This window comes from Podarcis pityusensis (assembly GCF_964106645.2).
Source record: "Podarcis pityusensis genome assembly, chromosome: 5".
NCBI classification, from domain to species: domain Eukaryota; kingdom Metazoa; phylum Chordata; class Lepidosauria; order Squamata; family Lacertidae; genus Podarcis; species Podarcis pityusensis.
The window spans coordinates 48490614-48634792 of NC_138032.1; the positions used below are offsets into that span (position 1 = coordinate 48490614).

The 144179-nt window shown below is 41.5% G+C and overlaps 2 long non-coding RNA genes across 2 annotated transcripts; one reads left to right on the forward strand and one right to left on the reverse strand.

The window, feature by feature from the left end:
* Positions 1 to 3311: 3311 nt before the first annotated feature.
* On the forward strand, positions 3312 to 108498 carry LOC308477681. Its single transcript, XR_013986662.1, has 3 exons — positions 3312 to 3414; positions 6033 to 6120; positions 108394 to 108498. It is a non-coding gene; the product is annotated as an uncharacterized lncRNA (long non-coding RNA).
* LOC308477679 lies at positions 108148 to 111818 on the reverse strand. Its single transcript, XR_013986660.1, has 2 exons — positions 111648 to 111818; positions 108148 to 108567 (listed from the first exon to the last, which is right to left on the reverse strand). It is a non-coding gene; the product is annotated as an uncharacterized lncRNA (long non-coding RNA).
* Between the last annotated feature and the right edge of the window lie 32361 nt (positions 111819 to 144179).

Genomic DNA, 144179 nt, shown 5'->3' on the forward strand with positions numbered 1-144179 from the left:
CTACTCACTTTACACAATCCTTCAAAAAGAGTTGAGATAATGTAAACTGGGTACCTGAATGACTAGGCTGAAGGAAGGAGCACAAACTTATGTGCTCTAACACTGAGGAACAGTTCCTTCTGACTCCCAGTGCCATAGGTCAAAAGCAGTGCTTTCCACCAGCTTAGTCTGGTATGCCAGTCGAAGCTCTATCTTCTCTTGCAGGAAAGCCACTGTACTATCCTTTTGATATGTGACACAATGGATCCCCTTAGGATCTCCTCCTCCCCTTCCAAAATGTTAAAGGTGTCCAGTACAAAAATTCCTGGACCAGTTTGTCACTTTATCCACTCTGGAGGAATTACCATGCCTATAAACTTCTTCCAGTTTGTCAAAAGGGGGAGGGAGCTGTTTTTATTTTGCCATAGTAAATGAGGTGTGTGTGTGCCTGTGTGCACACGTTGCTTTGTTTCCCCAAAACTGATTTGGCCTCACAACCCAAACTGTTTTCCAAATCACTGGATCAGAGGCTGAACTGAACCTTGCAGTCAGTTCACATCCCTTGTAGTTACTTCCCATTGCATCGCTAGCCTTTGACTTAGAGTGAGTCTAGAGTGGGAAGTTACTGGTATGATATAGGAAGTAACCATACCCCAATAGCTCCTGTGCTGTTCAGTTAACATACCAACTAGAACTTGATCTACTTCCTGCACGTGTGTTTTTCTTGCCTGGGTCATTCCTACCCAATTAAACGTTTCTTCTCAGCAGCAAAGATACTGTTTTTAGTACATTCGTTGTGACTGGACTGTCTGCTTTTAAATGTAATTCATTGTGCACCATCCAAAGAGCTGGCAGTCCGGGAAGAGTTCTCTCTAAACGTCTCTTGATAATGTGGCCATGATGGATTTTCCAGACTGCAAAATGAATCACACAATTACAGTAACAAGCTCTTGAACATGCCACATCATTTGCTGTGATGGGAAGATAATGGGATGTGGTTTTGTTGTAATAATTCTTAATTCCCTTTGCAGTTGTCCACAGAGTGGGAATAGGAAACTAATGCCAAGGGGGCTCAATCCAGACCCCACAGGTTTCCCATGCAGCCCTAAGTACAGCCCTTAATCCTCCCCCCAAACCACTCAGCAGTTCACTCCCATTTTCATACTTTTCATGTACAGAAGAGAGCAGTTGAAGTGCATATGGGGAAAGCTCTTGTCAAAGTCCCTGTAACAATTATTGTGTCTTCATGTAGTGATTTAAAAAGTACTATCTTTTAGTATATGTGCTGCCAAAGCGAGCACTTTAAAAGTACTGTCTCAGTGTTTCAGAAAGCCTGAGATGGCAAATGAAGAGAGTATCTATCCAAAGTCCATTTCTGTTTGGTAGGGAAGGGAAGGAGGATAAAGAATCCTTTCACCATCTCAGCATGTGAGGGAATGAGTGCTTAGATATAATTAATGTTTTTATTTATAAGAGGATCCTGCTTTTCATTATCTGATCCCAAAGAAGTTTCAGAATTAAACAAACAGCAGCAACACAAAACAAAGAATAAAATTACTTGCTGAGAATGTATAATCGTGACCAGAAAAATAAGGATTCTTATCCAACATGAAATTGAGTTTTGTGTACAGACACTTTGGCCTGGCAATGAGATCAAGTTCTTTCTACTTTTCAGAAGAACTCCTCCCTCCTGCTCAGAGAGAGGAGTGGGGTGGGGGAGTAATTCTGGTTCTTTATGCCTCATAGTCTTTAATTAGTGCTTTTTGTTACCCTTGAATGGGTCTGGTCAGATTTTGGTATGCGTGAATTCAATATATATAGAGCATTTGCAGATTACAATGTTGATTACCGTAACTCTGACGCCTCAGGAAGAAACAGTCTTTGTCCAATATCTATTGATCTTGCTGTGAATGAACACAACAATGTTCTCTAAATGCCTCTATATTGGATCATCTGGACCCTATTTCCTGACATGAAAGCATTCAATCACACCTGCTTTCCTGCATATTTATGATATTACCAGGAAGTCTAACTCCTGTCAAACTGAGGTATATTTTAATTGCTAGGATTCTAAAGTCAAGCTGTGGCAACTTTCTCCCCATGCATATATCAGTGTCACTAATATTTCAGGATTGAAATATTAGGATTGAAGGCCTATCACTTTTCTCCATGTGGAATCCTCCGCATTAGTCTAGAATGTCATTGGCTGCATTAACATACCATCCAACTTTTTCCAACCCAGAACCAGGACATGTTCCCTGGCAAGTCACGTGACCTGCACCTCACTCTTGTCCAAAGGAAAAAAGTGTGGGATATATTTGCCACACGAGATCGCAGCCCTGAAGAAAGCACTTGGGGGGAGAGCACAGTGTGAGAGCATGGCACCCAAAATGTTCCGAGGTCTCACATGAAAAAATGGAATGTCCTGTTTTTTCCAGGGCACTTGGAAGGTATGTGATCCAGACTACACTTCATTCTACCTTCATAACATTTCCTTACCTGTTCATTTTCTCATTTTATGTGATCTTTCACGACACAGTGGAATTTAGCAAAAGTTTACTGCTCATATCTGTGTTAACTGCTTCCAGAATCCCCCCCCAATGCCCTTCACTTGGAAAATTGTGGGAATGTATTAATTTGCAATCATTGATGCTACTGGTTTAATAGATTTGAGTTATCAACTGTTAGCTGTAAATAACACAGTTGTTCATGTGATCTGTAAATTCATCTTTGGGTGCACACAGGAATTGTTTTCTGATATGGCTTAAGAAGGTTTAAGGTGTCATTATTAGATGATAAGAATTAACTTGTCTTAGTGCATTTCTGTCTAAATGTTATTTTCAATATCTTTGTTGAATCATCTCTCTTTCTAATATTAGTTCCTGGAAGAAGTTTCTCTGTTCCTGAAATTTATGCAACACCCCTATACAAATGGATGGAGCTGTTGAATCCCTTTTATTTTTCCTCCTTAGTAATAACTAGGCTATCATGGATGGTTGTTGTTAGACATAACAATTAGAAAGCCTACCTTGGTAATAGATTACATGGAAGTCTAGAGTAGAACATTTTGAAAGACATGCAAGCTAACTAAAACGAAGAAGACTGAAATTGCAGACACACTGAGTCACATTGATATATATTGATACTGGCAAAGTAAAAAAAAACAAACCAGACTGATTTCTAGAGGTGTGATTGTGTTAGTCTCTTGCACCAAAATCAGTGAAGTCTCATGTGAAACTTTGAAGACTGAGTCACCAGTTATGACTATGAATCTATGATTCTATGACACAACAATATGGGTAGTAGTAATATTAGCACTAACAGCTGGAACACCTGGGAGGCTGGGAGAACAGATGTACTGTACCATTATGTATAATGACATGTCATGGGGATGCTCAAATGGACTCCCTTGTCCAGCACCCATTCACAGAACAGGTGAGGCAGGTTATATGGACATTCCTCATGACATGGGACAAGTGAGACTACAACTTAGTGGTGAAGAAGTTGACACAGTGCTTCCATTAGGGTGGGTCCCAGGTATGGTCAGAAAGCAGCAGATACCACCACCTTGGTGAAGCTAAGTAGGTTTGGAACTGGTTAATACCTGCATGGGAGACTTTGTGGGAACCAGATGATGTCACCTTGAGTTCCATGCTAGAAGAAAAGTGGTATATCATTATAGAAAAATAATAAGTTAGAAATAATAATACATTTTTGGTGAGAACTCTGTGTCTCCCATAACATCTAGCACCAACCAAATTTGTTTAAAGATAAATATCTTTTGTTTAAAGATGGAAGCTCTGGGCTTGTGTGCAAAGTCCTAGCTATGCTATCATTTTAAACACTGCAGCTCTTTCTTTCGCTGCTTTAAACATAATTAAATGTTCTTAGGACCATAGCCACATTTGGAGACATCATTGAAAACAAGATGCTGCATCTCAGGAGCTTATCTCAGCACCCACATCCTAGTGAATTAATCTTTTCAATTGCTTTTTCTCGCCTGTCAACTTTTTATGCCGGTGTTCTCTCTAAATGAGGTGTTTATATGCATCACCCTTCAGTTAGCTTTAAGCAGATGTAAAAGCTGTGTGACATTCTTTCTTCTTTTTTAAGAGACTTTGCCGGTTTGGCATCTCCATAGGAGGAGAAAGGTTTAAAATAGTGCTCCCGACAGGAGAAATGATTAATGGCAGGATCTGGAAATTGTGTTGATGTGGTTCACATCAACTGTACCATTGTGTTTACAGTGACTATGCTAATGAGGCATCAGAAAGGTGCAGCTTGTAAAAATGTTCTACACAGTTAAAAAACTTAAGAAAGGAGGAGGGGGCTTTTCAAACTTCTAGACTCTGGAAGCTACAAGTTTAAATGCAAATGAGATAGCAAAATCCCATGTTTCATTTTCTTTCTATCAGTCCTGTAGTAAACCATTATGCACTGTGGCTCATCACCATCCAGCTCTATTAGTACACTGTGGGCATTCCAGGGGCAGGAGCCAACTAAAGAGGCCTTGCACAGATTTTCCCTGAAATTGACTCTGGGGAGGGGGGTTGTGAGAACCTCCAGAGCAGCACGAGGGGGGAGAAGACAGGGAATTGTTCCACCTGGGAAGCTTAAAAGCTTGTCCTGAACGAATCATCAAGATGGTGCAACACTGAATTTCACCCCTTATGTTTACAATGATTCCTGAAGATTTTTTTTGAAGAGTCTATCCAAAGCAACTGTGGGATCAAAGAAGCTCATTAAGTTGTAAAATGGATATGAATAAGTTTAAGATGGTCACTGTTGACATTTGCACCTGAAGGACCATCTTCCCTTATATAGGCCCCACTATGCCCTTCTGTCCTATTATCTGTGATTTGGTTTATCTGTTTTAAATGGATTTATTTTTGTAAACTGCTTTAAAAGTGGTACAGAAATATTATTGTTAACACGACCATTAAAAAGGTAAAGGTACCCCTGCCCGTCAGGGCCAGTCATGACCGACTCTAGGGTTGCGCGCTCATCTCACTCAAGAGGCCGGGAGCCGGTGCTGTCCGAAGACACTTCCGGGTCACGTGGCCAGCATGACGAAGCTGCATCTGGCGAGCCAGCACCAGCGCCGCACACGGAAACGCCGTTTACCTTCCCGCTATAAAGCGGTCCATATTTATCTACTTGCACTTTGATGTGCTTTCGAACTGCTAGGTGGGCAGGAGCTGGGACCGAACGATGGGAGCTCACCCTGCCGCGGGGATTCGAACCACCAACCTTTCGATCAGCAGGTCCTAGGCTCTGTGGTTTAACCCACAGCGCCACCTGCATCCCTAACACCACCATTATTATATGCTGTATTTGGGTTCTGGGCATAATTTTCCCTCTGGTGAGACCATGTGGGAAATCAGTATTTTTTGAATTTATTTTATTATAGGGCTGCCATATTTCAAGAAAATTGAAATATGGCAACCCTATTGGCATCAAAGTTCTTGAGATTTTTGAGGGAAATAAACCTTTTCAGAATTCACCCAAAAAAGGCAAAGAGTGATACTCAAACACATACTTCTTGGTTCTGTTGGCAAAAACACAGACATTTTGCCAATTTTTCAAAATTCCCCCCAGACACCAATTTAGCCATTGGGATCCCGGACATGGATACCCTATTTTATCAAATCTCAGCTATTTGCTTGTGGAGGATTATGTGCATTAGGTTGTAAAGTTGGGTAGGAGTAGGTGAGCAAAATAAATCAGGGATTTTTAGTGGTTTCAACCATTTGTTAGACTTAATAGAACATTATTACGAAATTACAACATTATGGCATTTGAAACCCAAATTGCACAATCTAACAATCCTAGATGTGGTCAGGCAGGTGGATGTTGATAGGGTCTTAAGTTACTAAGCCTGTTGCATTTGACCTCACACCTTTCTTGTTGGGGAGGAAACAGCCTTTTAAATAATCTTATAAATGACACTGTGTTGTTTCAGATATGATGTTGGCAAAAGTCTGGGGGACAAAACTCCAATAGCTGTGAAGGTCAGTGTCGCTTGTAATTACATAGCTTCTTACCCATTTCAGGTCAACCTGACCTTATTGTTTATGCCACTATCTGAAAGGCTTGGTGAAGCTGCCAGACAGCTGTTTGGGAAGTGAAACTAACATGCAGGTATGTTCCAAAGTGCCACTAGAAAAGAATTTAAGCTTCTACTATATATATATGTGTGTGTGTGTGTGTGTGTGTGTGTGTATGCGCAGATGGCATGGAAACTGCCAGTTAGAAGGGACTGTATTATAATCTGAATGATTTTTGAAGGTAGAGGGTGTAGCAGTCATAGTAAGAGAGGATATTTGTCACATGAAAGTCAATATATCAATGGTCCCCCTCAACAGAGGTGATAAATAGCCCACCATTGCTGACAGTCATGTAGATAAAATCTGGACCACTTTAGGATTAAATTGGTTCCTAGTTTCACTTGGCACGTTGTTTCCATTCTGTCCATAACTGTGTGTTTTATCTTTGCTGCATAAATACTGTAACTCAAACCAACAATTTGTTCCAATGCCAGTTTGCTTTTTATTGGTTATTTTATGTACCTCAGATTTCCCCAGCAATTAGTTGAGGCCGGGAAAAATTTCCGTAACCTCTCATTAAAAGAGTGCAAACAAGTTAAATATTTAATTATGATGAGCACTGCTCCAAATGGCTGTGCAGTTCTTCAAATGGTTGAGTGGACACATTTTGGGATGCTGCCTAGTTGGCAAATAGTTTCTGCCTCCATGAACAAGGGACAGGATGCAGTGAACATCTGATGTGTTAAAATTGATTTACAGGAAAGTGTCCTATCTGGGACTGTAGGTAAGCTTTGATTTGGCAATATGCAACTCATTAAGCTACATGCTCCAGGTTGCATTACTGAGTATGTGTGAATCTAGCACAATGAATGATGCGATATCACCATTAAAATAAATCACCTCATTCAAATACTTTTTGATATACTCATTTGACTTCCTCTCTGCTGGTCTTCTCCATCTCCTGCCTCCTCCAGATTTACCAAAAAATGTGCCAATTTCCCCTGAATATTATCTTCGTAGTCACTATGTCTATTTGTGTAATGAACCACACATCTGAGTTTTCTGAACTCTAGCGTTTTGTCTCATAATCCTGTCTACTGAAAATATAGTTTCGGCCATGGTACAGCATGACTCTAGGGTAGAGGCTAAAGATTCCAACATTCAGGTGTATTACTATAAATATGTGCACAAGCACATGTGATGCTAACAAAAGGCATTGAAATGGGTCCCCACTCTAGTTCAGACTTCTAAATGCATGGGCCTTCTTTCTCCACAGAGAACCAATCAGTTATTGATATCCATTGTTTCTGAAGGTTGTATGGTTGAGAAGTAATAATACTAATACTAATGATAATAAACCATTAATAGAATCCAGCTGAATGCTAATAAATTCAAAGAGGAAGAGACCAGTATATTGATTGGCAGAAGGCCAGTTTTGCTTCACACTGTTATATTGAGCAAAGAAGAAGACTATGTATGCTAAGCTATAAACCTCTAGTACATGGGCATCTTTCTAATACGTAATTTATATTGTAGGGCAAAAGAAAGTCAAATAAGTTTTGTGCCTTTTAACAAGCTATGTAACATCAAGCACAGCTAGTAAGTAGTTTGACATCTGCCATAACATTTTGTCCTATGAACTGCCCAAGGTTGTTTGCTCCATGCTTTATCAAGGCAACACGTTTGGGGATTTCTGTGCTGACTTTTAATATTAAGTGCCTGAAGGAGTTATCCATACAAAGATTTGTAAATCAAGTAAGTTGAAGAGATCCAATCTGGCAAACTTTTAAGAAGGCCCTGACACAATAGAATTATGATTTTTCTACCTTATGGTATGACCTTTATTTGAGGGTTTTTCCCGGAAAATGGGAGGCTATGAACTTGAAACTCATAAGAATATTGACAAGACTGGTCATCATTCAGAAGTCCTCTAAAAAAAGAGTGTCTTGTGATTTTATCGGTGTAACACACTTTCCAGTCTTTAAGGACTTTGCCCATTCTCTAAAGATTGTTCAGTCTGCTTCCCCTGCAAAGCTGTTTAGCACTGCTTACAAAAGGTTGTTGTTGTTGTTGATTAAATTTGTATTCTGCCCATCATACAAAGATGAAGCAGGGAGGTTCTCAATAGAAAAACACAAAATGAGAACATGTTGTAGTGCAACATTCCTTTAAAAACAGCCTGAGGGCGGGAGTGTGGACTATGAGGCTGGAGAGGCAGCTGGGCAATGCCAGTGCTTTGGGGCATTACTTTCTAAGTAATTGCCCACTTCTCATGAGACACACACACACACACACACACACACACACAATTTTCTGCAGGAGAAAGTCATGTTAAGATCTTAAAATGACATTTGGGCTGCACTGTTAAGGAAAAAGGATATCTGAAATGCAATTTACACCCAGAAGGCTATGGAGTTTGCAAGATGCCAACAAGTTACTATGTGGTTAAGTGTAATCTGCTGCTGCCTCCTGTTTCTGGACCTGGTCCTTTCACCTGTGCCCTGGAGCTTGAATTGCAGCCTAGGTATGATCTTGCCAAGGCTTCTAGTACTGATCTTGTAAAAGTTTCAAACACCCTGACAACCTCTCAAAGATGGGCAAGGCTGCCCCTACCAAAATTCCCTTTAGCGAGACAAAAACAAAAGCCCTTCCTTCTTTCTACAGACTGTGGGCGTCCTCCCCCGTTTGACATTCTACAAGACCATTCCTCCCAATTACATGACATTTTTTATGGCAACATCTCTAGTTATTGAGAAAGATTTCGTCTTATTTCTTTGCATGTGAAGGTTGGATTTTGATTGCCTGATTTATTCTTGCTTATGATTCCTAAATGGATTTTCAGAACACCATTTATGTTCATTTTTGAGCACATATATATAAAAAATATCTATGGTAAGAAACGTTAATGGGATGTTTATGTGGAATAGAGAAGAGAAATGGCTTTGTAATATAAGTCTGCTGTCAAAGTGCCACCTGATGACAAATAACTGGTCGATAGTGGGCTGTAACTTCTTTGATCTTGTCATAATTCTGGTGACATCCTGCCTATTCCATATCTTTGCTTTGAATTTTTAGATATTCGTAAGTCAGCTGTGTGTTGAAAATAGAAACTTCTGGTGGTGATAAAGAACACATATATTCAAAAGCACTTGCTGTACTTTTCCATTCTCTAGACCTAAAAAAACTTAAGAGGAAGCACAGAGTAGTGCTGAAATTAATATTCAGAAATATTCAAAATTTGGTAAAGTTTCCAAATTCACTCTACAAACTTTGTGCAGTGCATTCTGATTTTGCATTTTTCAAAAGTTATTTCATTTTGTTACACATAGCAATACAGGTGTTTTAGAGTCACAGAAAGAAGGCTTGCATGTTTGACATCATATGGTCCACAAGTTAATAAAGAGCAGAAAAATGGTTATTGCAGGAATCTAGAAATAATACTACAATGAATAAGATAATGATTCAATGGAAGCACAATGGAGCGGTTAATGAAAATTCATGGGATACTAACAAATCCAGATAAAAACATACTTTTCAGGAACATGTCAGACCTAAATTTGTCTTTTGACGTAAATAATGAATGACCACCATGTGGCTGCATAGTCTGCAGGTTTGTCTTTACCCCTGGAAACTCATAAAGAACGAGTATGATTTTTCAAATATTGTGATAAATGGAGCTTTCTTAAACCAAGTAAAAAGGGAAGACGCCAAGTTAGTCCTCCATCCCTGAACAATGGTTAGTCAAGCGGTGACAAGCACTGCATTTTGCTTGACTTTATCCTCCCAAAATTTGAATAAGTAAGACTTACTTACTGTCATCCCTTGATCATTTTGATTTTGACAGGCTTGAAATACAGGGTCTCATAAGCTGTCAGTTCCTGAAATACTGTCAAATACTCTATGGGTTGGAACAAACTACCCATGGATGGGACTTTACCCATGGGATGCTCTGCTGGAGGAAGGGAGGAGCAACCATTTTTGTTGACACTCCACCCCCTGAAATCCCCTGTGCCCACCAAAAGGGGATGTGTGGAAACATGTGGGGCAAACCCTGCCATCTCAGCGATGCTGCATATGCAAGGCACAGTCCCTGACCAATACGTGATTAGCCTTGGTCTAAAAAAAGTCTGACTTGCTCATGTGAAGGGCTTCAAAGAGAGGGGCAAGAACTCTGACCAGGCTTCCTTTCCCCATTTTGGAAATGCTGTGTGTGAGTAAGGCCTATCACGTATGCCTTGTGTGCCTGGTTCATGTAGCATGATTGAAGGGTGGAGTTTATGCCACACATTCACACTTGCCCTTTTGTGTGTTCAGAATGAAAACCAGAAGAGGACTAGAGTTACAAACTTGTAATACTAAAGGAACACAACTCATATGTCACAGAAGTGGTTAACTGGCTGTCAGCTCATACTCCCTCACACAGTTGTTATGAGGATAAAGCGTGTTCTCCTTCATGGAGAGCACGTGTTGTGGTGGGGTCTGCTGAGCCACCCCTCTGTTACCAGGCAGGGTCTCTAAAGATGGCCTGGGGCAGTGATTGGTTCACTGGGTTGCTGGGGTAAAAGTTATGTTGCAATTTTGGTGGGAGGGGTAAAATGTTTAAATACTCTGCACGCAGCCTGGAGCTTTCTCTTTGCTGCGTGCAACGGATCACCCGCCCACCCGCCCTTGAGTAAGGGGTTGTTGCATTGACCTTGCTATGCCTGTCATGGGGTCGTCTGCCATTGGGGCAGGGGCCTGGTAGGAATTTTGTCCATCTGGCTGATTGGCTGGGCCATTTGGTTTTTGCCTACTGCGTAGCAAATCGTCACAACTTGTAAGGTTGCGGTTAGGCATTGGTTATAAATTGGTGGAGGAGGGGTTAGGATAGGCTGGGCCTGCCCCTCCATGGTTGCTGCGGAAAGGGAATTCCGTTAAAGGAATCCTGGGGCTTGCCATCTTTTCATCCAATCCCTGGAATGGGACTAGGGCCAGCAAGCCTTCGGGGAGCATGCGGATGAGAATTGAGGGTCTGTGACTCAGCTCCATTTCTCTCCGACTTGCTTTTCCCCGCACTGTCTTTCGGTGGTGCCCGGAAGTCAGTTCTGTCCCCAGGCGGGGGGACAGATAGTCTTAACCAATGCCTAAACAACCACTCACGGTTTTGTATTTAAATAAAGTTGTGGCCAAAATTATGCCAAAAACCTTAAACAAAAATTAAGTGTGCGTTGTGAGTTATTTGAGGGGTGGCTTGGGGACCTCGACACGCAAAACAGGATAAAAATGTACTTTTACTTGCCCCAAGCCTGTGGAATAGAGTGAAAAGCTTTGAAAGAAATGTGTGCATTCACTCCTTTAGTAGTTACGACTTATTAATATTTTGTGCAATCTACTGTAAATTCACTTAAATTAAAAGTGAGCCAACTTGACCAATCCATTTCCAATTCAGGGTTGCTCGCTACAATTGAATGTATATTTTAAGAGCACAATGTTCAGAGAAATGCTACCAAACCATGATACAAAATTGGTATCATTTGTAAGATTATCACAGCAAATTCAGGAGGGGGGAAATCAGCGAAGTACCTTGAAGACATGATATTGGCACGAAAGATGTAAGATCTGAGGGAGATGATTGGTGGCCTAATGTACAAGGGATTCGTTCTTCAAAAGAAACATCTGTAAGTGGTATTCCCTGTTGCCTGGATGGCCGATCAATGAACATTTGCATTCCAATAGCCAGTTCTTGTGAAAATAAATTGAATAGCATTTTAAGAGGCTGGAACAATGTATTATGTAAAGGATCTTTTGTTCTCTAAGTTCAGCAAGATCAAATATGCGGTGATAATAAATCTTTTAAAAGTGGAGGTGGAGGGAGAACAGGGAAACGTCAGTTTTGATTAACCACTATTTTATTCAAAATGATTTTAAGTGAAGTCTCAAGTAGATGCATTTATTTTATTATGTACCCCAGAAAATCGGCATCTTGAGATAGGCATTTTATGGTTTGTAAAGACTTCTGCCCAAATGTACAGTGGTACCTCGCGTTACATATGCTTCAGGTTACATACGCTTCAGGTTACACACTCCGCTAACCTAGAAATAGTGCTTCAGGTTAAGAACTTTGCTTCAGGATAAGAACAGAAATCAGGCCTCGGCAGCGCGGCGGCAGCAGGAGGCCCCATTAGCTAAAGTGGTGCTTCAGGTTAAGAACAGTTTCAGAGTAAGTACGGACCTCTGGAACGAATTAAGTACTTAACCCGAGGTACCACTGTACAAGGATGCAATTCCTTGTAAATCAGCTTCTAGAGGAGGTGTGGGGGGGGGGACAATGGCCACCCAGATGTTGCAGAGCTACAATACCCAGCATATCTGACCATTGGTCATGCATGTTAAAGCTGAATAGAGTTGTAGTATAGCCACATTGGAGGACCAAAGTTCCCCCACCCTTGTTCTATAGGAAGGTGCCTCTTCCCTTCCCCCCTCCCTTGCATCCCTATCTTTCTGGTAGAAGAAATCCTGGCATTCATCTCTTGATCACACTGGATTGCCAGTGTGGTATGCCTTTCTTCCTTTCCAATAATTGGCCCCTCCAGATAATGATCCATTCAATTCCCTCCACCCAGCTTTGGAGCACTCATTCTCCAAGGCTGCAGTAGGAAAGACTGGAGTTTCACACCTGAGACATTTGTGATCCCACTGTTTAAGGGTATGAGTATGATCTTGGCTTCCATCTAAACAAGCTTCTCATCTGAAGCTCTTTTATTTTCCCTTTTAGTTCTTGTAATAAACTTTACTGCATATAGCCAAAGAGCTTTGAAAACCTCTCATCCATCCACGGGACCGATAGTTTGCAAAATGACATGTACATTGGCAAAGTACACAAAAACGAAAACCTATGCACCGTATTTACTGCACATAAAACACAGGTCAGTTAGTAAGTTAGAATTATTAGCAAAACTTAGCTGGTCAAATAAAGTAATATAAAGCTGGTTATCTAATAATAGCTGGCACATCATCTTGAGCTGTTTTATCCAGGTACTATAAAATAATGCTAGATAATGAATTTCCCTTGGGTCAGCATATAGTGGGCAGAATAATAAAAAAGTGAGTTATATCTTCAATATGATTACATCCAAAAGCACATTTTCTGTCCTGCTGTGGGATGCCTTTATACTTCTCTTCAAGATAAGCAGATGGCATTACTTGGCATCTAAGTTTTATAAAGGCCCATGTCACCGGGGGAAAGTCAGTGTTTGAAAAGATCTTTTTTGATCGTAGCATCCCATTGGGAGAAGTGCAGATGATTAATGATTGCACAATCTTTCTGTGCATCATAACCAAAGAAACAATCCCTCAGGGCACAATGGCAGTCTAAGGCCAATGAGCATTTTGGCAGCATTTAACTTGCCAAAAAAATTTTTTAACACCCCTTTACCTCACCTCTGAGCCTTAATTGTTCCATCCAGCACAGTTTAGTAGGACTAGTAACTTACATGTCATTTAATCTGAACCATTATCTCAAATAAATCAGGTCAGCTCTAGCTATTATAGATGATAACCTGAGCCTAGCTGTAAGAAGATCCATTGCTGTACCTGTGGGAAATTCTGGGGTGATGCTTAGATTTTTATTCCCTGCAGAATTTGTCCTATAGAAGTCAATGAAACCTGTTTACTAGAACAGGAGAAAGTAATTACAGCTTGTACTACTAGCATAGGAAACATGGTAGAGTAGTATCAGTGGCAAGCTTTTCCTTTCAGTGATATGAAAACAACAATGCTGGAATTAATGGAGTCAAAGCTCCCGGTGTTAAGAAAATAAACCGAGTAGTTCATTTTTCATAAAGTGAAGAAGAAATACTGCTAATAGAAATGGCAGTGCTGGTTGGGAAGCCCAATGCTGAGGATTAACATAAACACACATCACTTCTTGAGGGCCACCAAACCTCCCAGAAGGGCCTCAGAAACCTATCTGTTCTCTTAGGAGTAAATAGGCTGGCATTCTCTTTCAAATCTTTCCCGAAGTGGGAAATCAAGAGACTTTGACCAAATGTAGGTGAAACATTCTGAGAACAAGGAGACGATGTAACTGGATATGTAGATTACATCTATTTCTGTTAGGCAAGAAACTAATATATTACTTTATACTCAAAGTGAGCTCTGCAAAATGAGAACAGCCATGGCATTCTGTCGCTCTTTGGCCCTTCTACAGCACTACAAAACCTCTCTACATCACTTCCAAATTGCCCCTTTCTGTGTGTCTAGCAGAAAATAAATTGTGCCTTAGAGTTATCTTCAGTTGCCAAATGTCTCCTTGGTGCCAGAGGCACCTCTATCTAATTTGGAATGCTCAAATCAAGCTGCTCCATTTTTCTCCAAGGGGGTGGTCATGCTCTGGGTTAACTTCACATGACACACTATTTCAAAGGAGCAACTGTTTTATCATGCAGCTCTGGGCAAGCAAACTGCTTCAAGGGGGCAGAAGAAGGTGGCCAAACAGCATGCCTCAGCTATCTCTCAAGAAGTGCACATATATTAACTTCTAATTAGGCAGCTTACTGCAACTCAGCCGTCACATTGTTATTCCCAAGTATCTTAAGGATTTCAGAGGGAAAAATTGTGGCACTCAGTTGTATAGGATCCAAGGGGGGGGGGGGAGATGGTTACAATATAATAAAACAGTAAACCAATAGTCCAATAAAACCAGTTTAGCACAACTTCTAAAGCAGATAAAAATACAACATATCCTTAAAACTCCGATAAATCCACAACCTGGGCTTTACACTTGCATCAATGCAAGCCATGTGAGCTGGAAACTTGTAGAATTTTTTGGCAGACAAACTTCCACAATCAGAGGAACTTCATAATGTGCACACTATAAGCAGTTTGTTGTTCATTATGTGAAATTTATTTTTCTGTATGTGTTTATTTTCTTTGTTATGGACTTGTGTTTGAAGTACTGAAAATGTCTACAGTTTTTTGTAGTGTATACCATTTTTGTGTGTATAATACAACACCCCCATGCCCCACACTGTACTATGAACCTTTCAGAACTGGATGGAAAGTGTTCATGTAATTTTGATGAAAATATTTTCTAAATGCTTTAGATGAGATTGAAGTAAGTAAATACTCAGAGAAGATGCACTGAAATCAATGGAGCTACTCTGTGTAGACTCCACTTGGAGTAGTGTGTCCAGTTCTGAGCACCACAGTTTTAAAAGAATATTGACAAGTTCGAACATGTTCAGAAGAGGGTGACCGAGAAGATAAAAAGTCTGGAAACCAAGCCTTCTGATGTACATGTGAGGGAGTTGGGAATGTTTAGCCTGGAGAAGAGGTGATATGAAAGCATCCTTCAAGTATCTGAAGGGCTGTCACATGGAAGATGGAGCTACCTTGTTTTCTGCTGCTGCAGAGAGTAGGAGCTGAACCAATTGATTCAAAGTGCAAGAAAGAAGATTCTGACTAAACATTAGGAAGAACTTTCTGATGGTAAGAACTGTTTGACAGTGGAATGGATCATCTCAGAATGTGGTAGACTCTCCTTCGCTGGAAGCTGAATGACCATCTATCGGGTTTCTTTACCTGCAATTTCTGAATTGTAGGGGGTTGGACAATATGTCCCTTCCAACTCTATGCTTCTATGAGTATGACTTACTTGGAGCTCAATGTTTTTCTATACAGAAGCTTTTCACAAAGGCTTCCATGGTGAATATCATAGATTTTCTTGCTATCATGCCCTCAGTATTAAACAAATGCAAACTGTATTGAGGTTGAACTGATGTCAGAAGGTCAGAGTTCTTTCATGGGAATGTACCTTATCACTTCTCTTTCCCAATGTCTGCACAACAAGGTTGATTGTTTGCAGCTTTATCTGAGAAAAAAGAAAAGTTCGATAATATCAACTGAGGAAGAAATAAAATTCTTTTTCCCCCAATAGAAAATCCTTGCTGTATTTGATTTCTGTGTCCTGGAACCAATTTAGTTGTGGAAAGCCAAGGCAATGGAAACTATCTTAAAAATGGCAAATGCATCCAAGTTTAACTTCCTGTCTGCATGAATATCATTCTTATGGCTGTTCGGTCGTTCCCCCCCCGCAACCTCTCTTGTTATCTCTGAACATAACTGTGATCTATACAATTCTCCCAGCACAAAAGGTGATATGTTTGAGATATGCATTGTGTATGGTAGGCATTGTTCAGTAGAGTAACAAGAAATAACTGGTTTATTTGATAGCGGACACAAACAGTATCAAACTAATGGAAAGCATTCTGCTTTTGTGAATGTTTCCTGTTAGAAATCTAACAGGACAAAAATTTTAAAGCCTTTGAATCCCAGCAGCTTCTTCGGAAGTGGCCCAGCTTAATGGAGTGTGTGCCATTGCCCTACCTGCTGCTCATGCCAACCTGGGTGGAAGGTGAGGGAGCAGGCAAATCGTAGCACCAATCTGAAACTGGAGTTATTGGACCCAGATTAGGCCTGGTGTCATTAAATGACAGTGGGAGTCTGACTCAAGATCGGGGGAATCCCAGGCTGGCTCAGACCTTCCTCCTCTTTCCCCCTGGAATGGCTGCCTGCGTGCATCTACCCCCTCTCCCCAATGTTTGATTGAAATAATAATGAAAGCCTAGGCAAGGCTTCCAATTTGCTTTGGGGCCCAGATTCCGGTTGGTTTGGTTGCTGGTCCAATCAGGGCTGCTCCAAAGTGCTGAATCAGGAGCCACATCAGATCTGTAGGATAGAGTGCGAGGAGTACAATCCTTGTTTAAGACCCTTATTTTTGTTTTACATATTGTGTATGGGCTCTGTGGGTTAAACCACAGAGCCTAGGACTTGCCGATCAGAAGGTTGGCGGTTTGAATCCCCGTGACGGGGTGGGCTCCCATTGCTTGGTGCCAGCTCCTGCCCACCTAGCAGTTCGAAAGCACATCAAAGTGCAAGTAGATAAATAGGTACCGCTCCGGTGGGAAGGTAAACGGCGTTTCTGTGCGCTGTTCTGGTTTACCAGAAGTGGCTTAGTCATGCTGGCCACATGACCCGGAAGCTGTACACTAGCTCCCTCGGCCAATAAAGTGAGATGAGCGCCGCAACCCCAGAGTTGGCCACAACTGGACCTAATGGTCAGGGGTCCCCTTTACCTTTAAGAACATGGAGTTGCAGATCTAAGGGAAAAAAAACACTGTTGCATGCAATCCAAACTTCCTTTTTGCCAAGCTGAAAAATGGTGGGGGGTGGAGGTGTTTCCCCATTCAGCTGTGCCAGCCTCTAGTGCCTGCAGAGTGATGCCAGGGCCATTTCATCAGCACATATATCCCTATCCTCAGTGTGTGTGTGTTTTTCTGGGGACAGCAGATGGTAACAGAATAACATGGAAGAAAGCACTTCTTCATATAAGCCAGAGACCCGTGTCATGTAAGAGTTTATCTGTTAAAACTAGCACTTTCAATTGCTCCTGGAAACAAACTGGAAGCTAGTGAAGATGTTTCAACACAAGCAAGATGTGATCCATTATGATGTCTGAACCAGTGGCAATTTCTGAACTGCTTTCATAGACATTGCTAAGGCATGGCTAGCAGTAGGTAAGTTATTTATATTGGCTTGAGTAGCGAAATAGTCTAGATTAGGTTTTGCTGAATTAGTTTTTCTCTGTTGTTTTCATTTGCTCCTATGGTTAATTGCTCAATCTGCTTTAAAATTAGCTTTCTTCTAATAATATATTTACAATAACAGTTTCAATTGCTGCCTTTCCAAAAACTGCTAGTAAAAGCTAAAATTATTTTCTTTTGTCTTTGCTATTCACCCCATGCTCGAATTATTCACAACACTATTCACACTTATGGAGGTTGAAGAACTGTTTATGGGAATAAGCCTGGAAATAAAGATGCCTTCTGAGAACCAAAGGAGGAGAGGCTAGGCTTGCAGGTCTGCTCCTCATGGACCACATTGACCTACACTATTTCATCATCATCTTCTTTTTTTTGCTTCTTGTACAAGCAGATACTAACAGTAAGTCACAATTTGTCTATTGACAATTGAGACAAATGGTTCTATCCAACCCAACAGATACTACAAATGGAAAGAGCGCATGCTGACACAGGAAGATGTATGCTTAAAATCATTGCCAAATAGTGAGCATCAGTCTTAGTCTATGGGAGCTCTTGCATAATGTATAAACAGGCTAAGTCTTGCAATCTAGAGCACAGCATGCTACAAAATCAGATAGAGGCAGAAGTGTGCTTGAGCAGCAAGTAGTTCTAGATCGCTCAGCTGAGCCAGGCAGTACACCACAGGTAAACTGAAAACAGCTGGGATAGAAATATGCCAGCAATCACTGGGATACACCGGAAATAGTTGAAGGGAACCAGTGTGGTGCCCTGGTTACATTGTTAAACGAGGATCTGGTAGACCAGGGTTCAAATCTCCACTTAGCCCTGCAGCTCACTGGATAACTGTGGGCCAGTCGCTGTCTCAAAGCCTAACCTACCTCACAGGCTTGTGAGGATAAACTATAGACCACAACTAACTCCTTGGAGAAAAGGCAGCATATACATGTAAACAATGTCATAAAGCTGCACAAATATGCTTTGAAAGGAAAGAATTTGCAATTCGGCCTTGATGCTGAAAGCTCTGGGTTTTCAGGATTCTTAGCTCTGACCGAACATCTACTAAGCACTACAAACAAAAGAAATGAAAAGCAGATGAGTTTTGAAATACAAAATATCTCTGGGGTTTGGAGTTTAATTTTTTTCATCATGATCTTGTTTATAACTTGTAGAAACTGTGAAACCAATTCTAGGAGTTCTCAGTGTTCAGCTGATTCAAGAATGTCTGAAAGAACTCAGGAAGAGCAATCTAACCCCGTCGCCCCTTACACTGGGTTGGGGGAGTTGGGTTAGGCAGAGGTGTCCCTCTGCCCAAATCTTCCAGCTGAGCTGAACTTACCGCTGTCTTGCGACTGTGTCAGATTCACTCACCCTGCCCCACCACTTTCCACTGCAGCAACTGTAAGCAGAAGGATTACCATTGTAGTGGTGGACTTGCCACTCTGCAAAGTCCCACCAGTGGGAGCAGGGAGCTTATATATATTGTGAAATCTTGCCACCATCCCTCCAACATAAGGATGTTGAAACATAGCAGTATCCATGAGGTGGGAGGCAGTAAAGATGGAGTCTTTGTTAGTATCTTCGGCTCACAGTCAGAGGTACCTGGCCTCCCCCGAGGCAATTGAGCGAGATACTGTGTTTACCGTCCGTCTGCGACCTCCGGCAGGCTAGGTAAACAAACCCGGCGATTCTTCTCATTAGTCGTGAGATAGAACACACCCTCTGCTTCTCTGCTTCTCTCTCCCTCCCTGCATTCTCCCAGGGAGGAGAAATGAGACAGACAGGAGTCCTTTCTACATGTTTTATTCCTGTCACTCAACAGTACATAGAAATGTGACTGCACCCTTCAGTCTCCATTAGAAGAGTCTCACACTCCTCCCCTGTACTTCCAGTACAGGTCATATGACACACTCTGAGCTAACATCCGGTGCTCAGTACAGAGAATAGGCTCCACCTTTTCCCCAACAGTACATCTGCAAACCACAACATCCTGTTTTGCATTCCAGCCATCTGGAGCTGGCTTTTGCCTTGCTGCTTTTTCCTGACAGTCTTTACTGTAGGGTCTGGCTGTTGTTTGGAACTGTCCCTTGCTCTGGGTAGATTGCATAGGTTCATTTTGTGGCCAAAGACAGAACCAGTGAATTTCACTTGGAGATGGAGGCATAATCAAGTGACAGTTGGACTTTGTACATTCAGGAAATGGATGATCATGAGTCTGCTTCCAGTCCCAGCAGACTGGATGTGTCCTGGGGATTGTTGGCATCCGGTAGAGCAGGCTTCCTCAACCTCAGCCCTCCAGATGTTTTTGGCCTATAACTCCCATGATCCCTAAGTAGCAGGAACAGTGATCAGGGATGATGGGAATTGTAGTCTCAAAAGATCTGGAGGGCCGAGGTTGAGGAAGCCTGTGGTAGAGGCTAATTGCATGATATCTGCCACAGGCTAATTCCATTTTGCCTGTCTCTTCAAGGATCACATATGGCTATGTATGCTCTCACTCTCATCTCTTGTTATGCTTAACATTAATGGAGGATTCTGAAGAACTCAAAAGTTGTCTCACTGATTTGCAACATCTTGGTTGGTCCTAATAAAGAGATCACCCTACTGGGTGATTCTTCTTGGTAGCTCAGGGAGATCACAGCTCACCTCACACATCCTTCATGACTTTCCCTCCCCCTTTTATTTTTGTCAGAGCAATAATTTAAATCCTGCTGTTCTTTATGTGCATGCGCACAAACTCTCACACACAGAGCACAAATATTTTGCTTTCCGTTAAGGTTTATCTTCCAGCTTGGAAATGTTTGTTATCTCAAAGATGTTCTAGACATTCTGTGCCATCTTGCATGGAATGCAGACAATTCAAGCACTAAAACATCCCCCAGGACATTTCTACAATGATATTTTGTGTAGAAAAAACATGTGTGAAGCTTTCACAGGGCTGCTGCTTCCATGAATCATTCTGATTACTCAAACTAATGGTGAATAACATGCAATTAATTCTAAATGACTGCCTTTTGTGCATATTTTCTTCTCCTTTTTTCTTTTCTTTTTTTGGTGCTGCCATGCCAGAGTTCCATCAATCCTGACAAAACCTGTCCACTGTTTGGATCAAATGGATGACTAATAAAAATCTAAAATTACGAATAAAAATAGCAGGGCTACTGGTAATGCACTGTATTTTTTTCCTCAGGTGGCATTATCATTTAAATAAAGCCATCCAGCCAAGCTGACAAAAACCTGGACAGAGGTTGAAATAGACTCCTGATATGATATTGGAACAACATGTAAAAGAAATTCCCAGGGAGTAACAGCTGTAGCATTCACATAAATGTTGCCATGTGTGATGTTTCATAAATGATAATGGTCCAGTTATGGGCTATGTTCTGGCAATTTTGTTAGGCCTGCTCCTTGCCAAGACATGCCATTGAATAAGAATGCCTCCTTAGCAGTTCTGGCAAGCAGTAAATCTGTGCCATCATGTTTGGAATAGACACAGTCATAACAAAGGGCTTCAGAATAATTTATTTCCTAGCATACTATCTCTCTGGGATTCTCACACATCCTTCCCTACAGGTTTTATTTGGAATAATAGCAACAATGAGGTTCAGCTGCCTGGGGCAAACTATCAATTGAATCACCTGAAAGTTGTTTATTTTTATTATTTTTATTATTTTTATTATTTTTATTATTTTTATTATTATTATTAAAAGCAAGCAGCTACCAAACTTTCCTTTGTCCCCTCAAAAGGACTGACCAACTCAGAACAAAGCCATTTGGATACAAAGCAAAAATAATGAAATCAAAATGCTAGGCAGGTATCTCAGCAGGATATTACTAACCATTAATCTAGTCCAACTAATTGGCACTTGCAGAGAGCAGGATTTTTCAGCTACCCTACCTTTTGAGTTTAAAAAGAAAGGAAAGCGATGTTTTAACAGCTTGCCACTGTGGTCTGGCCACAGTGCAACGTAAAGTGAGTTTGTCATGCTTCCAGCTTTAAAAACAAAAAGAAAAAAGAAAATCTGGGAATGTGAGAGCATATTTCATATGAATTGCCTTGTAAAACCTTCCCATGCAAATTGTAATAATGTCACAAATCACAGTGGGGCTTGTTAGCAGCCTTTGGGACTTTTGTCTGAGAATTGGGTGGTAAAGGGGAAAAAGACTATATACATATGGGGCTTTAAAGAAATGGGTATATAGAGGTTTATTTAATATGAGTCAAGCATCAGTGTAGGACCCATTTTCCACGTTGAGGTATATGTATTATTAATAATATGAAGAAAGTACAACTGATTTGTGTGCAAAATGCTGCTTCTTTTTTAAAAGCTCTCTAACATCAAGTTGTGGTGCCAGGTCCAAACCCAGAAGTAGCATTGTAGATATAATAGTTTAGAGATGCTGCCTTCTTTGCAAGGACTTGAATTATCCACGTTGCCAGACTTTTATCCTACCTGCTTGAACACAGAGCAATGAAAAGCCCAGTGAAGAGTTACATTCATGTATATGGAAATAAAATGGTAGCAAAGGTGGGGAAATAAAGGGGAGTTCTGGGCAAACATCAGTTGAGGTATGGTGGGATGCTACAGCTTCACCCCTGCCTGAGAAAACTTGGATGCAACAATGTGTCTGAATACAATAAGCTGAAGAAAGATGGAGGTTATATTTATTTTGTCGTGACTAAAGCATGGGTAGGCAAACTAAAGCCCAATTGCCTTCTAAATCCGGCTCGCGGATGGTCCGGCCAGCAGCATGTTTTTACATGAGTAGAATGTGTGCTTTTATTTAAAATGCATCTCTGGGTTATTTGTGGGGCCTAGGAATTTGTTCACCCCCCCCAAAAAAATAGTCTGGCCCCCCACAGGGTCTGAGGAACAGTGGACCAGCCCCCTGCTGAAAAAGCTTGCTGACCCCTGCCTTAGAATAAATCTCAGTATCAAGATCCCCCTGCAGGCACTTTGCCTCAACATACTTGATGAGAGAATGCAAACAAGCAAATAAGCTTTTCTGATTATACCTATCCTGAATTAGCAGATAAATTTACGTGCTGCGTTATTTTGTACTCTTGCATGTCACTGAGTTACCCATCCTCCATAATATCATGGTATCAGAGGCTGGATAAATCCATGAAAGTTAACCACCAAGCCCTGGTTGATGCATTAGCTGACTGGTGTGCCTGCTCTCCAGACGTCTTCCAATGTAGGTGACATACCATACTAAAAGAAGCAGATTCAAGATACCTTGATTTTCCATGATGCCCCCTGCCCCCTTAGAGACCCAAGTGTGTGTTTTATGAAACAAAGAATCCTCTTCCATCTCTGCTTCTCAATAAACAAGTGGCCACAGCCCTTTTAAATGTGGGTGTTTGTCCTGCAAATATTTGTTTGTTAGACAAGACTTTAACACATGCTTTTAACTTTCACTCCAGTCTCAGCCTCACCTAGCTGGATGATAAACTAACACAACACTATTTTTTTTTTGCCATCTTCTCATATACAGTCAGTTTGGGGGCTTTTTCAGTTTAATATCTGCCGAGCCTTTATGTCACAGATGTTTCACAGCAGTAGTAGGAATGATTAAAACAAATCAATAAAAGCACAGGAAGGAAGCTGGCGAGTAGCACTCCAATTAAATATCACCCAACTGTCAAAGGTCCCATCCCAGCAACAGAGAGTAAACTCATCCATCTGCAAGTGAGTCAACTGTTTGCAGCCAACAAAAATGGCTGTTGCTTGTTACTGCATCTGCGGACAGGACTACAAAATGGCAAAAGTCAAAAGCTTGACTATGTTATTCTTGAATTAAGTTACTCACTTGCAGTTCCTCCCCCCCCCCCGAAATCAAGGTCAGCTGCTTTTGTACATCTCCTACATAGAATGAATAAGAGCGAAGTGCTATAATCATGCTTTTTACTCCTGTCTCAGCAGATAAGGCCAATTCTATATTTGCTCTTCCTTTTATTAGCTTGTTGGAGTGACGTAAGATAAAAAGCATGTGGTCTCTAGATGCCTTATTCCAGTACCCTCAAGATTATCAGTTTCAAAAGAAGCAAGCAAGCAAACAAGCAAGCAAGCAAACAAGCAAACAAACAAACAAACAAACTGGTGAAATTGCTGGGGGGAAATGATGTGGTTCATACATTTGACTTTGTTTCAGAAAACTAGACATGGTTTTTCAGGGTGTATTTTTTTTTTTTTAAATAATATTTATTAAAATTTTCAAAAAAAAGAAAATACAGAAAGCAAGAATTTACATATTTTCATATATCCTTATTTTCATATATCCGCTTTCTGGGACTCCCCCCTTCCCCCACCCCTACCATATTCCTTTTTCATATTGTTGGCTCCACAAGCTCTCAGTTCTAATTAAAAACTTAATTTGTTAAACCATTATTCGAATTTAAAATTTCTGCACTCCACATCAATACCCTTAATAAAACACAAAAAATTTCTTTCCCAAGGCCCACCCCATTTTCATTCCACAATTTCCCTTTTTTTAATAATAAAAACTCCCCACATAATAAAAGTATCAGAAATAAGAAATAAAGAGTATAATAGATAAGACAAAGCTAGTTCAAAAAAAAGAAGTTAACAAGCCTTTGGATTATAGTTCTCCCCCCCTGTCCCCGGTTTAATTTCCCCCTGACCACCAAACCATGTTATCCGCCTGGGATTCTTACAATCCATAAATCACCTATTTCCCCCAACTCCTTGCTGGTTTTTTCTTTTTTTTTTTTTTTTTTTTCCCCTTTCATAAACATTTTTAGAACACTCAACTTCAGATCTGTAATAAAACTCCCCCCATTGTTCTTTCCAAATTGTAGTCCAGTTTCCTCTTGTTCCGCTGCTGAAACGTTCTAATTCAGAAGCTTAGTAAGTCTGCAGGGATTATTATTATTCAGGAACAAAAACTTGCGTTCAGTCCCTTCCTTTCTTCAATAGAAAATTCTATTGTCTCCTTTAGCTGAACACCCTGTAGACAAAATATTGTTTCCGTTTCGCAGCTTTCCCAGAAGATAACCAGTCCTGTAAAATTCCAATGGTGTTTTTTTCACTTACGACCATCTTTGTAATGTCCCGAAACTCCTCTAGGGGGATTGTTATAACTTTGTCTTCTCTAGTCCAAAAGTCCGATTGTTATCCATATTTTCGCCATTTTGTATCCAAGTTTTAACAAATTGTAGCAAATTGTAACAAATTTAGCCAGCAAAGTTCTCATAATAAAATCCTCTCTGCTTTCCGACTTTGACAGCTACTTTGACAGCTGTCAAAATCTCCGACTCTTTTCACCAGGCTCTCTCTTCAATCACCCCGGTTCCCAGGGGGGGGGGGGGTTACGTTTCTTCTCCCTCAGTTCATCCTCCAGCACAGTTCTTATAATTCCCCATCGTGAAATTCTTGGTTTTTATCAGCAATACAAATCTTTTTGGACCTTGGTTGCCCCGTCCTTGTCTTGAAAGGTTTACAATAGGGGGGGGACTGACTTCCTTTTTGGATCCCCCCCCGCTCGTATCCAATTCAAAAAGAAATTCTTTTTTTCCTCCTTTTAAACCCAGTTTCCAAATTACTCACGGGTTGTTGTCTGAAAGTCCGAATTTTCAATAGAAGAAGTCAGCGCTCTCCGCCGGATGGCATGCGGCTGCGCTCGGCAGGGATAGCAGAGGACTCAAAGCACCACGCTTCTCCCCGGCACCCGATCCTTAGCCTTTAAAAAGGCTCCTTCACGAGTCGGGAGGGCGCTAGCGGTGCCAGCCGAGTCTCCATGTCCACGACCCTCGTGGCCGTGGTTTTTAAGGGTCCCCGCATCGCCGGTGCGGTAGGACCCAGCCCCTGCCGAGCAGACTCCCTCCGGAGCTCGGAGGGAGTCCGCCATTCGGCGATGGCGCCAACCCGGAAGTTTTTCAGGGTGTAATGTGGACTCCTATGGTTGTTTTGCTGTGAAGTCCCCAACATCCAACTAACTCTTGGAAGATACACTTCTTCAGCAAAAACTATAGTCTCAAGCTGGAATATATCACAGCAAGAAAATACAGTCATACCTCAGAAGTAGAATGGAATCTGTTCCGGAAGTTCCTTTGACTTCCGAAACATTTGGAAACCAAAGTGTGGCTTTTGATAGACTGCAGGAAGCTCCTGAAGCCATTTGGAAGCCCCGTCAGACATTCAGCTTCCAAAAGAACAAATGAAAACTGGAACACTCACTTCCAGTTTTTGATTGTTCGGGAGCCGAAACATTTGACTCCCAAGGCGTTCGGGAGCTGAGGTACGACTGTAACAGATTTTGCAACATGTTTATTATACATACAAGGTAGCCATTATTATATATAATAATAGATACTTTGTAAGGTAAGCAAGTATTATTTATCTCCATCTTAGACTGTGAAACATTGGTTTGCTGTGGCCAGCTAGTGAGTTCAGACAGGTCCTTGGGTTGTATGCCACTGGGAATTATTTTTTAATGTTTCCTCCTTTCATATACTCAGATATTAATATTTGCATGGGTTTTTTAAAAAAAATTGTAATGTTTTATCCTATAATTGTTGCACTTTATACAGTATGTCTACTTGGTGGACTTTTCAACTTTTGGCTGAAATGTGGTTATAAATCTGCAAACAAATGAATAAAACAATGTTACCCGAATCTCCCTACCACATTTTGCACTTAACTGTCAGCCTCCAGCATGTGGCTAAATAAACTATGTGCAGCAGACTTTAAATCAAATTTGAACACACCAGTGCCCAACCGTTCTTCTTTAAGTATTTAATTATAAAAGACATGCTTGTGCTTGGATCGGCTTTACCATTAAACAAGATTTGAGATGTAATCGTTTGATTTGCAAAGCCTAAAATAAATGACCACTTTTTCTTAATGTGAAAACAGTGTTGCAGTGCAAACAAATGTCAGCAGTAAATTTTGAATGAGTAGGAAGTTATGGAGATGGTAATAATGATGAATATATAAATACGCATTTAGTTCCAACAGGCTACTAGGTGCTTTATTAGATATATGACAATCGGGCCCAGAGCCAGCAAGCTAACAGTTTCTACACACATTTCATATTGACTCATGTGCATGGAGGCATCTTTATGAAGACAGACCACTACAACCAGTGAACTGTATCAAGCTCCTTATAAGGTGATCCCATGGTCCTGCTTCCTTAGGCTAATGTCTGCATGTAACCACAGCTGGTTTGACATCCCTGTCACAGGAGAGATAAGCAGAGTTTCTCTCAGTTCACCATTCATTGTGTACACTATGTCAAAGGCCATGGTGAAAGAGAAAGAACAATGGATTCATAATGAATTAACCAAACCATCAAAAGAGCAATGGTTTTAGTTTGAAATTATTTATATTTTCATTGTAAAAATATTTTTGCAATATTAAGATTTTATAATGCAACACAGGGCATTTCCCCACAATGTACAGCACTCTACTCACCTCCAAACAAATGTACACAGAAGTCATCCACAGGCCTTCCCTATATGATATGGGGTGATCAGGGATCCACAAGCAGAAAGATGCACACAAAGATGTCAGGGCCCATGCCTCTTTGTCCCTGTTCACACCTTGACTGTTTGCATGTTTAGGAAAATGCCTGTGCAAGCTGGTAGCTGCAGTCCTGTTCTCAACTGGCAGCTGAAGCAATGAGCTGTAGAAACAGCCAACTCACCTTGCTGCCACCATAGAGTTGAAGGCATCTAGTCCATTCCCTTGCTCAGTGCAGGACCTACAGTGTAGGATGGGACAATAGAACTACAGACAGATGGTTGTTCAGCCTTTGCTTAAGTCCTTATAGGAAAGAACTGGCCACCACTATCTCCTGATAAGATTTGTTTAACTATTATTCAGCTCTTATGGTTAAGAAGCTTCATTCAATATTTAGCCCAAATCTGCTTATCTGAGATTGCCATCCATTGGTTCTTGTCCTGCCATCCAGGCCAACACAAAGCTGCTCCATCTTCTGCATGGCAGTCTTTCAAATATTTGGAGTTTGCTATCATGCCTCTCCTTAATTTTCTCTTCTCCAGGCAGGAACTAAATGTGAGCAGGAACTAAAATGATTAAGAAATGGTTATATGTTGGGGAATCAGCTCTGGGTGTGACCAGCAGGGACAAGAAGCTAAGGAACCTACTAGTTTCATTTTTGTGCATAGTTTGGTAGCAGGCAGTGGTGGAGGAAGCCACACAGAGCCAGTGTGGTGTAGTGGTTTAGAGCAGTAGTCTCGTAATCTGTTGAACCGGGCTCGCGTCTCCACTCCTCTACATGCAGCTGTTGGGTGATCTTGGGCCAGTCACACTTCTTTGAAGTATCTCAGCCTCATTCGCCTCACAGAGTGTTTGTTGTGGGGGAGGAAGGGAAAGGAGAATGTTAGCCACTTTGAGACTCTTTAGGGTAGTGATAAAACAGGATATCAAATCCAAACTCCTCTTCTTCTCTTCTAGGGCACCTGGGGCGGTGCGCCCAGGGGTGGGGCGAACTGCCCATAGGGGCGAGGCACACGGTGCCCTTAGGGAAAGATGAGATGGAGTGCGTGGCACCCTTAGAGAAGGATGGGGTGTGTGGCGCCCGTAGGGACGGGGCATGCCATGGGGGCTGGGGCCTCAGCCGCCCTACAGCTGGGGGAAGTCAGTGGGTGGACATTGTGGAGCCTGCGGGTGCCCAAGACGTGTGGCTCGGGCACACTGCAGGCCCCGTGGTGAGTGCCGCCCGCCATTTTGTCACCCCATTCAGTGGGGGCACCTGGGGCAGATTGCACCTACCGCACGGTCCGCACCCCCTAGTAGCAGGATTCCTTCTAATTCAGTATCTTTGTAGCAGGATTCAGTATCTGTGAATCATTTGTAATCTTGCAAATACTACAGAACTCATTTCTCATTTTCAACTGTTGCTTGTCAACCCCCACAATTAGCCATGAAAAGACAGCAGAAATGCAGGTCCAATATGCAGGGCTTTCAGAAAGTTATAACGTTCTAAATAAAAATGGAATGACAAATAGATCTATCTTCCCACAAGCAAAACATCTAGTAGTAATTATGCACATTTCCTATGCATCTCCATATGTTGCTGTGTATCTGTGAAGAAAACATTTTTGTAATGAAAATATAAATAATTTCTAACTGAAACTTACTCTTTTTATGGTTTGAGTAATGCACTCAGCAAGGAATCAGTTGTTCTTTCCCTTTTCCCATGGCCTTTGACTGGTGTACACAATAAGCTTGTGAAGTACAAGAAGCTCTGCTCACTGCTCCTGTGTCCGGGAAGTCAAGCCAACTGTTGTGCCCTAAACACACACATATGGAGATCTTCTGTTTAACAATGATCTGGAATTTGGAGGACAGAAGAAAATGCATTTCCTGGGATCCACAAATATTGTCATGACATGCTGTCTGAGCACTGTAGCATCTGGAACAAGTGAATGCTGGAAACTTGAGGCTAAGGATAACTCTAGATTATTTCTATAAAGTTATGTCACTTAAATATTCCAGGAGTGACACAGCAGTATGATAGTTAGTGAAATCCAATAACTACATTTGAACTCAACATTTTGTTAAATCACAAATGAAATCACAATAGTATTTCCGGTGTCCCACCACAGCCTGCTCTGTAAAACTGAGACTAAGTTCCATTACTTCCAGAGTGCTTGTTTCCTTTAAAACTGTTACTACCCAGAACTACTTAGCAGACCAGTCAATCTCCTAAGAATGGTATTCCAACTCCAATGCTCACTCCTAATTGAGTGATAATGATGGTGTTGGGGGGTCATACACTTCAGCTTGTTCTTCTTCCATGTATTAATAAATCAAGGAGGAGATTAGGTGCCATTTTCTTCCATTTTTCTACCTATAAAATGCTATTAGCAAATTATAGCCTTAGCATATCAATTACCTCTTGACTGTAAAAAGTAGATTTATGGATGACCAGGGACTTTGGCCAATTTCATCATTAGCATATTCAAGATATAGAAAAAGATTTTGAGAAGTTAGAGTACAGACATTTCAAATCAATCATTGAATGCCAGTGCTTTGAATTTGCTAAAGATGAAAAAGACCAAAGTCATTTCTCAGCCATAAATCTGCTTTAAATTATTTATTTATTCTATCCTCTTCTCAAAAATTTTCCAACAACTGAGATTAATTTTAAAAAAATCAAATGAAGTGGGTTCCCAGGAAGGGCTGAATCAACTATATGATTAGGGCTATAGCCCTTTTCAAGTATTCAGCTGAACATAGGAGGGTTAAACCTTTGTAGAATAGTGAGTGGCATGCATGGGCTCTTCTCTGCATTCAGATCTCAAGGGGGCTTCTGAGCATTGTTAAGTATTATTGTTTAATTGTACATTGAAATGGAAAATAACTCTATGAGTATTGCTAAAGATTTAACATTGTAAAATTCCATTGAGCTAAACTAAAGCTCTCAGAGAGCCTAACAGTTAAAAAATAACCAAGAATGGATCTCTGCTGCCTCTTCAGGAGGTATTTAACTTAGATGATATGGGGCATTCCATTGCAGATCTCCATTTTGGATGTGTGAGTTAGTCTTTGTTTTCAAGCCACCAAAGAGGATGGTGTGCTAATGACTCTCTTTCCAGAAGCAAACAGCCTCCAGGCTAATGGAATCTGTGTGGAGAGAAAGAGCTTTGTTTTTAGTTCTGGATACAATAATTTCATATGTCTAAGATATTGTACCTATGCTAGGCTCAGCACATTATACTATGCAATTATCTCGATGTAACATTTTATGTCTGTTTTTGGAACAAGTTCTGTTAGTAAAGATTCTATGCACAACCTCAAAACTCACAAATAGAAAAGTATCAATAGAAATGGGACAAGAAGATGGTGAAGGTACCTTTAATGGAGCTATGCTCAGTGCATTCATGATCCAAATATATAAGAATTATTTAATCATCAATGTGTCTCATGAACTAATCAGAGAAGCCAGTCAAGGAATCCTCTACCGCGCTGCAGGATATAGCTGACCATGTACAAATCAACCCTGATGCTGCAGAGGTTGGAGGTCACAAAAAGCCTAAACCCTTTTAAATAGTCCTACATCACCATCATTCTGACCAGCAAAACACATCAATCCTGTTTCGGACCTGCCAGGCGAGTGAGATCAGCTATCAAATGAAGCAGACCCACATAACCTGAATTTACATGCAGCCTGCCTGAAGGGAGACAAGAAAAGCTGTTGAATCAGCATTTAATTCACTGTCCAAGATGTCTGTCAAAGGAGGTTGGAAGATGGGCTCAAGCTGCAGCAAAAAACAAAACAAAACAAAACAAAAACCCTCCACAGGAGGTTCTGATTTATACAGATGTCTGCATGTAGCCTAATACACCAGTGCTCACCTAGTCAAGGCTACCTGTGAAACTTCCTGCAGTCAGAGAATTAGACAACTGGAGCAATAGTAAGGAGGGAATTGTGTGGATTTTTTTTTAAAATGGATGTTTTAACATCTGAGGTGTATTTGTATGAATATTTGTGAATAAGAAAGGAAGCTCTGAAAGCTATTTAGATTATAGGGCTCCCCCCCCCCCCAGCACACACCTTAGATGGTGATATGTGGCATGTAAACTTTCTTTCATAAGCCACATTGCTACCTCAACAGTCTTGGAGGGTGATGAGACCAAAAGCAGTAAGAAACAGTTGTATTTCTGTCAGGCATCTCCAGACTGTCAGTGTTTAGCAGGAGAGATTCAGGCACATATTGGAAAATTTAGGTTTATGCAATCAAAGTGGACTCAAGCACACTTGTCACTCTGATGCCACAAAATCACATTGAGCAACAGCAACAACAAAACCCTGGCTTTCTGTGGAAAGGAAAGTGATGGAGAAATGCTTTGAAAAGTGTAGAAAGATTCACTGGAAGATAAACCAAGCAAGTCAGGATACATTCCGGACAAATGCTCTTTGTTGAATAACCTCCCTACAAACAAATCATAACAACCACTCCTAGATGAAAAACAGATTCTCTCCCTGCCCCCACCCCCAGTTCATGGACTGAGCCAAAGTGCAGTTACCTATGTGAAGCAGGCAATGGCAGAAGCATCTTCCTAGCTCTTATCGTAACATGTTGCCTGTCGAGTTAATGAAGTTACCCAGGCTGCTAATTGTTTGCATATCCTTGTTCTTAATAAAGAAGTGGTTATTAGTCTAATACCTGTTTATGTCCTTGTTCCAGGTTGTATGAACACCACATGGGAAAAGGAAAGGAGGGAGAGGAGGAAAGTACTTCATTGCACAGTGCATAGCTAAATTATGGAATCATTGACGGGAGTCAATGATTGCTAGCAATGTGAATGGCTTTAAAAGAGGATTAGATAAATTCATGGGCACTAAGACTATCAATGGTTACTAACCATAATGACTAGGCTCTACTTCCACTGTTGGAGGCAGCATGCTTCTGAATACCAGTTGCCAGAAACAGCAAGAGGAGTAAGCACTGTTGCTCTTGAATCCTGCTTGCGGGTTCCTCCTGGGCATATCGTTGGCCACAGGATGTTGGACTAGGTTGACTCTTTTTAGGCAATCTGCACTTCTGAAGATACTGCACTTCAACAAATATTATTTGCATATTTGTTCCTAGGTCCGTTTCTAAAACAGCATGTGTCAATATGTCATTTAGCCTCTCCTGGAATATATTTTGTAAGCAGAAGAGCGGGGGATGAAACATTAAACAGCGTTTTATAGGTTTTTACCCCTCGGGTAGATAAGTAGTGAAAATAATTGCTCATAGCTTGTGAGATGTTGATTGTTTCCAGGAACATTGCAAACAAAGGTGATCGGCTCCCTTATGCAAATATTTACTTGGTTTCTGTTACTTGCCATGCCCTCCTTCTTCCAGGGAAAATGCTTTCCTAGCCCAGAAGTCAAATAGTCTCTATGTTTACACTTTTACAGTTGGCACCTTGTCAGCTATTGCTGCTTAAGTTAGCAACCATTGGCTACGTAGAGTAGTGGTGTTAAAACAGACCATGAGCACTTGTAAGAACACAATGTAAGAATATATATTGATGGTACTAGGGGAAAATGAGCATGGGAGAGCAGGTTTGCAACCTGGCATTTAAGCACAGTTTAAAATTAGTGCTGCTGTTTGGATATACTGTTTGAAAAGCCTATTTACAAAGGCATTATATGATCAGACCTCAGCTCAGGATTTCATACAAGTGAACTCATTGAATATTGATCCAGGTTATGTTTCTGTTGGTTTATTATTCATTCAGTTTTGTCATGAATGTTTAAACTTCAATGCTTCAAACCTACATAAGAGGACCCTTTTGGGTAAGACCAAATGCCAGCATCCAGCTTCCCCCAGTGGCCAACCAGATGCCTATGGCAAGCCCAGAAGGATAATATGTGCTCCTCAGCTGCCCTATGACTTTCAGTCACCTGATATTAAATTTTGAGAGGCAACATGCTTCTGAATGGCAAATGCAGAAGGGAGTGGGCTGGTGACAATGCACCCTGCTTGGGAGCTTCCTTAAGGAAACTGGCTATTTCAACATTGCTGAAAGCAAGATGCTTGAGTAGACGAACCTTTACATCAATCAGGCATTGATACTGGGCGCATTGTGCTACTTCAACGTTATGCCTCATCTAAGGCTTGTGAGCCCATGATAGGATATGGGTGGGGAGGGAGGGAAGCAACCACTAGCATTGTGAAGCAAGGAAAGCCTGCTCAACTGCTTGTGCAGCCAGCTGCTTAACTCAAAAGATGTGCAGGCTTTTGAACGAGGGCATTCTCATTTTTGAGTATGCCTTTTCAAAGGCTCGCAACTTTTCTAGACTGCCTCTTCCCAGTTCACCACCCAGTGCTGCCACTGTGCTTCAAGTAGAGATAACTTAGATCAGGGTTCAGGAACCTTGGGACTGGGGGACAAATATAGCACTCCCAGCCGAATACTGCATGAAATTGGGTTGATAGCCATCTGCGGCCGCAGATTGACCACCCCTGCTGTAGAATATGAGATGTTTTAAAAACAGCTTGAAAGCAGCCTTTAATGGCATAAACATGTGGTTTGTGAAAGAAAATAAAGATGGTCTAGTTCGCAAGCAGCTTGAAATGCTATATTTAACTTTCACTTCAGAAGACAGATAATAATTAAATGAGCTGAACTGTATAGAGCAGGTTATGTGCTTCATAAAGCACTGAGTGGCAGGTTGAGAAACAAAATGCTTCATTGTAGCCTTGATAGAATCTAAATAAAACTTGCCCCTTTTATTTTGTTTTTATTTGCAACGTCTGCCTTTAGAAATATTCCTATTTACAGGAACAAAGAGAGAAATCCTTAGGAACTAGATCATCACATTTCTAGGAACTGTTATGAGGCCCTACAGAAGTTGGGTCCCTGTTCTACATGATTCTGCCTTACCAATGGCCTAAATAAGTTCAGAGACTGCAGTATGAGATACTGATTTCTGTGTATGAAAATTGGAAATTAAAATCCAAGAACTACCTACCACCAGCACCATTCAAGGGCCAGTTAGGTCACGTTAGGATTTATTTTATGACATTTTGCCAAAAGAGCAAGAAAAAATAATTTGTATATGCATGAAATGCAACACTACCTCTATCTCTTTCTGTGTGATGTTGAAACTGGATACATCAAAGATCTAATCCTATTTACATATTAAGGATCACTGGAAAGGAAATTTAATATTGCATATATTTAAACCATATTCAGAGCCAGGTGAAAAGCTCAGATAATAGATAAAATTTGCCTGAAGTCACTGGAAACATTCTCTGCTTCTGACCTGATATCTGCATTTCTAAAAGACTGTACTTTTGTAAATTGTATGAATCTTTGTTATGAATTTTAGAGGACTTTTTTTAATGATAAAGGAGAGAATGCTTTTTCTCCCCAGTTCCAAACCATGCACCAGAAACGATGCTTTCCATGATGAATAAATAGAATAGAGACCCAGATGTGTCCATGAGGACAAGTACATTACCAGTATTTATTCTGGGGCTTCCATTCTAATTACAGCCATATGTCGCACCACTGGCACAATGTACAACTAACAGTTTGCTGCATTTAATTAGCTTCTGTTTTGTGATATATATATTTTTGACCATTACGTTATGTATTTTTTTATAAACAATATGTACCACCTCTATTCAGAACAAGTCTTTTTCAGGTGGGTACGGTTGTACAGATTCAACAGCAATGGCAGTAATAAACATCTTTTGTGTGTGTGTAATATATGCGTCCTCTTTAAACATGAAATAGACAATAGGTCCCTTAAGTCCGCTGTGTATTAGGACACCCAGCAAAGCAGAGCCTCAGTGGATGAGTGAGTCAGTGAGAGAATGAGGAAGTAATTCAAACACTGACAGACATCATACTGGATAAAGAGGAAGTCAGTAAGCACACTCCAGAGAGGAATAAGCTGGCAACACTGAACATAAATTCCTTTGATCTCCAAATCACGTAGGCCCAGAAGATGCAGGAGAAAAACAAAGCAAAAATAAAAATGAAAATAAAAATGAGCGCTTTGCTTTTCTCTCGCAGTTTCCTGGCTGTTGAAGTAATAAGAGTAGGAAGTGCAAGATGTCAAATCTGAAGCTGCTTTACAGCTGCTCTTTGAATAAACTGCTGGTTTACCCTTTTCAGCAAGTGTGCCACAAGTTAAACAGAAAACGTTTGATAGTGCCACTCTACTGTGCATTAAAGTATATGTGGAGCATCCTTCTGCCTTAGTGCGGTTTTTTCCTCTTGCCTACTGACCTCCAGCAGTGCCCTGTGGAAGAACCAAAAAGAAGTGCAGGCTTGACAATGTTCCCGTAGACAGGCCCAAGGATGAGGTTGGCCACTTACACATCACTAAATGGCAGAACAAAAGAGGGCGCAAGTTTGTGTCAAATGGGCACATAGAAGTGTAGTGTTGGAAGGGGCCTCAAGGATCATCTAGTCCAGGGGTCAGCAAACTAAGGGCCGCGGGCCAGATCAGGTCGGGTGGGGGAGGAGGACTACTTGTCCCCTGCACCTCTTCTTCCAGCTCCCCCCCCCCAGTGCCGCTTCTCTGGCCTGCCACAAGGTCTGAGGGACAGTGGACCAGCCCGTAGCTAAAAATTTTTGCTGACCCCTGATCTAGTCCAACCCCATGACAGATGGCCACCAAACTCAGCTTAAAAACCTCCAATGAAGGAGAGTTTGCCACCTTCTAAGGGAGTCCATTCCACTGTCAAGCAGCTCTTACTGTCAGAAAGTTCTTCCTGATATTTAATCAGAATTTTCTTTCTCGCAACTTGAAGTCAGTGGTTTCGATAATACTCCAAAACTCAAATAATATGTGGAGAGAGAGAACAAGACATTCTTAGCATTACTTGAGAAACAGAAATAGCAATATTAGTATAGCACTTTTAATTCTGCCCTTGCAATATTGTTTGTGGTTATCTTCATGGTAACTCTGGGGAGGATTTTTTTATATATATATAAATTAAGATAGGAACCAAAGCCCAAGTGCATGGTTTGCTCCAGACTATGCAATGCATAGATGACGGTGGAAAGTCTAGAGCTGCAGTCTCACAGATCATTAACCAACTTTGTTTTAAAATTCAGGTGGAGTGATAGAAGCACTTGTCTTGGGAGCAGGCATCAGGGGTCTTTTACAGTAATGTATTAACAAATGAACAGGAGGCTTTATTATAGCTCAGTGTGTTTCAGAACACAGGCTCCTTCTTCTGGAGCAATATTAAGCCCGGCTGAACTCTGCTCTGATTGAAATTAATGAACCTAATTGAACAGTCTCATTGAAATTAATGGCCTTAAGTTAGCCATGCCCATTAATTTCAATGGGTCTATTCTAAGTATAACTAATGTTGGATACAGCCCTCAAAAACTGCGGAATAGCTGAAGCAGCTTTGCACAGGTTCTGCTGCTTGTCTGGTACCATGATTATTAGTTGACCCTTTTGAGAAGAAGTTTCTCCTTTTTGCATTTATGTATAGCATATAGCATTACTAAAATCACAATCAAGCTATATTATCCCGCTTAACCAGGGTGGAATTTTGAGTGGGAAACTGGTAGGCAGGAAAAAGGTAACCTCTTCAGCATCCTGGTTCTGTTTCAAGTAGCATTCTCCCATGCCTGGTCTTAAAAGAAATTAAATCATGAGAAATCCAATCATGGATGCCCAATGTCTCACCTTATTTGACTTCCTGCACAGTACCCCTAATGGACCATGACCCAGATTTGATCAATTACTCCATAAAGGTTATCTGTCCATTGGTAATTGTTATATGTTTTTAATGAATTTACGAATTACATATAAACAATGCCTTTAGCAATTATTTATAGATATTGGAAAGCCCTATATCTGGCATTGCTCCAGAATTCTAAGAACCCCTCCAAATCAGGGCACTTTTGAAAGCTTCTGCCCAACATATTGATCCATAATGGCTTCCTATTCCACCCATACTTTGATGAAAACCTGTTCCTTGAGCTCTGCAACCATTGTGCTAAATTTAGTTATGATATCTTATGAGGAGTCCAGTTGCATAGTGAATATAAATATATTCCAGAGGAAAGGTGTGAAATTTGCCATTAATATCAGTGTCTGCTTATTACACTGAATGGGTAGGAAGTGATGAACACACTGGATCACATTCTAAAGGGGACAAGAGAAGCAAATACAATGCTTCTGGTGTGCCCTGGCATTCTGTTTCCCTTTTGTACTGAAAATCTCCTTTTAGTAAAAAAATGGCAGCAGTAAGCACAATGTGTAGTTGGGGTAATAGAATCATACAATTGTGTAGCTGGAAAGGGACTTGGAGGTCCCCATTCAATGCCCTGAGTGTCATCTTGTCCAATGTCCTGCTCATTGCAGGGTGCAAGCAGTGTTCCCATTCAGTTCTGCTGAAATACTTCCAAGTTAGGAAGAGCCTACTGCATCCCAAGGCGATCTGTTCTACTGTCAAACACCTCTTACCATTAGGATATTTCTCCAAAACCTTATCCCTTGAATTTCCCACCGTGAGTTCTAGGCATGTCTGCCCTCTGGAGCAGCAGGGATCAAGTATAGGGACTTAGCTCAGTTGGTTAGAGCATGGTGCTGATAATGCCAAGGTTGCAGGTTTGATCCCCGTCTGGGAAAGCTGCATATTCCTGCATTGCAGGGGGTTGGACTAGATGATCCTCAGGGTCCCTTCCAACTCTACCGTTCTATGATTCTATGATTCTAAGTATGTTGCATTGTGTTGGCAGCATTCTCTAGGATAAATTGTTGTTGTTGTTGTTTAGTCGTTTAGTCGTGTCCGACTCTTTGTGACCCCATGGACCAGAGCACGCCAGGCACTCCTGTCTTCCACTGCCTCCCGCAGTTTGATCAAACTCATGCTGGTAGCTTCAAGAATACTATCCAACCATCTCGTGCTCTGTCGTCCCCTTCTCCTTGTGCCCTCCGTCTTTCCCAACATCAGGGTCTTTTCTAGGGAGTCTTCTCTTCTCATGAGGTGGCCAAAGTATTGGAGCCTCAGCTTCAGGATCTGTCCTTCTAGTGAGCACTCAGGGCTGATTTCCATAAGAATGGATAGGTTTGATCTTCTTGCAGTCCATGAGATTCTCAAGAGTCTCCTCCAGCACCATAATTCAACTAGGATAAATAGACTAAGAATAATCTTTACTCAGATCAGTTGTTTACAGCAGTAGTTTCCAATTAGCTAATTACTGGGGATCCCCTATTTTTCAAAAGCCAAGCCACAGAGCCCCTACTTTTGACAATTTTTATAACTCTGTGGTAGTTACCTCTACCAATTTTTTGAACAAAATGTGGGGTAGCCCCTAATAAGCAAAGGATTTTAGGAATACTGGAAATCAGACCATAAAATTTGGGTACATTCCACGGACTCCCAGGGGTCCCTGGACCCCTAATTGGGAACCACTGGTTTATAGCCTTCATGATAAAGGTTGATTTGAAAAATGGTATACTTAAAAGGGTGCTACTGTCCATAATTACTTAACCTATGTATAACACATGAGTTATAGTCTAGGTTCAGAAACGAGACCACCTTTCACTATTCTGCTTAAAAAAGCTGTTTTGTTTCAATAGGAAAATGCAGTTCACCGAAAATGTAAATGTGAGTATACAAGTAAAATGTTCAAAGTTTAATTTTTTTCTTCTGACCTCCTTGAGAGGACAGGGCAGGTTAAACAAGAAACAAATAAATTTGAAGAATCCTATCTGCGTCCACTTTAAAATGACAGCTGTAATCATGTTTGTTTTATTCTGAATTCTTGTTTACAGACAAGGAATGTTTGGGTTTTATTTTGGAACTGGGACAGCAAGCACGCAAACGTACTGTCTGTACAAAGAATTATGATCCTTTCCATGATATTTTTTTTAACAGTACATGGTTTATTTTTAAATAAAAGAGAGGCTCAGTATCTGCCCAGGACAAGCCCCTGTTTGTGGAACGGTTTGATGGACTCTTTTTCTAATAAAAGAATAAGAACAAGAATAAAACTATCCCTGACTGCAGTCACACTACACAAAATGTGTCTAATGGGGGAAAAATATAGTTCCTGCTTGATCATCAGAATTCTGACTTTCAGCGTGGGTGTGAGTGCACGCACAAAACAGCAAGTTGATGCTCTGATGGTGTTTCCTGCTTGGCAGGGGGTTGGACTCTATGGCCCTTGTGGTCTCTTCCAACTCTATGATTCTATGATTCTATAAGTTATTTATTCCCATGGGTAGGGTAGTGGTGGAAAGGTGTGAGACAAACATATTTTTTTTTAAGGAAATCTCTTTCCTGTCCCCAAATCTGGCCCTCAGTTCACCTCTTCCCAGACCAGAGCTACGTGGGGCTTTCCAGTGTCCAGGGCAAATGGTTTCCCAAATCTCACTTTTTATACATATATTTCTCCCTACTGTTTATTCATCCCAGTGTCCCACCTCCTCAAATTCTGGAGTTTGTTTTCATGATTTTCAGAGGTTTACTAAAAGTTAAACTACTTGAAAAGTTAAATGTGCCAAATGTTCATGTGAGTAGAAGTGTCACCCATGGGATCGCCAACATAAAGTCCTGAAATGAAGCGTTCCAAGGGCAGCTAGGAGCTGAGCTGGCCTGGAATCTACTGGATCCTGAGCCAACCCCACTGCCTCCAGGTGATGCCGTTGGGCCTGATCCGACCTGCCTGCTCATCCCGCATTTTGCCTGGGCGCTCACGTGTGGCAGGGCTGCAGCCAGTTTTTTATTTCTGAGCCACATCTGTTCCTCCAAAACATTGCTTCTAATGCCAATCCCTTCAGAGGAGGAATTTTCTTTAGAGCTGTAGCCGGGGAGGGAACAGTTCAGATATCCCCCATGCCTACTGAAGTCCTGTTAATGACTAGCCCCCACTCTAGCTGATGCTCTTTACATTTTAAAAAACTGCATTTCAGTATGTCAATATGCATTTCACAACACATTGATTTTGACTCTCTAAGGCTGAGAAACTTTTGCCTATACTTCTTGTTCCTTCCCCTTCCTTCAGGCTTTATTTGGTCAAAAAACCACAGACCTAGGTTGGTCAACTCTGTCTAGGCCTCTAAATACATCTTGGCTATGTCTCACGGTATGATACAGTGGGCTATTACTGCAGCTGGAAGCAAGCCCAGTAGTCCAAGTACGGGCATCACTGTTGAGAGAAGCGAATCATTTCCTCCTTGGGTGCCATATTTTGTATTTGCTGTATTTGCAAGAGCACTCAATATTATTATTTTTCCTTGTGCACTAAACCTCAACATTTTGTGCGAATGCTTTTTTGTTTATTTTTTTGGCAGACATTCTTTCTGTTGCTTCACGTTTGCTATCATCTGCAAGTGATTTGTTTTTAAAAAGTAAGATTAAAGTTCACATACTTTCTCTTGGGTCCTGTATTAGCTCTCTAACCCCCCCACCCCCGACTCCCCCTCAACAGTTCCTTTATTAATTTGGGGGCGGAAAACATTGTCTCTTTGCCTCTAGCTAATGCTTCAGTATCTGTTGAGCCAACTCTTCTCCCGTGTCCAATACAAGTGACCTTGGACTATGGTACTAGCCTCTGATAGGAAGTCACATTTGTGGAAAGAATGTTTCGAAAACAGCATGTGGAAAGAAACAGAGCCTGATATGCACCGTTGAGGGTGGCTGCGTGCGTTAAGAAAATGCATACGTGTGAGAGATGGGAACTAAAGATGGGAACTTCCAGTCCTCAGCACATCAAGTCTGCACTGAATCTTCAATTAAAATAGCTCCCGAAGCTTTCCCATCTCCCAAAATTCACAGTCATATTACGTGCTACCACTGTGCTGTGATCTCATCAGCTCTTTCAAAACAGAACAGATTCTGATTTCCCCATCATGGGAATGGAGTGTTTCCCAAGGAAACCTGGATGTTGCAAGGTAAGAAAGATGATGATGTGGAGGAGGACTTTCAGTTGCGCATTTGAACTTGAGGACAGAGAATCAGTGGCTGCTCTTGCATCATGCCATGTGAAATGCTAAAACTGTGACTATTAGCCTTTGTCTCTGTGGTCAGAGGCACTATCCTTCTGACTACCGGTTCCTGGAAACCACAAGTGGGGAGAGTGCTCCTGTGCTCAAGTCCTGCCTTCAGGCTTCCTACAGGCATCTGATTGGCCACTGCGAGAACAGGATGTGCCATTGGCCTGATCCAGCAGGCTCTTCCCTTCTTAAAACTGCCTATTCAAATGGCATGTGGTGTGTGTGCATGCACACACATACATGTGGGATGGAGGTTGTGTAATAACTGCTGTTTTATTTATTTATAAGCCTACAAAGACCATGTCAACAATAACATTCATAGAGCACTAACTTACAAAATCCTAAAACAACAAAATGAAGAGAGCAGCAATATGAAAAAAAATAAGTAAATCAGCCAATATCCTTAAATTGTCACAGCAGCTCATAATAAACCATTAGAACCATTAAAAGCTTTGATGAAAAGAGTATTTGTAGCCTGGAGACTAAATAGCGCTAATGTAGCTGTCTCTTTCTTGCTATTTGGGGAGGGAACACTGCTGGGTTGTTATGTGGGATCCAGAAATCTTTCTTCCCTTTAGGGCTTCAGCTTCAAAAAAATGTATTTTCCCAGCACTCAGAATGCAAAATTCTATTGCTCGACCAACATGATTCTTTTTTCATGTCTGGTTCGTCAGATTTGGTAATTGCTGTAGTGCTGATTCAGTATTATCATTTATTTAAAGTTTAAACAGTACCATCAAGAATGCACAGTGCTTTGCAGGGATTCAGTAAAAAGAAGAAGACAACAAGTCCTTGCGGCCAAGGAATTTTTACACTAAATGAAACAGAGGAGAAGATAACAGGAGGAGCCCAGAGCCCAGCAGCAATGGGGATATTGAGTCAGAGGCTACAGTGCTGTACCTAAGGAGCTAGACCAGGTTCCTGACTTAGTACCTGATGTTGTTAACCAGGAAACCCCTGAACCTGGGGCTGACAAGTAGGAGTCCCCTTAACCAGATGCCATACATCAGGGCCCATAGAAATAGCACCAGGATCCTTATGGGTAGCTTACCCTGATGAACAATATGCCCACTGTACCTTGCTAGTCCAATGGTGGAAAGAGTGTATCAGGCAGGAGGCCATGGGGCACAGGAGGAGTGCCTGCCTTCAGACCAGTAGGTTGGACACTCTTTAAGAGACTCTTGGTTTGCCATAAGGAGCACAGCCTAGGAAAGATGGACTGGAGGCTGAGGCTCAAAAGGCCTCTGCTCACTTTCAGTGGGGCCTGTAGCATGTTGTTCAGTAGGAGCTCTCCATGGTGCTGCAACTACTGATATGCCTTCAGGGCCAGACTCCTGCAGGACCACCAGCACCAGCCCAGAGCTCCCTCATCCTGGCTGCCACCTCATCAATCCTATACTGCAAACAGCAGTACTGCTACCATGAGGAATCCACTACCACCCTAACCCAGTCACATGATGCTGCTGGTTATTTCATTAATTTGTAAAATCCCATCTAAACATGTCTATCTTTATATATCCAACAACCATGTTTAAAATCTCCCCCATATTCCTAGAGCACACCTCCAGTAGACCTCCATTCATGTTCTGATCAATTGTGTAGCACCCTCTTGTATGTATCTGGATTCCTCGGCACATATAAGATTCCACTGATTTACTTTGGTTACAATTGGAAACACTTCCTGCCTGCCCCACCCAGCTTCAGATTTTATCATCATACTGCTGGATTTTATCAAATATTTTATACAGTTCAGAAAGAAGTTCTTTCTGTCAAAATAAATAAATAAAATCAAAAAATTGTCCAGTAGCACCTGAGAGACCTACTAAGGTGCTACTGGACAATTTAATTTTTATTTATTTATTTTGACTGCGTCAGACCAGCACGGCTACCTACCTAAGTTCTATCTGTGTTTATTTAAGAGAAGTAATTCTTCCAATTTAGAAGAAGCTCAAAACTTGAACATTTCTGCATTTTATACAAATATCTCTTTTTTAGGGGGGGGGAATTAAATCCTCTTTGTAGCAGTTCTGTAACTTACAATATTTATTTCCATTCTTTAAAAAACATTAGACACATGGCCCAGTGAAATCTCAAAATCGCCTAATCTACCTCCCACCTAAATTGTTACAATTGATATATGATGCTAAAGGAGAAATAGGCGGTGCTAACATCCCTTTAAGCCTATCTCATACAGAAATAATGGCAGATCATGTCTCACTTTCTTGAATGGTCCTCAAATTTACTTTTGAGAGCCACATCCATTTAGTTAATAGAAACTCTGCTCGGTGCTTGGTATTTTTTAAAAAAGGTAATGTCAACTAGATTTTTATATTCATTGCTTCAAAGAATTCAGAAGTGCCACTAGATGATATCTTATAATGTTGGGTGAAGATAATCACCCACTTTTAACATGCCTCTGAATATGAGTAACTCCAGCTTTCTTAAAGTTTAGTTAAAACCTATCCATACTAGCTTGCATCGTGCTTAACTTAAGTGTAGGAGTTTTCAATAGACTGGCCGAGAAAAGAAAGATGATAACTGACCCAGACCCTACAATAATCATCTGAGGCCCTTTTCCACAAGAGGTCTAGAGGGCAGCAAAGTGAGAAAAGGCCTTTTCTGCAGTGGCTCCCCATTTGTGGAACGCTTTCCTCAGGAAGGCTCACCTGGTGCCTTCATTACATATCTTTAAGCACCAAATGAAAACATTTCTCTTTAACCCAGCCTTTGCCTGATTAACATGCAGCATCCTTTTAAATGTGTTTGTGGGAGGGGGTTATTGGTTTGTTCTTGTTTTTATTATGTATTTTGTGTTTTCATTTTGTATTTTTATGTTGTGAACTACCTTGTGATCTTCCGATGAAGGACAATATACAAATTTATTAATGAATAAACAAACACACAATATGAAGCACCCATCCCTAATCATGACTGAAAGCTTTGAGCCCATATTCTCACCTGATGCATGCTAACAATCAGAGAGTTAAAAGAGTTCATTAACTTAGGCCATATTCTTCATTGCAATCATAACCATGTATACTCAGAAATAAATCCAATTGAATTCAGTGCAGTTTATTCCCAGGTAAGGGGGGGCTAAAATTGCAGCCTAACCAATGCTGGTTCCAGTCTTCTAGCACCTCTTCTTCCATTTTCTGTATGTTCAACAACTTTTAGTTCTGTATTTGGTGCCAATGATTTACTTTGTTGGCTGAAATCTTACTAAACATCTGCAAAACACCATAGTTTTTTTATAATGAAAGCTAAAGATCATCCGAACCATGTCACCCACATACAAACAGAACGTTTTGTCTCATTCCAGTTTGAACACCCTGAATATATTTTTAGCCATGTACAATGAAGTGTGAGGCTACAACTCTCATCCCTCTTTGAATCATTGCTCCTAACAAAGCTCTTTTCTGTTAACCTTTTTGCTTTGAAACCTGCATACTCCTCTTCATGAGAATTAAAATGTAAATCTTCTTTATTTTTAAGTAAAAGGATATGAGCAAGCTTATCCTCACACAATTTCCTCTATAATTTGTGTAATTATTATTTTCAGATCAGATCTTTTCAGAACTTTTATAGTAATTTTGCTCTATAATTAAACACATTCAGTTTGGTGATACACTTATTTATATATCCAGCTAAGGCTGTTTTGTTTCATATATTTACATAAACAGGTATTTTTATGTTTGGTTCCCTTTCATGAGCACTCCACCACCCCCATTTTTCTATCCATACACACAGCCATGTCTACCTCTCACAGTCAATGTTCTGGTACAGATGATAATTCAGGGGAACTATAGGAAAGAACAAACTGTTATTCAATGGGCACATTCTTATTTAGAGTTTTCTACTTCTTGCATATGATTTATCTTCTTCAAGATTCCCAGAATTGAGCCTTGAGCACTGGCAACTGTCCCTTTCTTCATACCAGGGACTCATTAGTCAACAAGCACCAATAGCGCAAGCAGGCTAATGAGTCACACTGTTGATCCCTAAACTTGCCGCAAATAGGAACCTCTTGATAACCTAGGTATAGTGTGTTTGCTTGAGTCATAGTCCCTGGACACTACAGTTTGTGAAGACTTCCTTTCCCAACAATCCAGTGTCTGCACTGGGTTCCTTTTGACTTCTGGGGTGAAGTCAAGGTCTAAGTAGTGTCTAATAAAATCTTTAAAAGTTTAGGCCAACATAGCTGAGATCATTTGCATATTCCTTTATGACTTCTCAGGTTGACCAGAAATGCTATCTTATCTATATGATCTTTAGCATATCATCTATGCACCACATAGGACTGAACTAAACCATCAGTCCTGACTTCACACTAGAAAAGCCACTTCTAGCAATGGAATAGGGCAGCAAAATTGAACTGACTTCTTCCTAACTGCTTTTCTGGTCATCCCCCCTTTGTTCTACTGTGATCTAAATCCGCCACTAAAATGATATTTTTCTTTCTCCATTGGCAAAAACAGGAAAGTTCTTGTCTTAATGGGTCATATTACTGGACCCTCTTCAAGCAGGAAAATTCCATTCATGATTATTCAGAAGCCCATCTTTAATTGGGATTTTCTAGGAAGATCCTAGAGCACACGATTGCAGCCTATATTCTAGTACTTCTTGGTATTGTACTAAGATGGAATGCTTTGAGTGCACTATAAATAGAGCTGTCAGAAAATTTCTAATGTTGACAGAGTTATTTTACTCCCTGCTCTTGCTGAAATTCAGCCTTCTTTCAAAGCATATAAGCATTCACTTAAGAATTCTGGAAAGAACTCGAGATCAGATGTAGCAGCAATGAATGAGTCCATGGTAAGATGTAGAGGTGGTATATTTCCCTTTTAGAGACCCAGGACACTCCCGCAGGGTGGGTGGCCCAAGCCACCAGGCTGTTTTGGCCAATCGGGGAGAGCAGCATGATTCCTGGGGCCTATAAAAGTGGCAGCGCGACGCGATTGGGGGCACTTGCTTTGTGCTGCCGAACACCCACCCACCCTCCCTCCCTTACTTTAGGTCATGCTGCTTTGGCCTTGCTTTGGATTGGGTCGCCTGCTTTGGAGCAGGGGCTGGGTAGGAATTTTTCCATTTGGCAGATTGGCTGTAGCAACATGGTTTTCGCCCACCCCCTTAGCAATCGTCACTACTTTGTAAGGTTTGGTGGTTAGGCATTGGCTTATTGAAGTGTGTGGGTGGGGAGGTGCGGCCATCACCTGCCCCTCCAGAAATAGGGTATTCCGGTAAAGGAATATGGGAGTCCTGGATCTTGTCCGAAGTCTGCTTGAGGGGCTAGGGCCATGCCAGGACCACAGGAACCCCGGGGTGAGCTTCAGTTGATCTTCATCAATGTTGCTCCCTCGTTTGGTGTTTACCCTTTCAGACTGCCAGCCAGAGAGGCAGGAGTCAGTTATAGTCTCTGACCAATGCCTAGGCCAATACTGCTCAATTTGTTTTGTAATCAATAAAGTTGTGGCCTAAATTTTGTCCAATAACTTAAACAAAAATTTATGTGTCAGTGTGAAGTTATTTACAGGGGAAGGGCTTGGGGGCCTCAAAGTGCAAATGTGTGTGCATGCAATAGGGTTGTATTTTGATTGCTTCAGATGTGACATTGTGGCCAGGATGACTTTTTAGCTATTTCCTGATTTGTCTGCTCACTGAGAAACTTGCTATTATTTCAAACTGGAAACTGCTTGTTCTAAGTCAGGTCCATCTGCCCTCCATATTGTCCACACTGACTTATCAGGATATCATCTCCATCTCCTGCTGTAGCTGTAGTCCTTCCCTAGAGTTTCTGTCTTGATTTCAAGTAGTGTTTGGCAGTGCATTTGAAATGGTAGAGAAGAATGAGTCTCTCTCTCTCTCTCTCTCTCTCTCTCTCTTCCCCTCCCTCCCTCCCTCCCTCCCTCCCTCTCTTTCTCTCCATCCCCCCAGCTTTCATCTTGAGTCTTTGCAATAATTATCTGTAAAAACAGTTACCTTGCATTGTTTCTAAGATGGCATTACCTATAGCATCAAGTACAAGTGAATGTCCCATGGAGATCAGGGCTGATTTACTGAGCTGCATTTTATACACAATCAACTGGGAGTAAGTTCCATTGAACTCAGAAGTCCTTACTTATTTGATTGATTGATTGATTGATTGAATTTATATACCGCCCTATACCGGGGGTGTGTGTGTGTCTTAGGGCAGTTCACAGAATAAAATCAAGATATAAAGCCACAAAATACCTAACAAAAACAAAAACACAATAGACATGCATAGGATTGTGTTCTTAGTATTAGCCGACAAGTCCCTAGAACTAATTCACGACAATATGAGCAATTCAGAAAATTGCACTTCTGCAAAAGCTGATCATGAGGGGGGCCTGCATGGGTGAGTACGCAAGATCAGCCCCCTGTCACTGTCACATCTCTTTCCTTGAGTTGGAGGGCAGCTGTCTAAAGTGGGGAACAATTTAGTACCCAGGGTACAAGAGGCTATATTACACTGCAACTCATAAAGAGTGTCAAGTATGAGGATGGACCTAGCATACTCATCCAACAGCCCCTTAGCACACCATCAGAATGCCTGAAGAAGGCTTTCGTTTTGGTGGATGTTAAATGCAGACATAAGAATTGTGCTCAGTCAGGTCAAAGTCCCATCTAGTCCAGCATCCTAGCCAACCAGATACCTATTAGAAGTCCTGAGTGTAACAGCACTGTCCTCACTTGTGATATCCAGCAACTGGTATTCAGAAATATACTGTGGAGATAGACCTGAGAACTCATATTTCCAAGTGGAGGCACATTTCTCAAAAGATTGTCTGGAACTTTCATTGCTGGGAAGGTTTCTTTATAGTTGGGAACAGTAAATATAGCAGAAAACATTAAGTTCTCCTGCTGGTACAGTAATGGGAAGTTAGTCTAATAAAGTTTTGAAGAAAGAATGTCTAGCTTCTGGGATCCATTTTATTAGTAGTAGGGAATCAGTCATGTGGAAAATTTTTGGTAGATTGTTCCAGAAAGCTAGAAAATTCACAGAAAAAGGCATGCCTTCTGATAGCTAAAAAGAATGCAGTTAGCATAAAAATAGATTTGGCAACTAAATACGAATATCAGGAATAGATATAAGAAAGAGAGTAGGAAAACAAAGTTATAAAATCACCTGTAGAAAATAAATAGTTGGCATTTTTAAACTAATGATACCGATTATGTTTTCGGGAAAAAGCCTATTTGTGAATACATCAGTACAGAATGAATGCAAAACTGACTTGAGGTTATGTGGCCAAGAAGGTTTTAATGACTCATGAAGGTAATGCTGCAACAACATATTGCAGACAATCTAAAGAAAACTGTGAGGTCCAGGAAGTAGCAGCACTAATTAAGCAACTGCTGGACTCACCATATGTTGTAGTGCTCCACATTCAGATTGCCATGGTGACATAAACTATGGTCCTAACTCTACTTACCTGGGAATAAGCCCTATTGAATTCAGTGGGATTGATTTCAGAGTAGACATGTTTAGGATTATTCAGTTATAATTACTGATTCCATACGCCAGAAAATTGGCCATTCCACGTTGAATATGAATTTAATGATTGGAAGAAACTCTTGAAAATAATAAACTGGTAGTGTATCAGGCAGTCTATAAAAGTATATAGATTTGAAAGTTTATCCTGAAAATCATGGCTGGATTTATTTATTTATTTATTTATTATTCATTCATTGAATTTATGTACCGCCCTATACCCTGAGGTCTCAGAGCGGTTCACAGAACAAGATCAACATCACACATCAAAAATGCACATCAAAGAAGTGTTTCAGTTAAACGCATTGCAAACTTTGTATGAGAAATTGCCTTGGCAAAAACGGAACTCCACAGCACCGTCTGGTGTCACAGTGTTATAATGGATATAAACAAACCCTCATAAATCACTGTCCCCTTCCACTGGATCAGCTTATGGCCCCACTACCTCTTTCTCCCATTCCTTTGAGCCCTGCAAGTCCCGGACATCAGTTCTCTTCAGGTCTTAAAGAAATGGGGGGGGGGGGGCATAAATTGTGAAGATGGCATAGAGGCTCATGTAGCAGCCAACATGCTTTCTGGCTCCTGCATTCTGCAAGGAGGCTGATCGGGGGGGGGGGGGAGGAGGGGATGTTCTTCATCCATTCTGCCAAACACACTAAGAAGCTACCTTGTGATCAGAAATGTAGTGTAATCAGGGGTCCCAATTATGGGGATGATTCTAAGTGCTTTCAGAGAAACACATGAAGAATCACCTTTCAGACTTCTCCCAATCAATATGTGAAGGTCAGGGTAGAACTGGGGTGGGGTGGGGATGTGTGAGGCAGTTGTGTACAGCCCCATTACCCTTCCATGGTTTACTCATGTATGGGTAAATATAGAAACTAATTAGGACTGAACATGATAATCTTTGAAAATATCTAGATCTGTCACAAAAAGATGGAGAACAGCAGATCTCTCAGTGTCACTGAAGACAGTGCAAGAGAAAATTCAGAATTGTACTTTCAATGTGGTGGTTAGTTGTGCACTGCCAAAAGAAGAGGTTTTGCATCATCCAAAAAGAGGACAATGCCACCCCCTCTGGCTGCATTATGCTGTGGCCTAGGAGCACCATTTGCATAGCTGTCAAGTGTCCCTTATTTGAAGGGACAGTCCCTTATTCCAGCGCCACGTCCCGCTGCTGTCCCTTATTGATGGATGTCCCTTAAATGTCCCTTAAACGATGTCCCTTAAATTTCAAAGGAAGCAGCTCCTCTCCCTCCCTCCCTGCTGGCCAGGGAGGAAGGAGGCTCCAACTGTGTTGCTTGGCTGTGTTGCTCACCCAGTAAGAAGTCTAAGAACAACTGGGGGTGGAGCTTGCATGCCTTGTGTGTGGCTAGTTAATGCAAGCTGAGGGGGTTTTTGAATGCTGGACGCCATTTTGTTGCACGTGCTGCTGCAAACTTTGCAGTGCAAAGCCAGGCCGGGGAGCCATCTTAAGATGAGGCGGCATAGGCCTTGTGGTGCATGTGATTCAGATTCTATTCAGTTGAACCTTTGGTTACAAAGTTGGTTGGACAGTGTTCTCGAAGCTACCAGCATGAGTTTGACCAGACTGCAGGAGGACAGGAAGACTGGAGTGCCTGGAACAGGTGAGGCTGCAGGTCCCTTATTTTGGCTGCTGGTCCCTTATTTTCAAGGCTGCTGGTCCCTTATTTTCAAATCTGTAAGTTGACAGTTATGCATTTGTAGCTGGTCTGTTGGGGCTCCAAAGTGCCCCTCAGAGAATGGGTGAAAACTGGTCATCTGATGTCATTTTCCCACCTGCCAAACTAGGCTGCAGGGCAAATATTCATCCAGCCCACAGCTGGATCCAATTCCCCACCCATGGCTTAGATGAAGCATGGCATAGGCCCTTCGTCTGTAATGTCCTCATTATCCCTTGGAGGCAGTTTGGTAAAATCAGTTAAGGAATCATTATCAGAAAAGGACAAAAGGGCAATTAAAGGTCAGAGCAGCATAGTGGTTGTAGCATTGGTTTCGCTTGCTAATTTGATGTTTAGAATTCTTGGGAACATTTTGTCAGTCAGCCCAATTTCTTTGCCGGGATATTGCATGGAAAAAAGAAGGCCAGAATATTCTAAATAGTAAAGGATTGCACAATTATCTATGGGGCTCATAGATGCTTCTTCCATAGAGATTTGCAACCAAGAAATGGACAAACATCTGTTAGGGAATATTTAGGTGTCATAAATCTTGCCTTTGGAGAAGGAATTAAATTAGACAATCCTTAGCATTCCTTCCAGCCCTATGATTCTATATGGCTCCATAATTTAATACTCACAAGACCCACATAATTTGGTTTGCAAGAACAGTCTCCGTTGAATTCAGTCAGAACTGACAGCAGCTTTAAATAATAGATCAGTGGGGTACTAATGCATACAAATGATCATCTGTATGCATTTTTTGCAGGTTTCTTCTGTCAAAAATCCCATTAATTTCAGTAGCTTTCCCCTTTGTCCCCTCAGTGGCACGATATAACAAGGTTGATTTTGAGAACAAAATGCTCTCGACTGCACTTTATTAAATTATACATATGCAACCACTTAGATAAACTAACACACTGCCCTATTTATACTATGAGCTCCAAAAGCCACCAGTAACAAATAAGAATGCATATTTTAGCAGATAAATACATCTTGTACTTTTCATGCTCTACTGTGTCTGTGATGGTCATGGGAAACATGCCATTGTGCATGAGGTTTGTTCTACTGAATTTGCAGATATATGTTATGTTTTGAGGAGTCTGGACTCAGATGGGATTTCAGCCTTCTATATGGTCCAGCCTTCTATATGGTCCAGCTCTCACTTCCACACATCACTACTGGGAAAACCATAGCTTTAACTATACGGACCTTTGTTGGCAAGGTGATGTCTCTGCTTTTTAAGATGCTGTCTAGGTTTGTCATTGCAGAATTCCCTTAGCAAACATTAATATGGCCAAGATTCTCTGAAGGAAATGGCTAGGCCACATGTACCACTCTGCTGTCAAATAATAAACTGTGTATCATGCCAACCATCTAATGCTGCTAAATGTCACCTGTCCAGATATCAGACACTGTTTCAGACTATTGGTCCATCTAGCTCAGAACTGTCTACTCTGACTGGCAGCAGATCATCAGGGTTTCAAGGTGGGCCTCTGTCTCCCATGCTGCCTGGAGAAGCTGGAGGTTGAACTTGGGATCGTCTTTATGCAAAGCTAGTTATCTACCACTGATGTATGATCCTTCCCCTTTTAATCATTTAATAGTGTACAGAGTATTTATTATCATCTTTTGATCCAAGTCTTATTTGGTGTTGTGGACAGGAAGGAAGCAGAAGTTCTTTTAACTGTGGTACAGTTTTGAACTGCAGCAAAATGCAGGGGCAGGACAGAGCAGTGGCAAGGATGGAGGAGAACTTGGGTGGAGGTGGCAAGTGCAGATAGCCTCACACCTGTGCTCCCCCCCCACCAACAACCTAGTGCTTCCCTTTACACTGCTTAACCCCTTCCTATTCCTATTCCAGGAGGATGGCAGTGTGGCAGAATCCCATAGGAGAAAATGCAGAATGCTACCACTCTCCACTTTAAGGGAGTGTAGGTGTGCTTCAGTTTTTGACTGAGAAAAAGGAGGAAACTTAGGGGAAAGTGCAGTAGATCACGGGAGGTGAGCAGGTTTGTGAATGGGTGGATTTCACGGTCATAGCGAGGGCAAAAGCTGTTTGTTCTTTTGTAAGTCCCAGCTGGGAAACCATCCTTCTGCCTCCTCTGCCAGCATCCAGTTAGTTCTTCCATCTTAATTAAACTTAAGTGGCACCCTATTTAAAGCATTTCCTGGTAACATCTGCAAATTACTCTTTAAAGGTACAGAACAGCAGGAACACTTAAGTGCAAGCACGTCCCACAGAGGTAAACACCTGCTGGTCGGTTAACAGTCGGAAGCTTGGTTGTCCGGGATATCTGCTTTTTTGCTACACAAAGCTGATTCCTTATATATTTTTGTTTTGCAGACATTCCTGTTTTAACTATGGACCAATAAATTCAGTACTCCAGTTCTTAAAATGCATGCAAAAGCTTATTTGCTCCTCCAGTACCCTGCTGGCTGCAGTGTAAATCAGAAGCAATGGCTTTGAAATACAAAACTGATTACAGGAGTAGGGATGCCAAGTATAATTAACTTTCTCTTGTACTTAAATGATGAATCACTTTGTTCAAAGCTGTCAATAGACTGAAGCACTGTTTTTTCTTTCAAGTCCTTTTAAATACCGATGAATAAAATAATATTATTTGCTCTCAAGTTGTAAAAATTAAAGATGTCGGATTTGGAATGTAGTCAGTGCTGCCAGTTAAGAAGGCAGGGCATTGTAGAACACTGTTAAGTGTACACCGTGAAATGTTACTTTCTGTATTCCAAGAGGAAGTAGCATGTACTGACAAAAGGTGATCCTTTGGTAATTTTTCTCAGGTTTTTATCGTCTGAATCGCCCTGAGATCTTCTGATGAAGGGTGGAATATAAACCCAATACAGTGGTACCTCAGGTTAAGTACTTAATTCATTCTGGAGGTCTGTTCTTAACATGAAACTGTTCTTAACCTGAAGCACCACTTTAGCTAATGGGGCCTCCTGCTGCTGCCGCGCCACCGCCGGAACATGATTTCTGTTCTCATCCTGAAGCAAAGTTCTTAACCTGAAGCACTATTTCTGGGTTAGTGGAGTGTAACCTGAAGCATATGTAACCTGAAGCGTATGTAACCCGAGGTACCACTGTATTTAAAAAATGAGAGGTTGCGTATCTGAACATTCAACTCTTTACTCCAGCAGAGGACTATTTATATGTCTATTTTTTATGCAGAAGGGCCAGAAACAATCATCACCATGGGCTAGAATGTGAAAGCAAAGATCCTTGTAGTAAGCATGTCTACACATTCAAAAGTCAGCTTTCAATGTGCCACAAAATTAATGGTATCCCAGTGTCTCCAAGGATGTGCTGTCATGGTTGCCAATAAACTTGGTTATGATTCCAGGATTTTGAACCTCCTGTTCTCATCACACTTCATACCTGTAATAAATGTAGGGGTTGCTCGTGCGCAAGTTGGTGCCACTCCTGGCTAGGTTGCCTTGTTAAACCTTTTCTGTCTGGACAGCCCTGCACTTCAGTCTGGCTGTTCAGTCGCTAGCAGAATCCGTCAGTGGGCGTTTCTTAAACCTTTTCCAGCATAAAAGTTGTTTGACTCCAAGTCTCCTCCTACTCTCCCTGCGCGGAAGCCTTCTGCGCAGGGAGGGCGTGGGTAGCGGAGGACCCGTGCTCTCCTCGCTGATCTCCGGCGAGGAGTCCTGGAGCCCCCTCACCGATTCCCCCATCTGCCCCCCTTTATCCCTGGTGTTACGCTGATTTCTTTCCCCAGCTGGTGAGCCGCCTCTCCCCCTGCTGGGCCCTTCTCCAGCATCGCTTGAGAGCCTAGCCTCCGTCTCTGGCTCCGATGTCAGTTCCCTGACAATACCTACCACTGATTTGGGCTGGTGGGATACTGCCGTGGCCCTTCCAAGAGTGAGTAGGTGTGAATATTTCGCTGCTTTTGCTGGACAGCTCCTTGTGAGAGAAGGTTTTGAGATGCACAGTTGTGGTGGAATGGGGACAGGCAAAAATTCAAAGATCAGGACTTCCCTCATAATCCGGTTAGGATGTCACGATAAATAGGGCAGCTGGCCTAAGGACATTAGAGTCATGTGGAAGCCTATTTCTCACATCCTTCAGACTTCAACATGACTCTGACTTGATGTGTATGGACTAGGAATCAGGAAGGTGGTTTGTGCTGTTTTTACAATAACTTTGTTGGAGAGGAACAAGACTTGCATATCATTTGTGTTCCTTTTACATATTTGCTTTATATTATTGCAATTTATTTATTGGCTGGTTTATATATTAATAGTTGATAACTTCAGTGATTCTGTTTAATAACATGTTTCTGAATTGTTTAATTGCTGATATGTCTATTCATTCAATCATTACTTTAATTGAATTATTGATATATATGTTTAGAAAATATTTTTTCATATATCTATTATATCTACAGTTGCTAGAGAAGCAGAACACTGAAGCCATAACCATACCAGCTCATAACAGGGACATTTTCTTTTGTTTTAGTCTCTCCCTAGGATTGTAGTTTTCAGCTAACTTGAAAGAACATTTTCAATGAAAACTCTAACAGCTAGAGTGATTACTCTCCCCCCCCCCCAAGCTATTGGGTGAGCAGCTGTTGACAGAACACTGAATTCTGAAATTTAGGATAAACCCCCATGAATATATTACAGGCAGAAAAAAAGAGATGAGACTAATTGCAGGAGTTTCAGCCAATTATCTATTCCAAATTCTTCATTGGAGCTACCCCTGAGGTTGGTCCAGAGGCTGCAGCTGGAGGAAAACAGGGAAGCTAAGTTGCTTGCGGAGGCAAACTGCTACCTGCATATCACACCTAGCTTATGAGATTTGCACTGGCTGCCAATCTGCTACTGAGCCAAGTTCAAGATGCTGGTATTAACATATAGCATCTTATGAAGCTCTGGACCAGATTATTTGAGAGACGGCATTATCTTTTATATACCTGGTAGGTTGCTGCAATCTGTGGGAAAATTTCTCCTTCAGTTTCCAAAGATCACAGAAGCCCTCTCCACAGTGATTCAGTGTAGGGTTTTCAGTGTGGCTGCCCATGGTCTGTGGAATAGTATTCCTGTCAAAATACAACAGGCACTCATTATCTGCACTTCCTGAAAACAAGGACTGCATTTTAGTTTTGACAGATTTTCCTACTTGGATAAATGCGGCTTTGCCATGAGAGTCTATTTTGTATTTGTTTGTTTGTTTTGCTTTGTTTTAAATTCATCTGCTGTTTTTGTGTTTATATTGTACATTGACTTGAGATCATTTTATAGCAGGTGAATAAAAAATGAAAAATAAATAAAAAGTAATATAAGGAAACCAGTTAAAATACAAGTCTATGGATGCTGTGAAGGCAAATGCAGTCTAAAAAAGGTGGGTGAAATCCTTATAATATTGCTAATGAGATTTAAGGAGGGAATGGGAGGAAAAAAATAGAAGAAATGTGCCAAACGGGGTAAACCTACCAAGAAAAGCTGGATTCTTAAGGTTTTATTCTTTACTGGCATGGAATCACATTGCCATTTCCCCCCTGGTGTATTTCCTCCACTGCTTCAAGTAGATTTTCTCAATCATTTTGCGTTATCTAGACACAGGTTCTGCCCCCAAGGCAACCTACGATCTGAAGTCATTCTCTTCTTACCATGACTTGGAGACGGCTCGGACCAATCCTCATTTGATTTACCTTGAACTCAAATTTGAACAATTGTATGAATTGTACATAAATAGTTAACTGCAATGTAATCAGCCAGCCGATAAGCATCCAGTGAAATCTGAAAAATAAGAGCAGGGAATAGTGTGATGCACTTGTAGTGTTTAGTACGACTAATTGCATGCATTTTTTGAAACTTCCTAGGGAGTTCGTGGGATGTATTATTGTGTTTTGTGTTAGCAGTATTGGATGAATCATCCCAGGAATAATTTATTTTGCATAGCGCTAGCACAAATAGCATTGGAGGGACTGAGAACAGTTGGGCCGCATTATTTTTCTGTATGATCTTTTCCTCCTCTCTCTCTTTCTTTTTTGGTGTGTTTGTAATACATCAATAAGTGGCTACATGTAGCTTCCTGTTGAGATATAAACAAAAGCCACAACAAAATTAAGGCAGCTCAGGGAGTCTTTCTTGTATGTTTCTGAGAAGCAGAGTGTTTATCAAACTTTTGCTTCCTCAAAACATAAAACCTTTATTTACTGATAAAATTAAATTCTGTGGGTTGTTTTTTTTAAAATTCATTTTAAAGCAGGGCTGACTCTGTAGTGCAGTAAGCAGTGAGGGATATTTCTTGGGTACTCTTAATGTAATAAATGTTGGGAATGCTTTCTTGGGATTGTAACTGCAGCAACCCTTGGGAGAACCATATCTCCTGTGGTTCCCCCAGGCATTTGTCCACATTGCAAGCAAGCATGTTAGAATGGAACAGGATGGAGGAAAGGGAGAAGGCTTGCTCTTCTGCTCTCCCCTCCCAGCACATCACAGCTGTTGATGTTCCAGCTGCCATTGCTAGAAAGGAATGTTTGTATTGCAGTATCGGTGGTGGGATGGCTTTTGGGGGTGATTGTGGAAATGGATGGGTTCAGAGCCCTTGAATTTGTTTAGAAAACTGATCCAAAGTTTAACAGATTTTTCTTTGTAAGGACTCAGAATCTGAGTTAGATGAAAGTGAGCTCCAGAAAGCTTGCCCTCTCTGGTCGATGAAGCTCTCCTGCAGACAGCAATGGCCTACTAGGTATATAAGGGATAAGGCGGTCTCTCAAGCCACCTCAATGGGGTCATAGACCACACCTACCTACCCCCTCACCTCCCCCCCAAATAATATTGTAGTAGAAATGCATACCTACTTTAAATAAGTCATAAAATTGTAGAAGGAGAGTGGCAATGGGGAAGGATAGGAAATATGTTTTCAGTTCACAAGAATCATTGCCTAGAACTTCTCCAGTTTGGTTTCTAAGCATTAACAAGATGTTGATTGCACATTTTAAAGCTCCCCCCTAAACCCATAAAAGCAACAACTTTTATACAAATGAAAGTGGAGATTTTCTGTATTCAGCACTTATGCTCCAGCCATTAAACTAGATTCAGCATGGCAAAGCATCATATAAACCTTCCTATTTGCAGACTGCTCAACCAAATCATTTTCCACACGTCATTTTCTATCTATTATGTACATATTTTTCTAAACCACTTTATTGCATTTTTTTGGTGCAGCAAAAAGTGCACATTATTACTGTAAGCAAATTCTAGCAAAATACAATAGGGTTATAGAGTATAAGAATTTCACAGTAACAAAGGAGATAGATTGCCTTAAAAGGAGCAGCATTATTGTGGTGAGGCTTTCATCTCATTACAACTCATTAGTCCAGATTGAATTATGGAAATGTGAATATGGCTGGGGTAAAAAAGTCTTTCTCAAAATGCCCTCCCTTCTCCTTCTCCTTACAGGCCACAAGAAGTCTATTGTACCAACTTTTACAGGGAAATGTTATTTGGAAGAGCAGAGGTATCTCGCAATCTTGTGCTTTCTTTGATCTTATTAATTTCACTTCCAACACCATTAAACAAAAGTGTAATGACTTTTCCATCTGCAAGGCCATTATTATTTCATGCGTGGTGGGGGAGACACACAGATACACAATGTTCTGTAATGATGTATAATTGCCCAATGCTGTGGGTGGGTCTGGTTCAGCGCTTGCTGTCATGGGGAGTTTTTGCAGCTGCAACTATATTCTCGAGGAAAACAATATGAAAAAAAGATGAGGTGCTTGAAAATCTAGAGAGATAACACACATTTTGAATCGCAACCACAAAGCAATAGGGAAAAACTTACACATTATGTCCCTCTTTTTCTTTATGCCTTTTTAAAAAATTACTTTTTTATTCAAAATTAAAACAAAACATATTATCCAGAAACATATCATCCTTATTTCCCCCCTTTTTTCCTCCCTCCCCCCACAGAACCGACCCCCTCACCCCCCGACTCCCCTCAGTTCCAGTCTTCGATTTCTCTAAAAATGCTGTTTTCTGCATGTTACACAGTTGTATAGATCCTCAACCTATTTAAGTAATAATTATCAATAAAAAGTTTGTGAATGTTTATTCAACTCTCTATGTCTTGATGTACTGTGAACCCCACACACAAGGAGTGTGTGGTTGCTGCAGATATGGGATAAAACTATTGCATTATTGGCTGACATGATCTAATTCTATTGCAGAAGTTCTGGTTTAACCTTCTCATCAGAGATCTGTAGTGATATTTTTTTTTGTCAGAACCCCAATAATGGAGAACATCCCCTACTATGTTTGTAGGAGCATAGGAAGCTGACTTATTCCAGGTTAGTCAGTTTGTTCATCTAACCACCTATTGTCTACTCCTAGCAGCAGCACTCCAGAGTCTCAGGCAGATGGTCTTTGACATGACCGGCTACCAGATTCTTTTTAAATAGAGAGAGCAGGGATTGAACTCAGAACCTTCTGCTTGCTAAACGAATGCTCCCCCACTAGTCTATGACCCCTCTTCTCGTGTACAGTTTGTTTTTTCCCTAAAGGCTATCTGATTCAGATGTTCTCTTTCTTTAAAGTTTTGGGATAAAATGATTTTACTTTATCTTCAAAAGAGATTAGTATTTTCATTTGAGTTGGACTGAGGGGGAAAAAACTCATTCCCTGCAACTCATCATACTAAGCTTCTATAACAGCTGGATGATAACTGCTTTTGAAAATAAGACCTGCAGTTACTTGTCAAAATGGGAGTTGTGATATATATATATATATATATATATATATATATATATATTCATCAAAGAATGTACAATGCACAAAGATGACAGCTCTACCAACCAGTGACAGGAAGGTCTGAAGGATCTGTTTCAGAGTTTCAAATCAATGTGGGAAGGCAGGCCTGTAGAACAAGATCACTAAAGGGGTTAGGCTAAGGCAAATTCCATTAGATGTCAATCATCTTTTGTGTTTATTTGCATTTTGCTCTGGCCGCAACCATTCTTCCAGAATTGTAAAGCTTTGCCACGGTTGTGAACCTCTGACAATAGTAAAATATCTACTATGTCAGGAGTAAAATGCCTACCATGTTAGGAACTATAATTCATATTTATTATTATGTATTACTTATTGATATTTGAATAACAATAAATAGATAGATGGATTAATTAATGGCTTGATAGTCCTAAGCCTCAGCCTGGGAGTAGTGGGGTAGCCTTTTCATTTGCCCCAGCCAGGGCAAAAGGCAAAGGTGGTGGTTCTTTTCCTTTTTACTGTGCCAAGTTCAGACTGGTGTAGCTGGGAGATCACTCAGATCCAAAGCCAAAGCAAACTCCCCCCAATCCCCATTTCAGGGCTTTTCTGCAAGCCACCAACTGTGGGAGAACCCAGCAACAGCAACTTCTCAGCCTCCCAGTTGCCACGGCAGAGCTCTTCACACCAGCAGAATCCAGTAGAAGGTTAGCCCCACCTTATCCTAACCTTCAGTGGCATGGCTCAAAAGTTAGGTTTGCAGCTTCAGTGCTCTACAGATTTTTAATGCTTTCTCACAGACTCCACAGCATTTACGATTTCAAATAAAAGTGTTCCACACATTTCAAACAGGTTCAGCTTAGGTTGTGGAAAATAATATCACTCAAACCTCCACCCCACCCCACTCGCTATCCCCACTCCACCCCAGTCCAGATGATCATGTTTCTGTATATTTATTCTTAACTTTTTAAAGAAAGTCAGAGGTCAGGGATAAGTCACCATGCAGTTTTTGATATCTCAGACTTCAACCAGATGCGCTTCCGAATTGCATGAAGAGGCCTTAATCTCTGCAATAGGGTTTAAATAAAATTTAATCTGCCTCTTTGAAATATCGCCTCCATTCAGAACAGGGACTATTTTGATATATATTTTTCTTTGAGTAAATGCTACATTGGATGTGGCAAAGAGTACCCCCTGCCCCCCCAAAAACCCACAGAAGAAAGGAACAACTTTTTATCAACAATAACACAGTGATTGGCTGTTTCAGGCTGCAATGCTCTACAGACCCAATATGCTCTCATAGTACATAGGTGGCTCTTGAGATATTTCTGGACTCCAGCTCCCATCAACCCCAGTCAGTATGGCCAATGGTCAGAGATGGTGGGAGTTATGTCCAATAACATCTGCAGAGCTAAATGTTTCTCACCATTGCCTTAGAGTTTTCTCCACAAATGCAAGATGCAGGGGACATTAGGTAGCACACGTTAGTGCTTTTCAATTTATTAGAACTAGGTTTTAATTATATAATTTTGCACACTGTAGAAACTTTTTGAGGGACAAGGTGTGATGGATGGTGATTTGTCAAATCTCTAATTAAGATTAAGTCTTGAGGCTTCTGGGCCCAAGTGTGTGCTAATATCTCCAAGTACCAAGTAGGTGTTTTGGAACACATATCTGTTCCAAGGTTGAAACTTTATTCTATCAGCAGGAAATTCCAGGAATTGCTTGGAGTGTATAGCCATGCAGCAGGGAATAGAAAGTAAAATATTAACTGGAATAGTCAGTTCTTGAAAGAGAGCTCTTGAGTGCCTGTGTTTTCTTTGGGGATTTACGCTATGTGCTAGTATCTAATTTGGTATTTAGTGTTCTGTTCTTTTGCCTATTCTTTTAGAATAAATCTGAGTCATTTGCATATCATGATCCTGATAAGTAACATAAGGCCACCACACAAGTCTGCATCACTGAACCTTCATCAGAAGAAGGTCATTTAGACAATCACATCCCATGAGAACAAACACTTATGTGCCGTGATTTTGCACATCAAGATATCCCAACAGGGAACAATCACAGAACTTCTTAGGAAAAAACCCCATACTTTTTGCATACTATAGAATTGGTTTGACTAAACTGCTATATTTTATGGCTTCTGAAAGTATTTGTTTCTTGATGGAGCTCAGAGCAGCTACAGGAAAGTGTGGAGATCTACTGTATTTAGATTAGTATTAAGTGACTGCGAAAAGTCAGTACATATGAACTATGTGTCCAGAAATGGGATCCTCCTAAATTGAGGGTCCTGGTTGCGCTCGGGCCCCTTAAGCCACCCACATGGGGTGAGTTGTTACTAGGTGTGGCCCAAGCCTTGTCAGTTGGGCCCTGGGATCGTGCCTGGCTGTTTGGGCCGGGCTGTATTGGGGCAAGTGGCGTGATCCCAGAATCCTATAAATGCAGCAGCATGACGTCGGTGGAGCACTTGCTTCGTGCTGCCGAACTGAGCTGAGACGGTTGTCTGGTGCATTGTTCAAGGCCGTAGCTATACCCACCATTGCCCTCATTAATTTCTCTCTTCGTTAGAAAATCCTGTGCTTGCTTCCTTCTAACTCTCTCCTTAGGTTCTCGATCTCTACTTCAGCTCCCTAAAATCAACCCCACCCCCCGCGGACCTTCTGCAAACCTTCCTCGCTGTGTGAGCCTTCCCCTCCCCTTCTCCCACCTCCCACTTGTGGCTTCCTAGTCCTAGGTTACCTTATTCCTTCCCATTTTCTCCGCGGGTGTCCCTCGCTTCCATTTAGAACTGTATTTGATATTATCATCACCCTCCATTGCCTTTCTACTTAGGATATATAGTCCCGTTCCCTGCCTCTTGATTGTTTCCTTTCATTGTGGGGGCTGTCCCGCCTCTAATTTGCGGGCTTTGGTCCAGTTTATTTCTCAATTTTGACGTTGATTGCTGTGTATTACCGTGTTGGTGTTCTTGTTGGGGGGGGGGTAGTGAGCTGGGGGTGGTTCTTACGAGGGGTGGGGGGAACCATGGGTGGGGGCGGGGGTTCGGGCTGGGGGCTTTGTTGTTGTCGCTGTGGCTTAACTTGCGTTGGCTAGGAGTGCTTTAGGGATTTGTTATTTTCGCAGGTACTCATTAAGGCTTGTGGAGTCGGTAGTTGCAACAAATAATGCCCGGAAGTGGGTAGACTGTGTGGTAGTGTGGAAGGTGTTATCCCTGATTGGCAGGGTGATCCCCCCACCCAGGCATTGCATTCTCTAATGCAGCCCTGTTTAGGGCAGATGGAGTGCATTTATCTGACGAAGGTAATGATGTGTGGTTGGCCGAAGTCCGTGATGGCTTAAAGGACTGGTTGCGAGGTGAGGGTACTGGCAGCAAGCGCTAGGCTCATGTGGTGGTTAGGCATTGGTTTATAGAAATGTGCGGGAGGGGAGGTGTGGCCATCACCTGCCCCTCCAGAATTAGGGTATTCCGGTAAAAGAATCTGGGGGTTCTGGATCTCGTCCAAAGTCTCTGCTTGAGGGGCTAGGGCCATGCCAGGACCACAGGAACCTGTTGCTCCCTCGTTTGGTGTTTACCCTTTCAGACGGCCAGCCAGAGAGGCAGGAGTCAGATTCAGTCCTCTGCCAGAAGCAGAACTTTTGTGCAACGCTTCCTTCTTAAACGGCAGTGTATTCTCATCTCCAACGGTGGACAGCTTAGATAGATGGCTGAGAATAACCATAAAGGCTGATCTGTCAATCACGCTGCATCACCTAAATCAATCCAACCTTTCTTATTTCCTTTTGCTGCTGCTTCCTATAATAATTCTCCCAGTAGTAATTGTGACATATGAAGTGCAGGAATTTTCTTATTTCTTTCTCTCCAAGTTCTTGAGATATTTAGAATGGTAAGCCTGTCCTCTAAATGTTCAAAGGGGAAGAACAAAACAAAATAAAAAGAACCCAAGTTTTATTCTACTCACCGTTTACTCATCATATTATCCTCAGATGTGAAGAAATTTGAGCCTGTCTGTCAGATATCAAGGGAGGGGTTTGCAGCTGTGAAAATGTGGGCAGAAGCAACTGGGCTTCTGTCCACTTGGTTTCCTCCTGCACCTGTAGCACACACCATTATTTCAATAATCACAAACACTAGAAAATTACTTTAAGCAATGACGGTGGAGATGGAGAGATTGCTAATTATGCAATGAAGTGGGAGGTGAAGCCAGACGTCTATACACTCTCAAGAGTCCCAAAGTCATGCTATCGAGTGCCACTGCTGGCATGTAGCCCGCAAGCCATACCTTGCTCACCTGAATCTACTGTTTCATTGATCTAGCATGAGACTGACAACAGTTGTAATGAGAATGTAAGCAATCCTAGGGCTTTTTAAAAAGATGGGTTGATGTTTCCAGATAATGTGTCATATTGTTTTGACTGGAAACGAGAGAACTGGCAAATTAGAGAACTAGTACAGGCAATTCTATTCGGAAGTAATTATATTTAGTCAAAGTCTATTTCCATTGCAAGGCTATTCATAAAGCATGTCTCTCAAAATGTGAAGAGGGAGAAATCTAGGCTGTGGCAGTGTGATAAGTTTGGAAGAATATGCACTGGGTAACTATTGCCAGGAGCTGGCAGAAACCTAGGAATTAGGAGGACAATGAGATCAGTATGGCTATACAGTCCCAGTAAGCAAGGGAAGATATTTCCTGAGTACTCTTTGGCCTTCCAAACACATGTAGCTGCATGCATACAATTTTGGATTATTATTTTTTTTAAAAAAAGACTGGCTCTAATTGCCATATAAGAAAGCAACTGCATTGGGGGGGACTGATAATGGAACTCTTTTTTTTAGCAACTGTGCTTGCTTTATACAGGTTTTTAATTTGGTGCTTTAGGAAAGCAGAAACTCACTAAAGCAACCATACAGCTGTTTTACTGAATGGGGTGAAGATAAGGTGGTTACTACTAGCCCTTGTGAAGGTTCACCCATAGGAGGTATTTCAGTGTTGCTGGTCAGCATGCAAAATATTGACAGCTTATGTACAGTAGGGGAGTCCGTGCACCCCACAAACCCATAACAATATTTTCTGTTGCTCATTACGCACTCACATTTGATTAGTTCAACACTGACTTTTTGCTGCTTTCTGAAAGATTTTACAGCTAGCTACCAATGGAAGGAGATAGCTTGCAATACATCTTGTGCCCCTTTATGGGCAAATTAATCTAATTAACACATGCTCTCCAGGACATTGCATATTTGTCCAACTTAGCTCCCTGCTTTTAGCATCTGCTTGCTTACCCCCATCTTGGCAAAGCCTCTGCACAAATGAGTAGTCACACCAACTACTCTTTTGGCTCGAACATGAACATTATACAATCAAAGCTTGGCTAAATAAAAGGGTGCATAAAGATGCACTGATCTCTTTTAGAGATCAGTGAATTTTTTCCCCACCCTTGCATGACTTCAGCTTTGCAGGCATCACTTCCTTGTCACAGATATGCTTTCCAACAGCTCCCAAACAAACAATAAATGTTTGGACTACTATCATGTGCTTGCCATGGGACTGCATGGATCTGGACTCACTGCTTACTCTAATGCAACAGCTTGAGAAAGTTTGAAAGTGGGCAAAGCAGGAGAGTTTATAAGTCGAGCCTCTAGAGACCTGCATCTTTTGCACTTTTATCTGAGGTTAGACACTCAACTCTCCCACCTCAGATTGCACCTGCAGCTCATGTTGTTGTTGTTGTTATTCTTTTATTGCATTTTCACCCTTTCTTTCTTTCCAAAGGAGCCCAGTGTGGTAAATACTAATAAAATGATAAAAACAACACACATATTTCTTTAATAATTAATCAGTAAGAATAAAACAAACCAAATAATATCCTCCCAACTAATATTTTTCAATTTGCCAGGAACAGCGTTTTAGCCACCAAAGACCTGGGGAGAACAAGAATGTTTTTAAATTCCACGTGAACATGAATAACATCGGGGAGAGATGCATCTCGTCAGGAAGGGCTTTTTTTTTTTTACAGCTGGAGGGGGAGGCAGCAGGTGGACTGTTTGGGCAGCATGGAGGCTGTGCGCGCCCAAGCCACCGTGTCTCTCCCAGGACAGACGTGTGGCTCAGGTGCACTGCAGGCCCCACGGTGAGTACCGCCCGGCATTTTGTCACACCCCTCAGTGGTGACACCCGGGACGACCTGCACCCACCGCACCCCCTTCCTCCGCCCCTGACAGGATGGCACCAGCCAGTCCCTGCAGCCTACTCTTCCACCTCAGTTTGTGCTGAATTGAGGACTTGTGTGACTCTATCAATCTCATTGCAGTTAAAAAACACAACACCACAAATTAAACAATGCAGAAGGTGTGGGTTGGCCTTGGGAACACAGCACATGGTGAGGGGAGGTTTAATCCTTCCCTCCATGCCATGATATTGTGAAAATATGCCCCCCCCATAGTACTTTGCATTAGGAATTGAACTCCCATTGGGAAGTTCATTTGGGAACAATTTTCTTGATATAAATTATTGTGGGTGGAGGAAACGATTTTCACCAATAGTACGCATAAATCTCCCTTTACCATGCTGTGCTGGATTCCTGAGGACAATCACAGCGCATGCCACAATATGATTGCAAATTGCATCACACAATGCAGCTTGTAATCTACTGAGCTTGGAGCACTATTGAGTAACAAGTGTAGTCTGTGGTGCAGTTCTTATATCTGAGTGAGTCCTTTTGTAAAACAGAAACCATATTGACTTGCCTCACTGGTTTGTTGGGACGGTGAAGGAAAGGACATTCACAAACCCAACTGTAAAGTTTGCTCATCTCAAGAAACGCTATGAACATGATTAACAACAACAACAACAATGGTTTTTATCTATTGGGAGCTAACTAAGGAAGATCTTAAGAATGTTAAGTTGAAGCTGGTTTTCTAGTTCCCAATTTCTGGGGGCTTTCATCTATGAAATAGTAAGAGTGTAAAAAAAATGCATTTAGATATTTCTGAAGTTTGTAAGATGTTGGGAAATGTAATAGCTTAGGGATAAAAACTCACTTGGGTGTTATTGTATTATGGCTAAGAGCTGTTTTTCAGTCCTCTGCAGACCAAAGTGACTTCAAAGCTGCCCCTGATCATCTTGCCTGTTAGCTGGAAGTGGGTTGGAGGCAAAATACCAGAGAATTGTCTTTTCTCCACTTCACTAAGGTTTCTCCTGGCAAACTCTCAAGGTGCACAAGACATTGAGCATTCTAGCTGGAAACCTTATTGCAATCTAAACAAGTGTACTTTAATTTGCATAAAAATAATTGGTTTCTGTGGCATCATAATTAATTTCTGTGTTACAAGATGCTGTTTACTGCCCCCTTAGGTTGTTTCACCAGGGCTGCTGCAACACGACAAGCATGGATTTATTTATGTTTAATCTCCATTTGAGAGGCCCAACTTTCTGGTAGACATGATTAGAGAAAATTTGTATCCAGCATACTTACTCAGGGAAACAGTGCTCATGAATCGACAGAGCACTTCCTTTGAGTACCTGCATCTCAAGAGATGAAAAGAAGCAAGTATATATGGCCTGGGGAATGAAGGATGAAAGAATTCGTGATTCCGTATATATTTGTACTGGGGTTGCCAATGTGGTGCCTATGGGTGCAGATTTGTGCAAGAGGTCTGCCCTGCTTCCCTGAAATTAGGCTTGAAATAAGCATTTCATTATACCCTTTCCAACAGGTTGTGGTGTAAGCTTGGATGTAGCCTGGGTCACAACCATCTATCCAGCTTGCACATGTTTCCATAGGCTGCAAAAGGTTGTTAATTCTGAATCTATACTATAGTTCAAGAGCAAACACCACAAAATTAGTACACAGAGAGAAATAAATTCAGTTCTCAAATTCATGTGAACCAGCCTATTATCATACTTTTCAAACCAATACATGAGATGAAATGCAGCTATTCTTTGAAATTTAGATTTCTCTGCATTTTGCACTGTAAAGGTAAAGGAAAAGGGACCCCTGACCATTAGGTCCAGTCACGGACAACTCTGGGGTTGCGGTGCTCATCTTGCTTTATTGGCTGAGGGAGCCGGCATATAGCTTCCGGGTCATGTGGCCAGCATGACTAAGCCGCTTCTGGCGAACCAGAGCAGCGCATGGAAACGCCATTTACCTTCCCGCCGGAGTGGTACCTATTTATCCACTTGCACTTTTGTGCTTTCGAACTGCTAGCTTGGCAGGAGCAGGGACCGAGCAATGGGAGCTCACCCTGTCATGGGCATTCGAACCGCCGACCTTCTCATCAGCTAGGCTCTGTGGTTTAACCCTCAGTGCCACCTGCATCCCTATTTTGCACTGTAGTTCTTGCCAAACAAAAAGATCCATACAAAAAAATGTATATTCAGGGAAAGTGTGCACTAAAGAACAGAAGTGCATTATGATAAGGGGGAATGGCTTGTAAAAATATGCATAATGGGCAACGTTGTCTATAAAAAGTGTCTGACAGGAGGTATGTGCATGAAAATGCACACAAATTTCTCCTCCATCCCTAGTTCCTGCAAGCACTGGGAACCCATCTCTCAGGCTGAAAGCATCAAAACCAGTTAGATGGAAGGTTCATCACATCACATGGTGAACCATAAGGGAAGTCTATTTTTGAAGAATGAAAATATTCCAAATGTCCTTCACAATGCAAAACATACGAGAGACATAGTTCCTCTTGCTCTTTCTTGACATAAACTTCACTTTTCTTAAGATAATGTTGGGATGAGCGTCCCTCCCCCCCCCTTGAGTGAGAAATGGGGTATGTGTTCACGTTGCCTATATCTTGTTCTCTCTTGGTTCATTAGGCATTCAGCCATTCAAAGGCTTCGTAAGATGGATATTACAAGGCTATCAAAATACTCAGTTTTATTACAGTCATTAGTAGGAAGAAATGGACAGCAGTGGATATACAGATATTAGGTCTGGGCAATTAAACCTAATGTCTCACAATTTGAGCTGTATACTGCTGGCTGTTCTCACAGTACCTCTGGGAATCTTTTCTTAAGTTTCAGGCCAGTCAAGAGAAGAAAAGGGGAATTTGCATTGAAATTCAATTTTTACGAAACTTCCAAACCTACACAGGGTTACTAGGGTGAGTCCCGATGAATTCAGGAAAGCTTAATTCTGGGGAAACAATACTACATCACAATCATTTACCTGTCTAGGAACCAAATAACAGTGGGTAGGATTGCTGCTTTAGGATTAATCATGTATGTGCGATATGAATAAATAAATAAAACCAGCAACCAAGTACTATAATGAGACATTTGCATTTCTAAGCATGTCTGTACATGAATTAAAATAGTAATATGAATTGCCATGGATTTCATTTATTCAAAATCTTTATAGGCTGTTTATTATAATGGTGCTAGTCCTACAGAATGAATGATTCAAAACATTTTTAATGGACTGCAGCCATCAGATGGACGACTAGTTAACCCAGAAAGTAAGAGGGATTGAGAGAGAGAAAGAGAAAGAGAGAAGGGGAAAAAGAAAGAAAATGGGAGATATTTCACCCACTGTTACAGATATGATTACTATTATGTAGGGCCTGCACAGTTTAGAATCGGCAAGTTAAATAAAGTCTATCAGCCTTGATTAGTTCATAGATTTTGTGCATGCAATTAGGCAAATGGCTTAACTAACTTTAAGTCCATGTTGCTTGGTCTTAATAAATTGATGTAAAAAATCAGTCATCCATTCTCTCTACCCACAGACTCAGAAATTATTATTATTATTATTATTATTATTATTATTATTATTAATTTATACACCGGAAATAACTGGGCTCAGGGAGGCTAACACCAGTAAAATTACAATTAAACATAATAGGGGGGAGGACCCCAGTTAATTAAAATACGGGTTAAAATACAATTTAAAATGCAGCTTCATTTTAATAGTAGCCCATAAATCAAAACCATAAGGGGAGGGAAACATAAGGGTCAGACTGAGTCCAAACCAAATGCCAGGCGAAACAGCTCTGTCTTGCAGGCCCTGCGGAAAAATGTCAAGTCCCGCAGGGCCCAAGTTTCTTGTGACAGAGTGTTCCACCAAGTCGGGGCCAGTACTGAAAAGGCCTGGCCCTAGTTGAGACCAATCAAACCACCTTGCACTTGGGACCTTCAAAGTGTTGTTATTTGTGGACCTTAAGGTCCTCCACGGGGCATACCAGGAGAGGTGGTCCCGTAGGTACGAGGGTCCTAGGCAGCATGTATTATATTCAGTTAACTGGTAAATATATGTACAGTATTCAGTTAAAGGTAAATGTATATGCAACAATGATATATTATTGTTGTTATTGTTATTACATTTACATCCTCCTTTCATCCAAGGAGCTCAATACACGGCTCTCCCCACCAGTGCTTTTTTTCAGGGGGTACTCAAGGATATGCAATACCAGCAGCTCTTTTTGGTTGTTGTTAAAAAGTATGGTGTTTTCTGTAACAACTTCATGGTGAGTACCGGCCCCTATTTTTCTAGAAAAAAAGCACTGCTCCCCACCTTCAGTTGATCTTTATAACAATCCTTTGAGGTAGGTTAGGCTGAGAGAATATGACTGGCTCAAGGTCACCCACTGAGCTCCATGGCTGAGTGGGGGACTCAAACCAGGCTCACCCCAATCCTCGTCTAATCACACTGACTGGGCCCCATTGAATCCAATTTCCTTTCATCCCTAAGCAATCAATCAAAGGGATAAACAAGCATGAAGGGGAGTCCTGTTGGCACAGAGTAGCCCAAGTCAGTAATGGTCTCTAGCATTTGGGAAAGATTTGGTGCCACCACAAAATATGGCACCCTCATGGGCAACCCACTGCCACTTCCAACCAGACTGATCCAGAATGACACTGTGCTGGGGTATTCTGAGCCACTGGTGTCTGCACTGCTGCCTCAACACATATTGTTTGGTCCTTGAGCCAAAACTTACCTTGGCTATCTTGCCAAGGAAAAGCTAAAAACAACAGGACACCCCACCGCAAGAGCTCTTAATTTAATTTTGCTTTGGATTGGTGACTGTTGATAGATGAGATCCATACTCTCAGGGTTCAGTTTATAAACATTGTGATAAATAGCCACTTCAACTGAAGGACAAAAGAATGGTGATTTTTCACTCTTGAGACAGGACTTTGAATGTTTCACTTGATTCTAATGAGAAATGTCAACTTCTTGTACAGTAACACTGTAGCCACAGAAATATTTCCAGGTGCTGGGTAGTCATGATAAAAGAGATTAATTCTGTGTCCTAAAGGTTGGAAAAATGTCTCTGTACTACTAATGCCATGAGGAGGGGGGAAATGGTTAAAGTTTTCTCTGTAGTCTGTGGTTCCAGCTGGGTTGGGAATTATATTGAAAATTACAGATCTCAGGATGTTGCTTTGTGAGTTGCACAGTTGATAGACATGAGAATGTAGACTGTGCTGACTGGTGTAAGGCTTGATTCTTGCTGAGATGCAAGATAACTTATGCAGCTGAAATTGGTAACATATGGCCCTGGTGGAGATCATGCAAAACACATCAAAAACATGCAGAGGCTGCAGTCTTGTGCACACTTACCTGGGAGTAAGTGTGCACTGAACTAAAGGGTTGCGGGTGGTGCTGTGGTCTAAACCACTGAGCCTCTTGGGCTTGCTGATCAGAAGGTCGGTGGTTCGAATCCCAGCACTGGAGTGAGCTCCCATTGCTCTGTCCCAAACCTAGCAGTTCGAAAGCACGCCAGTGCAAGTAGATAAATAGGTACTGCAGTGGCAGGAAGGTAAACAGCTTTTCCGTGCGCTCTGGTTTCTGTCATGGTGTTTCTGTCATGGCGCCAGAAGTGGTTTAGTCATGCTGGCCACTTGACCCGGAAAACTGTCTGTGGACAAACACTGGCTCCCTTGGCCTGAAAGCGAGATGAGCCCCGCAGTCGCCTTTGACTGGGCTTAACTGTCCAGGGGTCCTTTACTTTTACCTTTACTGAACTAAAGATCAGATTTAGGAGAGGAGTCTTAAACTTAACTTTACCACATTCAGAAATCGATGTGTATGTAGGCTGCTTTTTTATTTATGAATGAAATCTAATCACAAGCATTTCAGTACAAAGTTGATCAGGATTGAATAGCCATGACAAATGAAAAAAGTCATTCAAATGGTAGGCAGGGTAAAGTTTCAAAGGAAAAAAAGGAATGGATAATTTGCCGTGAGAAATAAAATGGAGACGCACACACCTGCTTGAGTGTATGTCCATCCAGAGCTCTATCAAACACCACATGTATCACTTACATAAAAATATTAGATATTCCCCAGATTTAATTGGAAGAAAGGCACAGCAGAATGTGGGGCAACCCATGGAACAGAAATGGAATAGGATCCCCCCCCTTACTGCTGTCCATGTGAAATCATCTTGGCTCTCCTCTTTCTCCTGCTCTACTGAGAGAGCTTTTCATTAAACAACTAGTGAAAGCTGGTGTGAATGTCCCCTTGTGTTATTGCTTACAATTCTGATGTGATGCCAAAAAACAAGTTCTAAGGCAGGAGTCCTGTGGGATGAGAAACTGTCTTTCTGTGATCTTGCCAAGAAAATATTGAAGTTTTGTGGAGATAGTGTTGGTGGGTCTCATAAGACTCCTTAGTAATTTGTAGTGTGGCTGAGCTAGTCCCAGAGAATGAGAAAAGTAAAGTAAACAAGGCAATGCTTTCTTTTATTGAATATAATCTGTTGGCTAAAGGGCAGAAACCTTCACGATTCACAGATCTGTCCTTCAGGGAGGAATTTGTGGAGCATAAATGTTTTCACTAGAACACACACCATATATATATTACCTTTGCCTTTCTACAAGCGCATGGCTAGCCTCAGTTTAAATGTCAATGCTGCAGGTGCTATATCCCAGAGGGTTTTAGCAAGGAAAAAACTATCTCCTGTTTTCTTCCTATGGCTAGAAGGGTTTGTCAACTTTTGTTCTCTCAGTTTCTTATTTTTCCAATCCTATATTCAGCCTTCACCATTTCTGCAACAATTTGCGACTTTTAAAAAAATCTTCATCAAAAGTCTTCAGCATATTTGTGTAAATTTCTCCTAATAAACACATTTTTATATGCTGTTTTGATTAAAGTACACATTTTTAGAAGCAATTTATCTTAATAGAAGTGCATTTTGTATGCTATTTTCACTAATATATTCATTTTATTCAAACTTTCCCCTTATATATGAATTTTCCAAAGATTGGATGTAGAAGTTCATTATAAAATTGGGAGAATTGTGAATTTCGAAGAATGGTTGTGTTTCATTTCATATATTGTTTCAGAAAAGTGCAAATTTTATAGATTCACATTTACATGCAAATTGAATTGAATTTCTTCCATCCCTTGGATTCTGCTTAGGGCTTCTCATGGGCATCTATGAGAACAGGATGCTGGACTAGATTGGCTTCTTCTTATGTTTTTACAAGCGAAACTTCATGCTCTTTCGTCTTCAGTAGGTTGAATGATCCGAACAGATAATTAACTCTATCAATGCTTCATTTTTACATATACACACATGCACATATAGAACCCTAATGAGTTATTTTTAATTCCCATGATGAGCAAGACAGAAGTAAGGAGCAGAGCTGAACTGAGTAGCTCCACCACCAATGTCATATTCTCCTTCTCTAATATCAATACATACATTTAAATGCCGTTGCACACACAAAGGCCTCTTGAGGATTAGGGTCACAGAATTTGGAGAAGCCATCATTTATACAAGCAGACACAAAAGACACCCTGTATGCACACCTGTCAAGAGAGGAGGGTCCAACATTTAAGGTGGAGCTACTCAGCACAGCCAAACTCATTGCTCTCATGTTATTCAACAATGGAGTGAAGAATACCTAAATAGGGCTAATATCTATGGGTGCTATTCAACTGAGTGTTAAATAGTGTGGATCCATTAAAGTTAATGGACCTAATTTCATTAATGTAGTGGGTCTGCCCTATAATCTATACACACAAGACAAAATGGTCTTCCATCTAAGGAAAGTAAATTAATAAGAAAAAAAACAAAAAAAACAAAAATTCTGTGGTATAAGTGCTTTTCAAAGCACAGTGGCCTGAACAGCAGGGGGATTTCTTCTTTTATCATTCCCATTTCATTTCACCAAAATTGTCATCACACAGTAATATGGAAACACCATTAAGATCAACATTTGGATAAATGAGGAAAGAAACAGAAAGGCTCATATAAACACAGCTTTTTCAATCAGCTATTTAAGGCTATTCTATTCATTTTTAATTTTTACTTAAAGTGTTTTAATGCCCCCATTGTATATTACCAGGTACACAATTAAAATACAATACCATATCACAATGGTGGGGAACCTATTTAGCCTGGCGGGGCAGGTTTTATCTCCCCCTGTTGGCCAACTTTGATGGGTGGGAGGAACAACCCACCTGTCAGTCATTAGGTGTCATCATGACACCTGGTGATTGACACCTGTCAATGTCCCTTTTACAGCACTTACCAAGCGCCAGAAAGACTCTCCTCCCTGGAAGAGAGGGGAGTGGTTGTGGGCGGGAGCCCGAGCACCACCCCTAGCAGGGGGCATTAGCCCCCTGCCTCCTCCTCTCACCTGGCTGGCGCCCACGCCCCCTCGGCAGGCATCCAACCAGGTGCCTTTGAGGGGGCGTGTTCAGCAGCCTTTTGCGGCGGCGCCAGCCTCTCCTCGGCCTCATTCTTCTCCGTCCTCTCGTCGCGAGTCACCCACCCTCCACTCCCTTTTAGCTCAGGGTCTTTGTTCTTTGGCCTTGCTATGGACCTTAGGTTGGTCGCCCTGGTTGTCTAGGGGGCCTGGTAGGAATTTTTCCATTTGGCATTAGGCTTTTTGGTTTTTTCGCCTACCTCGTAGCAATCGTCACAACTTTTTGTGGTATTGGTGGGTAGGTTAGGCATTGGAATAATGTGTTGTGGTGTGTCGAAGGGCTGGGTGTGGCCATCGCCTATGCCTTCAATTTTTGGGTATTCCGTTAAAGGAATCTGGCAGTCGTGTACTCTGTCCGATGCCTGCTTGGCGGGAGGCCATGGCACGACCCCCGGTGACATCAGGGGAGAGCCTATAGTTGGATTAGCATCAACAGGCTCCACCTACTGGTGAATAAACCCCCTTGTTTTAGACATCCAATGCCTAAGCCAATACCTTTTCACTGCTGTAATCAATAAAGTTGTGGCCTTTTTTTGCCCATTAACCTTATATCACGTGTCCTTGTGTATTTATTTCACATCGTGGGGGTCGGGTCCTCGAACCACAACCAGCTGGTTGTCAGGCACTTAGGAAGCACTAAACAATGGCTTTGCAATTCCTATGCTCAGCACTTGGGGATTGCCAGAGCATAGCAGGGAAAGCATTCCATAGCCTCAGGGCCATTGCAGAAAAGGCCCCTTTTCAGGAGTATTTCTGAGAGAAGGCATCTGCCACCCTGTTCTCTTTCATGCTCCAGACCTCTCAACCCAAACCTTGCCTTCTGTCACAAACATCAGTCTGATTCTTCTCCTATACTTCAAGTGCTGATGAATTAAAAACCATAACAGAAACAGGAAACAGTTTGTTATCTCTTAATTCTGATTTACTTTGCACGTAAACAGAGTGGAGTGAATCATATTTCATGCCAAGGAATTTATTTTCCTGTCAATAACATCTTGTTAGCCGCATTGTGAGCAGAAATATTCACATCTGGATCTGCAAAGTGTATGAGGCACGCTTACTTATGTACTAATCCTAAGAGGACAATGCTCGAGAGATAAGAGGCAGTGGCTGGAGTCAAGACATTGCTTGGCTCATTCAAAACATCTCAATTATGGCCAATCACGGTCAATGCCACCCACAGGGAAGAATTAGATAAGGAAACAATTCTCTCTCTCTCTCTAAGGGGACACTTGGGCTTACAGGATAATAATTTTGCTGACAACACGGAGGCCACTAATTCATAATGAATAATTTATTCCATGCTTTCTTCTACCTTTTGCTTCTTTCTTACTTATTCTAATTTTGCCCAATCAGACTCCCCACCTGTCCCCTCAGATTTGAACTGTAATCAGATTTATCTGAAGAAGAAAAATCTTTCACTGAATGTACTGATATAATTCATTGACAATATACTAGCAAATAACATTTGATTGGATGTGCTTTAACAAGGCAATCCATTTCTTACAGATACATATTGCGTGATGTGCTTACCTACGCTCTCAGAATGGTAAGTGCTAGGTGTGTGGAACTGTCAGGGCCGGCCCACCCATGAGGCGAAGTGAGGTGATGCCTTAGGCAGCAGGATCCACAGGGGCAGCAGATCCCCGTTGTAGCTCTTTATTCTGCCAACCCTCCCTTGTTCCTGATGCAGACCTTCACATACCCCTTCTTCTCTGATGGGGAGGGAGACACCATTTTGTGCCAAAATGTTTTGGTCTGTCGCTGAGAACTGTTCTGTGATGGGGCCAAATAACAAGGCAAATCAAGGTGATTTGAGGAGATTTTATCCCATCCTGAGTTGAACCACATTGTCACCAACCCTTCTCTCCACCCCATGGTCAGAAGAGGATCCACTGGGTGGTCTTGGGCAAGTTATTAAGCTTCAAATTATAACCACTTCAGGAACAACCACTTCACAAAGCTCTATCTTCATCCAAGTTATATTCTGTTTTAAAATTTCTATATAAGTGTTTAGCAGTAATCATGAAAATGCTTAAGACTGCTCTGTTTGCAAAATCTGTCAGAATGCCATAGGTTTATTCACTAGAACTCTGCATTTCTAAGTAATCTAAAATCCCAATTGGAGCAAATTAGAACATATGTTATCTGCAGTGGGATGTTGTTGTTTTTGCAGGGTGCAGGGCAATAATTCTTTATGAAATTACTGAAGATAAAATACATGATATCTACTATTCGGTATTCTTGCTGATATTTTTACACACAGCAAGAAAAATTCTGTCTTTGCCTTGGGGATGCAGCAGTAATCATTTGATTCATGGAGTCCGGACAGCCCCGTGGTTTTCCACGGATCTGAGGGCAATGAAACAATCGTTGAGACGGCTAGAGCGCCGGTGGCGGATAACCCGTTCTGAATCTGACCGGACACGGGTTAGAGCTCAATGTCGAGCCTACCAAGTGGCGATAGCGACAGCGAAGAAGACTTTCTTCACCGCCTCTATTGCATCTGCGGAAAACAGCAGCAGGAGACTCTTTCAGGTGGTTCGCAATTTAGCGGAACCACCTGCTCCATCAGGGCCCAGTAGGGGCCACATGATCTCCTGCAATGACTTTGCAAAGTTTTTTGCAGATAAAGTCGCTCAGATTCGAGAAGAGGTAGACTCCACCGTGGGAGCAGGGCCGGGGCGGGAGAGAGCTAGAGTCCTGTCTAGTCAAGTTGTGTGGGATCATTTCCAATCTGTTACCCCCGAGGATGTGGACAGGCTGCTTGGACGAGTGAAACCAACCACTTGCCTCCTTGATCCTTGCCCATCCTGGCTTATAAAAGCTAGCCGGGAAGGACTGGGCGATGGGCTTCGTGGGGTGGTGAATGCTTCCCTCCGTGAGGGAGCCTTCCCAGACCCGCTGAAAGAGGCGGTTATTAAACCGCTTCTTAAAAAACCATCTTTAGATGCGGCCACGATAGCCAACTATTGCCCAGTTTCAAATCTTCCATTCTTGGGCAAGGTGATTGAGCGAGTGGTTGCTGAACAACTCCAGGCACGCCTGGAAGAAGCGGACCATTTGGATCCCTTCCAGTCGGGATTCAGGCCTCATCATGGGACTGAAACTGCCTTGGTCGCACTGGTTGATGATCTCCGGCGGGCTAGGGACAAAGGTGAGAGCTGTTTCCTAGTTCTGCTGGATCTCTCAGCGGCGTTTGATACCATCGACCATAACATCCTCCTGGACCGTCTAGAGGGGCTGGGAGCTGGGGGCACTGTTATACAGTGGTTCCGTTCCTTCCTCCTGGGCCGTGTTCAGAAAGTGGTGGTGGGGGATGAGTGTTCAGACCCCTGGGCCCTCACTTGTGGGGTGCCTCAGGGTTCTGTCCTCTCCCCCATGCTTTTCAACATCTACATGAAGCCGCTGGGAGAGATCATCAGGGGATTTGGGCTGGGTGTTCATCAGTATGCGGGTGATACCCAGCTCTACCTCTCTTTCAAATCAGAACCAGTGAAGGCAGTGAAGGTCCTGTGTGAGTGCCTGGAGGCGGTTGGAGGTTGGATGGCGGCTAACAGATTGAGGTTGAATCCTGACAAGACAGAAGTACTGTTTTTGGGGGACAGGAGGCGGGCAGGTGTGGAGGATTCCCTGGTCCTGAATGGGGTAACTGTGCCCCTGAAGGACCAGGTGCGCAGCCTGGGAGTCATTTTGGACTCACAGCTGTCCATGGAGGCACAGGTCAAATCTGTGTCCAGGGCAGCTGTTTACCAGCTCCATCTGGTACGCAGGCTGAGACCCTATCTGCCTGCGGACTGCCTCACCAGAGTGGTGCATGCTCTGGTTATCTCCCGCTTGGATTACTGCAATGCGCTCTACGTGGGGCTACCTTTGAACGTGACCCGGAAACTACAACTAATCCAGAACGCGGCAGCTAGACTGGTGACTGGGAGCGGCCGCAGAGACCACATAACACCGGTCTTGAAAGACCTACATTGGCTCCCAGTACGTTTCCGAGCACAATTCAAAGTGTTGGTGCTGACCTTTAAAGCCCTAAACGGCCTTGGTCCAGTATATCTGAAGGAGCGTCTCCACCCCCATCGTTCTACCCGGACACTGAGGTCCAGCACCGAGGGCCTTCTGGCAGTTCCCTCACTGCGAGAAGCCAAGTTACAGGGAACCAGGCAGAGGGCCTTCTCGGTAGTGGCGCCTTCCCTGTGGAACACCCTCCCACCAGATGTCAAAGAGAACAACAACTACCAGGCTTTTAGAAGACATCTGAAGGCAGCCCTGTTTCGGGAAGCTTTTAATGTTTGATGTATTATAGTATTTTAATATTCTTTTGGAAGCCGCCCAGAGTGGCCGGGGAAGCCCAGCCAGATGGGCGGGGTATAAATAATAAATTATTATTATTATTATTATTATTATTATTATTATTATTATTATCATATTCAATGTTGGGATGTATTGTTTTTGTAGAATTATACACCATTGCTTGGTACCAACCTCCAAAGATCCTTGGCTTATGAAAAGACATGAGGAACAGAAAGGAAATCATGGTCTGAGAACAGAACTTCATGTCAGATATATGAGACACACAGAAAGAAATAATATATGTGAACAGTCTGGTTTTCATTATTTAAACGTTATTTTGGGTGCTTCTGAGAAACCAGTGGGGTGGGGTACAAACTCAGGCTATTTTTTCTTATGTGAATTCAGGCCAGATTTATTGGCAATCTTACCATGTGAAAATATATTTTATTAAAATAATATTCTCATTTGCTAATTCCTGCTTGCTTCCCATCCTACATGAGCTGAGGACCCATTGACAAATGGCAACTGTACTCATAAATCAGTTATGTGGTGAAAGGCAACAGTCACTTGACAAATTGGAGACTTCTCTTTATTTTATGTCTCAGTACAGTTTACATGATGAAAATAGTTGAGAAAGTGTTCAGATGGGGTAAAATTGTGTGCATTCCCTAGAAATTGTTACAGCAAAAGAGAAAAGTAAGTAATGGGAGAAAGATAACAGTCTATGTATATGTATACACCTGTGGTTATGTGAGTAGAATGGATAATGTGCACCAGCCATTGTGAACATTTACAAGCTGCATAATCCAGTCAATATGCAGAATCCCCAGCAGGTTTGGGAAATGTACATATCTCAACGGAACTGTGTACATCTTCTGATCAATACACTAATCTCCAAGTTGAAGTAGTGTCTTTAATCATAGTATTTTTTTCACAACTGCCTGTTCAAAAAAGCAATGACAATTTGAATGTTAAACTGACATTGATCAAATGTGACTTCAAATGAAAAACATTTACCCAGAAAAGGAATACAGGAAGCATCCTAAAAACTAAACTTCTTGTTCCATTGAGTCCATTTCTCCCTGAATATCCTTCCAGATAAGCCGCTGGTGGGTGGAATCAATTCTATTTCCACATAATTAATAGAAGTAACCCAGATGGTGTAAAAATTATGTTGTTTGGTTGTATCGATGCACTTGGATTTTAAAGGACAGTTTCTTCATTAGGGCTAAGTGCCGAAATTGCTGGGGCAAGTCCAACATTAAATCTGTTTTCAAAGACCTGCAATATTTAGCAATGGTAAGTTAGTAAGAACACACAGCTCTTTCTCCAGCAAGCCCCATGTCAAGTCATCAGAGATGGAGAAAAGGACCAAATTAGGTTTAAATGAGACATTTTGTACATGTTGTTAGCCGCCCTGAGCCCGGCTTTGGCTGGGGAGGGCGGGATATAAATAAAATTTATTATTATTATTATTATTATTATTATTATTATTATTCATATTTTCTACTTCCTTGAAAACCCATACTCATAATGTATTGACTAATGGGCATGTTCACCACATATGAAGGTTGGATCCAAAATTCCCACACTCAGTCCAACAATTTGAATTAACCAAGCTGGTCATTTTTGCTCAACAAATGGGGATATATTATACAAATGTTGGATTACAATTGCTGCTGCATCTCACCATTTGAGCCATTCTCCAAACACGTTTGATTTGAAAATGGGCCTCTTCCACTTTTTATCTAATATTCCCTTATTAATGACATTCAGAAGTAATGCTTCCAAAACCACAAAGGCATCCTTAGCATCGTTCAGGAAAAGACAACCCACATGATATGGATTTAAGAGTATTGCTAGGAGAAAGGATATCATTATGATAAAAATAATACCAATAATATGTTCAAAGACAAGAGGCGCCTAGAATATATTTATCACTCTCTCAAGATATAATTGAATAAAGATATATGGGTGAGTTTCAGAGAAAATCCAATTATGTAAAAATTGATAGCAACATCAGATAAAGTGGAGGGAAAAGGGCCTTTGAGAACAGCATACAAAATTCTGTAGTGGTAGTTGCTTATGCAGAGAACACGGGATATTGAAATGCTTATCTTGAATAATGGCTAATGTTCCCCAATTCCCCAAAGAGTAGGGAGCTTTTGGACAGCCAGGTCACTTTTGAGAAGATAGTCCTTGAAACTTATGGGATTGTTTGAATTCACTGGAGAATTCCGCATATCAAAGCATTTTTGTCAGTTTCTTCCTCCCTCTGCAGACCCCTCCATGCCATCTTCCATGTCTCTCAACCTTCTGTAACAGGAGGCTTCAGGGGGATAAGAGAACTTCTCACCTTCTGCAGGATTCATGAGCCAAAGGGTGATGTCTGATCCAACTCATGGTGCTTTTCTAATATAGGTTGAACAGAGGAAACAACTTTTGGGGCATTTCTTGTCTTGATGGCAACACCAGTTTTCCCCAAAGCAACAGCAACCATGTAAAAACACAAGAAGAAGAGGCTGGATCAGGCCAATGGTCCATTTAGTCCAGCAGCCTGTTCTCACAGTAGTCACCCTGTGGAGAAACTCCAGGCAAATTCTTCCCAAGAGCTGCTAAACTCAAGACTGTTTCATCTAGTCACATTACAAAACTACAAAACTCTTCCCGCAGGATCAGAATCGTGATTTGCATTTCCCATGGTAAGAACAGCAGCTGGTAAGGAAGCAGCAACTGTGCCCCAAACCAAAAGAAACTCTTCATACCAGTGTTTTGGCCGCCAATTGCAAAAACTCAAACCTCTCCTCTGAAGTTGCTATTTGCATTGGGAGGAAAACTCTAGTGACAATGCTGGATTCAGGAATATGCCTTCAAGTCATGTTGGGGGGTCTATGTCAGCCCTGGATCTGGTGTAGTTTATTTCCTTTTGACTGTTCCCAATGTGAGGGAAATCAAGTTTTTTAAAAAAGAAAAGAAATCTGGGCATGAATGGAGGAGAGCAAAAACACTCTGCTACCCTCCCTTCTGCCCTGCTGTACAAAACCAGCAGTGCGTTGGATGAAACTACTACCTTTCCACACCCAGTTCTTCCCCACTGCTTTAGGGTTGCAGCTTAGTGTGTAGAATCAGTGAATTTGCTGGATGTATTCAATGCATGGCCAAAACAAAACTCCCCTTTCCCTAAGTGGTACATGGCCTCACCTCAGATGAAAGATGGTATACAAATGGAATGGAATGGAATGAACACTTTCCAGGGTGGGGTGCCATTTTATTTCCTCCGACATCCATCTCTCTGTACTATATAAAAAGGAGCAGAGTATAAGTATTTCTTTTCAAAATAAAGATTCTCTGGGTTCAAAAATGTCAGAGCTCACATTGAGAAAAAGCAATCTGAAGAACAGAGACAGCATGGAAATCTGTGTACAAAGACAAAGAACCATTCTGAACTTTTCTTTGCTCTTGTAATACTATATTGCTCAGATGTTATTTCTAATCTCAAATTTCATTATCTCCAGGAAGAATTCCTATTGCTTGTAGTGAGAATGGTTTCCTTTTCTTAGTCCATGGTGCTTCCATTAAAATGAACTTAATCTGTAATTTGTATCCCATGGTTCATTAAAATCACCTTGTCCCAGGGTTTAGAGGTCATTAGGAGGTTCCATTCCAAGAATCAAATTTATTCTATTTGCCTGCTCATTCTAGAACTCTGTGGTTCTAACCTCTTCAGCATTCCATTGTAAAACAATAGTGCAGAGCTAGAAACAAACAAACGTCTGATCGAATCTATCCTTTCAGAAAATGGGTACAGCAGCAATAGCAATGAGTGGAAATAAAGATCTGATGAAAGTTGCTGTACATTTAGTCCTTGGGGTAGTCTGATCTAGAAGAAATGTTCCTAAACCATGTAAGGATGAAGGCAGCCCTGTACTGGGAGGTTTGATGTTTTATTGTGTTTTTATATATGCTGTAAGCCATCCAGAGTGGTTGGGGAAACACAGCCAGATGGATGGGGTATAAACAATAAAAGTATTATTATTATTATTATTATTATTATTATTATTATTATTATCCTCAGATAATGACTATCAAGAGTTAGTCATGAAGACCAATGAGTTTATTTGGATGGCAGTATTTAGGGTTAGGGTTCCAATAAAATGAAACTCTGATGTAATGCACTTTTTTCGACTGATACTTGCTTAGAACAGGGATGGGAAACCCATAGCCTTCCAGATGCTGTAGGACTCCTGCTCCAATCAGCCCCTGCCAGCATGGCCAATGGTCAGGGGTACTGGTGTTTACTTCTGAAGAACATCAGAGGTAAGCACCACTGACCCTGACCATAAGCCAGGTTGGCAGAAGCTGCTGGAATTCAACAATACTTGGAGGAGCCATTTTTGTTTTTATGGATGCAATTGTTTTAACTATTTTTATTTATATTGTAATTCAGCATCGTATGTGATTCATAAGTGAAATGAAAGAATGACAATAACAACACCGGGCTGGATTCAAGTGAGTCCCCCTAATGTAAGTCCACACAAGGACTTCTGTTAGCACAGTGGAACATTTTCCACTCTTTTTCTTCTGCCTTCCCCCAGATTGGCTTGGGGGTGGGTGGAAAACCCCCCAGAACAGCTCATGGGGAAGGAAAGGGGGTATTGTTCCATCTGGCAAGCTGACTACAACTCTCATTATGTTTTATCATTGGCCATGCAGGTTGGGCTGATAGGAGTTGTAGTCCACAGCATTTGAGGACACTATGTTGACCATCCCTGAGCTAGGGTAAACAATGCATGAGACTCCTGCATAGAATTCAACCAATGATCTTCCTGGACCATTTTGCCAAAACTGCAAAGAGTTGAAGTACCAGGACACAGAATCATAGAACTGTAGAGTTGAAAGGGACCCCAAGGGTCATCTAGTCTAACCTCCTGCAATGCAGGAATCTCAGCTACACCATCCATGACAGATGGCCATCCAACGTCTGCTTAAATACCTCAAATGAAAACCTTGAAAACCTCCACTAGCTCCCAAGGGAGACTCTTCCACTGTCAAACAACTTTTATTGTCAGAAAGTTCTTGCTGGTGCTTAGTTAGAATCTCCTTTCTTGTAACTTGAACCCATTGGTTCGAGTCCTACCCTCTGGAACAGGAAAAAAACAAGCTTGCTCCATCTTCAAAGTGACAGCCCTTCAGTTATTTGAAGATGGCTATCATATCTCCTCTCAGTCTCATCTTTTCCAGGCTAAACATACCCAGCTTTTTCAACCATTCATCATAAGGCTTGGCTTCCAGACTCTTGATTATCTTGGTTTTCCTCCTTTGCACATGTTCCAGCTTGTCAAAATCCGTACTAAATTGTGGTGACCAGAATTGGACTCAGTATTCCAGGTGTGGTCTGACCAAGGCAGAATAGAGTGGTACTATTACTTCCCTTGATCTGGACACCATACTTCTGTTGATGCAGCCTAGAATAGAATTAGGTCCCTTTTTTGCTGCTGCTGCTGCATCACACTGTTGACTCATTTTAAACTTGTGATCCACTAAGACCCCCCAAGATCCTTTTCACATGTACTACTGGTAATCCAGGTTTCCCCCATCTTATATTTATGCAGCTGGTTCTTCCTGCCTAAGTGTAGAATGTTACATTTGCCCCTGTTGAAATTCATTTTGTTATAGTTGGAGGGAATCTGATATAGCAGCATTATGAATGTTAAGTAAGCCTGGCTGGGTCTAGTAAGTGGCTGGTTGCCAGACCCAATTCACTGGAGTAAGGCTCTTTGTTGTCTCTGTCAGTGATTCAATTTCAGTTGTAAGCTCCTTGGGGCAGATTTTTATTTTATTTTTTTCTTGGCTCGCATTACTTCATAAAGCACCATAAACATCAATGGCTCTATAATATAAATCCTCCCATATATACATCATCTGCAGCATATCTATTTGGAGAGGAAAATTTTCTGGTAGGCAGAATTCCTCCCCACCCCCATTTGTTTATGGAAATACTGAGTAGTTACTCTTTACATATGCTTTCCATTAAGCATCCTCTTCTGGTTGTTTGAGTAGGAATGTAAAAACAACTTTCTTGTTTATGAAAGCACAGACTCACTCTCCTTTCATTTTATTATTAGGGCATCCAAAGGGCAGGGTGCTTTAAAGACCCACATCAGCTCCTAAGCCCTTTCAAAAGATAATGTGGAATTAAGCAACGAGTTTATGTCTGTTGCCTTGGCTACAATGCAAAGCACATCTACCTGTGTGTACACTCCATTGTATTCAGTGGGGTTACCCTTGAGTAAAAGTGCAGAATATTGGGTTGCAAAGTGTAATCTAACCTCCATAAAAGGCCATGGTGAATTAACCAGCAACCTTGTTCACTTCTGCCTTGCCTTGCTCATATTTTAAAAAGAAATTTGAATGGCATCTTTGATTCTACTTGCAACTCTTTTTCGCCGGTGCTGTCTCTTCATTTATTATTATTATTATTATTATTATTATTAATAATAATTTTTAATACAGAGACAGGGAAAAAACACCACATCCCACATTCCCTTCTCTCCACCCTCCAGTTGTACAACTTTCATATCAATCTTGACATACAACTAAATACCTGGTGACTTCCCTTCCACCCTTTTCCTGGTTTCTTTATTTTTCTTTTAAATGTCTCTTCATTTTAATGTAGGGCATTGACATTTGAAATCATCTTTAATCTCCAGGTGTTAAGAAACAGAAGCAGACATAAGTTTATAAACCCTAATGGGGAAAATGGATGGCTTTATAAGAAAGACCTTCCCAGTGGGAAGCCTGCAAGAGATCTGAGGAGTGGAAGAAGTTATGAAAGTGATGGTTTGGGATGGAAGCAGAGCTTTCTCAAAAACTTTGCATGAAGGTGTATCATATTTCACCACTTTTTTTACCGGTTTCCCTAAGGTCCAACAATTCTAATAACAAATGTTAAATTATGCAGAAGTGGTTTCTCTGCTGAACAGAGTGTTCTCAATAATGAATGTAACTCTTATGCAAGAAATTGTGAAATTTCCCTTAAAAGTAAAATGATCTCCTTGAGGATAGCCCAAGGGCTTGGTCACATTCACTAGGACTTCTCTCTCACACACACATCCATTACAGGGTAGTTCCCATAATTTATTGGCACTTCCAGGTTCTTCGAAGGAGAATCTGGACACTTCCTTGAGATTCCAACTGTGCTTCCAACACAGATTGGGTATTGCCACTTTCTCACTCCCACCAAATTAAAGCACCTCTTTATCTTATCTTATTTGCATTACAAGATGAGTGAAAGTCACCAACATTGTGAGATTTAGAGCAGGGACAGAAAATCTGTGGGCCTCAAGGTGTCGTGGAGCTGCAGCTCCCACCATTGCCCATATGGGAGATGGAGTACAACAACAACAACAACTGGACTTTCAGATTTAGAGGAAAAGGTAAGAGGTGACATGATGGAAGTCTATAAAATTATTCATGGCATCTGGAAAGTGGATAGAGAAATGTTTTTCTCCCTCTCCCATAAATCAGGTTCTCCTCAAAGAGAGAACACATTGCGGTGAGATCACCACAACCACTTGCTGATTGGTGGGGTGGGTATGCTTGGATAGCCACAACTACCCGTTTGGTTCCTCGGAGGCATGGGACTGCTTCTGACCAATGGGTGCTTAAATTAGCATTTGAGGGACTTTTATATACCGATGCACGATCACGTTGAGCTTCCTCTTTTTCGCTTCGTGTACTGGATCACCTGCCCACCCTTCCCTATATTTCGGGTTTGATTGACCTTGCTTATACCTTCGTGGGTTGTCTGCTCTTGGGGCAGGGGCCCAGTAGGAATTTTTCCACTTGGTCGATTGGCTGTGCCATTTGGGTTTTGCCTACCTTGTAGCAAATCATCACAACTTTGTAAGGTTTGCGGTTAGGCATTGGTTAATGTGTGATGGAGGGGACTAGGTGTGGCTGTGGCCTGTCTCTCCAATGGTTGCTGTGTGGGTATTCCATTAAAGGAATCCAGGGGCTCGCCATGCTTTTGTCCGACCCCTGAAAGGGGGATAGGGCCACGCAAGAGCCCCTGGGAGCATTCTGGGTGTGATCTTGGGATCTGCTCCCATCCCAATCGATCTCCCAGGGAGCTTACCTTCGCTGACCTCTGCACTGCCAGTTGTCATTTCTGTTCCTGTCCTGGACAGTCTTGGACAAGTTCAGATAGTCTGAACCAATGCCTAAGCAAACCAATCACAGTCTGTAATCAATAAAGTTGTGGCCAAAATTATGCCAAAACCTCAAACTAAAATTTGAGTCCTGTGTGAATTTATTGGGATCTTTACACGCAATACTGGAAATCATGGACATGCAATGAATGTTAGAAGATTCAGGACAGAGAAAAGGAAGTACTTGTTCAAGCATAGTTAAACAATGGGCTTGCTCCCACAGGAGGCAGTGATGACTACCAACTTAGATAGTTTTAAAAAATGATTAGATACATTTGTGGAGAAGAGGGCTATCAATGGCTACTAGGTCACTCAAGATCCAACTAGTTATTTTACCAGATCATTTATATTTAAGAAGCCTTTCCTTTTTCCTGACATACTGAATATTAAAGATTATCAGAATGGAGAAAAATGAATGCTCTAAGCTTCTGTCTCCTGCAAAGAAAAATATATTACTGCTAGACTTTCTCCATCTACCCAATCTCAGAGTAGTTCACCAGACATCAGGCATTAATCCACTGTCCCCCATTTTTAACTGGTTGTATTTGTGTGTTTCAGCTGAAGTTGTATTTGTTGTATGGCAAGCCTAACCATGAGTGTCTTGTAAGTGTTTTCCTAATTCAATGGATGATCAGAATACCATCAAACAGTTTGTTTTAAAAAGTTCTGAGGGAATGGTTAAGTCAGGCCCCAATTGCCAGTACTAGTATACTTCATCAAAACCTTGTAGTCCCTCCATCAGCCCCAGTCAGCTGTAATATAAATCAACATCTCATTTTGACTACTGTCAATGACAGAATGATAGTCTTTACTGTCTGCTGGTCAGATTTAATATGACATTTCTTATATTTTTACTTTCTCTGCTCTGTGGCTATAATTGTTCAACTCAAGAACACTTTGCAAATACCTAGAACTGGAACTGTGTTTGTTACAGTCTCATGGAACATTTTTATTGATTTGTACACCAAGGAGCTGAACATATATCCCCCTGTACCAAAGAACTGTCTTTTTCTGTCAGAAAGAAAGGGAATTGTTCTGAGTTTCACAAGCCTATTCAGTGGTAACATAATGTTAATGATTCTGAAGGACTGGGGATTCTTCCTGAATGGGAAGCAGCACAGACCAAGTTCAATATATTAAGTGTGTGAGAATGAGTCACCATTCAGCGAAGAAGGGAGAAAATGACACTTGTGTTTTCTTTAAAGAAAATGTGAGCTGGTGTGGCTGAGCCTAGCCAGGGCAACTACAGTAGTACCTCAGGTTAAGTACTTAATTCGTTCCGGAGGTCCGTACTTAACCTGAAACTGTTCTTAACCTGAAGCATCACTTTAGCTAATGGGGCCTCCCACTGCTGCCGCACCGCGGAAGCCCGATTTCTGTTCTCATCCTGAAGCAAAGTTCTTAACCTGAAGCACTATTTCTGGGTTACCGGAGACTGTAACCTGAAGCATATGTAACCTGAAGCGTATGTAACCTGAGGTACCACTGTAGAAACATTTCTTAAATCAAAATCTGGAGCAGCCCAACTGTCTAAGGAGAAACATAACCAAGCAGGCCTGGAGCAGAAACTTAGAGCAACCAAAAAGCAGGATCGGGAGGGTGCGTAAGACTGGAAGAGGTGAAAGCACCATTTGATCCACAGCTAACAAGAAGATCCAGGGCCCCAGCTGCAGAGCCACCAGTTGGCGGTGGCTGAGGAGGGCCTTGAGTTGACACACTTGTGCTGTGGAGTACTGCAGTCAGTAGTTGAGAAGGGCTTTATCTAAGCTGGAGCCTATCAGCAGCAATGATTAGAGTGGAAAGCTAGAGAAAAAACTTCTGGAACTGGAGAACATCTGGGAAGAGAAAAAGCACCCAAGGTTGGAAATGTGTGAAATGGATGAGAACAGGCTGCAGACTGAAGCTATGATTAAGGACAAGTCCCTTATGGTTAAGGACTTCACCTCTTATGAATCTCATAAAGGCCCAGCACCCACCCCACCTCAGAAAGAGGCTGCTACAGTGGGAGTTTTTCAGAGTTCTGCGAGCAATGCAGGGCAAAGTAAACTGGGACACTCATCTGCCTGAGTTTAAGATTGTGCTTTCTACACTGGAATAACTGGAATGTTATACACAAGAAGGGACTTGCTAGCTAGTGGCAGGCCTTGAGCTGCAGTTTTGGCTGAAGCATTAGATTGGGTCAGTAGCCATTTAAGGAAGACCAAGGAGAAGAAAGAAAAATAATTTGTTTTGAACTTAACAAACAAAAAACAAAACAAAAAAACCTTCTGGGAAATATGCTGAAAGATCCTTTGCCATGCATCCAAAATCACTACATAAATGGAACTCTACTCAATTCCAGGACAAAGAGACTCCTAAATGATTAAAGGAAATGCTGTTGGTTTTAGAACTGTGTTGATAATTTCCTGGTTGCCTAGTGTTGAATGTGTTTCAAGTTTAAATGTTGAGCTGGGGGGGGGGAGCAGAGGGAGAAAATGCATACCTGCCTGTTATCTTCATGTAAACATAAATGTACCTGGGAGAGGGCCAATAGCTTCAGTTAATGCTTTTTTTTTTTGCAAGGTAAATATTGTCATGTTGTACTGATAGTAGTGATTATCTGAATGGAAATTACCAAGGGAATTGTTTTATAGTCTAGAGAGGAAACATGCTTTACAGAGAACATTCCTTTATTTGAAGGAGACCTCTATGTGAAGGGCTGTCCAGTCTCAACCCCACTGAAAGATTTTTAAAAAACCAAAACCTTAAGAAAGGAGAGCAGGAGGGACATTGAAGTTTAGCATCTGGAATGCAGACTGACCTCTCATTATGGCCACATTCACACCATAAATGTGAAGCACTGCGATACCACTTTAAACAGTCATGGCTTCCCCCAAAGAATTCTGTGAGCTGTAGTTTGTTAAGGGTGCTGAGAGTTGTTAGGAGGCTCCTGGTCACCAGACACAGGTGACCAGGTCACAGTGTCCCCGCCTCCCCCAGTGGTGGGATGTATTATATTTCTATTTAGATTATAGTAATTGTTCCTAAATTTGCATGTGTGCATTATTTCAGAGGCAATATAACACTGTATACTATTTGATGGGCAATGGCACGAAAGGGCTATTGCCTTCCTGTTGGCTTTCCATAGACATATGGACTAGAAAAACCAGTGATCTGGGACTTCCGGGGTGGCGCCACCGGCAATGGCAGACTCCCTCTGAATTGGAGGGACTAGCTCCGCATGAAACGGGTCTTTTCCGCTGCGGCGTAGCGGGGACCCTTCTGGAAATCACAGGCGGATGAAGCCTGTGACTGTGGGACTCGGCGGGCACCCTTAGCACCCCCCCCAACCCACAAAGGAACCCACAAACAGGCTCCGAAGTGAAGAGGGGGAAGTGGCACGGTGCTGTGAGTCAATTGCTTTTTCTGCGGAGCGAAGCCACATAGTCGTTGCTGGAGAGCGCTGCCTTTTTCCTGGGACAATTTGGCATTTAAAACAACCAACCGTGAGTACTGGAACATTGAATATTTGGACTTCAAATAAGAACTGGCGAAATAAAAAGGAATTTGGACTTAAAAATTAACCCTAATTTGGTACTGAAACGGGAAGGTTTAAACAGGAAGTCACCCTTCCGTTTCCTCGTAGTCAGAACAAAGCAAAGACAACGCAAACTAGAGCCTTAAAAATCACTTTTAAAGGATCAACTTTCATCATTTAAAATCGCTGAACCCCCCCTTTGGTAGCAGGGGAAGAAGGGGGATCTTTTCTGAGCTGCTTAAACCTGCAGAAGTGAATCTAAAGCAAAGTAATTTTCCACCGTCCTGACCCTGGAGCGGGGTGTCAGAATTGACGTTTGAAGCTCATTGACCAGAAACAATGTCTTTGACAGATAGTTAAAAGAAGAGAAACATTGTGACTCCATTGTTTCCCTTTGTCTTTTAAAAGAACAAATATGGACAAAATATCTTAAAAAAGAAACTTTGTTGCTATTGTTTTCAAGAAAAAGAACAACCAGAAGTTTTCCCCCCTAGTGGGGAACTGTGAAATTGTAACTAATTCCTGGGAACTTGCAGCTGTCACTGATTACAACTGTGGGAAAGGATTTGTGACCTTGTAGGACAATGTCTTCAGAAGCACTGTTGGGTGCTTTCTGTAAAATAAATGCCCTATTGGATCAGTTAAGTCAGAAGACGGATTTCATGACTAATGCGGCCAGAACCTTTGAACAGGTAGTGGGAAACTATATGGAGCCCACCCAGGAATCAAAACAGGAGCGTGCCATGACAGAACAACTGAAAGAAGAGGACCTTGCTGAATCTTGGGCGCCAGAGACGGAGGGAGCTGCGGCCCAGCAGGAATATAAACTCTTGGATTTGATAAATGAACTTGGAAAAAATCAGACTTGGAAAGATAAAATCTGGTCTGGTTTGGAAATGGGGGGTTGGATAGACCCCCCTTTATAGGGAGATTTGGACTTTTCAAGTCTGGAAAGGGGCCGTCAGATGTTTGGAGCTGTGGGGGCTCTCAATTTTGAAGGGAATCTGGAGCATGCTTGTAAATACTACATCGAGCCTATCCTGGACTATGGAAAAGGGATAGTCTTGCTGAAAAGGCTCAAATACACTACCAAGCTGGAGTTCCCACGAATAAAAGGGAAATATAAAGAAGAGTTACGAAAGGGACATGGAAGAGACTTGAGGGCCTCGGATATAAGATTGCCAGGTTAATGTGCTAGATTAATAGGATAAAAAGGACTGACAAAACCCGGGACCAGGAGGAAGGGACGTTGGATGAAGACTGGATTGCTTTTTTCTTTTATTCTTATCATTAGGACTGTTTTATAAAATTGATGAATGTTAGGAAAATGTTGAAATGAAACTATTTGGCTCTTATAAAAATGTCTAAAGAACTAGGTAAGAATGTTATGGTTTAGGAGAAGTTGGTAAAAATTAAGATTTAAGTTTTAAACTTTAAGGTTTTCTATAAGATAAGATGAAAATAGATCAAGGTAATGTGATGACAGAATACTATGAATTATGGAAAGGATTTGCTGTGATTATTATAAAACAGGATACAGGAAAAGGGAGGAGGAGGAGGTCAAGGAAAGAAGGTATTGAAAGTGGAGAATTGGAGAATGACGGTTTTTTTCTGTCTTGTTTTTTCTTTTGTGTAATTTTTTTTTAAAAAAACTCTTTTTTCAATAAATATCATTAAAAAAAATAATAATAGAAAAACCAGTGATCTGATCCAGCAGGGTTCTTTTTGTACTTATGACTGCTAAAGTGGGATCGCTTCTGCTGGTACAAGAAGTGCCAGTTTTGCCTCCACTTACTGTACACTTCTTTTGCATATTTGTAAATGTAGCAAACTTCACAGAGAAATCACCCATCTTTCATCTAGAGGAAATTAAGTTGAGTAGTGCTGCCTCTGGAACATGGAATTGTGGACTGCTGAATATTGCTGAAATGTACGATTGGAGAATTGCTGGAACTGAGTGGAAGCATTTGTATGACAAATGTTCATTACTCCTTTGTAAAGAAAATAAGTAGAAATTTTCATTGGCAACACAGCTAAGAACTTATTGAGAGCCTGTTGTCTTGGGAAATGACAGGTGCTTAATGTTTGGACTTGACATTATTTTGTGCATTTTACGCACCATTGGTTATAATTTAAATACAAAAACATAATAAATGCCAGGCATTTTCCTGTATTCGCCCCCCCCCCCACTTTCATCTATAGCTGATCCTGGCCATGTAAAGTATCCTCAATATCTGCCAAAAAGATCTGCCAATTGTATTCTATGGATGTGTGGCTGTTGCCCATGGTACTTTGAAAGCTTTAAATAGTTTTATGAACTAGAACTTCAGTCAAGGGATTTTCTGTAATAACTCCATCTTTGCCTTTGTCGATTCTAAGAGTGAATGTTGCTACAAATGCCATTGTGGAGGGGAATTCTAATCACTTTTATTAAACATGCTTTGCATAATAATAGAACATCCAAGAAGCAATAATACAACATTGCAGTGAGCTTAATGACTCCGTCTTGCTCATCTCTGTAGTGATTAATGAAATAGCATTAATATAAGGCAAACATCACACTCAAGGTTCTGCTTGGCCTGGGACTTGAGAAGAATTGGGCTATGTGCCATGAATAATTCAGAGACATTCTTAAGGCAATGTCACTTTCCCCTCTTTTGACATGCACAAAAGCTTCTTTCCTGACTTGACACTTTTCACCGAGGAAGGCAACACAAAGTGAACAAGATAGAAAGATGAGTCCTTTCTAACGTGTTGAGAATGGACTGTGCCACAAGATCTTCAGTAATTTAAAAAAGAGATTAAAAATGAATTCAGCAGCTTGAGAAGGAGGAAAAGCAGAGCATTGCTTCTTAATCCCTGTTCCTGAGCATTGCAATGATTCAATGATCTACCACCTCCTCCTACTTATTATTTTGGCAGGAAATCTGTCTCAGGGTTACCCTCTTGGGCTGCTTTCCTTGCTGCCTTTATCACATAAGCTTCATGTGGACATCCCCTGATCCTCTAATGATGAGGGATAGGCCTTGCTCCTCTGTACCTGTTCATTTGTGGTTGTGGATATAATAATTTAAAGGTTGGGTCAAACCAGTTCACAGCCCAGTAAATCAAGCTGCAAAAATATGTCCCCAACCTGTCTACTCAGAAGTAAGCTCCACTGGATTCAATGCAGTTTACTCTTTGCAACTGGTGTTTTTTTTTAAAAAAACACACATACAAACAGGCATATCTGTTTAACAACAAACCTATTCTGAATCTTTTCTAAGCAGCCAGATTAAAGTGGGGTGGGGAGAAGGTACCTTGGTTAAGGAATGATGAATATTTCTTACAAGTCTTACATCATAATCCCAAAACCTGCTTGCTCAGAATCCAGTGCAACTTACTCCCGGGCAAGTGGCATATTTGTTAAACAACAGTGCTAGCAAGAGCCTTTACCAAGCATCCAGAATAAGGGGGAGAAGAAAGGTGATATTTAAAAATTCCTTTCTTTTTTGTGGGTGGAACAACAGAACATGCTCTAGGTTCAAGGACAGTTGTTTCCATATGAAAGAAGTTTTATTTTTTGTAAAACAAATAGTATTGATGACTAATTCAGGGCTCTTGCAGGGGAGACAGCAGGTGTGCAAACTAAAGTCAGGTTCACTCTTTTCGGAGCTTCATTCCCATACCTACTCATGACAGTTAAAAGAAATTTCATTACAGTCAAGTTATTACCGGTAGTTGTGTGCTGCATCTTCAGCCAGATGTTGCATGCATCAGGTGCATCCATCCAAAAAGGGCTACGCTTTCCAGGCTGCTACCCTTCAATCAGAAACTTTGATCAGAACAGCAACTCAGTACAGACATGAAAGAACGTTGCTCCCTAGTCATCCACCATTTCATCCCTTAATTTGATCCCACACTTTTTGAATATAATCTACATTTTTCTAGGGCTGTCGCTCAATTAAATGAAGCTGATCAACAGTGCATGTTTTAGTTGATTGATCTGCCAGTTCAATCTGCATGAGTGTGTATATAGTTTCTAAAGAAAAATACCATGCTTCCGTTTGCTTGTAAAGGATGCATGTGTATGTTAAAGAAGGCATTCCCCTTTCTTTGTCACAAAGGATAGAATATAAGGGATGACTCTTTTAAGATGGTGCTTACCACCTTAGGTTTTTATAAATACTTCAATTGAATTTTTTTTTTTTAAAAAAAATCTGCTGACTAACTAATCACAGCTCAGACTTCACCAGGTGTAGAGTAGGCCCATTGAAATAATGACTTACACTGTAATCCAAACCCCTTCTGCACCAGCTGAGGTGTGTGTGAATCGGCTAGAGTCATTTTTCTTCATAGATGGTAGTTCAAGACTGGGAGGTGGAAGGGAGACAGTGAGAAGAAAACCGACTTTTCCAGTGTTTTATAACAAAGGTAAAATTACCTAGCACAAGAGCTTCTCTAGAATAATTTATCTGATTTTTTCAGGTATCTTACACAGGCACACGTTCAGCATGGCCCAGTTTTCAAAGCATTTGGTCAAAGAAAGTAGGGAACACAGCACAAAACCCCCTGAATAGATCTATCTGAAATTCAGCAGATATAACCTACTTCAGGGGTACTTTCTTGCCTGCAAATTTTATCCATTTGTGTGAAAAAAGAGTTATAGCCATTTCTAGATTCCTTATGATAGACAACGGGGACAAAATAGATCTTCAGATTTAACAGATTTGAGCTAGATTAACAAATCTAATTGGAATGAAGCAGAGTGGATTCAAAACAGATTGGGCTGCTTCCAAATGTTACAGATACAGATCCAATGCAAGTCATGTGGTCAACGTAAATTTATTTACTTTCCACTAGCAACTGACAATAGAATGGAATATGAACGATTTACAAAGCAAGCTAAATGCCCCTTGTACTGAGCTGGAAGAGTTGAATTGGATGGAGGTGTTCCTCTGCTCAGCTTTGCCTGCTAAGCCAGCCTCTGGCTAACCACCACTGATGGAGTGATGCAACTGCCACTCCACTGGCACCAACCTCTCCCTTCAGCCTATGGAACATGCAGGTAGGCCACTGGCATGTCCTCACTGGCAGCAGTCAGCAAGAAAGCCATTGGATCCCAAACTGGTTTCACTGCCATCGCTTGATGGCATCAGACCCAATCTTGGCCCAGTAACTGCAGTTACTGCACCAGCTCACACTACACTTTAATCTTCCTGGATGACCTTATACCCACCTGAATAATTCTGACAGATATCCCATTTTATCATGGCTGTATATGTTTGAAAACTTAAGTTGCATTAATACTGTATGACATGGGAAAATGAAAGGTAGGTGCTAATGTACAATATTGGCAGGGTAGTTGAGGAGCCCAGAGCATTTGCTACATTTCTAACTCAATATTTTTTGCATGCCAACAGAGGAAATGTATTTACTTACCTCTTATCTATGCCTTGCTTCTGTGATATGTATTGTGGGAACAAACTATATATTTTGGGCAGCAGCTTCAAAATGCTACAAGTTATTTTCCAACCTCAGGAAACTTGACAAATCAATCACAAGACAATCTCCTTCTCGGAAGAGAGGCTTCACTTGAAATATTTCTTACAGTCAAGGCAAGAGAGCAACATGAAACAGTTTCCTTTAGCTTCCTTGGAGGTAAACAGGAAAACAAAAATCCAGATGCTCTCCATCAACAGCTTTTCTGTTTGCCTATTGAACAATTCAAACGATTTGGCTTCTGACAACAGACCCTTTGCCATTCAGTGTTGATTTGGGAAATCTAACATTAATATTTGATTTGCTACCTTTTGGCTGACAAATTAAGCAAAAAGGCAGGTCGTGACATTGTTTTCCTAAAAGAGATGCAACCTGTTGCTAACAAACTTAGAGGTTTTAAGCGGTGCATATATAATAGGAGCTATGGAGTCTTCTGGGATCAGAAATCACAGATGTGCAGGATGGCTGGAGGCAAAGTCAATGAAACAGGATAAAAGCTCAAGCAAAGGAGAGTGGGCCATCTGATCCCAACAACTTGACAGGCCTCTGTGTTGTACATTCCTGAGCTCATGTGGTGTATAAAGAAGAGGACTGCACATATATTAAATCCAAATCTCTCTTTTTTGCTTCCATGTGTTGGACTGAATAAATGAACAGTCTAGCACATTGAGACTTTGCCTTTGTTTCCCTAATCCAGCCAAGGACTAGGGATGTCGAAGGAATCAACGGAAAACAAATAGTGTGTCAAGGTTCCATAACCCCTTTGCTCCCTAATGATGAAATAACCAGACTAGACAGAAGATATATAGATTGGGTTCAATTAGGCCACAACTTTATTGATTACAGATGTGAACAGTTTTGGCTTAGGCATTGGGAAAAGCCATATTCTGCCCAGTCCATTTGCTGGAAGTGCAGCTAAGAGCAAACCACCACTAGGGTGAGCCCTAATGACCCACATCAAATAGGGGTACCCCCAAGGGGTCCTTGTTGGAGGAATGCTATGGCCCTTGCTCTCACCTGGGCATTCGGACAGAAGCATATCCTCCCGGATCATTTTACTGGAATCCTCCTTTAACCAAGGAGGAGCAAGCAGAGGCTACAACCTTCCCTCAAACCAAGATAAGGCTTCTGTCTGCCCTTTCAACCCCCATTGTCACACCGACTTTTTCTGTGAAAGGTATCCATCTTAGTTCAATAACAATTACTTTTCATTTAAAACGTAAAATAAAACAGTAAAACAGATGGTTCATAGTAATAATGACAATTGGGGCCTGCTGAACAAACATCATGATGGATACTGCATGTATCCTCTTAGGAGGATGGCTTTAAAAGAGGGTTGGACAAATTCATGGAAGAAATGGCCATCAGTGGCTACTAGCCACAATGATCAGCCACAATGGCTATGCTCTTCCTTCGCGTTAAGAGGCAGTAATGTTTCTGAATACTAGTTGCTGGAAACCACAGGAGGGGAGAGTGCTCTTGTATCCGGGTCCTGCTGGAGGGTTTCCCACAGCCATCTGGGTAGTCACGAGGAGAACAGGATGCTGGACTAGATAGGTCATTGCCTTATCCAGAGGGGTCGTTCTTATGAGGATTTGATCCCTTCATAAGATGCATGCAATGCACAAGCACAGCAAAACTCCAGCAGAAGGATGGCTTTTTATGAAAATTGATACAAAACTCTCTCCTGGCCACACCGTCACAGCAGTTGGTGAGCAATGGAAGTCAATTCTTCCCTCAGTCAATTCTTCCACAGCAATAGCATCAGGAATCCCTGTAAAACGCACATTGCAGTATTATTATTATTATTATTATTATTATTATTATTATCTGCTCCAGATATTCCCCAGTCTTGCCAATTCGCTGCTGTTTGTCACTCTTTCTGTAGTAAACAATATAAAAAAATGACATGTTTATTAGCATGTGCATTCCTTTGTTTTGATGGATTGCTAAACAACAATGTAATAGCTCCATGAATGGTGTATATTTTCACAAAGGATTCAGATTTAATTGCGACAGTTAATCATTTTCAAAATCTTCCCATATTGATTAAGAGCACCCTGTCATACACTGACTTAATGCTGAAGGTTTTGTAAATAATGCGTCATCATTCTGTGTGCAGAGTCTCTGGTGCACAGCTAAAGTCTATGTTCTGGAAGAAAACAAAAACAAAAATGTTCGTAGCTCACCGTAAGTCGAAAAGCCCCCCACCAAAGGGGGAGGGGCAGCCTAAATGTGTGCTGTTTCACCTCATTGGGGACTTTGCACAATTCCTTCCATGGGTTGAAATAAGGTGTCAAGAGAGGGGGTTGCATGACCAAGACTCACCCCCTGCCGCTTCTAGGACCCCCCCCCCCATTGCTGCATGATCAAGCTAAGGCAGAAGGTGTGGGGTGGTGGCCACCAATTTGGATGCCTTTAAAAGCAGATTAGGCAGATTCATGGAGGATAAGAGGTAAGATTTTCAGCAGGGGTAGAATTTAGTCTTTCAGATTTCAGTGGTGCCCTGCAGAAACCCAAAAGTTGGTGGAACTGGCGGAAATCACTGGCAGAATCTGAGACCAGGGAGAAGAGTTGGTGGAAGAAGATTGGAAGAAATTTAAATTTATTTACAGAAACATTGTAAAATTAAGGAATGTTAGAAGGATGTTGGAATGAAGTAATGTGGTTTTAGCAGAAATGCTATAAAGGTTTAAGAAAAAACAGATTGTTAAATGGTGAAAGGAGGGAAAGTAAAGTTACATTATATTAAGATAAAATAGAGGACAAAAACTGGAAAAAATGGAAAGGACTTGCTGAAATAGCTAATTGAACTAGAATACAAAAAAGGGAGGTGTGAGGAGGTCAAGGAAACAAGCAAATGAAAGATAAGTTATGGGAAGATCCATTGTATTTTTTTCCCTTTTTTCCTTTTCTTTTTTCTTCTTTTCTTTATTGTGATGTGATGTTCGGTTTTTGCTTAATATGCTGTTTTCTATTTTTTCTTTTTGTAACCTTTCAAATCTTAATAAATATTATTTAAAAAAATAAATCAGAAACCCAAAAGTTGGGTTCATGTTCTGTTCTGCTCACTATGTCATAGTTACGATGCCTTATGGCACCCCCTAGGCTCAGTGCCCAGAGCAACAGAATCAGTAGCTCTGCCCTAAATCTGATTTTCAGTGGTTACCACCCCCGATGACTGTGTTCTGCTTCCAGAAGAAGGACAGAAGAATACTCTTTGCTCAGGTCCTGCTTGTGGGCCTCCCATAATGATAATAATAACAGCAATAACTCAGAAATTACTGAGTTTGGTGGGGCTTGTTTACAGGTAACTGGGTATTCAACTGCACTCTTCTTATCTCCATCACCTCATAAAGGTAAAGGTAAAGGGACCCCTGACTATTAGGTCCAGTCATGACCGACTCTGGGGTTGCAGCGCTCATCTCGCTTTATTGGCCGAGGGAGCCGGCATACAGCTTCCCGGTCATGTGGCCAGCATGACTAAGCCACTTCTGGTGAACCAGAGCAGTGCACGGAAATGCCGTTTACCTTCCCACCTATTTATCTACTTGCACTTTGACGTGCTTTCAAACTGCTAGGTTGGCAGGAGCAGGGACCGAGCAACGGGTGCTCACCCGGTCGCCGGGATTTGAACCGCCAACCTTCTGATCAGCAAGTCCTAGGCTCTGTGGTTTAACCCACAGCACTCCTCACGTCCCTCCATCACCTCATAGGTAAAGGTACCCCTGCCCGTACGGGCCAGTCGTGTCCGACTCTAGGGTTGTGCGCCCATCTCACTTAAGAGGCCGGGGGCCAGCGCTGTCCGGAGACACTTCCGGGTCACGTGGTCACCGTGACGAAGCTGCTCTGGCGAGCCAGCACCAGCACAGCACACCGAAACGCCGTTTACCTTCCCGCTATAAAGCGGTACCTATTTATCTACTTGCACTTAGGGGTGCTTTTGAACTGCTAGGTGGGCAGGAGCTGGGACCGAAAGATGGGAGCTCACCCCGCCGCGGGGATTCGAACCTCCAACCATGCGATCGGCAAGCCCTAGGCACTGAGGTTTTACCCACAGTGCCGCATCCCGTCACCTCATACCAGCTATCAAAATGATGACATTTCAAAAGTTGCTGGGCTGCTAGAAAACTGTTGGAGCCAATGCTGTGATTTCAGTTGAATTAGATTGGTTTTTTATTTATGTTCTGCAACAATGACTTAATTGGGCACAATTCAGACAGACATTTTCAAGGTACAGTTGGTTGTGACCTCCCCACCCCCAGTCTTCCCTCATTTGCAGATCTGCTAAAAGAAAAATCTTATGGTGGTTGGACAGAAAACTGATGTCTGAAGGATGAAAGAAATAAATGACTGAAGAAGACTGAGCTTCAGTTGCTTTAAATGTCTTAGTGGCTGCAAAGTTCAAACACAAAATCTTATTAATTATGACATTTCAAATACTCTTTTGGAGCTAAAATGCTTTAATAGAAAGGCACCATAATCCATATGGAGTAAAGTAGAAAGAAAGAAAGAAAGAAAGAAAGAAAGAAAGATCGCTTCCCAGAGAGATTATTTTTATTCATTAGGATCAGCTAAATTAGATTAAGCTCACTGTTTTTAACAGTGCTAGAGGCAAGGACTGTGTTTAGATTTGCCAGATGTCAAGAGTTTGGCACGGGGCACTCAGACTTATGCTAGTTTTCCAACTCTGAAAACCTACCACCAGGATTGGATCTATAATTAAGAACAAAACGGTGAATTCAGTGAAGTCTATCAGATGACATATTGAATTAAATAATAAATAAATAACCCTGGAGCTGTATCCAACTATGTTATTTTCAGAGTAGACCCATTAGAATTTAGTGGTGGTATTAAGCTAGGTTTTGCTCCGAGTACAACCACTGAAATTAATGGACATGGCTAAGTTAGGTCCATTAATTCCAATGAGTCTAATTTGAGCAATATTCATTGAATTCTACCTAAGTTCGTCACGTCCATTAATTTCAATAGGTCTGCTGTGAATAGTACTGACATTGGATACAACCCCTGGGATTTAGGTGTCATACTTTTATTCACATATTCAAACACTGGTTATTTCAACAACCCTACTAAGATCATGTGTGAGGACTAAAAGAGAAACTTGATTGTTGCTTCACTACAAAAGATAAAGGCTTGTTAATATATTTGTAGAGGATTCAAAATTATAGATAGCATTGCTAAAAAAATCTTAAAGTCCTTTACCACACCCTGGTGAATGCCTCCTGTCTAAATGGATAAGGTGCTTGGATTGGTCAGGGTGACTGCTCTCTGCACCCTTGTGCCTCTGGCTGATAAAAACTACCAGGGAGAGGACAGCTGGCTGGGCCAAGGAGGTGGTTAATGTCTGTTTATGAGAGGGGGTGGTCCCTGCCTGCTTGAAGGAGGCAGCAGTAAAACTGCTGCTTAATAAACTCTCCCCGGAAAATCTAACTAACTGCTGGCCAGTTGCTAATCTCCCTTTCCTGGGCAAGGTTCTAGAGTGGGTGGTTGTGGACCACACCCAAGCGCTCTTGGATGAAACTGATTTTCTAGATCCATTTCCGTCGGGGTTTAGGCCCAGTTTTGGCACAGAAACCGCTTTGGTTGCTCTTTAGTATGACTTCTGTCATAATAAAGAGAGGAAGGGGATGCGTTTCCCTGTTAATACTCCTTGACCTCTCAACAGGTTTCAGTACCACCAACCATTGTATCCTTCTGGAGTGGCTGTCTGAGTTAGGGGTGGGTGGCACTGCTTTGCTGTGGCTCTGGTCCTACTTGGATGGTCGTTCCCAGAGGGTGTTGCTTGTGGGAGTGTTTTCCAGCCCCATGGAGTAATCAATGTGGAGTTCAACAGGGTTTGATTTTATCTCCCTTGAGGTCTACGGGTATACTAAATAAATAAATAAATAAATAAATAAAGTAAGTTTGAGACTGGTTCAGAAGCGGAAGCCAGTGCAGAGCACTATAGCCAAGTTGTTGAGTTGAGCACCTGAATGTGTGGATATTGCACCTGTGTTAAGCAGACTGTACTGGCTGCTCTCAACCACTGGGCCATGTTCAGTGTCTTGTAACTAACATATAAAGCTCATAAGAGAACTAGGCAATGTTCAAGGGACAGTTGTTTCTGTCTGTCTCTGAAAACCCTTCCTTACCAGATAAAATGTGAAGGAGATGTTTATAAAGAGTGCACCAAAATTAGACATCACCTTTTCAAATAATATAGCCTTTAGGTTTTGTGATCTTCCTGGCTTCCAGTCTGTTTATCTACGTGCTTAGATTTCCTGCTGTAAGAAAACCAGTATTTAAAAGTGGTTTGCACAGATCGTGCTTTGCTGCCTGTGGTTTTTGGTTTATTGGTTTAACAATCAACTTCTCTGTCCCAGCAGCAAAGGTTGTTAACCTTTCTCTTTCTCATGACAAATGTTCCTATTGTGCATGTTTTCTTGCCTTCGGCTTAGTAAACAAAACTCCTATAGACAGAAAGAGACTTCATTAATTTCACTTAAAAGCAGTTGGATTTCATCATTGTTTGTCTTGATTATGGTCTGAAAGCTAAATACCAAGAAAGGTGGCATGGTATGATTTAGGATTAAAATCAAATCTCCTAGTCGAGCATAGCAGAGGAATTTAGTGTTATGAAACACTATTTAGTGTTGTAAAAGTTAATGCTGTCATGTCCCCAAAACAAAAGACATAAACATGGAAGGAGAGTCCTGCTGGATTCAACCATAGCAACCTATTGGCTGCAGTGGCCAACCAGGTGCCAGCAGAAGCTCACAAGGAGGACATGAGTGCAATAGATCCCTCCCAGTTGTGCTCCACGACAAATGGATTTCAGAGGCATACTGCTGATATTGGAGACAATATATAGCCATTGTTACTAGTAGCTATTGATAGCTTTATTCACCAGGAATTTGTCTAAGTTGGTGGGTAGAGAATTTCATAATGTGAAAAAGTACTTCTTTTTGTCTGTCCTGAGTTTCTCTCTAGTTACCTTTAAAAAGTTATTGCCATAACAACTGAACAGATAAAAATAAAATAAACTCAAAATCTAAAATGATAGATTATTGAACTGCATCTGCCCATTCACAAGATCCCTATAACTCACTAAGGGGGAAGGAAGTATCCCAGCTTATTATTTTGAAATCACTAACTAAGCTAATGACATCCAATCTAGTCTTAATTCATAATAATCAATTCTTTTATTCAAGACTTCGTTGTTGTTGTTGTTTAGTCATTTAGTCGTGACCGACTCTTCGTGACCCCATGGACTAGAGCACGCCAGGCACTCCTGTCATCCACTGCCTCCCGCAGTTTGGTCAGACTCATGTTTGTAGCTTCGAGAACGCTGTCCAACCATCTCGTCCTCTGTCGTCCCCTTCTTCTTGTGCCCTCAATCTTTCTCAACATCAGGGTCTTTTCCAGGGAGTCTTCTCTTCTCATGAGGTGGCCAAAGTATTGGAGCCTCAGCTTCACGATCTGTCCTTCCAGTGAGCACTCAGGGCTGATTTCCTTAAGAATGGATACGTTTGATCTTCTTGCAGTCCATGGGACTCTCAAGTCTCCTCCAGCACCATAATTCAAAAGCATCAATTCTTCGGCGATCAGCCTTCTTGATGGTCCAGCTCTCACTTCCATACATCACTACTGGGGAAACCATGGTTTTAACTATGCGGACCTTTGTTGGTAAGGTGATGTCTCTGCTTTTTAAGACTACAAACCCTGAAATGCTAGAGCATGCTTTAGTTTGATGCCTTTCTTTTCTTTTCTTTTCTTTTCTTTTCTTTTCTTTTCTTTTCTTTTCTTTTCTTTTCTTTTCACAATGAACGTAGCCATTTCTGGTATGGTCAGCCTTTGTGGAGTATGCCATCATCTGTTATATTGATAAAAACCAATGTGATTCTTTCATGCCAATTTATGCTTCCTTTTAATGATTGTTTACCATTCAAACAGCAAAACACTGTCTTGAATGCCGTCACGGCATCTGAATGGATAGAATTGAATGGATAGTGTGACTATTTATTAGATGTTCCTGCACAGATAAATGTTTCCCAGGGCTGGAGCTCACATTACATCAGGAACATGTGACCAGCATTAGAATTTTTACAGCCTTTTTTAATAGGCCCAGAGAGTTCTCTTTATGCGAGTTCTGTGCTGACAATTTGGAATATCTTAGGTAACTGATGATGGCATTAAAGATAAAGGAAATAAGACTTAAAAAGTAGTTAGCAACTACTTGGCTCTGATTCTTTATGCATGAGAAACTATATTGTGGAACATTAATCAGTGGGTCGTTCCTGCACAAGCGGCTGGGATGGTTGATTTCTGCTTGCAACTGCTGGGCCTAATGAATATCGAAATGAAAGCAAGATTTTCAGATGGCAACTTTAACTAAGGTGGTAGTGGTTAGTGGGGTGAGGTGGCACCGCACACTTGACCACCAGTCAGTTGTGCTGCTGCTTCTTACTAAGAGATAAAAGTTTGGGGTGGCAGCAATGTGCAAATGCATTGGTGGAGCCAATCTGGCACTCCTGCTGGTGTGTTTGCACCATGCTGACCTCACCACTGCCTCTGCCTTCTTGTAAGCAGCAGCTAGGCAATGGGCCAGAGGTCTTCCAGAGAAAAATGTCAAGAGGGAAGGAACCCAAAAAGAGCCCAATGAGGACTAAGTTTGATCAATGGCCACAGAACACTGGCAGGCTGGCGGGGGGGGGGCATGTAACACTGGAAGGAAGGAGGAATGGAATGGAATTTCCTGCAAAAGGGTGTTGCTGACTGACTGGAACACTCAGCACAAGTACTTCATGCTGCAACATTTTGTTGGCGGTCCAACTTCTAACTTTTAACATTACTTTTGAAAATGTACCTGTCTTTTGTGCTGAATAGGCATAACAAGCTTAATATTTAGTATGCACTTAAAAGCAAAATCTGCTGCCTTGTGAGCCAGGTCTTTCTTTATGCATCACCTTTTCATTGAAATTCAAATGAAGTTTCACATTATACAGCTGGCAAATTTTCAGCTTGGTTGCCTACCTCGTGCCTGTCAGGGATAGGGAAAAGAGATGGGTTTTCATCCAGATTCCAGGTGCAATACACTTCAGTCTTGGTGCGCTGCCACATGGGGATACATTTTAGACTATACTTTTCATTCATCTGTCAAGAAAATAAAGAGCTGCTTTTTTGCCATGTCCACTTTAAATTCATACCTGAGTGGAAGCAGACTTAGAGCACAGTCGGTACGTACCCAGCAGCTTGGCACTTCTTTCAAATAGCTGCCTTGGTCCTATAATTCTAGCTGTTTGGTTTTTAAATGCTTCTTACAAAGTGTTGTATGCATCCCAGCCCCCCAGCGATAAGAGACTCCAGAAGTGCTAGCACTCATTCAATGGAGTCTGCGGTGTTTTTAGGATACATGGTTTTATCTGCATGTATATACAACCTGAGTATAAGGATGGAAGGGCTCTCACAGCATTAACACTCCAACAGATCTTTCCTTCCCATTAGTTTTCAGAGGAATGGTGCCCCCAAAGCCATAGATGGGATCCTCCTAATAGAGGGTCCTGGTTGTGTGCGGGGCCCCAGGGCTCTCCCCTTACAGGGTTAAATTGCGGGGGAGTAGCTAGATGTCCTGGACATAGCCCTGGGATCATGCCAGGCTGTTTTAGCCAATTGCTGGAGGGTGGTGTGATCCCAGGGACTTTAAAACTGGCAGCGTGGGGACTACCAGACTTTTAGAAGACATCTGAAGGCAGCCCTGTTTAGGGAAGCTTCTAATGTTTGATGTATCATAGTATTTTAATATTCTTTTGGAAGCCGCCCAGAGTGGCTGGGGAAACCCAGCCAGATGGGCGGGGTATAAATAATAAATTATTATTATTATTATTATTATTATATTCCGGGGAGGTGCCTCCGGTAATGGCGGAATTCCTCTGACCGGGAGGAATCTGCTCCGTGGGAATCTGGGTCTGGCCGCCACGGCGAAGGCGGAGACCCGTTAAAATCACAGGCGGGAGAAGCCTGTGAGCGTGGGATTCGGCGGGCACCTTTTGCGCCTCCCCCACTCGCGGGGAACCCCGGTTTTTGGGGCTCCGGAGCGACCTGGAGTGAGCGGCGCGGTGCATCGAATCGTCTGCTTCTTCCACGGAGCGAAGCCGCATAGCTGTTGCCGGAGAGCGCTGACCTTTTCCTGTGGACAATTTGACTTTAAAGTAATTACCCGTGAGTAGAGCTGAAACGGAAGAATTGGATTTCTAAATGTTTAATTTGGTACCGTAACGGGAAGGTTCAAAACAGGAAGTCCGCCTCCCCCTTTTGTAAATAGACTGAGGCAATGAAGTTGCAAGCTAGAGTCCTGGAAAGCCTTTTGTAAAAGATCAAATTTCCAACGGTAAAGAACATTAAACCCCCTCTTGGAGGCAGGAGAAGAGAGGGGGAAGTTGCGGATTGAGTATGCCTGTGGGAGAGAGTGAAGAGATTTAAAACACCACCGCTCTGACCCTGGAAACGGGCTGCTAGCAGGACTGACGTCTTTTGGAATGTTCATTGACAGCGTTTAGAACGTTCATTGACAGTTAAACAAGAGAAATACATTGTTTCTACTGTCTCCGGCTGCTTTAAAAAGGAGTAAAAGTAACTGAAAATTGAAACTAATTTGAAACTAATTTTGGATGGCTTAAAAGAGGATACTATTGACTATTACAAATAGAAACTGTTTCCCCCTAGTGGAAGCCTTTGAAACCGGTTGCTTTACAAGAGCTGGGCTAGGGGGATTTCCAGCTGCAAGTTAAAAACCGTGAGACTCTGGGACTGACCTTGAATCTTTTAAGTGTTATGGTAAATGGAAGAGGAAAAACAGACCAGTCAACTGCTGAGAAAACATTAAGGTCTGGGAGGACTTGGCAACAATCCAGGAGAGGTCCATCATCAGGCCCCCCTGCTCTTTCTGTTGCTTCCTTTGTACCAGTATATTTAAAACCAAGAGGAATGTCGACAGAAGAGGCTTTAGTGGCTGCATTATATAAGATATATAAGACTCACTGGATCAGCTTAACAGGAAAATGGACACGATAAATGCGAAAGTGGATGCTTCAATTACTAAAATTAACTTAAATACAGAAAGTATAAATAATACCAATACAGAAACCACCCAGAAATTGATACAGAAACCTACTTGGATACGGCAAACTGCGGAGGAAGCCAGGGAAAAAGCTGTTGTTGCTGAATGTAAAGTAACACAACTGGAGAGAAAGAGAAAGAGAGCCCCAGCCCTACAGAGGCAATTTGATGAACATAAGTTGACGCTTGCTATGACTGAACTTAAAGAAAAACAGACAAATTTGAGGATTAGAGTTCACCTTTGGTGGACATGCCCAAGGATTAAGACACTTTGGGAGATGATTCATAACGAAATGAAAAAGGTATTTAAATATACCCTTTTGAAGAAACCAGAGGCCTTTCTCCTGGTCATGGTTGGCCAATTGGTGTTAAAGAAGGATAGAACTCTTTTCGCGTATGCAACAATAGCAGAAAGAATACTCATTGTGAAGTACTGGAAGACACAAGATTTATCTATTCGGGAAGAATGGCAGATGAAGTTGAAGGACTATATGGAATTGGCGGAAACGACTGGCAGAAATCCGAGACGGTGGAAGAGTCGGTGGAAGAAGAGAGGAAAAAGTTTAAGACTATTTATAGAAATATTGTAAAAATAATGAATGTTAGAAAAATGTTGGAATGAAGTTATATGGCTTTAGTAGAAATGTTATAAGGAATCAAGTATAAATAGATTAATAGAGTATTAAAGGGAAAAATAAGGTTAGAATATGTTAAGATAATTATAGGATAGAAAACAGAGGAAGATGGAAAGGAATTGCTGAAACAATTAATAGAAGTGGAATACAAAAAGGGAGGTGTGAGGAGGTCGTGGAAATAAGGGAATGAAAGATAAGATATTGAAATTGTTTTGTGTTTTAAATGGTTTGTGTCTTGTTTTGTTAGTTTTATGTTTTTTGTTTTTTTGTTTTTTTGTTTTTTGTGTTTAAACGGTTGGAAAATTAATAAATATCATTTAAAAAAAATAAAAAATAAAACTGGCAGCGTGATGCAAGTAGGGGCACTTGCTTCGCGCTGCCGAACACCCGCCCACCCTCCCTAGATTTAGGCAGAGTCGCTTGGCCTTGCTTTGGTTTGGGTCGCCTGTTTTGGAATGGGCTGGGTAGGAATTTTTTCCATTTGGCAGACTGGCTTTAGCCACTTGGCTTTTGCCTACCCCTTAGCAATCGTCACAACTTGTAAGGTGGCGGTTAGGCACTGACTCAGTTGGATTGTGGGGAGGGGGGGTGCGACCATCACCTGCCCTTCCAGGAACTGGGTATTCCGTTAAAGGAATCTGGGGGTCCTGGATCTCGTCCGAAGTCCGCTTGAGGGGCTAGGGCCATGCCAGGACCACAGGAACCCCGGGGTGAGCTTTGGTTGGTCCTCATCGACCTTCCTCCCTCGTTTGGTTTACCCCATTGGACTATCACCCAGAGAGGTGGAATCAGTTATAGTTGGGAGTCAATGCCTAAGCCAATACCGCTCATGTGGTTGTATTTCAATAAAGTTGTGGCCAAAATTTGCCCCAAAACTTAAACTAAAATAAGTGTCCGTGTGAAGTTATTTTAGGGGTGGGTCCTGGGGATCCTGGGGCGCAACTTTGGATTCAGTACAGAACAGCTGCCACCATTAACCTAGCAAAGAAACTAGTTTGACCTGTTCAGCAGGTTCCTCTGCTAGAATCTGACCTCACAGATACAGAATCACAGTCGCAGAAAAACATCCCAAAGTCACAGTTTGGGAATAATAATTATTCATGTGGAAATCTCATGCAAAGTAAAACACACAGTTACAAGTATTGTACAACCACATCATTTTGTTCAGTGGTCTTATACTAATTTCTGCAATGTAATATCAAAATATACCCAGAAGTCAGACTAATTAGCAACAGATACCTTTAATTGATCACACTTGTGACAAATATCCTGTTTGGTCACTGTCCAAACTGTCAGCTGTTCATATAAGGTGATGAAATATTCTTTCCAATTAGTGACCCTATTCTAATTAGAGTTCACAGTTGTACAGCACTTCCAAGTGTTCAAAGCATTTCACATGCATTATCTAGCAGTAGTCCTTACAAACAACTTGTAAGATAAGTCAGTATTATTATCTCCCATATTGCAGATGGATGGTAGTGGATAACTCTGGCCTGACAGGGAGTGGTTTGCCTGCAGTGACCTACGAATTCATGCCAGAAGCAAGATTTGAAGAAGGAACTTCTTGATTCACAGGTCGGTTTTCTACTTGCTGCTTCTCATGTGTGTCCCTGAATGGATATCCATGCCTTGGTGCAGATGTCTGCAAGGAGTAAGCCTTATGAGCAGCCTTCATAGAATCACTTGCAAATGTTTTATACGGAAAACTGATATTGGTAATGACAAGTTTGTCAACCCTTCACAGTAAAGGCTAAAATCAGTAATCAGCCATCTTGTCCATTCTGATTTTCCTTTTGACACACCTCCCATTTTCCTCAAGACAGCACATGAGAAATAATTCACACATCTTTCTCTTTGTTTTAAAAACAACAAAATTATAACATCATATTGTGTTCCTGCATTTTTACACTATTTGTTTTATAGTGCATGGGAACCATTAAGAAACCTATTGGTTTATAATGTACTCTCTAAATACATATTTATAGCTAGTTTTATGGTAATGAATATTGCTGACTATAATCATAAAACTAATAAAGGGATAGGTACTGTACATCTGGTAAACCATGATAGCTGTTTACAATGGTTGCATTCAAATAGTCATCCATTGTACACTCTGTGCTCATCCTGTCTTTAGCAACTGAAATGTACTTAGCATTCAGAACTTTCTTTAGGGGGCAGCTAAGTGGCTGTAATCACATATAATACTCCTGTCTTCATAGTATTATAAGTGGCTTAACAACCGTCTGGTATATGAAAATAGACTTCTGTACATTAGTACATGCAACTGCCATGATAAAAGAGGAGAAAGAAATATACCTCTTTAGTCATAGCAGTCATATGTGTTTTGGTTCCCATAGCACACCCACATGCTTCCAGGATAATGCATACATGGCTGAGTTAAAGGTGCATAAAAACAATAGGCAATCCCACAGAGACCGCAAATGACTTCCATGAAGAACTCACCATTAGAGAAAACCAAGTGCATGAAATCAGATCAGTTTATGCTTTATGGTCACCTTGCGGAAACTCCTTTCAATGGCCTCACGTTGGAACATGCAGAGACATTTGTGTGCTGTCCTTCACGATGCAGATTAGGAGTGTTCACCACTGCAAAATTCCTTCTCCCCCCCCCCCCAAAGTGTATAGCTGATGTGGCAATGTTGTTTGGAAGCCTAGTTTAAGCAGAACTGCTCTTGTTCAGAATGATGGACATGCAAAGTGTGAAGCCTTGAAATCTCTGAATTAGTACCTGGACTGCAGTTTCATACTTCATGGAGAATACCCCATATTATATGAGCAGAGAGGAGAGCTTTGTAAGTGGATGCTGAATATTTTGTGGCTATTTCAAATGCCTTCATCTATCCTCAAATCCTCTGTCAATCAAGAAATTATGTTTGGCAGATATCAGGGACCTCAGGCCATTTGGCTGTTGCGAAATGTTTTCCCTGTTCTACATTTAAAAAAATCAGGTTTAATTATATTTTTAAAATGCAAATGTCTTTTAAGTGTCTTCAGCTCCAGATAACGAAAGCTGCTTCCCCTGTTCACAGCTCTATACTGTGAACCCGTATGAAAGTCATTTTTTAAGCTCAGTGAGACAAAGATTGCAAAGTCTTTGTAGTTATTAGTAGAAAGAATCAGAGTGGTGGACAGGCAGGAACTTAGTAATGCACAGCACAAATTTCAAGTGCATGATCTTCCAGAATGTCTAGTTCAGCTTTTGTCAACCTGGTGCCTCCAGATGTTTTTAATTCATAGCTCAATCAGTCCTATCCAGTATGGCCAATTGACAGGAGGGCACCAGTTTGGGGATTGTTGTCCCAGTAAGAAAACTTTTCAGAGGAACTAGAAAAAAGATTCCTGAGATTCCGAAGAGCTGTTAACATTAATTGATAGAGTTTACTTATATTCCACTTTTCTACAATGAGCTGTGCCCAAAGCAGCTTACAGCAAACATTCCAAGCATCAAAACACAGAGTGTTAGCAATTCAAACATACAAATTACAGGCCAGTAAATTTAAAAAATGTCAAGAATCAACCATTTGGCAAACAGAAGCAAAGTAAGAGTTAATCAACAAGAAAGTTTCTGGAACTTGTATTGCTGCACTCCAAATACAGTTCAGGGATGAGGGGTAGATGACATATGGCTGACATACAGGCTGGATAACATACAGCTGGCTCCCCCGTATCTCATCCAGAGGAGACTGACAGCAGCAAAAGGCAAATGTTGAGGGGGACAAATTGCCACAATGATGATAAGTCTCTTCTCCAGAGATCTGGTAGTACTAACTGCTGGTGCAGGTCTTATTGCTCTTAATGGGCTAGGTGGACCATTGGTACGACCCATTATAAAAAAAAAGTCCCTTCTGCCCCGCCTCCCCTTTTTCTGTCTTTTCCAAAATGGCTGGTGGAAAAATATCATGCTTAACTGTTTGTTAGCTAAGGCTGCATACACACTATACTTTTGAAGGACATTTGAAACACATTCCCCCCCCCCAAAGAATTCTGGGCACTGTAGTTGTCAGATGCTGGGAATTGTAACTCTGTGAGGGGTAAGCTACTGTGCCCAGAAATCTCTGAGGGAAAGAAGATGCTTCAAATGTGCTTTAAAGGTATAGCATGTACACAGCCTATGTTTTTCTTACTTTCCCCCCTTTTTTCTACAAACACATTTGCTGCAGGGGCTTCAACCTGTCCCTGCAACTCTTCAGTTTCAGGATACTATCATTTAATTTGATTATATGTCATTATAGGAGCAGCTTAATCCGTTTAAAGATGTTGGGTGGTTCCTGGCCATTACATGAGATTAAAATGGATGACTTTTGAAGGTCCTTCCGATTCTAGACTTCCAAATTTCTTTAAGAAATAAAGTACTAGGGAAAGAAGATGTGAGCGCTACAATTAATTGCACAAATTCCAAGTGCTAGAGCTACTTACAAAAGAGTTTTTGCTCTTTGTGCACCATAATTAGGGCTTCAATTACTTCAAGATTGTGCATTTTTTAATAAAAAGTTCTTTTGCTTCAACACAAAAGGGTTCCATTAATTAATATAATGTATAGACTGCCAACATGTTTGTAAATGAACTATGAACATGCAGCATAAAATTGACCCAAGTAAAATGAAATTCTTGCAAGTTTATATTTCTAGCATTCCCTCCCTCGCTGCACAATGAGCATGTAAGTTTGTCAGGAATCCTCTCTCTTTTTTGAAGCGTACTCACATCTGTTGGTGATGGGTCATGAAAGAGAAGGTAAACCAGCAGGAAGTCACAGGCCATAAAACAGTGTCATGACATCCTGACCACCTTTCCATACAATGTTCTGGAATCCTGAACAATCAGTTACACATTTCAGTTTCTGTGTTCCAAAGACTGCAATTAAAAAGGGCAACTGTTATGTATTCTGTGGTCTGAGCCCCTGTGTTCTGATTCGATACATGCTATCCAGTCACAGAACATTTCAGGATTTGGGCCTCTGCCATTGGCCCTTAATCTCTGAGTCATGATTTGCAGCTTGGAAGTTTAGACGGCCAATCATGTTGGGAGTGGTAGTGGCCCAGGCCTTCAGAAATGTATATAAGCAGTTGCTTTGCCCCTGTTGTCCAGTCCTGTTCATTCAAAAAAGGTTCCTGCTGTTACCACTGTGTCTTGCCTCATGGGAACCCACCTACACTTCAGCAACACTCTGTGCTTTTGAGGCTGTCAGGAATGCATGAGACTAGAGAACAAAAGGAAGTCCCCCTGAGTGAGCAGAGATCCATTCTGATCATGTGCACATGTGATATACACATGTGTGAATTAGCCTCCAGTTGTGGAATTCTGCACTCTGGTGCAGGCAGAGGCAAACTTGGCCCTCCAGATGTTTTGGGACTACAACTCCCACCACCCCTAGCTAACAGGACCAGTGGTCAGGGATGATGGGAATTGTAGTCCCAAAACATCTGGAGGGCCGAGTTTGCCTATGCCTGCTGTGGTGCTACTCTCAAGGAACTTAATTTGGCAGAGGGAAAGAGAGGAGTGGCTATGTGCTGTGAGTGTCAATGCAGGAGAACGGCAAAGTCAAAAAACCCAATTAAATGGGGAGGTGCCATTAGGAATAGTCAGCTGCTGTATTCTGACGGCAAGTTCCTAGTGATTTTGGATGTGACTAGTTGAAAAGCAGATAGGGTGTGCTGTTAGATTGGGTCCAAATGCTATCTTTAAAAAGTATTACCCTGAAATAGGTATCTACTACAGGCAGTGCATATATTATCCATAGGGAATTCTCTTGACTTACACTGGAAGCTGACAAAGAAATGTTGATTTTACACCATCTGTTTAAAAGCAAGTGAAGACAGCTGTGAGGAAAACAAAAGGTTCAAAGGGAGGAAAGACAGATGGATACAAAAGATATACTTTGGCTGGTACTACATGGTACCTGATGGCATCAATAACTGTTTTCCCCTTGCTTTAAAATTTTCCAAAAGTGTTGGGAAACACGGTCTAAATGCTCTTACAAAGGATTAGCACTTTGGAGAACTTAGCAGGATCAGAACTATCAAAGTGGAGCCTTGTAACCCCCTGTGGGCTGTTGTCCGAAGCATATATGAGAGTGAAATTAATACCCATATCAGAGCATATTCAGGCATAGACTTTTGAGTAGTGCAGTCAGAAAGGATGTCCAATAACCTGACTTTGATAACTAGCTGGTAGCTCTCCAGCTAATGTTCAGAGAGATCTCCTACCAACCTGCATAAGCTTCTGAAGCACCACAGATGGAAAGCTCAGGCGTTATCTCATTATCCTTCAAAATCTTAACTTCAATGTCATATTTAAATCTCCATTCTCTATAATCATAAGCCAAAGTCTTCTGAAATACATGGCAGCTCTTGCCATGCTCCCCACTGGAGGTTTAGCTCAGTCTGCAGTTGGACAGTATCTGAGTAGAGCAGAATTCAACTAAACTAATTGGGAAAATATTAGGATTACTAAAATATGTCTGGCCTGCTAAACATATGTGGTGTGTAGAGGAGGTTATTCTGCTGATGGCTAGAGAGGTACTCATAGCTTATAGCAGTGGCACCTTTTCTCGCTCTCTTGATTTTTTAGTCTCTCTCATTTGCTCTGATTTTCAGGGCTTTCCTAAATTGTTTCTTGGTGACCGTGCATCTAATCCCCAAATGACGGTGCCAACTTATAATCAAGCCCTCCAGCAGCAATCTCAGTTCAGTTGGTCCACCAGAGGTTCCACATACAGTCATACCCTGGATCCTGAATGCCTTGTGACTCAAACGTTTTGGATCCTGAACGCCACAAACCCAGAAGTGAGTGTTCCGGTTTGTGAATGTTATTGGAACCCAAACGTCAGATGCGGGTTCCGCGGGTTCCGATTGCATGCAGGAAGCTCCTGCAGCCAATCAGAAACCAGGCCTTGTCTGTCGAACATTTTCAGAAGTCGAACGGACTTCTAAAACGGATTCTGTTTGACAACCAAGGTACAACTGTACTGCAAAAATGGATTGTGTAAGAAATTAAATCATCTATAATTATGAACCAAAGACTTTTCCAAAGCTACTTAATGATGTCAGGGACTTATAGCTCATAGCTCATACACTTAACCAAGTACTTCTTACAACCTTCTTACAGCCTCTGTTGTCCACACTCCCTGTTCTCTTTCAATGTTGGGTAAAAGCAGCGGCAGAGAGGTGATCAGCATTAGACAATGTTGTTACTGCATGTTCATCATGGAAGACTGACACACACTGCACAGTTCCTCCCCTTCAAAGCCACCATCTGGACACACCTAAGGGCTGTCTCTTCTTCAATGATTGCATCTGCTTGATGTGACACTTCAGGCCTCAGTTGGTGGTTTCTCTCTCTCTCTCTCTCTCTCTCTCTCTCTCTCTCTCTCTCTCTCTCTCTGTTCTTCCTATCCCCAAAGCTGGAGAATACAGAGGCCAGTGGCAATTTGAGCAGAAAATAATCTGCCTGCAATAGCATCTCATAAGGATGGAGGAGGATTTGGTGACTTTGTTTTCTTTTAGTAAATAAAATATTTGCAGCCCATAGAGAAATAGGGGACTCAGTGATTCCCTACCAGACAGACATTCACAGCTTAGAACAGCTGCTGAAGAAACTGCTCTTTCCCTTCTGTGTTTCAGAAAGGTAGCAGTAGGAAAATCAACATTTTCAAGATATCATGTGCTCACTGCTGAAATGACACAGATTTTTCTGTGTGCTTGTAAATACACACAATTTAATAGTGCAAGCTGGCCATTCCGAACCTGGCGCACATCAGATGTTGATAGATTCTAGCTCCCATCAGCCCCAACCGGCATGATGAGTGTTGTAGTCTAAAACATCTGGAGGACACCAGAGTGAGGAAGCCTAGTGTAAGCAATCTTTATTGCACATGTTTATTTGTACATTGTATTTAGTGTAAATCTCTAGTAAACCTAGCGGAAGTACCTCACTATTTGCTTAGTCCACAAAGTGTATGTATAAGACAAGGGGATGGCAATGATTATCAGTAGCATGTTTTGTATGGGAAACTGCCTCAGTTTCAAGCTATGCATACTCAGTTTCAAACTACGCACACATTCCTTGACATTTCAAAGATGTTCAGATTATGTTCTTTATGACTTAAGAAGGATGGAACATTCTGCACTTGGAATGTATGCCCAAAATTGTTCTGTGAATCCACATAGGAGAAAGCAGAAAAACAATAGATTAGTGCAGGCACCTGCCTAGGGAAGACAATTTGCCCATTGGCAATAAGGGATGCATCCTCCTTATTCCCAGGGAGAAGTATTAAGACTGCACTGAAACTCACTAGGTTGAATCCAACAAAACAATTGTGGAAGTGGAATGACTTCTATTCACACAATGGAACATCTTCCCACTCTCTTCCCTCTGTATATAATTTTGTGTGTGAGGTGGAGAGAGGGCAGGAAAGTTCCTGGATTTCTTTGTGAATGATTCTAAAATTCCTTTTGGTTTAACTGATCACAACCTTGTGCATAACACAACTATATCTGCTATCTTTCAAAATATGTCACGGAATAATTTGACCAGTACCCCTTTACTAGAGATCAAGGTTTCAGACTGAAATAACTCTGTTACGGGGTGTGCAGTTTGGGAACAGAGGCATGTTAAGTCTGTGCCACACCTGTTCAATAAAGAATGGATTACATATATTGACAGAGAATTAAGGCAGGAAAGGCTCTCCTTTTCTGGGTCATGAGTTCAAAACCAAACCAGGTCGGTAAATACTGGGTGTTATTACAATCATAAGTCGTTTTCAAACCTATAATTTCCTTCATGAAAAGTTGATGGGTTGGACCTATCTTACAGTTTAGTCTTGTTTCCTTCTCAGAACAGACAGACCTTCCACCCTGCCCACCTGTGATCTAATGTAGAAAAGAATGACTCAATGTAATTGAGCTATAATTTGAAACTTCCCAAAAATGGCTGGGGCAAAATGCCTAAAAGCTTTAAGTAATGCTTGGGGTGGGTGTGTCTGTCCCTGTGTGTGAATGGAATTTTATCACAATATGTGATGTGCCCAATGTGTTTTGACATACACAGTTTCTCTCACGGACAACAAAAACAAATGTAATTTTTTGGGGAGTGTACAGTCTTGATCCTATTGGAACAAGTCACTGCAAGATTTTATTTCTGTTTGCTCTTTGAAAGACTGTATGCTGCCATATGTTGCCTACCTCACTCGTTTGAAATTTTGTACATCTCTCATTTTGACTTGTCAGCCTTTTTAGTTCTAATGCTTCCAACATCTTGATGTTTGTTGTTCTATTTCATAAAATCTGTCTTACGAAACAGTTGGAGGCGGCAAGTCAGGTGATGACAGGTCTTAGGTCAAAGGTCAGCAATTATGGGCAAAAAGGCCAACAGCACAGCTGTTCACCTCCACAGTTTTTTTTACCTTTCAAATTATTTACGCATCCTAAATGAGAGCTCTTTCCTGGTCTTATTTGGGATGTGTAAATGCATATAATTTGAAAGGTTAAAATACTGTAGATGCAGGCTCATCACATTTTGTTCAGATGCAAAATCTTCTTTTGACAAAAAATACATTTAAATATGAATATTTAGATAAGTATTTAACTGATGTGTGTTTTTAAAAATTTGTTACGTTGATTAATGTAGAAATAGGACAAAACAGGATTTCTACGTGAACACAAACAAAAATAAGAGACTGGAAATAAATTTATTTGGATGATGGTGGACCAACTGGGAAGCATGTTTTCATCGGCCTGATTTACTTCTTAGGTTGCCGGTTGTATAAGATTACTGCGTTGGGGTATATCTTGCCTTCTGTTCCTTGCCCGGTGGTTAGGGTTTTCAGGGGAAGATTTCCTACAAGCCTGCCACCCTTCCTTTGCCAACCTTTGCCAATTCAAAGACAACGCATCAAGGAATTTGTTCAATAACCAAAAGAAACAACCAAAAGAAGCGTTTCACGATCAGAGCAGTTCTTGAGAGCAGCAAGCTCAACGGAAAGAAATAGCTCATTGGTATCTATTCCGTACTGCAGAATCATAGGCGACATTTGCTCAGTGCATCAGTGTGACATCCACAAAGTAAAGTATTATCTTCATAAAGCTAACTTGATTGCGTAACTCGTCAGTGTAATGTGAGCCCGGAGTGGGTAATGTACAGAAATTATGACATAAAAAAAAGAGAGAAATGAGGACAATAGCCCCAGAGAAATGAGTGAGTCATTGGCAAATACCACTGATTGGCCTGCAATCTTGAAACCACTTACTCAGAAGCACTCCCACTGGACTCAATCAGCACCCTGATCCAGAACCCCACAGACGCTCTAATACACACACAGAGAGAAAGATGATCTTGCTCTCAGGGGCTAACTCACATTTTGCAATTTTTACATGCAAAGGGATGTTTATGCTGATCTGATTCCTCCCTTGAAATAAGTGGAACAGTACTTGTGGGAGATGGAACACCATGATCACTCTGGAGCTCCTGTGCCAGTAAGAAATTGCTTGTTCGTGAATGACTTTGATTACTCACAGATATTTCAGACTATTTCATTTCTGACTTTTGTTTGATTTCTAACATATACCCCACCTTTCTTCTAAGATGGAACTCAAGGCAGTGTATATGTGGTTCTCAGGTGACCTCCCAAACCAGGAACTGATCAGACCCAGACCTGCTTAGCTTCAGTAAGGTGGTAGCCTCATGTATCTTCAAACCATACCCTGGAGAAGAGACAGGTTGAATTGGAGAAACAAGAACTTGAAATGAGAACTAGGGAAGGGTTTTCCTGCTTAACAGTGTTTTGTAAATAACCAGGTTGGGATAATCATCACACACAATATCACACAACATCAGCTGTGCATCATTTTACTCGATCTAGAAAGCCCACCTAATAATCTATGTAGGACTAGTTTTTTGATGCATAAAACCCATCTCAAATTTCAACAGCCCTGTGGTCTTTAGAGGTTGCTAAAGAATTCTCTAAGCATGACATTTCAGCCTCACATCTTCACTATATGAAAAGTTTCAGTTTAGCCTGAAGGACAAACACTTCCAACTAAGAACCAAAAGGCCTCACCAGAAGAATACAACAGCAGAAAACAAAACAGAACACTGTCCTAGGCCACAATTCTATACACATTTACCTTGGAGTAAGGATCAATGAACTGAATGGATCATACTTCTGAACAAATATATAGGGTGGCACTGTTAAATAGATTTCTAGTAAGCTATTTCTGTGCTTGCATTTCTCTAAATGTAATTTGAAAGTAAAATTATACAGGTGCTTTGTGATGGGAATGTAGCATGCAGATACCATACCCTCCGACATTTCTCCAATGAAAATAGGGACGTCCTATTCCATAGTAATAATTATAATGATGATTTTATTATTTACACCCCACCCATCTGACTGGGTTGCTCCAGCCACTCTGAGCGGCTTCCAATATATATAAAAACATAATAAAACATTAAACATTAAAAAACTTCCCTATACAGAGCTACCTTCAGATATCAAAGTATCCATGGGAGTTGTAACCATGAAAATTTTCTTTCATCCTCTTCTGAGAAATGCCCATTGACAGCTGCATCATAGACAGGAAAATAATGGCCTCCTATAGAATACTTCAAAGCAATGTTGATAATTCAAAACCCCCCGCAGCAATTCTTTTAGTTTGGCTACCACTGAGACTTTGTTTAAAGAAAAAACCTCTATTTCTAAATGCTTTGATTGACTTCCTGCAGAGCTGTGATGAGACATCAAAACCCAACAGGTAGTACTGCCCTCAGGCTGTCCCCCCCCCCCCTCAATCTTTTCTTCTTTGTCAATACAGAAATGAACCTGACAAACTTTTCACCTTCTGAGAGTCGTGGCAATCTTCAAGACAATCATGTCTGTTCTCTGGAGAATATTGAATAATCAGGTTTCTATTCAGATATGTCTATGTCCTTGATATAGTAATATGTAGGCTGTATATTATTGTTTTTCTGGAGAGAAAAAACAGTCTCAAATTTAAGTAACTGCAGCACTTGTGGTTGTACATTATGGCCACAACCACATCTTAGTGGTTGTGCAACCACTAGGTGCAACCACTTTTCAGTTATACCCATCTCAATGGGAATGAGTTAAGAACATGCTTATGAGATAGAGCTTATTTGGCCCTACAACTGTATCCAATATGGTGCCTTCCAGAGGTTGTTGGACTCCAACTCTTATCAGCCCGAGACAGTAATGCCAATGGTCAGGGATAATGAGTGCTGTATTCCAAAAACATCTTGAAGGCACCATGTTGGCTACTGCCTACATCTAAAAATACAGTCATTATTCACAGATCTCAGCGCGTCCTGGAGAGAGAGGTCATAACTGTCAGAATTTCATGCTAATTGGTAACAGTTTTTGTCCTTTCACAAAGGCCTGCACTGCCTCAAGATCATCAAGGGAATAGAAATCCCAGGAGCAATATTATCCACAAAGCCCAAAAATCTTTCTTAAGGAATGCTGTGAAAAACAAGAGAAATAGCAGAACGCCTCTCTCCATTGGCCAATAACATTTTTTTGGTATGCTGCTATAAACAGAAGTATATGACTTATACAGTATCTTATGATCAAGACTGGTCACTTGGGAGCTGGAACACAGATATACTGCTGAATCCACAGTTTAATATATTTTGTAGCTGTTTACCTTGTCTTTCAACATAGATGCCCTTGCAAGACAGCTTACATATACAGTAATACAACAAAACTACAAATTATTAATAGAACAATAAATAACAAAAAACCCTCACCCACACAAATTCATCAGTGTCAATGTAATACATTCTTAACATTCCCAGGTAAAGGTGGGGAAGATCAAGTGATAGCCAACTGTGGTTGCCTTCTTGTGCCACAGACAAACACGAGTTCCCCTTCCTCTTCTTCCTTGCAGACATCTTGCACACCAAAAATCTGCTCTGGAGAGTTGAGTGATTGCTGGCATTGGCTGGGGCAATTTTGGATATTGTCCATGGGGTATAAAATGAATAAGGGTGTCAGGGTCCACCTTTTGTCAATTGTATTTCAACTCCATGGTTTTACCAGTCTGCTTCACACATCACAGGAAACATACCCTCCAAGTGCCCTGAAAATACCTCAGCCATCCCAAAAGCCCTCTAGCCATCATGGCTTCACACTGTGTCATGGAGAGCCCCAAATTCCCAAGGGGCCTTCCCTTCAGTACAGCATGTCAACATGTTGCTGGAAGTTCATCCCTCTCACCCCTTTTGGTCTTCCCTAGTCCTTTTAGCTCAGCATAGCATGGCAGCTAAGCCAGGGTTTGACTTAATATCAAGTGCAAAATCAGCTCTGCTGCTTATTCATAGCAGTGGTCTGGGGGAACCTTGCTTTTAATGATGGCAGAAACAAACACATGGATCAGAAGTACAGTAGACTATGGAAGCAAGCAATAAATTCACCATGGGATATACCTATCATGTTCCCCATGATGGACCTTTAATAGGAGCATATTTTTTGTTATGGTCAAAGTGACATACACCATAACTGGAAGTTTTGCTTGATTCTTTATATTCAAAAAGTAATTATAAGTTATAACTTCCTAGTTTGCCAGCCATGACGGATAACAGCAAGGTGTTTGTGCTGAGCGTGAATCATCTTGGGGGGGCAGGAAGTTCACGTAGCTGAGATGTTGCAGATGAATGAATGGCTCTTAACTAGCTCTGCCACAAGGAGTAAATTGCAATTTCTTGGAAAGCAACGGTGCAGTGCAATTATTTAATGGAGCTGAATCTTGATTTCTAGCAGACATTTATCAGGCAAGGCACTTGCATTTCCAGGCAGGAGTCTGTCAAAATCTAGTTCATATTAAAACTAGAGGCCAAAGATTAAAACTAGAGGCCAAAACTACTAGCCAAAGATTAAGTTGGGGTTAAGGGAAGTACATAAAATTACATGTCTCACTGAATCAGAGAACTTCATATGTGAAGGAGATCTAGTACTGTCCAATGGTAATTCTAGACCCCATGTATCTGAGAGTCTCTAACCAAGTTAAGGGAAGAGTTCTATCACCTTTCCCTAACTGAATCAGAGGCTGTTTCAACATCCAATAATGGAAGCTCTCCAATTTGACAAGGGAAAGAGTTAAAAAAATATTTCCTGTCTGAATCAAAGATTTTGGAATCATGAGAGTCTACAATAAGCCCCATTCCGTGCCCAATAAGCATAGGATGCCTTTGTCTGACGGTACTGTGGCCCATAGATTGCAGCAAAATGCTGGGCAAGGTTTTTGCCCAGTGTCTTCTCTGTGTGATGGGCTCATGGGACAAAGCTGTCCTATGAGTCCTTGTTGCAGAGCGGAGGAGAAGCCTACATAAGGCTGCTTTCCCTGGAGCTCACAGACATTTTGCTTTGAAAGCTTCTTGCCTGCCCACCCTTGGGTTAGAGCAGGCCTGGCCAAACTTGGCCCTCCAGCTGTTTTGGGACTACAACTCCCACCATCCCTAGCTAGCAGGACCAGTGGTCAGGGATGATGGGAATTGTAGTCCCAAAACAGCTGGAGGGCCAAGTTTGGCCATGCCTGGGTTAGAGGCTTTTCTGAGCAATTTTGGGTCGTGGGTTGACAGGGCCGGAAAGGAATTTTCTCTCTTTCAACCTGTTTGGCACTTGGTTGGGATTTTTTTCGCCTTTCCCTCAGTGCAATTATGGCTTTCTATACTGGACGGCCTAGATCCAGTATATCTGAAGATGCCTCTCCACCCCCATCGTTCTGCCCAGACACTGAAGTCAATCACTGAGGGCCTTCTGACAGTTCCCTCACTGTGAGAAGCCAAGTTACTAGGGAATCAGGCAGAGGGCCTTCTCGGTAGTGGCGCCCGCCCTGTGAAATGCCCTTCCACCAGATGTCAAAGAGTACAACCACTACCAGACTTTTAGAAGATGTCTGAAGGCAGCCCTATTTAGGGAAGCTTTTAATGTTTGATGTATTACGGTATTTTAATATTTTGTTGGAAGCTGCCCAGAGTGGCTGGCGAAGCCCAGCCAGATAGATGGGGTATAAATAATAAATTATTATTATTATTACATTGTTTGTATGAGGGTGGAAATGGCATTGGTCTGGATCAACATAGTATAGCCCCTCCCCCCATAAGGGGCCTGAAGGGAGGATTGACCACAGCAAACCCAAGCATGGATTCAGTATCTGCCTGGTTGGAATCCGCACCCCCCAGTGAGATCTTGCTTGTTTTGCTTGCACCACGGCAAGGTTCAATACTGCCCAACTCCCATGGTACAGGTTTGGAGTGATCCAAACCCAGCGAATCCATTCCATCAATGTGGGGCTTGTGGAATAATGAACTGTTCCTGGGACCCAATGCCATGTCAACTCTTGCCCTGCCTGTTGCTGTCAATAAAGATTTGGCCTGATTTTACCATCACCATTGTACATTCTGGTTATTTTGCTGCTCTCATGGGTCACATAATGCATCTGCTTGGGCAACCCAAGAGCCCTTGAGCTCCAAATAGAATGCCCAAAGTTTTCTGGTGTTTTCTCCTGTTGTTTCCAGCAATTAATTCTTCTTCTTCTTCTTCTTCTTCTTCTTCTTCTTCTTCTTCTTCTTCAATAGCCTTATCCTCCATTATTTTGTTCAATCCTCTTTTAAAGTCATCCAAGTTGGTGGCCATCACTGTCTCCTGTGGGTGAGTTCCACAGTTTAACTATGAACCATGTGGAGAAGTACTTTCTTGTAGCTGTCCTGAATCTTTCAACAAGAAGGCTGGAACATAAATAGCACTGCAAAGTAATAATTTAGATTGTCCACCTTCACTTAGATCAACAGCTTCTCCACACAATCTCTCCCAATATGAGATTGATGTTTTTTACCCAATTCTCTAGCAAACAAAAGCCTCAATATAGACTTTTCAATTTTTGTAACTTCCTTGTAACTCAGCTGGGTACACTTTTCTTTGGGCTGACAATTATCTGAGAAATTACCCATCAAGAAAAGCAAGAAGGCATAATCCGGCTTAAATCATTCTTGGTTTCTGCACAAGATTTCCCAACCCGCTGTGTATTTTTGAGCAGGGAAAAGGAGCAATCAGCTTCCTAATAACAGCTCTTTCAATTGCTTCTGTGTAGAGAATAGTTAACATACAAGAACAAAAAAAGATTTGCAAAATATAGGTAGACAAGGACAATAGGACCCAGAACGAAACCATGAAAATACCAAAAAGGGGGAAGATTGTTCATGTACACATAACTGAATTAGAATTATACCGTGTCAAATATAAACAAGATTTCCCAGAGATTTCTTGGAAATATGAGTTCACTGTGTTCAAAGGGGCTGGATAACATCACACATCCTTTGTCCTGGCTTCCTGGAAAATCTGTTTGATGATCCAAACCCATAATTTTCCTTCCATCCAAAAGTCTCTGCAGTCAGTGGGGTGAACATCCTTTGCACTAGATTTCTCAAACATGAGGTTTGATTTCAATTATTCCGGTCTTACAGTAAAAGTTTGCTGTTGTTTCTGAGCTGCAAAAGGTTACATGTCAAGGACTCCTATCAAGATTTGAATCTAGGAACATCTGGTGGTAAAAACCAATTCATACAACTCTGTTAGATCAGCAGGATGTGATGGAACTAAATTTATTTTGAATTGCCTAATTGCTTCAACGGGTGCCTAGTGTCACCAGACTACCACTCATGCAACTTACAGAAGTTTTGCGATGACGCAATGAATGTGTCTGGGGCAGTATACATGATGACGAAGCAATCAAATGTCTAGTTCAGTGCTGATTCAGTGGTTCTACATGAACTCAGCAGCACGTACCTGTAATAGTGGCTTTATACTCACGTCAATCCCTTTTGCTACTTCCTTCTCAGTGTAAACTGCATGTTAGTTAGAAACAGTGGCAGATTTCGGTGTCTCAAAACTCTGCAGACTGCAACAGATGCACATCATGAGTTGGATGGCTGAAGTTGGCTATATCCTGCCTATCCTCAGAAATACCTTACAAGGGACCTTTAGAAAATGCCTTGCTGGTGCCCAAGCCCTTTTCATAATTTCCCGACTTTTATCACACCATTTATTCATATAATAATAATAATTAATTTATTATTTATACCCTGCCCATCTGGCTGTTTTCCCCAGACACTCTCGGCAGCTCCCAACAATTAAAAACACAATAAAACATCAAACATTAAAAACTTCCCTAAACAGGGCTGCCTTCAGATGTCTTCTAAAAGTCAGTTGTTTATTTCTTTGACATTTGGTGGGAGGGCATTCCACAGGATGGGCGCCACTACCGAGAAGGCCCTCTGCCTGTTTCCCTGTAACCTCACTTCTCACAGTGAGGGAACTGCCAGAAGGAGGTTTATTTGAATAGATGAGGCGAGATAGATTTATACTAGGGAAGGTACACTCCAATAGTTTTTGACCATTAGCCAAGCTAGCTGGGGCAGATGAGAGTTCAGAGTCCAACATCATCTGGAGGGCCACAGGTTCTCTGAACCTGCTTTAGGGTGCATTCATTCATACTCCTGTGATTTTCCAGGTTAAGAGGTCTGCAAGCAGATTATTTCTGGAATCAAATAACATGGACATGAGCACTAAATATACTCTAAATTTCTGAATGTGATTTTTATGTCATATGGAACCTCTTGTATAATGCAGAAATTAACAGTTAGGGAAACATCAGGGAAATGGAACAAACTGCTGTGTGAATGTATCAGTAAGCACTCACAGTTGTATTACTACCTACCTAGGTATATCCTGAAGCCGAATGCAGGCAAGGTGCTATGGAACGTTGTTAGTTTATCGTTCTTGATCATAGAATCATAGAAATGTGGAGTTGGATGTTCCGCCCACACGCCCAATTGGAATTATATACAGTTTCTCTCCAGGGATATTCCCCAAACTAACTGCCACTGAGCAGTCAAAGTGCGGCAAGTAGAGCTATGAATGACTGACACATTTTTGCAGTATCTTCTTCTGGAAGTTGACAGTCCATGAAAGCAATTCACTTCACTTTTCCATGTGATAACTCATCTGTTTTCCTTTCTATTTCTTTTCCAAGAGCTGTCTGTATTTTGCTTCAAGACTGGTCCCTCAGCAAAGAAAGTAAATGACATTAGCAATCTGTAGAGGAAGGAAGTTGTGGCTGGGAGTTTACCAGCAATCAGAGCTCACTGTCAAAATGGTGGAAGAAACACTTGGCTGTACCCAATAGTCAAAATCACCATCAAGCCCTGAGGCACTCAATCGATCCTCATCGGTTCTAACTCACTTCCATTTTGACTCTAGGAAATGATTAAGGAGAGAATCCAGTACAGTTGTTTATTCTTCTTCTTCTTCTTCTTCTTCTTCTTCTTCTTCTTCTTCTTATAAAAAACTATACCCAAAAGAAAACAACAACAATAATGGGTTAGAAATCAACAAAATGCCTTTCAATAGAGATAAATGTAAGGTTCTCCACTTAAGCAGGAAGAACCAGCTGCATAAGTATGAGGTGTGGGACACTTGGCTTGCCCATAGTACATTTGAAAAGAATCTATGGGCCTAAGCAGATCACTTAACATGAGTCAACTGTGTGATTCTGCAGCAAAAAAGCTATTCTAGGTTGCAGATAAGGTTGCATACACACGGAGACTTCCGGGTTGGCGCCATCGCCGAATGGCGGACTCCCTCCGAGCTCCGGAGGGAGCCTGCTCGGCAGGGGCTGGGTCCTACCGCACCGGCGATGCGGGGACCCTTAAAAACCACGGCCACGGAGGCCGTGGACATGGAGACTCGGCTGGCACCGCTAGCGCCCTCCCGACTCGTGAAGGAGCCTTTTTAAAGGCTACGGATCGGGTGCCGGGGAGAAGCGTGGTGCTTTGAGTCCTCTGCTATCCCTGCCGAGCGCAGCCGCATGCCATCCGGCGGAGAGCGCTGACTTCTTCCATTGAAAATTCGGACTTCTTAACAACAACCCGTGAGTAATTTGGAAACCGGGTTCAAAAGGAGAAAAAAAAGAATTTTTTTTTTTTTCGGATTGGACACGAGCGGGGGGGGATCCAAAAAGGAAGTCAGTCCCCCTCCCTACTGTAAACCTTCCAAAACAAGGATGGGGAAACCAAGGTCCAAAAAGATTTGTATTGCTGATAAAAACTAAGAATTCCACGATGGGGAACTACAAGAACTGTGCTGGAGGAAGAATTGAGGGAGAAGAAACGTAACCCCCCCCCCCTGGGAACCGGGGTGATTGAAGAGAGAGCCTGGTGAAAAGAGTCGGAGATTTTGACAGCTGTCAAAGTAGCTGTCAAAGTCGGAAAGTAGAGAGGATTTTATTATGAGAACTTTGCTGGTTAAATTTGTTACAATTTGCTATAACTCGTTAAAACTTGGATACAAAATGGCGAAAACATGGATAACAATCGGACTTTTGGACTAGAGAAAACAAAGTTACAACAATCCCCCTAGAGGAGTTTCGGGACATTACAAAGATGGTCGTAAGTGGAAAAATACCATTGGAATTTTTACAGGACTGGTTATCTTCTGGGAAAGCTGCAAAACGGAAATAATATTTTGTCTACAGGGTGTTCAGCTAAAGGAGACAATAGAATTTTCTATTGAAGAAAGGAAGGGACTGAACGCAAGTTTTTGTTCCTGAATAACAATAATCCCTGCAGAGTTACTAAGCTTCTGAATTAGAACGTTTCAGCAGCGGAACAAGAGGAAATTGGACTACAACTTGGAAAGAACAATGGGGGGAGTTTTATTAAAGATTTGAAGTTAAATGTCTTAAAAAATAACTATAAAAAGAAAAAGCCAGCAAGGAGCTGGGGGAAATAGGTGATTTATGGACTTTAAGAATTCCAGGCGGATAACATGGTTTGGTGGTCAGGGGGAAATTAAACCGGGGACAGGGGGGGGAGAACTACAATCCAAAGGCTTGTCAACTTCTTTTTTTTGAATTGGCTCTTTTTCATCTATTATATTTTTTATTTCTTATTTCTTATATTTCTATTGTGTGGGGTGTCCTTATCATTAAAAAAAGGGAAATTGTGGAATGAAAATGGGGTGGGCCCTGGGAGAGAACTTTTGTCTTTTATTAAGGGTATTGATGAGGAGTGTATAAATTTTAAATTCGAATAATGGTCTAAACAAATTAAGTTTCAATTAGAACTGAGAGCTTGTGGAGCCAACAATCTGAAAGGGGAATATGGTAGGGGTGGGGGAAGGGGGGAGTCCCGGAAAGTGGATGTATGAAAATAAGGCTTTGAATGTACTTTAATCCTTACTTTCTGTATTTTTGAAAATCTTAATAAATATCATTTAAAAAAAAAAAAAAAAAGGTTGCATACACACGTACACCCACACACACACCAGTGTATAAAGCTGTGTTCTGCTGAGTCCACATGAGGTGGGCAACCTGTTGCCCTACAGATGCTCTTAGCCTCCAACTCTTATTTGCCCCAGCCAGCATGCCCAACAGTCATCCTCAGGAATGATCAGAGTTGTAGTCCAGGAATCACTTGAGGACCATTCATCCAGGAACAACATGGAATACACTATTCATCCATCTAGCCAAGTATTGTGTACTCTGTAGGTCTCACAGGCAAGGGACTCTGCCACCCCTGCTAACATGAGATCATTTTAATAGCAGTTGAAGCACAGGACCTTCTGCTCTACCGCTGATTTATGGCCCCTACTGATCTCTCATAAGATGTCAGCTCAGCTCAAGAACTAGATCTCGTTTCTTCACTGCACATGCAGCTCCATCATGATTCTTGGTGAACTGAAGTCACAGCACTGTCTCTTTCATGTTTGTCATTCTCCTAGCATTTGCTGGGATTTCATTGCAGGATTAATAAAGTGATCCTTCTTCCAGTTTATTGTGTTGAGTCTGTGTTTGCCTGTGATAAAGACTTGGACACATTAAAAGCCTCATTTTTTAATTGAAAAACTAGGGGAATGTGTTAACAGCTGCAAAATCTTGGTAGGAAAGGGAACCAATTGATCCCTTGACCAATGCACAACTGTTTCTTAGAAGTTGATTCACATATCCATATGGACGGTTACTTCAATTTAGCAAATCCTTAGCATATCTTGTCCTTCATACTGAGAAGGATTAGAACTGCAGACTCTTTTATCCTCCTTTAATCTCAGGGTTGTGGGTTCGGGTCCCTGTTGGGCAGAAGATTCCTGCATTGCAAGGGGTTGGACTAGATTAATTTTGGGGGTCCTTTCCAACTCTACAATTCTATGATTCTATGAAAACATGTCCTCCTAGAAATTTTCTGTAGGAAGACCTGATGCTATTTGCATTTGTTAAGGTGAATATTTTATTTCAAAATTAGCATTTATTACAATTACTATTTTAGATGAATTTGGCAACTAATAGCTAAAAAGCATTAACAGTTTTGGCATGAATTATTTTGTAAACTAAGATATGCTTTGGGAATAGTTCAAAATATGCAGTGTATTCTATGAATAAATCAATGAACTGAAATAATGGAAATAAAAAAGATAGAACTATCACAGCAACTCCAAATCCATATACTGGGTCTTGAATTCCTAATAAGTAGAATAAGAGCTTTTAAGATTAACCCAGGTCTGGTTTTCACTAAATTTAGTACAATGATCATTAGTTCCTTCCTTTCCCAAGATTTGATTTATCATGTAACAGTAGGACAGAAGCCAAACAACCCTGTTGTTTCCTCATATGGCTATGGCTGTAGTAATTAAGAACACATGGAAGGCAGTAGCATAGAAATAAATATTAGAAGAACAAGTTTCACAATAATCAGCTGTCACATTGCCAAAGCTTACAAACAGTGTTACTTTTTTCTATTAGACTTTGAATAAAATCACGTTAATGTCAGCGTTCTGATCCTTACCACAACATGCTAAAATCCTCACTCACAGAGATCGCCTTGTACATAATTCCAAGTAAACTAAATGTATGGAACTGAAAGCTGCTTTAAATTTGGATCCCCCTGCCTTCACTTTGCTGCTTTAATTTCATGAGAACTCATCCAGAAGTAATGTGTGCTCCCAGGGTGTTTCTGCTTCAGTGATAATGCCAACCTCATCTAAATGACATGCTCATAAGAAAGGAGCCACCACATAACCCAAGTCTGCTAATCAGCCTGTCACATCTGCCCTCCTTTGTAGACCTGCCACATTTCTGTCCTGCCTGCTTAGGAGAGTATCATACCTCTAGAATTTAGATAACACTAAGTTATCAGCTAACTAGGCAGCATAAGATCTCCTAAAACGGAAGTGTACCTGACGAAGCTTCATTGTGGGTTCTGACAGGATCCACACAGATAAAATATGTTTAAATCAGAAAGACTTGAGAGAAGCTTTTGATTTTTAAAAAAGCCCACCTAGTTTACTTCAAGATATAAAATAATATTTACACACGAACAAGATATGGTATGAGAGCACAGGATATAAACAAAAACACAATATAATGATTATAGTAAGCAAAAAAGGAAAACAATCAAAGAGTTTTCTTAAGTGTCATAAAGCAGTGTTGCTAGAATCCTACCCAAAATTATCTTTCCAAGCTGCCCCAATAGATAAGAGAAAAAGCAGTACAGTCAAATCTTGGTTTCTGAACATCTTGGCTGCCGAACGTTTTGGAAGCCAAACGCCAAAAACCCGGAAGTGAATGCTTCTGCTTTCAAACGCGCCTTGGAAGTCAAAGGCTTCTGAGGCGCGTTTCTCAATTTTCCGCATTGAACTTGCTGACAGCCTCAGTTTTTGAATGTTTCAGAAGTTGAACAGACTTCCGGAACAGATTACATTTGAAAAACGAGGTTCCACTGTACTGTGATAGTAAGACATTTTCATGAACCCAAAACCAGAGAGGTTCTAGTTGAAAGAACTTAATTTACTTTATGAATGTCTCTCTAAGTACAGAGATTTTTTTTGACAGACTAATGCATGAAAGCATTCTTTAAGAATTATCTATTAATTTTACGAGCATACCCAGCTATCACCTGGGAGTAATATTCAAATCCCAGAATTTCCTTAACTTTTGGATCATGTTTGAGTTCCTTTCTTTTCACCTCACAGTATATGGGCCATCCTCTCTATGAACTGCTTTGAATTCTATGCAATTACCTAAAATATCCCACCTCATCTTCATTCATCATGAGTATAAAATATTAACAATATTTTGTAATACTCACAGCACTTTTATCAAGATAAAAGCACCTCTCCCCCTCCACCGTGGAAAAAACCCCAAAGAACCATCCATAAGTGTATGTGACTAAAAAAATCTGACATGGACCCAAAGACTGCTTAGCTAAAAAACCAAACTGTTATTTTACAAAAAAAAACACAAAAACAACAGGAGATTGAATCAAGCCTAAGGGAGAATAAATCTATTCCATCTTTTGAATGCATACTATTACAAGAGACAGGCAAACAGTAATAAATACAGGCTGTTTAAACATCAACAGTCTTTCAAGGTTCAGGAAAGCACAAAGTGGCCACAATCAGAATGCTTAAGCAAGAATGCAAAGACTTCTGGGACTAAAATGAACCTATTTATTTATATCTATATCCATTTATAAAAGTATTTATACACTATCCTCTTGCAAAAGTTCAGAGCAGTGTACAACAAAATAAAAAACATTTAACAGCAATATGAATCCATGACATACCAGCATCTGGACTTTCATTATAGTTTGGGAATTCATAGAATCATAGAATTGTAATACAGCAGAACCTCTCCTTACAACCAGCTCCACTCGTGGACATTCAAAGTTGCGACCACAGCAAACACAGAAGTAACCGGCAGGTTTGCCGCCGTCCGCGCATGCGCAGAAGCTTGCAATCACCGCCCGTGCCTGCGTACAACGGCGCCTCTCCCATCGACCCGTTTCGCCATAAGGACGGGCCTCCGGAACGGATTGTGGTCGTGAATAGAGGTTCCACTGTAGTTGGAAGGGACCCTCAAGGGTCATCTAGTCCAAACCATTGCAATGCAGGAATCTCAACTAGATCATACAAGACAGACATCCAACCTCTGTTTAAAAACCTCCCAGGAAGCAGAGTCCACCACCTTCCAAGGGAGTCTGTGAACAACTCTTAATGTCAGAAAGTTCTTCCTGCTGTCTGGTCGGAATCTCATTTCTTGTAACTTGAATCCATGGGCTTGGGTCCTACCTTCTGGAGCAGGAGCAAACAAACTTTCTCTGTCTTCCATGTCCTTTAGATATTTGAAGATGGCTCCTCTCAATCTTTTTTCAAGGCTAAACATACTCAACTCCTTAAACTGTTCCTCATAAGGCTTGGTTTCCAGGCGCTTGATCATCTTGGTTGCCCACCTCTGCACACATTCCAGTTTGTCAATATCCTTCTTAAATTGTGGTGCCCAGAACTGGACACGGTACTCTATCTGTAATCCGACCAAGGCAGAATAGAGTGGTACTATTACTTCCCTCCATTGGGACACTATATTTCTTTGGTGCAGCCTAGAATAGCATTCGGCGTTTTTTGTTGCTGCATCACACTGTTGACTCATATTAAGCTTATGTTCTATGACACGTAGATCCTGGCCATGCAGAAGTCCCCCATCTTGTATTTGTGCACTTGGTTCCTCTTGCCTAAGTGTAGAACCTTACATTTGTCCCTATTGTAATTAATTTTGTTAGTTTTGCCCCAGTTCTCCAATCTGACTCGGACAGGGCTTTTTTCCCCCCAGCCAGAACTCACCAGAATTCAGTTCCAGCACCTCTCAGGTACGCTCCATTTCCATTTTAAGAGAACGAGGGAGGTGTTCATAGTGAGTTCCAGTACCACTTTTTTTCTAGAAAACCAGCACTGCTGAAGACAAATATAATATAGATAAGGAACTTGCATCACTGTAAACATGCTTCTATCTCTTGTTTTATATTCATATCTGTATCGATCATATCAGCAAATTGAACTGAGAAAGGAACAGTCTAACCGTTGCACATCTGAAGCAGCCAGCTGTGGGGAGTTTTGTTTCCTAGGGAGAAGATGAGGAGGAAAAGAAAGCAGCAGTTGCGATTGGGCAGGCAAGACTGATATAGTGTTCAATTAGCCAGCATCCTAGAGACAGGCATTAATATAAAGAGAGAGCTGGCAGTACATTCACAGCTCTGTTCTTGCCCAAGTGAAAGTGATTGTGCGCTCATATTGCTATAAAGAATGAACTGACAGTAAGCCCACAGCACTGCAAGTCTCCTCTTTTTTATATTACACCTGTCTCCAGCTTTAGTAAGCAGGCATTTCACAGTTTAAGGATGAATTAGTCTTCTAAACAGCCCATTTTCTCATGCAATTTTACGGCTGCGCAAGGCACTTGTTAGAAAGTTCTGTGGGTGAAAACAAATTACCCAAGTTGTACATATTAGCTATTATCTACATAATTATCCCTTAGAAATGTAACTGCTGTAATCATATTCCCACCACATTAGCAACGGGTAATCAAATATAATGTAATTACACACATTCTGCTAGTTATATGTATTACATCATCTAACAGTGCAAACTACACTTGTGGGTAAGTTAGCCCTTCACATAACATATAAACATTCAAATGCAATAACAGCTAAGCACTTCAGATAAGTGTGCTGAGTAATCACAGGCTTGAAATGACTGCATGTTCGCTATGCCCAGTGTACCATAGAGTTTTCTGACATGAGCCTATTGCACTATGGAATGTGGCAATATCACTTGTAGTTATTTAACCCAAAATCTGCATTCCTGATGAGCTAACTTCTTTTATTTATTTCTTTTAAATACAAGGAGCCTTTCTACCCTTCATGATCAGTGACAAAGCGTTGGTGGAAATAAAACCAATAAAGAACTTTCGGTTGTTAGCAGACCATGCAGCTTGGGTGAATTAGACTGAAGACATCACAGTTTCTGGAGTTCAAAGACTTTATTCATGCAGGAACTATTTACATGATGAGTGAAGACAGAAGGAGAGAAATAACAGACATTTTGTCAGGAGATAACAACAAACGAGATGGCTCAGCTTTTAAGGGCAGTGTTAACTTAGACAAAGATGCTTACAAGCAAGTGCTCACTAGTTTCCTACAAAAACAGTGCAATGGTGTGGTTTAACTACACATGCAAGAAAAGGAAATGCATTTGCTTTTCTTCAGCATCAGTGACCTGGACATCAGTGACAGTGTCCTGTTCCTTGGAGACTCCCTCTGAATCTATGATTCTGTGGTCTCCTATCCTAAGCCTCTATTTCTCTCTGCACATTTCTCTTTGTTCCTTGCCTCCTAGCTTCACCTTTCATAATTCCACTATATTTATTCTGAGCGTGTGATTCATGGGAAACAGATTTCATATCACCGTCATTTTCATCGCCATCAACCTGCCCTTCACCCTAATGGCTCAGGGCAGATAGCAACATTTAAACACAATATTAAAACAGTTTTAAACAATTTACAATCACAGGCCTAAGGGGGTCCTAAAAATACAGTGGTTCGTTCAAATTACAAATTGTGGTAGCCCATCCTGATTTCAGACTTCAGGTTAGACCAAGTACTGTTGTTAGACAACCCTTCTCTCCACACAGAGCTACAACTTCAGAGTTATGGAACAATAATTCCATCTTCCCATTGAACTCTTGGAATTGTATTTCTGTGAGCAGAATAGGGATCACCCAACAGCTCTCAGGACCCTTAACAAACTATAGTTACCATAATTCTTTCAGGGAAGCCATGGCTGCTTTGAAGTGGCATGATAGTGCATGGGCCTTAGAATGATTAATCCAACTGTAGTCTGCAGAAGACTCAGTGCCTTCTTCTCTGATGGGATCCCAGGCCATTTAGTACAATGACTAATTCTGATTAAGCTCAGCTTTGGGTTTTCTATGAAATCTATTGGGTGAGACATTGTTGTAATGTTTGGGGACCTAGCCCCTCACAAGAGCCTAAAGCAGTTCCACTCCAGGTCTTACACAAAACTGTAGAGAACAGGCTCTGAGAAAGTTGGAGACATAGATTTCTGATGAGGTTTTCAGGTGCCTAATGCTTGTTTTTGTTCCAAATTGTTTTGGTCACCATTATTTATGCAATTGTGTCCATGGCCTAACTGGGAAGCCTTTCTTCTGGAACCATTGTGATAATCAAAAAAGAAAAAATGAAACAAGGAAACTACTTTCCATAGATAGCAGCCTGTTTTGCATTCTGCACATGTTTAAGGCCAGTATGCATAACTGAACTTCATTAAACCCAGAGTAGATTCTATTGGGCTTTGTGCACAGAAAACAGACCACTTTTGAGCTGGGAGATGCTCCAATCCAGTATAAATTATGAATTGTCTGTTTATCAAGTGAGAGGAAACTCTAATGGCTTAGAGGTTTGTTTTCTTCAGCAGGAGCTCGTTTGCTTGCATATTCCTACTGCCTTTTGGCCTTCTCTCTCTTTTTACTCTCTGCCTCTTCTCAAATTGAGTAATTGAGCTTGAAGGATCATACAAATCATGTAATTAAGAAACAATGCACACAAAGAGAGAGTCCTGGCAGTATCAATTTGTTAGTTAATATCCTGAGGCAAAGCGCCCAGGCCAGATAAGAGTCCTTCGCCACACTGACAAACTGATCATTATGCTTCAAGCATGGCTTGGGAGAAGATTATTCCATCACAGGCAATACACAAGGAACAAATGCAGTGGGGTGGGGTGGGGTGGATGAGGAGCCAAAGAGGTGGGTACTGGGGCTGAGGCAGAAAATGGCTACCAAAATTTTACCAAGCCCAGAATGGATCCATTCATCCACACCAGGATAGAAACAAACAAAGATCCATTCACAAATATTAGTAGATGTATATATATATACTGCTGTGTATACAGTGCTATTTTTCTAGAAAAAAAGGGTGTTGGAGCTCGCCATGAACATCTCTCTTCTTCTCTTAGAATGGCAATGGTGCCTATCTGACCTGAGAGGTGCTAGAGCCAAGCTTCTGTGAACTCCAGCTGGAAAAAAGCCCGGGGTGTATCTATCAAAATAATTTGTCTTTTGGTTAAGACAGTACTAGGTGCATGTTTCAATAGAGTCAGGGCTGTGTATTATGCTGTTCAAATTTGCTTTCCTATAGTTTCAGTGTGCCATATCCATTTATATTACAAATCCTGAATGGAAGGTTTTCAAACATGTAAGTTAAAAATTGAAAATGCTGTCTATGCATTGCAAAACTGAATAAATAGCCACGAGATTTAAGGGATTATTGCTTCTGACAATCAAACAGCCAAAGTGTCCTACTTTTGGGAAAACTTACTAGATCTCGTCCCCAGCTCTAATCTCAAGCTGGTTATGGTTTGGGAATCCTTGTTATTTCCATGCTTCGAGTCAGTTCCATGGGGACCACAATAAAGCTATTATCTCACAGCTCTACAGAGGTGTAGGAAGCCTGAGCGGTTCTCCTCCACTTAAAGAGTACTGAGCTATCACCAGTAAGGTTCTTCTTCTTTTTTAGGCCTAACAATAGCAGAAAAGAGGTGAAAAATGCTGTCTTGTTACCGGACAATGATGGTGATGGGTCACTATGGTAACATGTCTTCATGTACTCAGCAGATAAAAATGCTACTCATTAAAACAGAACATAATAGGTGTAGCTGGTGATAAGAGGGTATGGTTTTAGAAAAGATGAAGAGTCTGAAATCGAGTTCAGCCAAGGAGCAGAATTTCCTCCATTTTGTACTGACTATCCTGGACAGCAATACTAGTGCCTTACAAGAGGCATATATGAAAAGAGATTGAAGTCACCAGTCAGGTGGGGGAAAGGAAGAGGAACACGAAGGCAACAGTGAGTGTTTTGTTTGATGACAGAGAACAAACTAGAGCACAAATGTCCAAGTATCTTCATTCCGGCTCGATTCTATTTTCCATTCCGGCTCGATTCTATTTTCCATGGCTTTTCATTCTCTAGAGCAGGCATGTCCAAATGAAACCCCCGGGCTGGTTTCAAATGGCCCCCCAGGCAATTTTGAAAAAAACAATCTCTTGCAGCCCCCGAGCGCCTGCCCACCAAAGCCATTTCCTTTTTGTGGGCTCGACACGAGCTCTCCCCTCTGCACAGGGGGCGTAGCTAGCCCCCGCGCCATTAGGGAGTCCCCAGTAGCATCACTCCTCGGGTCGACCAATCTGGTCGGCTGGGGGGGGCATGGCTAAATGAATAAATACTACAGTACACGTGTAGGACGTTGATGCTGCAGCGATGGCGGTGGCAGAGGGGTGGCCACCGCCTTGACCCAGTGCTGGATTTATGTATAGGCTAAGTAGGCTCAAGCCTAGGGCCTCTAAATCTAGGGGGCCTCACCAGCCTGCCCTCTCCCAGTGTTATGTGCAAAATGGCCCAGAGCGTTTAAATTGTCACTGTGATTGTCACAGTGGAGGTCTGGTTGTGAAGGCTGGTCTTGGACTAGGTGAGTTTGGGTCTCTTGCAATTCTGCAATTTGATACAAATCCACACTAGATCTGTGGATGTTATTGGCTAATGAGCACTTACACTTTACATTGTGGGTGCCCTTTGCGGGATCGTGTGTGGTGCTAAAGTTCCTAGGGAGGTTACTGGCAAACAGGGGCTGGATTGCCTCTCAGTGTCAATTTTTGGAGGTTCACGCCCAGCCTCAGTAATCAAGTTTCTTGCTGGGAGGTGGGGCCAGCCCCACTTATAAATAGGGGGTGGAGCCGACAGTAGCCAGGCAGTTGGCTCAGGAGATTCACCCTCCCAACCCTCCCCTCCCTTAGTTTAATGTTTTCTTGTTTGCAGGTTAACTTTTTTTCTGTTTAGTGGGTTCTGCTACGGTCTTTGACTGGTTGCTGTTGAAGGACTGGGAAGAAATTTTCCTGTATTGGCAGGTTTTGTCTTCCCCGCAGCAGTTTGTCACAACTTTGGCAGTTATGGCCTTGGGGGGAATCCTTTAGTCTTTTCTTCCCTATATTGGGGGGTGGGCTTGAAGTGGTGACTCACCCCCCTGCGGCGGCGATTCCAGGGTCCCCCTCTTAAAGGGGTTATATATATGGGTGTCACTGGCCGTACACTGAAAGGTCATCAATGAACTACCCTGCATGTGGGGATATGGGCTTGACTGCCTGCTACACTTACGTCTCACAGAGCACCCCCATATCCTATTTACCCGGATGAGCCCCAGTTCCCCCCGGCTGGAGGGCTGGGAGGATACACGCCCAAGGCCTAAGCCAAGGTCTTCCTACTTTTGGAAGTTTAATAAAGTTGTGGCCTAATTTTAATTCCATATAACGTTGTCAGAGTCTTTATTCCTTCCTTATGATTCCTAGGGCCTGGGGCTGACACCGCCTGGTCACGCAAAGGGACACAACTGCTTATGGTGCAACATTGCCAGGAAGGAGAAACACTGGGTCAGTGGTGAGGTCATCACCTAGTAACAATGGTTATGCCTTTGCTGCCCTTTGAGATTATGGGTGGACTTCAATGCAGTGCTAGGTGCGATATGCACATGGGGAATAAACTCCACACACGCTGTGGGGCTTTCCCTTGCATGCACTCACTTGCTCTGGGTTTCCCCCCAACCATTTGGAGCAGATTTAGCAGGTGTGGGGTAGGAGTGTGTGGGAATTCCTGTTGCGCAAGGGGACCTGGTTCTGTTCATGCAACAACTTAGTTGAATCCTGCCCTATGTGTAGTTGGTTGTGGGAGCTAATCTGGCATACATTCAGAATTAGAAGTAGCACCCAGAGAGCACTGAGAAATGTATGTTGCAATTACATCTTCATTGTTCCCTCTTTAAAAGATACCCACTCTCTAGGAAATATGATCAATTCTCTATACAGCGAACCATTAAGAACAAATAATTAAGAAAATGGTGGCTTCTGCAATCACTTTTAATCAGCACTTAATTGCCCCCGTTGCAAGGAGGTAGCTACACTTAAACTTCAATTACAGGTAAATTTAAAAATCAATTGCAAATAAAATGTTCAGCAGATGATGCTAAAGAGATTAGAAAGATAACATAAGAGGCAAGGCTTGTCAGCACAGTTGTAGCAAAAAGCTACCATAATGTAGGTAATTCCGCAGTAATGCAATAGAAAGGACATTATCAAATCTAAGTCTGGTTGGTTAAGAGATGCCAACATTGTTGGAGTCTCAAAAGGCAGGTGTTCCTTAGCAGATTGTCTTTTGAAAATAATTGAACTAGGGTTGCCTCAGAGGGTGATTTTTGCTCTTGAAACAGAAGCTTCATTCAATACCACACCATCCTCAGAGTATAGTTTAAATATATATGTATGTGGGTTCTGTGCTTTTTACATTTCAGTGGACCTGCAGATGATAATGATGACGATGATAATTTTATTTATACCCCACCCATCTGGCTGGGTTTCCCCAGCCACTCTGAGCGGCTCCAAACAGAATATTAAAAACACAATAAAACATCGAACATTAAAACTTCCCTAAATAGGGCTGCCTTCAGATGTTATAGGAGTACAACTCCCATCTACTCCAGCCAACATGGCCATTGGTCAGGGATGATGGGCTCTGTAGTCCACACCATCTGGAAGTCACCAGGTGGAGCAAGGCTTCCTTTGATAAATGCTAAATATTATTAATTCTGCATGTTCATACAAGACTTAACAATAGCAGGCAACATGGAAACATTCTTCTTATTAATTTCAGTCACAGACTGTTAAGAGACCCACTCTTTTTTTCATTGTCTTATCTTAGGCATCCATTTCAGCCTCTACTTTTGCCACCTCCCGAAGACTTAGATAAATCCATCAAGAACCCCAAACCAGAGATAATAACATTATACATTGCAATAAGTACAAATTATAGTGGTGGCAAATAAAAGAATAGCAAAGAAAAAATTAAAAAGCTTATGGCAAAGATAAAGGTAAAAGTAAAGGTAAAGGTACCCCTGCCTGTACGGGCCAGTCGTGTCCGACTCTAGGGTTGTGCGCCCATCTCACTTAAGAGGCCGGGGGCCAGCGCTGTCCGGAGACACTTCCGGGTAACGTGGCCAGTGTGACGAAGCTGCTCTGGCGAGCCAGCACCAGCACAGCACACGGAAACGCCAAAGATGGCAAAGATATTATGGCAAAGATATTATAATTCAATTCCAGGTTGCTAACTGAACTGCAAAAATGAAGAATGAGCTTGAAAAGGAGACAGAATAAAATTAATTAGATCAGATAAATGACTAATAACTGTAATTTACAGTCAGTTAATTTTAGTCTAGAATGCAAAGGAGAGAGTGAAGGAGCTAACAGCTGCTGATGAATGTACTAATTTTTATGAAAAGGTAAGAGGTGAGCTTTCCCTACTTTGCACTCTGACAATGCAAGTATATTTGCCAGGAAGCATTCACAATGATAATGTAATTAACCTGGATGCAAGCAACCTCTCCTGCCTATTAACTACACTTTACCTAGTCACCCAGGCTTTCTTCACGGGACATGCTAGAAATAAGTGCATTTAACATTTTAGCATGTTCACAATGTCATCATTTTTTTATTTAGGTTTTGATTTTAGCACAAGTAGTAATGTGTTGAATTTTCCCCCTGCATTTCCCAAACAATGGCCCATCAATTCATACAAAAAGAAATTGCATTTGAATATTATCAAAGGGGTGAGAAAAATTCAGTGGATTTGGGATGCAGAGCTTACACTGTGGTTAACATACTATGGAGCTGTCCAAGAGATTTTCATAGAGTCCTTACTTTCAATCTGCCATTTATCTCTCCAGTAGCATGTATTCTGCCACCTTCATGGGTGTCCATGCTAGGGATATGGGAGATGTAGAATTCAGTTCACATTTGAAGATGAATATGCTTACTTTGCACTTTCTGAAACCACAAGGAGCGAAATGCAGCCATCCTTAAAAAAATTTTCATATCTCTGAATTTTGCAAGCAGTCAATTTTGCCAGTGAAGCAGTGTATACAAAATGCATATATTAGTGAAAATAACATTTAAAACCATTATATTGGAGAACATGTGTATACAAGCAGGATGGTGTATATACAGGCAGGTCCCACTTATCAAACAAAATGCATTCCCTGGAAATCATTCATTAAGCAAGAGTTCACATAATGAGTCCATGATTTCCATTGATTCCTATGTGAACTTTTCTAATCCATTATTTGTCTGATCTTTCTCCCTCCTCCCTCCATGGTTTCTTCCTCTCCTGCCCTGCAGTTTTTGTCCGAAAATGGCTGCTACCTACCAGCAAAGCATGAACAAGTAGGGATGTAAGGAAGTGAGCAAACTCTGGCTATTTGGATATAGGAATCTGCAGTGTGTATAGCAAGGTTTGAGTATAATTATATCTGGATAACTTACATTTTCACATTATGAGTGGGTGGATAGTGGGACCTGCATGTATTAGGCAAAATTGCATACCAACATGCAAATATTGGGGGAAATTCATACTAAAATGCTGATGAATTTTTCAGGAATATATATATATATATATATATATATATATATGATCACAAACTGATGTGGAAATGTGAAGAACTGAATTTAAGATTGGAAAAATGAGAAGCTGAGAAAAACTATTGATAATTTTACCCAACCCTAGTCTATGCTTCTAGAAAACCTCATGGTGTCGTTGATTGTGCTTTCCTTTAAGTGCAGGAAGCCTGGAAGCCCTGTCCCCCTGGTATACCATACATTCAGTACAAACTTCTGCAGGAAGGGAGACCTCATGTTTAGAACTAACATTTACACTGTATGTGTGAATGCTGAAACCTACATTTTCCTAAATTGAACTCTCCTACGAAGAACCAAGAGTCAATGGAATAGCACATGCTTTGCATACAGAAGATACCAGGCCTGAAAACTTGATTGAGCTGCTGGCAGTCAGTGTGCAAAGGACATTGCTAGAAGACCTGATACTCTGACTTGCTATAAGGCAGCTTCCAATGTGCTTTGAGCAACAGGTTCCACGCAACAAACTAAAACCAACCGTGTGTACATTCTACCATTTAATTACATCTACAAATATAATAAGAACATGGCAACTGTAAGAAGGAAATTGTTTTCTGAAACAAGATCTCTACATGACTTAACGGCCATTCATTATAGTTTGTCCATTACATTAGTCCCTTCTAATGAAGCTAAAACACAGTGAGTTCTTTTAATATTTCAGCAACTGAACAACATGGGAAATGTACTGAGCAAACCTACCCAAGACCGGGTCCTGATTCCAGTTCCATATAAATCAACATAACACTACCTGAAATTAATTGCTCCTTTCTGTTAATTTTTATTGGCTGAGAATTAATGAAGCTAATGATGGAGCCAAAGACTGTAATTAAATGCTTTGAAATATAAATTTGACCAGCTCACAATGCTTGCTAATATCTGCATTGAGCGATGTTCCCTCTATGCTAAAGCCCTCTCCATCAGCTCGGAATGGTTGATAAGTTTCTTTGTGCCATCCCCAATTACACAACTACATACGAACAAGTGATCAACCAATCTTGCTGTGTGCTCTACTGCAATTAGAGACATAAGAAAACTTTGATTTCTATTCCACCCTGTGTTCGTTGCAAGCAGTACTGTTTCCATTCTGCTGCAGTTCAGTTTTCAACAAAAACTGTTATTCATCTCACTGCCTACTTGGGAGGGGGGGACGGGAGTGCTGGGATACAGAGCTTTAAAGCACAGACCTGTGCCTGGAAAGTGCAGGGCAAATGGTAGGTGTGGATAAGCACTAAGTAAAGAAGTACCAGTGTGTGGTACTCAACTAAGAATCCATTTTTGGACCTTGTTCTATCATCCGGATTATCATTCATAGGCAAGCAACTTCCTGGCACATTAACCATTTTTGCTGAGAATCATCTCTTGTAAGTTTGCTGCTTGCTGCTAGTTCTGGAATCTACTTCCATTCAGGTATCAGATGTCAGGGGATGGGGATGCTTATCCTATGGTGCTGTGATTGTGATGATTCTCTTGGACTGCTTTGCAAGAGTGAATAGAAATTATGGACCATGCAGATAGGTTCGCTCTGCAGCCAAAGCACTGCTTAGCTCAACACTAGTAGGTAGAACTGAGTTGAACTATGGCAATTGCAGCACTAGTCTGCATGCCTTTGGGAGCCAGTGATGGGAACAACTGAATTCTAGGCTACCAAAACAGGCTCCTGTCTCATGGTAAGAGACGGTAACAGAAAAGACATCAACATATTTTGAAATTAAATGTAGAAAACAATCACCACAGTCTGTCTAATGGTAGAGCTGGTACTACTAGGCTGCTGCTTTAACTTCATATAGTTCCATTCCTTTAGCATCAGTTGAATGACACCTTTTGTGTGTTGAGAAAGAAAAGGAGATGCTGTTGGAGGGCAGCCAAAGACAGCACAGCTAAACAGTAGTAGAGTTGGATGTCCATTACCCTTCCATTCTACAAGGTGGTCTGTGTGAGGAAGAAAGGGGGATTGGTGGGTGTTGGTGCATTATGACCAGCTTGTTAAAGGTCTGTTAAATAAAGCAATTCTCCTTACTGGTTAGGGGAGCCTACCAGTTGAATGACAAGGCATGTGTGCCTCAAAGTACCTAATCTGCAGAGGAAGAACCCTAAAGAACACTAGATAGATGATAGATATAGATAGATTAGATAGATGATAGATAGATAGATAGATAGATAGATAGATAGATGATAGATAGATTGATAGATGATAGATAGATAGTTAGATAGATAGAAAAATAGATAGATAGATGATAGATAGATAGACAGATATAGATAGATGATAGACAGACAGGCAGGCAGGCAGGCAGATACAGATGATAGACAGACAGACAGACAGACAGACAGATTATTCTCCTAGACTGCTTTGCACACATGCTGTTCCATGGTGAAGTTGGAGTGGGGGAATAACTAACCCATTGTCCCCTGACTTCATCCAAGTTGTGGCAAAAAAGCAGGAAAGCACAAGATTGTGGGAAACTCATTATGTAAATGCTTCTTGCTTGGAGTGTCAGGTGCCATATTGTGTTGGATCAGCTTCCTTTGGGGTGAGTCCAAAGCCAGTTAGGGTTTTCATCCCACTTCTGCTATTTCCCCTTCAGTGCAAATCCTTCCTCACCTCCCTCAACCCTCTGCCCCGCAAAATTACCTCGGAATGGGGAAGGTGTACAGTTGGCAGATGAATCCTTTACAGACAGGAGAGGCCTTTTTCTAATCACAAGTTAATTGTATTTTTTATTAGGTACATAAATGAAATTTAAGACAGCCCTGCTGTAAAGAATCCAAAAGGAGAACTCTTACTATGGAGACAAATAAAGAACACTATTAAGACAGGAGGATGGAAAATGTGTATTGCAATAAATGATTTAGGCTGCATCCTGCACAGATTTATATGGGACCCAGCCATATTCAATTCAGTGGGGTTCATTTCTGATTAATTAAATATAGGGTTGTGCTGTTACTCAGCAAAAAGCCCATTTGTGCAGGCAAAAATAGTAAAATATTCCAAGGGAAGCATGAGCAATGTGTCTGAGACTAATGGGACAATTAATGACATCCTATCATTAGGTAGCTAAAGGTAGGTTGATAGGACCTCTGGATGGTTAAGTCCAGTCAAAGGTGACTATGGGCTGCAGCACTTATCTCACTTCAGGCCGAGGGAGCCGGTGTTTGTCCACAGACAGCTTTCCGGGTCATGTAGCCAACATGAATAAACTTCTTCTGGTGCAACAGAACACTGTGATGGAAGCCAGAGTACAAGGAAACGCCATTTACCTTCCCACTGCAGCGGTACCTATTTATCTACTTGCACTGGTGTGCTTTCGAACTACTAGGCTGACAGAAGCTGAGATAGAGCAACAGGAGCTCATCCCATCACGCGGATTCGAACTGCCGACCTTCTGATCAGCAAACCGAAGGGGCTCAGTGGTTCAGACCACAGTGCCACCTGCATCCCTCCCATTATAATAAAGTGTTCCATATACATTCCAGGAACAAGCTGAATATGCAAAGTTTAGCCTGAGCAAGTTTCACAGCAGACCCACCCTCTTCCCCAATATAGCAAACTGGTCTGTGCAAGGGGGAAACCCAAGAATTTATTGAAAAAGGCTTGTCAGCTTGGAAAGCACTGGTGGGGAATCATCCATGCTAAGTACCAGTGGTGGCACATAAGGCAGTGGAAAACACGAGGCTGAAATAACATGTCAGCGTGTGTATCTGCATAGAAGGAAATCTCTGCAGAATGTACTTCATTGCCCGTGTGGAACACATGTGAAATAAGTGCTTGGAGAAATTGCAGAGAATGTTTCACCTAGAAGACCAACAGAGGCATTACAGT